Source organism: Arvicanthis niloticus, chromosome 10 (genome assembly GCF_011762505.2).
Source record: "Arvicanthis niloticus isolate mArvNil1 chromosome 10, mArvNil1.pat.X, whole genome shotgun sequence".
NCBI classification, from domain to species: domain Eukaryota; kingdom Metazoa; phylum Chordata; class Mammalia; order Rodentia; family Muridae; genus Arvicanthis; species Arvicanthis niloticus.
This window is the reverse complement of record NC_047667.1, coordinates 53820968-53965146: the sequence shown is the minus strand read 5'-3', so window position 1 is coordinate 53965146 and position 144179 is coordinate 53820968. Positions and strand designations below refer to the sequence as shown.

The window sequence follows — 144179 nt, the reverse complement described above, 5'->3', positions numbered from 1 at the left end:
AGCCCCTGTGGGTATATCTGCAACACTCTGAACCTAAGGCCCCACCCCGGGGATAGATATATCTGCAATACACAGAAGGCCCAGCCCCAGTGAGTATATCTGCAGCACTCTGCACATAAGGCCCCATCCCAGTGGGTATATCAGCAACACTCTTACACATAAGGCTTGGGAAACATTGCAGAAGAGGGTGTGGAGAAATTTTAAGAGCCAGAAGAACCAGGAAATCTGCTATGAGATTGTGTCTCCTAGAAATGACAGGGAAGCATCATCCATGGTCCCTCAAGAAGGTTGCCTAAACAGGGCCTGAACAAGTGTAAGAGCAACAGACACGCTAACATGGAAGGGGGAGATCTCACAGGCCCCACCCCTAGAGCAAGAACACAGGCAACAAAGAAATGCTGAGAGCAGGCAAAATAGTCTCCCCTAGGGACGAGCCCTGTAATTGGTTATCCTTATATAACAAAATCAAAGAAAAAAAAATAGGCCATGAACTTGAGAGAAAGAGAAAGAAATGAGGGGCAAGGGAGGGGTTGGGAAGAAAAGGAGAGGGGAAATGGTATGATTATATTTTAATTTTTAAAAAAAGAATTAAAAACTGAGGGAGAAACAAAGAACATTCCACAGAGAAATTAACTGGAAAAAAAAAAAAACAACAACAACAATTAAGCCACTGACTCAGCACTGATGTAGTGAAACATGGGAGTCAATAGACTTGGGTGTGGATGTGATGTGACTGTTATTCTGAGGATGAAGAAGCTGAAGTTTAGAAAGAGGAGGGGGACCTCAGTGTGGAGCAGGGATGAACCGCACACTGCTTAAGGGAAAGTAGCAACCCCACTCCACCCATTACAAATTGAGCCCTCTGGGCAATGGGAAGCTGGCCACCTGCCTCCAGAGCCCCAAGGGCTATCAGCCCACCTGGAGAGAAGTCATGGTATAGTAAGCAGGAAAGAGCTGCTGCTGCCGTGTCTGAAAACAGTATCATATAGATTTGAAAATATATACAGAAGACATTAAAACAGGGGGAGACTGTTGGTGGGAGTTGGGTAAAGAAGGGTAAGTCGCTCATGTTTTATTTCATATGTAGGAGAAAAGGGGGGATGGGGAGGGGGATGGGGAAGGAGAGAGAGAGAGGAAGATAACAGAAAGACGGAGTAAGGGGTCACTGAGAAGAGGAATAAGAGAGGGTACTGGGCTGGATATGAGCAAAGTAGATGACACACATAAGAAAATGCCCAAAATTAACTTTGTTGGAGATACTGCTGTTATATACTATACAAGCTGACTTCTGTGAAATTCTAAGTATTGCAAGTTGGTCTGTAATGACGGGAAACCAGTGCGTGGCCATGGGAGGGCAGAAGCAGAAAGAGGGATATAATGATGTCAAAGTCACTGAGCTGTGTGAGACTGTGCCTAAATCGTGCCCCTCATAAAACTGGTTTTAGCAGGGTGAGGTGATACATGCCTTTGATCCCAGCACTAGGGAGGAAGAGGCAGGCAGATCTCTGTCTGAGGCCAGCCTAGTCTACAAAGTGAGTCCAGTACAGTCAGGGGTCTGTTACACAGAGAAACCCTGCCTTGCAGAACAAAACAACAACAAAAATGATTTTAGGGGGAAATGCCAGAGACCAAGAATTAATCTTTTTGCCAGTAAGAACACGCCTTGACCATCCTCTCTCTACACAGAGACATGGTGATGGATAAGAAATAAAGGTCATACATGGGGGTCCTGAATAATAATGTCCCCAGCCTCACACTGAAATCATCTCAGTGCAGACATTCTGTTCTCACCTTTGGAACATGCTTGTGGATGGAATTTGGAAAATGAACATGAGCTTCCGAGCGACAGCTCCCGTCATAATAAAGAGAAGAATATCCAACTGTTGGAAATAATGATGCAAGACTTTGATCCCAGCACACACACACACACACACACACACACACACACACACACACACAGCTCAGAGAGAGACAAAGAGGTGACAACTGTCCTGGTGTGGACACAAGTACCCAGAAGCCTTCTAGCTGAAAGTCATTAAGTCATTGTTAATCCTGCAATACACCAGAAAAAAACTCTACCATTTTGGGCCAAATTTAAAGCAAACATTTATTAAATATTAATTACTGACCAAGAGATGGACTTTGGCCAAGACCATTACCCTAGAATTTCCCAGCTGGAATGGTCTTGAGTCACATGTTGCAGGAACTTACAAGGACAAACTTGTAGGCCACCATACTCTCCCATGAGGCTTTGTCATTTCCCAAGACTAAAATTCCCAGCATTCCAGGAAGTTACCTGGCTCCTGGGCATGTGAGAAGACCAAATTAACTTTGGGGATTGCATTAGCCCTGCTCTAAAATACGAAATCCCACAGTGGGTAGATCAAACTTGTACATGGTGACATGAGTTCTCCATTCTTTCTATCTACGTGATTTTAGGATGTTGTGGACAAGAATTCAAACTATGAACATTTTCTCTAACAAAACCCAAGATGTTGACCTATAAAAGATAGTCAGGTGTGGTATCACATGCCTCTTATCTCAGAACTTGGGAGGCAGAAACAGCTGGATCTCTGTGAGTTCAAGACCAGCCTGGTCTACATAGTGAGATCCAGAACAGCCAGAGCTAGCTACATGGTAAGACTTTGTCTCAAAAGAAGAAGGAAGATGGGGAGGAGGGAAGAAATTAATAATGGTAGTAATAGTATAAACCAACATGTTGGTCACTTGCTATGTGCCCAGTCATGTTCTAAGTGCTTCACATAAAACCATTTAATCCTCACAATAGCTTTTATAATCCTTTGAATTGCAGGGATGATAAGTGCAAACACAGAGACTATATGTGCAGTGAGTGTGTGTAAATACAAAACCTGGATTTAGATCCAGGCTGCCTAAGTCTGATATGTCCTGTATATAATAACTGGATTATTGATGAATGAATAATAATTCCCATTTATTGAGCCATTATATGTGCCAATCATTGTATAAGTATATTTTCTATAAAGTATGTCATTTAGCCTTCCCAGTTTGACTGTCTGGGTCTAGACAGGCTGGTACACTAATTGTTTGTTAAGCTTCTGCCTATTCAAGAGTTGTAATGTTAGAATGTTTGTGTTTTGTTTTATTTATTTATTTATTTATTTATTTATTTATTACAGGTAAAGTAAGCTGAGAAGTTTTGACCAAAGGAGTAGCAGTAAAAATGGAAGTGAGAGGCGGGATGTAAGAAAGATTTCCAAAGTAAAAAGTGCCTACCATTGCAATATATAGAACAGGGGGAATAAGAAAAAAGAATCATCAGGACGACTCCAGTCTTTTTTAAAATGTGTTTTGCCTGCATATATGTCTGTGTAAGGGTGTCAGATCTTGGAGGTACAGATGGTTGTGAACTGCCAGACTGATGCTGGGAATTGAACCCAGGTCCTCTGGAAGATCACAAGTACAAATAATTATCCAGAGAAGAGAAAATGACAACAGAGCCTACCAATGAGACATTTCAGGGGTTTCTTAGTTAAGGTTCCATTGCTCTGAAGAGACACCATGACCAAGGCAACTCTTATAAAGGACATTTAATTGGGGCTGGCTTACAGTTTCATAGGTTCAGTCCATTATCATCATGGTGGGAAGCATGTCAATGTGCAGGCAGACATGGGGCTAGAGGAGCTGAGAGTTCCACATCTGACCCGAAGGTGTCCAGGAGATTGTCTTCCACCCACAGCAGAGGGTCTCTTCTCTTCGGCACTGGGTGGAGCATGAGCACTAGGAGCCCTCAAAGCCCGCCCACACAGTGACGTACTTCCTCCAAGGCCACACCTCCTAATAGCACCACTTCTAATGGGCCAAGCATATTCAAACCACCAAAGGGGTGAGCAGAAAAGGAACAGTGAAGGAACAGTGCAGAGGAGAGAGAGGGCAACGATGCCAGGAAATAAGTGTCTACCTGGAAATTACTAGGTGAGCAGCTATCAAATAGAGCCTCTGCTACAGGGAGGACAACTAGGACACAGTACTGGAGACTTGCAAACATCAAGACCAGGTCCAATGGGTGACTGGCCGCACCAGGTCAGAGCATCCCAGATAGCAGTAAGTAGTCCCGTTTGAGCTGGGCCAGGAATAAAATCAACCCCAAACTGGAGGTCAGGCTAGGTCTGCCCCTTAGGGAGCTAAGGACCCCAGGTTTCAGGTGGCAGGCAAAGGAGGCACGATGTTTACATGTTTGTCTCCAAGCGCTCATCCTCTACGGATCAGCTTAAAGCTACAGAAGTAAAATGCAAACCAGAAGCAAAACCTCAAGAGCTCAAGAGCAAACTGAATGGACAAAAAAAAAAAAAAAAAAAAAAAAAAAATCCTCCCATCTGTAGCAAGAAAGAAAGCAAAAAAACCTTCTTGCTGTCCCAGTGAAATTTCCACGCAGCTTGACAGCTGGCTGATGGCAGGCTGGCCTCTGACCCAAGGCTGGAGAATGACTGTGTCTTATTAAATGTCCACACAAGATGAGTGGCAAGAAGGACAAGTGGTCCAAGGGTCACTGTTTCATTTCCAAGCCCAAATAGTTCACAGTTGACCTTGAAACTATGGGAGATATTTTTCCCGTCAGGATGATAGAGAAAAGACAAAGTTCGTGACAGGGTTCTGAATAAGAACCATCGTTTCCACGTGAGATAGCTCTGGTTTTAATATCCCCTCAGGAGAAAACACAGAAAATTACGAGCTGAAGCAGAGAGACATGTGTATGCAAATCCGACCTGCATTCAGTGCACAGCCACTTGGCTCAGGAAGAGAACACGAGATCTGAAGTCAGACGCTTGACCTTCTTACGTGAGCTGCCCATTATTTATCACCACACCCTTTAAGTGGCATTGCCTGGGTCATTTCTTACATACTCTGCATCCAAGCCTATGTGATCATCCAAGCATTGCAAGGGTCTCCTTGCTAGTTCACCACACTTCATTTTTCATACAGAGGGATCAAGCTGAGCATTCCTGTGGGTGGAGACCCCAGCCAGGCCTCCCCCAGACCGCCTCTTTCAGTGTGATAAGTTCCCCCTGTCATAAATTATGTCACAACTGGAGGCTTTAACCTGGTGCCATCAGCTTTTCTCTTGGCAATACACCAGCCATGTCCCCTGAGGTAAATGAATTATTTTCAGAGTCCTAGAGGATTCCAAGGGGCAGGCAAAGCAGTAAAGAAGCCCCTCCAGTCAGGGCCAAATCAGCCTGCATTGCTATTTCTAAACCACAAGCTGACATCTCATTCTGGCGGTTTCCCCACTGAGAGATGCGGTATTTTCCAGTCCTCCACTTCACCGTCTGCCCCTCCCCAGTTCTTCCCACCTGTTGTCAAAGCAACAGCAGGCTAATTTACTGGGAAGTTCAATGAGAAGAGATGAAGCAGTGCAGGGAGGGGGAATGGTATTAAAATAAGAAAAGCACTCGGTCTGCACAGAACCAAGGTCTAAAGGATGCTGCAAAGGATGCTGCCTCTCCATGGCACAGGGCTGTTGCATCTCTATCTCCACTGTGCTGTTGGAAGGAGACGTGGCTTCAGAATGCATTCTCTGGCCTCAAAAACCTTTAGAAGTGGGGATGTTGGCATATGTCTATAATCCTAGAACTATGAGACTGAAGGGAAGAAAGATTGGGAGTTCAAGGCTGGCCAGGACTACGAAGCAAATTCATAGCCAACACAGGCTAAAAGAAGTTCTCAAAAACAAAAACAACAACAACAAAAAACCAAACAAGACTTCTTTTCAGGCCTGCAACATCAGAAAAGAGATGTAAGGATTCTGAATTCGTCTAGGAAACTGGCTTCCACCTGAGAATAGGAAAAGAGGCTGCCTGGGCCCCTTGGCTAATGGGGTACGACATGGGACCTCTGAATGCCCGAACTTAATCCCAGCTCTTCCCAGTTCCAGCCACTCTTCACAAATAAATTATTCCTTTTTGGTTACATCAGCAACTCCTTGTGTATGATGGAATGGATCAACCATGCAGACGATCCAGGCTGGCTGTTGGGACTGCCAAAAGAAAAGGCTCAATTGATCTAGTGTCTTTCATCTTATTGACAACAGTTTAATTGAGTCAAGCTGCATGTGTCTTGGGAAAGTTTCAAACATTGAAAGCTGGGAAATCACAGTGTTAGCCATTCCACCAGACACTGGGGCCTGGAACTATGCTGATAAGTGGAGCTTATAGAAACTATAGGGTGCATAATATATTTGAATGTTACAATAGCAATTACTACACTTTAGGAAAGGAGGTATAATATCGACTACTTGGTTCTGTCTGGACTCTTCCCCTAAGCGCAGATTCAGAAAATCCAGGGAGGCTAGAGTCTCTGGGATAGGGAGACTGTTTAGTAGGTCAAGTGCTTGCTACACAAACATGAGGAACGGCATACATTCACATCCCTCCCTAGCACACACATAAATGTCACGTGTGCGTGTCACCCTACGTAATCTCAGCATACAAAATCCCTGGAGCAAGCTGGCTGCCAAACTAGCTGAACCCTGAATTCAGTCAGAGACCTCGAGTACAGTTACTTTCCTGTCACCTCCATAAAACACCATGACCAAGGCAACTTACAGAAGGAAGAGTTTATTTTGGTTTCTGGTTTCAGAAGGATGAGAGTCCGCCACAGTGGGGAGTCATGGCAGGAAGAAGCAGGCGTGGTAGCTAGAACAGGAAACTAACCTTACCTTCATTGTTTGTGATTAAAGGTGTGTTGTGTCTGTATTCCAGCCAGAAGGATTAAAGGTGTGTGCTAAGGGTGAGCCACGCCACACCTAGAAACAAGTTTTTCCAGTAAAGAACACAGTCTTGGGGGGGGGGGGTCACAGTGTTCTCAATATCCTGTAACAGGGAGACATCTGATGTCAACATCTAGCCTGCATATGCAGTAATCCCTAATCCCTGTAACTGTTAGGTCTCAAATCTGGGACAAATGGCTAACTGAGGTACCCATTATCATATTAAAGCAGACCTGGTCACCAGATTCTCCCAGCATCCCTCAGTCCCTACCTGTTACAGGGTATAGCTGGCATACCCTGCCCTCTACCCTAAACTCCTCCAGCCCAGGAACTGGGCTGCCTTCTCCCAGCTGCCCTTCCCCCAGGTGCCCTTCACTATATAATCCAACCATATTGGTTACCTGATCTCTTTGGTTTATGCTTTTCCTTCCTGGCCTCTTGGTCTGGCTCTCCCCAATGGCCTCTTCCTTTTTACATTGTCTGGCTCAAGGTTGTGTCCACTCTGGACTCTCCCAGATGTCCCTGCTTCTGGTTATCTACAATAAACTTTCTCCTCCATTATGCCACAGGATCAACCACATCATTTCCTTTGTATTTCTTTTTTTCCCATTCAATAGCAACTTTCTGAAGGTGGTCCAATAGCTGTCTCCATTTCATACAGAGAGAACCTGCAGCTATCAGCTTGCCTGTTGTCTGTCAGAACCTCCTATCGCAGAGGACCTGACGTGTTTGCATAAATGCCCATCTACTGAGCTGCACACTCAGAGATCTTGACTCGACAGCTCTGGGTGAGATGTGGCGATAGACATTTCTAGCAAGGTCCCTGACATTGCTGGACCACGTGTGGAGAACCAGTTTCTGCTGCTTCTTCCTGGAAGAAAACCCTTCCTTCCTCCTGCATGGTCCTCTAACAGGGAAACAGAACTGAACAAAATCATCCTTTATTCTTAGTAATCTAAGAATAGTCAGTCACACCCATTTCAGGAGGCTTCAAGATCTTCCCAGACAGCATCTTGCTAAGATTTCAGTCAGACTTCTAGGAGTGCCTTGCCCCAGAGTCCCTCGTGGCCAATGGCTGGAAGATAGGAGCCAGGCTGTTACCTTCTCCTTAATCTCCTCACTCATCATCTTGTTGCTATGACATTGCTTCTAAATAATTGAATGTTATTAAACAAATAAGTCTCTTTGCTAAAAGTCTCTCTACAGATGTTTATAAAGTTGTATCTCTCCATGTTAACTTTTTTGGTTTGTTTTCGTTTTTAAACATAGTGGTTACTTATATAGCTCTAACTGTCTTGTAACTCACACTGTAGACCAGGCTGACCTTGAACTCACAGAGATCTGCCTGCTTCTGCCTCCTGAGTGCTGGGATTAAAGGCATGTGCCATCCTCACTCCCCAAGTTGATTTTAAAATATATTCATTCATCTCTTCCCTCCAGTGTAACTTCCACAACAGTAGGGTACATTTATATGGATATGTAAATCATATGCAGAAAATCAGAGCAAAGGCTAAAATTTCACCTCAGCAATTCTGTAGGACAAAGCAGGGTAAGGTTAGCACTCGGGAATGCAAGCACAAGACAAACTTGAAGAAAGACATACATCAGACTCTGAAGTGTACAGTTTTTTAGAGGTTTGTTGATATTGGAGACCTCAAATTACTTCAGTCAAAGAGATGTGTGGTAGTGTACATCTACATACCCAGCACCCAGGGGACTAAGCCTTGAAGATCAAAGGTTTGAGTTACAGAGCTAGAACATGTCAAAAAATATAAAGGAAAGGGAAGGAGAGAGAGAGAGAGAGAGAGAGAGAGAGAGAGAGAGAGAGAGAGAGAGAGAGAGAGAGAAAAGAAAAATGTTTCTATTATTAAAAGGCACACTTCATGAAGTGGTCGACAATGTTCTCCACGATAACTCCAAGTCAAATGCAATTATGTTTTTACAGGTCACTTATTAGAGCAACCCTCATAACATATTCAGACTAAATAGTTTACAAAATATAGATATGTCAGAGGCCGATGTATCAAGGCCAATGTTGTGCCTAAGGTGTTTGCAGCCTTTGAAGAATAAAAAACCCTATGTACTTTAGTTCTTTACTGTCTATACTTGAAAGCATATATACAACAAACTACAGCGACATTCCTCCCCCCATTCCTGGTGATTCTGGTAGTTTTCCATTGTCCAGCTTAACTTGTCAGTTTGGATTTGTGTTCTATATGTAAAGGTAGTCATTAGATTAGACACTCATCCCTCATTCTCTTTTCCAAAAGTTCAGTTTTTCTCAAAAGATTATTTTTAACAGATTTCTCATTAAACACTCTAATCAAATAATCCATTAGTTTCTCTTGAACTGTGCCACCCTGTATTATAATATTATTATAATATTGGTCTGACGTTGCTGGTATTCTAATGCTAATACTTGTTCCTCAAGATCTGGTTACCCTAGAGACGAGAGAGTCTGCATATAGACCCAAGTGATGCTTTGTGACCTGGCCCCCAAGTTATTTCTGACTGGTGAATAAAGATGCTGACAGCCAATAGCTGGGCAGAAGAGACATAGGTGTGTTTTAGGGTTCCTAGTCCTAGGCGGTCAGAGGAACATGAGGGAGAGAAGAAGGTAAGGAGGAAGAGAAAGTTGCTATGAGTTAGAAGTCAACAAAGCATGGCCCCGAGGGCCGGCCAACTGGAGTTAAGAGCAGCCCAGATGAAGCATAGTAAGTAATAACTCAGGTTATTGATGGGAAAATAGAGTCTAACAGCATAGAGGGTAGATATTTGCCCAGCTTTAGTGCCAATTAAGGCTTATTGTAAATAACAAAAGTCATGTGTCTTTTATCTGGGAATTGAGTAATCAAGGCAGAGTAGAAACTCCAGACTGGGATTAAAATTTTCTAAAACATTTCCCAGTTCCATTTATAGAATAATGAAACCTACTTAGACCTAGTGTCAAAGACTAAAACTCTAATCCTATTTATATAATTTCATGATCTACAGTGCTTCCTTAAATGGAAATGGTCCCCATAGGGTCAGGTGTATATATGCTCAGCCCCCCAATTGGTGAACTGTTTGGGAAGGATCAGGAGGTGTGGCCTTGCTGAAGTAGGTGTGCCTTGTTGGAGGAGGTGTGTCACTAGGGGTGAGCTCTGAGGTTTCAAAAGCCTACACAAGACTCAGTCTCTCCCTCACTCTGCTGCCTGTGGATAAGGTTGTGAAAGTTCTCAGCTACTGCCCCAGTGCCATTCCTGTCTGCTTCCCATCATGATAGGAATGGACCCAGGCCCTGAAACAGTGAGCAAGCCTCCAAAGGCTTTCTTTATAAGAGTTGTCTTGGTCACAGTGTCTCCTCACAGCAATGGAACAGCAGCTAAGATACCTGCAGTTTACTTCCAGCCTGGCTTTTCCACTCATTGAATAAGAAAAAAGCAAAGTGACTGACTTTGTGTGTGTGTGTGTGTGTGTGTGAAAAAGATTTGCCACCTAAATAGTCTTGTTTATTAAGAAAAAGAATATTTGGGTGTGGTGGCACACGCCTTTAATCCAGTTTACTCCTGAGGCAGAGGCAGGTTCTATGAGTTTGGGGCCAGCCTGTTCCATATAGGAAGCTCCAGGCCAGCAAAGGCTAAATAGTGAGATGCTGTCGCAAATAAGAAAGAACAAAAAACCTGAAGGAACTAACATTAACTCTTACAATTCTTGACTGAAGTTACAGTAATGATCCTAACCTGTGATCAGTGGACTTGTCTTCCCCTGGTAGTAAGGATGCATTTGTACAGAATGAATAGTGTGTCCACCTGCAGCCACCGAGGCTACACAAGGAATGGGGACAGATTTCCACCGAGAAGGACAGTAGAAAGATAGGGCAGTGTCTCTTCACAGTCCAACCAGGTTTGCTCATTCAGATTCAGAAGGTGAATCCAGCAGAAATATCTCCAGATTCATTTGAGTGTGGGATTTGGGGAGTATAAAGAGCCAAGCTATGAAGGAAACTGGTGGAGAACATGGGATTTCAAAATAAAAGCAGGACAGGCTGAAAGAAAAATCTGGAGGCAGTAAGCCAATCGCTACCGCTGGGCTTGGAATACACCTCGCAGTCTGTTTGCCATGGGGAGTGAGACGGGTGTAAATGGCAGAATTACAGGATTTCTCTTGACCAGTTTACCTTATAATTAGTGTGGCGTGTGCTTCTAACCTGCCAAGAAGCAACAAGAACAAAATGTGCTGAGCCAAGTTTCAAATTCGGATATTCTAAATAGGGCCCTCAGGGCCAAGGGACTCGGTTACAGTGGCTGATGGCTACAGGCTGAAAATGCCTTATTTATACACACACTTTACCTGTTCATATCAGTTAATACTCGTTTGAGTTTGTCCCTATGTTGTTAACTGATATTCCTCCTCCAACCCCTTGTATTAGAAAAGAAAGAAGGCCCAGGGGGAAGGCAAGACGCTTACAAGTAGGAGGCTCTGAGCTTTATTCCCTACTGCCCATGTAAAAGCTGGGCACAGAGGTGTGCACCTGTAACCCCTGCACTACGGAGGCAGACAGAGGATATCCCTGGGGCTTGCTGGCAAGTCCATCTAGTCTAATTGGTGAGCTCTATGTTCAATGAAAAATCATTTCTCAAAGACAAAATAATATGGAAAGCAATCCAGGAGACACTAATTGTCAACGTCTGGTGTGTACACACACACACACACACACACACACACACACACACACACACACGAAAAAAGTTGGGGATGGAGGTGGACCTATAACTCTAGCATTCAAGAGGTGGAAATAGGAAGATTGGGAGTTCAAAACCATCCTGGGCTGCATAGGCCGAGTTTGAAGCCAGCTTGATCTACATAAGACCTGAAATAGACAGACAGATGGACGGATGGGTGGATGGACAGACAGACAGATGAAACATAAAGAACAGCTAGTGGCATGGGATGTACACATGACCTGAAGACCAGCTGTAAGTGTGACATGACATAGAAAACATCACCTATCATAATCGGAAATGTTTGAAAACCTGTGCTTGAGACAAGCTGAGTAGCCTTGTGCGAATGACACCAGAGACACCATTCTGTGGCTGTGGGAGGCCCATGATAGATGCTAGAGCATCTTGGGAAGACACCAAGACCCCAGGAGTCTCTGCTGTATTTGGCAAAGCAGAGACTCAAGCTACTCACTGTGTAGGATTCAACTGTGGATTCCCAGAATAAAGAGGTACTTAAGCCAACTCTCTCCTCTTTTGAATAACTGGATGAAATTTTTACAATAATAATTTTTATCAGCTGGTTTCCAAGACAGCTCCTAGTGATACCTACTTCTGGGTGGTCATGTCCCATGTGATCCTTGCCTACATTGTACTGGGCTTGGTCTGGAGGACCAATAAAACATGGCCTAAATGAATGTATGACATCCTATAATAGGTCATAAAAGCCATTGCTGATTCTGCTCATCCCCCAGGACCTCTGCCAGGTTCCGTGTAGTTTTGTTCTGGCCTCTGCCAGGTACAGTGTAGTTTTATGGTGAGTTCCAGTGAAACAGGAATTGCAGAATTTTTCTGGATATGCAAATGGGCCATTTGGGAAGCAGATCTTCCAGCCCCAACTAAGTCTTCAAATGATTATCATTCCAGTGAGCATCTTGACCCAGTCTCATGAAAGCCCCTGAGCCAGAATCACTTGGCTAATCCTCTTTCAAATTTATTTATAAGAATAAATCTTGGACTGGGGAGACAGCTCAGTCTCTAAACTGATTGCCTTGTAAGAACTTGGGTTCCATCTTCAGAAGCTTTGTGAACAAAGCCGGGTGTGATGGAACATGTGTGTAACACAGGGAGACACAGACAAGCAGATCGCTGAGGCACACTGACCAACCCAGTCTAATTTATGTGGCAAGATCCAGGCCAATTAAAGACCCTGCCTCAGAAAACAAGGAACTCAGTGTTCCCAGAAATGATACTCAAGATTGACTTCTGGCCTCTACACACATCTGTGTGTATAACCACACATACATACATACCCAAACAACATAGATGAACATGTATACACACCCAAAAATGATAATGAATCTTGCTACTGTTTTGAACCTTTAAGTTTTTGGGTAATTTGTTGGGAAGTGATAGAAAACACACATAGCACATGCTAATTATAAACTGCTTTTATTTTTCATTCAGGAAAAAAAGTTTTCTAAAACTTTTAAAGTATTTAATAAAAACTTGTTAATGCTTTGTCAAAAAAAAAAATTCAGCCTTTATCCTACTTGTATGAATCTGTTTCTCACCTAAACCAGCTGGTACATTATTTACTTAGGACTCAGGTCTGTTCTCCATCAGCAGCCAACCTAGAAACAAGACATCTAGAAGCTACCCTACCATGTGTTTGTATATATTTTAGTATGATGCCTAAGCTTGGGTTGTTTGGGTTATGAAGTAATAAGGTATTTAAGATAGTTTTAAAATCCATCTGGTCTTATCAAAAGAATGTATTTCATCAAAAGATTTTTTTTCTTTCTCCAGTGAATTTAACAAGAAGAATTTAGAGGACTGCTGTGTTAAACACTGTTAAGTGCATAAGTGAAATGATCTTTTTTGGTCACCTATGAAACACATCATAAGGTTTCAGAATTATTCTTCCAATATAAGAGAAGTTAGACAGAAAACTGAAAACCCAAGTCATTATCTCTCGCCACAGGGACGGTGTGAACTAGAGGTATTGTCAGGAGAAAATGGTTCTTCTCAGGCCATGATTCACCCCAGGAGACAGTAGACTTCGCCACACAGGTTTATCTGTGGGTTCTGAGAAAGTCTAACCTGACAGTGTCTGAACCGAGACAGGGAAAAAGCATTCTCCAAACATGAGTCTGTCCAGTCGTTGCCATCCTAGCTGCAGGCCCCTCTTCACTTACTGCACGTGATCAAAAGCTAGCAATATTTACCTAAGTCTTACCTATGATTTCTGTTTCAAAAAAAAAAAGAAAAAGAAAAAAACCTCATCAGTCACCGATTAGAAAATGAAAGAAATAATAATATTTTAATCAAAATTGTTATTTAAAGGCCAAAGAAAAGTGGCTCATTCAGAGGATGGCTTCTTAACCACTGGAGCACATTTCCCCTTAAAACTCTGGAGTCCCTTTCTGCTGGACGAGCATTTTCTGCACCAGGAGTCCCTTCCGGACACTTAGACTGTCTGCTGGGCACCTCCTCCTGCTCCCTCCCCATTTAATTAGCAATTTGAAATTTGAAAGCTCAGTTCCTCTGTACATAGCTTTAAGTCCTCAGTGACTTGTCACTTTGATTTTTTTCAAACCTATTTTTAATGATGGTTCTTAAATGCTTTAACCTCCCTTGTAGCCCACCACCCACCAGAGGTAATGGAAAAGAAGGGATACAGGGAAGTGGACCTGTTTAGAAAGGTTCTTTGGAGCAGCTCTCCTCTATGTTGTCTGGAAATTGGCAGTTCAGTTCACAGGTCAGCAGTGGCAGCTGGATCCACTCACAAACACCTCACAAATACACCAGCAGTCCAGTTCAGTAGAGTCGGATCAGCAAAAGCAGTGACATGACCTAGCAGAGACAGCCAGGCCTCAGCCTTGGCTCAAGTCAGCAGATGGGACCAGGGAGAAACACCAGGAGAAGTTCTCAGCTGTGTCTCTCTAAGGGAAGTGAAGATCAACAAAGACAAGAGACCCACAAGCATTGCACAGCTAGCTGTACCAGCAAGCCAAGCTCTGTCTCTGTGGAGTCCTCTGTATATCCTCCAAACATCATGTATCCTCAGCATGTGCATCCAATCAGCCCAAGTCTGAGGAGTCCCGACAAATGGAGCTCAACAATACAATGTAAGGTGGACCAATAGATGCATGTCATTAGCAAAGAATACTTCATCACGTGTCCTCTCACGTGCTTGCTTTAGCAGAACATCCTCTCTTCTGTATCTGCTCCAGCAAAGCATTCTGTCATGAGTCTGCCTTAAGTCTTTCACCTGTGTCCACTTCAGGAAAACACTCCTTCACATGTTTGCCCCAGCAAAACACCATCCAACACAACTGATTCCCCAAAGAACCCTTAAGTTTCCACTTTAGTGCCTGTCACAGAGCCTGGCACACAACAGGAGAAAAAATTGTGTTGTCCTGAAATATAATCCAGATTCATTATGTTTATATCCCAACACTTGCCCTTTTTCATCCTGTGTTCTTCAGCTATTCCTTGTGGTTTATTTTTCTCTGTCGACCCTACTTCACAGATCTCACACTCAAGACCTGGGTTTTCCTGTAGCAGTATATCCCACCCCCCTACGTTTTACAATAAACTCGGTAATTTGGGAGGAGCTAATGTGGGAGGAGTAAGGAGAGGAAGAGGAGGAGCTAGAGGGAGGAGGAGAGACATAGCAGCCATGGAGAGCTACGAATACATCGAGAGCAGTCCTGGGTAGCAACTAATATCTAAGATAATTATTGGGTTAACAAGTATAATTGTGTGGACATATTGTTCACATATGTTCACATATATTTCCCCCCCAATACATTTTCCTTAGCTTGAATCAGCATCAAAAGCAAGGACAAAACATCCATTGTTGCCTAGACTCAGGAAATTAAGATACCCCACCCCCCACAACACGGCAGCAGAGCATTGCAAGTGCGAGTCGTGATGTGGAGAGCCGGCAAAGAAACCCTGCGATGGAGCAGCCATGGTGGAACACTCTGGAAACTCCTCACAAGTAAAACAGGAATGTACCAGATGAACAATAATCCCACTCCAAGATTCTTGCCCAAGAGAACTGAAGGGGAAAAATGCCTGTATAAGCAAAAGTTTCCATGAATGTGGTCAGACCGTAGGATCTCTCCAAACGTGTATTACCCAATGATCGCTACAAAGGGCAAGTTATTTTGTTATGGAAAGCTATGGAATCGCCATATATACTGCAGCATGCACCAGCCTTGCAGATGGTGGTATGCTGACAGAAAACCAGTTACAAAGGACTGCTTACTACATGATTTCAGTTACAGGAGGCATCCAGGACACATAAATCCATACAGAGAGTCGATGGTTCAAGCCTGGGGAAGAACGAGCAGATGATAATTAAAGAATAAGGAGTTACCCTTTGTGGTTATGCAAGTAGACTGAAGTGGACTGTGTTGGTATGCAGCATCATGGGTCAGAATTGAATTGCACAGTGTGGGAACTGAATCTTAATAAAGGGTGGCCATTCACAGTCCACACTCCCACCACCTACAGAAGCCAAGACGGTATTTACTAAAGAAGAGATGAAGATGCTGGCTGAGAAAGAGTACTAATGGGATTATCCTCTCCTCATGGGTGAGGGAGGGTCACTGCCATGCAGTGGTACCACTGTGGAGGGCACTCTGTCAGGTTCCTCGAAAGTTCCTCTTACAGCATCGGGAGTTACCAGGTGACACTGAAACTCCAGGGTTGGGTATACCCAGGGGGACAGAATGCATCTTCTTCACAAAGGAGCATCGTCAATGCTCTCAGTAGTATCGAGTACAGCAGCCAAAACAGAGATCAAGTTTCCACTGGCTAACAAATGAAGAAAATGTTTCTATAATGGAATGCTATCACCTACAAACAGGGGTGCTGGGGCTTGAGGTATAGTTCAGTGGCAGAGCATATACTTAGTATGCATAAGGTCCTGGGTTGAATTCCCAACACTGCTTCCCTTCAAAAAAATGAAATGATGGCTGGGCATGCGCTGTGCTGTGGATGACCTTTGAAAACAACTCTGCTACACAAAAGAAGCTATTCACCAATGACTGCATGTTGCAAGATTCCATGAGACATGGATCAACGGGTAAAGTGCTTGCTATTCAAGCATGAGGATGATTTGACATCAGATCCTAGCACCAATGTAAAAAGCCAGGTGTGGCTGCACATGCCTACAACATGTGTTTCAGGGTGGCAGTGAAGAGCATCTGTCATTGTCCTCTAAACGCCATGTACATGCCTGTGTGTGCCTACACACACACACACACACACACACACACACACACACACAGATTCTATGTATGGGAAATATCTAAAATAGGTAGAAATCATAAAATGTATTAATCACTATATGACAATGGGGAGGATGGGAATGATCATGTCCCAGCTGGGAGAACAGGGCCTCACTGGGATGGTGGAGATGTTCTAGAATGAGATTGTTGTCACTGTTCAGTACTGTGAATATACTAAAACCCACTGAAATTGCAATTGCAAAAAGGACTTTAAAATTGTAAACTGCCAAATAAAACAATAGCAAACATTAGAAAAAGAAAACTGTCCTTTTAGAAAATTTTGTAACATAGGGCTGGAGAGATGGCTCAGCGGTTAAGAGCATGGACTGCTCCTTCAGAGGTCCTGAGTTCAATTCCCAGCACGCAACATGATGGCTCCCAACCACCTATAATGGGATTGATGCCCTCTTCTGGTGTGTCTGAAGACAGGGACAGTGTACTCACATACATAAAATAAATAAATCTAAAAAACTGTGTAGCATAGCATGGAATCCATTGGTGTATTATAATTGTCCCACGGCCTCTTTATGGTGGTGATGTTACAAGACTCTGTGCATGTGTTAAAGCCATATAACTCTACAACTGTATGTTTAAAAGTATATTTAAAAGAATCATGTGCTCCCTTAGTTGGAATTACAAGCTGGCATACATGGTCAGCTTCAGTTAAGCTGGTTTAGCTAATTAGAAATCCCTCTATACCTTCTTCTTGCAGGAGATGGGAATCAACAGAGAACCACAACTGAACAATGTACTGAGAGTCCTAAATGGAATCTCTTCATCCATCACCTCCCCGCAGGCTCAGGGACTCATGCAGAAAAAGAGCAGAGCATTGTAGGCCCCAGAGGTGATGGGTGACGCCTAGGAAACAGTATCTTTCAGCTACAATAAAACTGATGCACATATGGACTCAGAGAGCCTAGGCAGCGCACGTGCATAGGTTCAAGCTAGACATGTAGCCAGCATTGAGAGAAGGAAGCGGACCCAGGGTCCTGCCCCCAATCTTGACACCTGCTGGCAAAAGAAAAATCCGGTTTCTCCAGTGGAGTTTCACTGGTTGTGTTAACTACACTACCCCATGCCCAGAAGTAGTTGTGTTGTGCCAAGACAAATAAACTCCATGGTGTGTGTGTGTGTGTGTGTGTGTGTGTGTGTGTGTGTGTTTTGGAATTTGTTTTTGTGCTATTGGTCTTTCATTTGATTGATTTGATTTTGTGGGGTTTACTTACTTTGGGTTTTTTGCTTTTTTGTTGTTTAAAAAAAAAAAAAAAAAAAAAGAAAGAACATAACATTAGGTTGGTAGGGAGGTACCAAAGGATCTGGGAGAAGTTGGCCAAGGAGAAGGAACATGATCAAAATATACTGTACGGAAAAAAATTATTTTGGCCAAACATGGTGGCATACACCTTTAATCCCAGAACTCAGGAGGCAAAGGCAGGCAGATCTTGTAAGTGTGAGGCCAGCCTGTTCTATAGAATGAGTTCCAGGATGGCCAGGGCTCCATAAAGCAACCCTGTCTCAAAGGTAAATAAATAAAAACAATAGTAAATAAAAATAAATCTCTGTATATCTGCAGCAAGAACATCTATTCCCAAAGAACCAAACCAAAAAGCCTAGTGACTTAGCTGTCTGCTGCTGCTGCTGCTGAAATGTGACTACAAAGCCACTCCAAAGGGCGAGGCACCCATGTGATTGTCCCCACTTTATGCTTGAAGTCAAATTGCTGACTCAGTGGTCAGACGTTAACTCCAATTTCTACTTACCCTTCCAGACTGCCCTGAAATCCAGGCCACTGGGGGCTGAGGAGTGACCGAGTCCTGCCTTTTCAAGAAAAATCAGCAAAGCTGACAAAGCTGCAACCACCCAGAGTTAAGCCTTCAAGATTCCCTAAGACTCCCAAGCAGAAAGCACTATGGGAGCTAGATATTTCGGGGCAGGAAGTCTGTGTTTGGGTGAGAGGAGCGGAGAGTGTCAATAGAGACCAGACAGAAATGGAAACAGGGAAGATGTGGAGAAGGTCCTCCACTGCCCTGAGGCCTGCGGCAGCAGAAAATTCCAGTGACACTTGCTTTCAAAAGACTGAGAACTTCAAAAACTGGAGCCAGTCCTGGAGCAGAAGTAGGAAGAAGAAATCTCAGGCTCAGGAAATCCTGGTTGTGGGTGGCCTGGGGAGACAATCAGGAGCCCTAGAATTCCAAGGTTTTTGTTAACCACATATAACCAAACTAAATTCTTGCAGAAATTCTCTAGAATTAGAGTTTGCTGCAGTATGGGATTCCGAGGGGCAGGGAGCAGTAGGGGTTTCAGTGGGCAGTCAGGAGGCTACTTAGCAGGTTGAATGTTTCCAGCAACTCAGTGGGACTGAGTGCTAGGTCAAGACCAGTGTGACAGCTCAGAGGGTGCAAACAGTAGGTGGTGCAGAAGCCTGATAACCTGAGTTCAAGCACCAGAACCCAAGAAAAAAAAGCCAGAGATGGTGGCCCACTGTAACCCCAGTATTCTTACAAAGAAATGAGAGATGGGGACAGGAAGATCTCAAATCTTTTGGGCCAGCAAGCCTAGAGTGAACAGTCTAGCACATCAGAAACAAGGAGGGACCCATCTTCAACAAGAGGGGAGAAGAGAACTGTCTCCCAAAATAGTCCTGACTTCTGCACAGGTGTTGTGGCATACACACAAACTAATAAATTAAATACAAATTGCTTTTAGAAACACACACACACACACACACACACACACACACACACACACACACACACACTACTTTCCATGCTAATATCAACAGTAACTACTAAGGTCTAGAAACCACAAAAGTCACACTGGCCCACTGTCCTCAGTCTAGTCACTTGGCTCCGCCCACCTTGGGCTTGTCTTTAATCTGCCACTACTGTAGCCTTAAAGCCTCCAGAGGAATTTTCTGTCAAAGGGCCCTGGTTTGAAGCCATCCTTTCTCCACGAGTAATGCACAAACACAGTTCAATCTATCTCAAAAACTCATTCCACTTTAGAGTCTAATGTGAAAGATCTGATTCTCAGGAGTCTTGTCTTAATAAGAATCTTGTGAAGTTTTCATGTGACTCTGTCAATCAAAAGCTTCATATGTCTCTCTGTAATATCTTCTCCACAATGGGGACAAAAAATGAGCATGAAAGATGCAAGAGCCAGCCATGGCTAACACGTTTCAGCTGAACTGATTTTGAATTAGCTTAAAAACCACATCAGCAAATCAAACGCATTACGTGGTCTATCTGTAACACAAAAGTCCTAGTGTTAGTACTTGGTCCTTATTGAACAAGGTCATCCTATTCCACTGACTGAGAGTCCTATACTTGTGGCATATATGCTACCTTCCCATTGTGTCTACATGGTAATTCTCCTATAGTTGATTGTAGGCACTTAATTTAACATCTCTGGGCTTCAGTTTTCTCAACTCTGAAGTATAAAGAGGTGGGAAGAGTGGGAGGAGCTATACATTTTCATCATTAAATTTCTTTCAGTTCTGATATCCTTGACCCTTTCATGGTTGCTAGGGAAGCCTCCAGACCTAATCAGTTGCTAGGGAAGCCTCTATCTCTGTCTTTTCTGTCTCCAGTTTAACCTTCATCCTTTGTTGCTCTATTGAAGACAACTCTCTATCTTGTCATTTGTTTGTTGTGATGTTGGAAAACAAACCCAGAGGTTTGTGAGGCAAGTACTCTACCACTGATCTATGAGGCTCTACAGTAAGGATCTCTTGTGTATCACATGCCATTAAAGACACAACGGGATATATTGTATCACCTACAGCATATAATAGAAAGTTCAAAACAACCAAGGCTTAAAGACAGAAATGTATTCTTGTCCAGGAAGTTATTTGAAGGAAGGAGTCTCTGATAGACACGAAAGCAGTGGGAGGAAGAGTCAGTCCTTCTACTGCTCAGATCTTCCTTCCTTCATGCATGGCTTCCGTCCTTACACTGCAGGATGATTAGGGAAGCTAATGAATGATACTGTATCCAAGTTCCAGGCATAAGGAAAAGGAAAGAGAAGGGGGCTTTAAAAGTAGCATTCTTCCTCACTGTATCAACCTCTTCAGCAAGCCTCCTTAGAGCAGACCCACTTAGACATTGTATTTAGTTTTCAGAGATCAGAATAGACAAGAGTTCAGATGGGTGCAAGGAAGTAGGAAATGTGGTTTGTATATGAGTGCACTCCTGCCTTCAGTAATGCGGGTTCTGCGGGTTGGGGTTAACAGAGAACACTGCCAGGTAGACAACCTATAGTGCCAGCCATGCCACCCTTGTGTTTCCTGGGGAGCTTGGGCAACACTATAAGTTTGACATGGATGTCACCAGGTGATCTGACCCAGAAGGAGCCCCCTTTGCTTTCAGCTTGCATAAGCAGGCATCTGATAAGCTGGTCCCAGGTATAGGAAATAGGTAAATAAAAAAATGTTTTCTCCAGCCTCTGTGAATTTCAAGTTGGTCAGAAGCACTGATGTCTTCTCTTGGAAATTAGAGATATGTGTGAAAGGGGGGGGGGAGTTATTTCAATTTTCAAAACCACCCTGACTTCTCCATTTGATTAGAGATGAAAATGCACTGTTCTCAGATTCACTGCCCTGACTTGACACTCCTGCTCACAGATTCACACAGGCTGACAGAAAGAAGCTGCATCTGAAGGAGTCATGGTAGGTCGTGGCTACCTAGTGTGCACTAATTATGCCACCAACCCTTTATCTCCCAAGGAGAGACACCACATACACACTGGATCAGGAGAAGAGAGCCCAATGGACTGGTTCCAGTTCTCATATTTATAAACACCCCTTGTTTGTAGGAAAGGAAATGAGATGCAAACTAAGCTGAGTGATTTGCCTGGTTCTGGAAACAGAGGTAGACTAAAAGGTGGGTCTTGGCTTGAGGTCCAGTGTTCTAACCAACAAGATGGAATGTACACATTCTCCATCTACCACTGAACACCAAATGGTTGAGATACTGAAACAACTTGAGTCTTCGCTCAGCTGTCCAGATGAGAATCCAGTTTATTTCCTTTTTATTTGCCCCAATGCTTTGCCTAGGCATCTACAAAGCCATCAGTTTATTTTCATTGCTATTTATTAGAGCTTTTGCAGGCCTGAGTGGCTGTACAATGGCAGAGTGCTTGCCTGGCATTCAGGAAGCCCTGAGCTCAATCCCCACCACCTCCACTAAAAGCAGACCCAGAGATCAACGGTGATCTATGAGAGAAGCACAAGAACCAGCAGACACCGCCTTATAACGCTGCTGGGTTGTTAATCGGCAGAACCATGGATTCACAAGGTTGATTCCTAAGCAAACACAATGGCTTTGTGCCCATTTGATTGGCTTGTCACCTTATGAAGCACTTAACACAATTACGGCATCAGTGCTCATAAGTTATTAGGGTTCATATTTGAGGATTACTTTTAACAGGACAAAAAAACATACTGAATGTTCTTATTGGCTAGCTACTCAGGTTTTGTTTTGTCTTGTTAGGTTTTTGGGGTTTAGGGAGGTTGTTTTTAGTTGTTGTTGGGTTTTTTGTGTTGTTTTGGTTTGGTTTCTGTTTTTTTTGGTTTTAGGGGTTTGTTTTTGGTTTTGGGGTTTTTTGTTATTGTTGTTGTTTTATTTTAGAGTAGCATCAGCAAAGCTAAGAGTCGTGACACATGCCTTTAATCCTAGCAGTTGTTAGGCAGAGGCAAGTGGATCTCTTTGAGTTTGAGGCTAGACTGATCTACGGAGTAAGTTCTAGGCCAGCCAGGGCTGCATAGTGAGAAAGACCCTGTCACAAAAATCAATCAATCAAACAAAAAAGAGTAGTAACAGTAGGGCGTGGTGGCTCATGTCTTAATGCCAGCACTTGGGATGTGGTGGCAGCAGGATCAGGAAGTTAAGGGCATCCTTGGCTACATAGTCTGAGGACAGCCTGAGCTACATGAACCGACCCTCTCTCTTGAAAAAAAAAAAAAAAAAAAAAAAAGTTATTTTAGGGGGAACCCTCGAAGCAGACCTGGACTGTCAGGCAGGTTTCTGGCACCCATGTATCAGCGAGCACAGCTTTCTCTCAGTCATCTTTTTCCTCAATAGAACAACAAGCTTTGTTCTTAGACCAGTGGTGTTTTAGTTTCAGCGCTCACCAGAATCATACTTCCTAAAACTCACATTACTGGCATCTTAATTCCATTGCATCAGATGTGTGGGGCTCAAGAGCCGGTCTCTCCAACAAGCTCCCAAGTGAGATACTGGTACAGGAGACAAAGAAAGAGGTGCTATCTAAGACAGCTATTCGAAGGTTTCTATCTTCCATGCTTGTACTTAATATCACCTGTTACAGATCATCTTTGCTCAGGGAAAGTTTTCTACCCCAGGAGTTGCATCCAGGAGAACGGACTGCAACTTGGAGATACCAGTCGTGTGCTTCAAGTGGGGCACAAGTACAAAATAACGTGACTGACTTGGTTTTTTGTGAGAAAGGTTTGCCACCTAAATAGTCTTATATATTAAGAAAAAGAATATTTGGGTGTGGTGCCCTCACTGCAGAATACACTCATTTCCACCCAGAGCCACAAAGGATGGAACTGAAAGTCTGACTGAAGGGGCTTATGGGAACCATGAGGAACCCAAGACTGAGCTGGAGCCTGGTCCACACTCAGGAGAGATACCGAAGGTAGATAATGAATCCTAATTACCACCAAATCTACTCCCCGCCCCCAACACAAACACACACACCATCTTCTTACTTTAAAACTGGGGGAGCTGGGAGATGAGGATGCAACAGTTAAGCTCCCTGGCTGCTCTTACAAAGAGCCTGGGTCTGGTCCCCAGCACCCACATGATGATACACAAACATCCATAATTCCAGTCCAAGGGGATCTGATACAACTTTCTGGCCCCAAAACACTGCACATGTGGAACACTTACGTATATACAGGCAAAGAAACAAAATAAAACAACCTACTCAGACACATAAAATATAGATTAAATCTTTCTTTTTAATTAAAAATTCGGGGCCCCCGGATGCTCCAAGAAGTGTTCAAAACCACGCAATAAATTATAAGAGTGTACAGGGTCATGATGACTGGATCCAACCAGGACTGTATGTGATATGAGTTAGGTCTAATAACTCATGCTTGTTCCTCAAAGAACACATGGTGACACCACACTGCATGTTTCTTCCCCTTCTATATCATCATTACTAGGAGTGGAAGGTTCTTAAAAAGTCACTTTGGTGTCCATAAAAAGCCATAGTGACTTACCGACATAACCTTTATTCCGTCAAGCAGTGTGCTAGTAAAATGTTCGTGCATTAGTGGAATGTCTGAGAGTCTGAGTCCTTCCAGGTTTACTATCATTATTCTAGCTGTCATCTACTCAATAAAAAAAAAAAATATTTTTAAAACTCTAATTGTAACTGGCTGAGTGGCTGAGCAAGGATGAGGACGAGGGTATTTTGAAGAGACATTTGTTCCCTTCTTTTGGTTTTCTGGTTATTGATACAGTGGACTGCAAGGAACTGGAATCCCCCTACCCCACCTCCAGGAATCTCTTGCTGAGAAAAAAGAAAGTCTAAAGCAGTGGTTCTCAACCTGTTGGTAATGACCCCTGGGGGGGGTCAAACAGCCCTTTCACAGGGGTCACCTCAGACCATCAGAAAACACAGGTGTTTACACTGTGATTAATAACTAGCAAAATTACAGTTGCTACTTAGCAACAAAAATAAGTTTATGGTTGGGGGGGGGGGGGTCACCAGGACATAAGGAACTGCTTCAAAGGATCAAAGCATCAGGAAGGCTGAAATCCCCTGGTCTAAAGCCTGACACCAGCCAGAAAAGGAATGTCTCCCAGAAAGGGATTTTACAAGATGCTGAGAACTTGTTACACCACCTTGCTGGAGAACTGGAGTCCAAACAATGGTTGCTCCGTGGGATCAAAACTTGAATAGAGACTGCTTAATAAGTATAACTTGGGCCACTACTTAAACCTCAGTCTCACTTCAGCACCCAGAAGAGAGACTGAGGGAGGGTCACTGTCTCTGCCCCTCAGCTCCACGTAGCCACATGGAATTCATCTCCCTTTTCTAATTTTCAGTTTTAACTTAGCTGTTTTAGCTTATAGAGGACTAATGAGCAAACCTGGCTCTTGGGGTATAAGCTAGGATCCCAAGTGCTGTTTCACAGTGATTCTGCTGACAAATTAGGGAAAAGCGTGTGAATGGCCCAGAAAAATATAACTTTGATACGAAAATGATCCACACCCCTAGTCAATATACGTCAGTCTCAAAATACCACATAGCATGGTATGTCCTGCCGACCCGTGTGCCATGGATTTGGTTGACCTTGTTTAAATTTTCCTTTACAGAAAATGGCTTTAGGAAAAGTTAAAATTAATGGTGGTGTTGCCGCCTTTCAGAACAGCACACTGGATGCAATAATCAATTATTAAAACTATAACTGCGAAACAGAATGAAACAGTTTAAGTAGCTGCTACGGCTTTAATAATGCTCGTACGCCTCAAAAATGTTTATCCTGGAGCCTAAACCCTAAGATAGATAGATAAAGACAGACAGATAAAGGGCTGAGACGGAGAGGAAGTGATTTGACCTTGGAAAACATTGTCAACCTTAGGGAAAGGGTGGAAGACTGTAAATAAGCCTTTCTCTCTTTAGCCCATACACCATGTGAAGATACAACAGTCCTCTCCCCTCCAGGGCACACAAGGTGCCATATTGGAAGCACCACACAGCCCTCTCAGCTGATGCTAGCCTTGTCTGCACCTTGACCTTGGACTCTACAGAAATCAGTATCTGTTCTTTATAAATTACTCTGTTTTCAGTGGTTTATTTAAATAAATAAATAAAATAACAGCAATACTGGACAAAGATCATAAGATACTTTTTAAATCAATAAAAATAAGTTGAAAAGAGAAATGAGCTAATGCTAAGCTGCTGAAGAGCTTCACCTCCCAACCTTGTTAGATACCGTCGAATGTCTAGCTCTCGACCTAGGCACAGTCAGCAGCAGGTGTCAGGACCGAGCAATGCACCACAAAACGTCTGAAAGTGTTCAGGCACATAATCTTTTTAAAAAATTTTTTTTTCATTTTTTAAAAATTTAATCTTTTTTTTACTTATTCTCTTTGTATCCTGCTCACTGCTCCTCTCCTAGTCACCCCTCCCACTCTTTCCCCTTTCCACTTCCCCCTTCCCCCTCCCCCTCCGACTTCTCCTCTGAGCAGGTGGAGACACCTCCCCCCCATCCCCCCATCTCCCTTCACTAATATCCCGCCCCCACCCTGCACTTCCTCTCCCACTGAAGCCACCGGAGGCCGCCCAGCTAGAAGATCATATCCCACGTTCAGGCAACAGCTTTGGGGATAGCCCCTGTTCCAGTTGTTCCTGACCCTCATGAAGGCCAAGCTTCACATCTGCTACATATGTGCAGGAAGGCCTAGGTCCAGCCGGTGTATGTTCTTTGGCTGGTGGTTCAGACTCTGAGAGCCCCAACAGTCCAGGTTAGTTGACTCTGTTGGTCTTCCTGTGGAGTAAGGAACATATTCTTATTGTTAAATACACTTGGGGGTAGGTATGGCAGGAGAAAAACAAGCTATTTGTGCCCCTTTAGTAACATAGTCCTTATAGTTAACACACTTAAGATCTGCCTGCCTGCCTGCCCCATCTCCATTGATACATTTGTGTCTGCAAGGAGATGGGGGGAGGGTAAAATTCAGATCAGCTAGCAGGCTCTCTCTCTCTCCATTGTGGGTATAAAGGTTTACAGTGTTTACATATTATCAGAGAAGAAATGGTCAAAAGACAACAAAGTAACTGGTTTGATTGAGTCTCAACTCCTTCCTAACCTTTGAATGATGGGAATTAGCAGGAAGCAGCTGTCTGCACACACTGCAGCTGGCTGAGTCTGATGGTGGATTCTGCTGGAAGCCTCAGCCTGATGCCCCACGACACTATTTCCTTTGCCCTGCCTCACACCCTCTCTCCTTCCAAATCCATGCTCCTGAAGCAAGTCTTCACCCCCGGTAGAACACTATGAACACCTTCCCAATCCCCAGACCTCAGCTAGGGGCTCTTCTTCTCTAAACAACTCTTCTGACACCAACATCACATCTAGATATGACTCTTCACAGCCAGTTCTGTGCATTCGTGAATGTGAGCACTGTACTGTTTGAACTCATCAAAAGATGATCTTGTATTTCTTTGGTGGCCTTTGTCCTCATCACTCCATCCCCCACCATGCCCTTAGCCCAAGCAGGAAAAGCCCACCCGGCTGCTCTTCACTACCTGTGCATGTGAGCACTCAGTGGGTTTCATGCGCTGCTTTTTTTTTCAGGCTGAGAGAGCTTAAAATGACTGGTCTGGGAAAGGTCTGGAGAGAAGCCTTAAAGAAGCCAGGAGGGCAGGCAGGATCCAGGGTTGCTATGGTTACTAGACAGCTCGATGTTCTAGCCATCTCCTCCCTGCAAGGCAACTCTTCTCTGTGAAGCAAAAAGAAGACACCCGAATATTCATACCCAATCCACCACTTGAGCCAACAGAGCAAGAACTTAGTCACATCAACTGTATGTCCCAGCAACAGCACAGTCGGGGGGGGGGGGGGGCAGTCAGTATTCATGGGGACATTCATGGATAGCTACCTGGTGGATATCTGAGATCAGAATGTGGTAAAAGACTGAAGTTGGAGCTGGTACTTGCTCTGCTCTCTGAGTGTGGTTATGATGTACTTCGTTTCTGTCTTCTCCTGACTCAGAACTAACATCATGTCTGTCCCTGTGGCTCTTGAGGCCTTGCTGTAACAATGATGAAGACAGGCCTGGGCAGTAGGGAAACAATAGGCTGGGACCCAAGCGGGAGCGTCTCCTCTTTCCACCTGAGCCACAGACTATGTTTCCTAGGCTCCAGATGGTGATCATGATTGTTAAAAAGCAACCATTATCCCTGTTAATGAGATAATAAAACAGAGCGATTCACGAGCAACGGCAGCATATGGAGCCCCTACAAAACACAGATTCGCCCAGCATTGCCGGGAAATGAGGTTTTCCACACCAGTGAGTTTTCTGGAAAATTAGGGCTTACCTCTTTAGCTTCAATATTTTTTTTTCTGAACATATTAACCATTTGGGATGGAAATACATGTCAAATGTGTAATACATCTTCCCATGTTGCTGAATAGTGTAACAAACACTATACAACCCACCCCCCCCCTTTTTTTTTTCTAGATGCCTCATTGTAAACATGCACTCAAGCACTGGGAAGAGGAGAAGGCCCCATCTATTACTATTCCAGTCCTATTAGGACAGTGTCCCACTTTGCCTTAGCCACAATGCAGTGCAGTTATTTGCACCTGACTTAAGCAGGAAGTGGGGGCTTCCCTACCCTTGACTTTGTGTCCTCCAGCCTTTCCACTCAAATGATGGCCTCCAGAATAAGAACTCAGCACCACCTGGGACTTAATCAGAAGCAAAGGCTCTCTTGCCCCAGCCTAGCCCAGCTGAATGAATTAGATTCCGGGTTTTAACAAGATGCTTGGGTGATTCATATGCACATTAAATTGAGTAAGCACAACTTACCAGCTGTGCTTGCCAGCAGGTTCCTGACCAGTTACAACACTATCTCCTGAACATGCTTGGCAGAAACCCAAGAAGGGGCCAGTTCCGACCTAAGATCATAGTCTCTGGGGACTGAAACCCAGCTATCTATTTTCCCACACCCTATGGATAGTGTTGAGATGTACCAAAGTTAGCGGTGTCCAGCTCTCTGTCTGGCTCATAGGACTCAATGTTTGTTAAGAAAATAGGATTCCTATATTCCTTTCATCTAAAAAGAGGAGATTCACATTTCTGACACTCTAAAGATGGATACGATCACTGACTAGGGGCTAGAAGTGTAACTGAATGGTGGAGCACTTCCCAGCATGCTTTGGGATTTGCATCCAATTCCCTGCACCACAATAAAAACAATCAATTGATTAACCACTGGCTTCATTAAGTAGAAAGGGCTACATAAAAAGGCCATGCATTGTATTATCTCACAGAAAACGTCCTGAATGGATATAACCATAGAGGCAGAAAGTTAATGAAACAGGAATGGGTAGAGGAAGATTGTTTTAGGACAAAGAAACTATAATGTGGAATTACATAGAAATGATGGATGCACAATCTCATTAATACACTAAAATCCCTCGATGTTGTTTAAGAATATCAATTAAACTGCACACTGGCTTACACATTTTGAAAGACTGAATTTACAGTGTTTTAAAATTATATCCCAATTGTAGGAAGATCTTGAGTTTTAAAATGAACCTGTTCAAACAAGTTCAAATCCTGATCCTGATAAATAGCAGCCATTTAACTGCACAAGCTAACGAGCCTTCCACAGTTGCTAAGACTATATTAATATATTAATGTATTTCATAGGGCTTTTATGAAATTGTTTTTAGCTTAAAAAAATACCTGGCATTGGGGTCAAAATTGTATCACCCTAAAAAATGACAGTAGGAGACCAGAATGTGCCACCCCCAAATACACTTCTTTAGATATTGACTATTCTGAGCTGGTTATTTTGAGAAACTGCAGACACAGGAGCAGGTCTGCAAGGCTGCCCCTCCAGAGAGGAAAATTTTATCTACAAAGGAAATCTCCATAAATGAAGAAGTCTGTACCAGGAAGAGTTACTTTGAGCTTTTACCACCTGAGAAACTTTGATCTATTTATAAGGCAAATTTATTCACTATTTCCCCACCACCACCCTCCATAAGTAAGCTCTAATTCCTCAAGCCCTTACTGCTAACTCTGGATGCTCTGTGGGCCTTAGGTATCCGGCCAGTTCCTTGGGTCTAACCCCTCTATGAGATTCCTATGCATTTTATATGGGTGACATGGATTTTCTCTTATGAATGTTTTAGGCCATTTAATATGCAGATGAGCTAAAGAGCTAAGAGGAGAAAAAGAAAACATTTTTTTGTTGTGTTTTGTTTCCTGCTTAGTTTAGCCAAGTGTTGACAAATGTTCATTGCTGTTGGGGTGAAAGGGTATAACACCTGGCCAGTCACCCATCACAGGGGTCATAGGGGTCACAGGGGTCACAGGGGCTACTTCTAAAACAAAGAACATGTTAACAGTGGAAGAGAGGGGCAGATTTATTAAACACCATAGTTTCACATGACATGAGAATCCTCAAGGCTGGGCATACAGCTCAGTGGGAGAGCCCTCTGCTTAGCGTGTGAAGCCTAAGGTTTATCCCCAGAAACACACACACACACACATGAGACAAACCTGTACTTACAGCAGTAAAGAGTGGGCAGTAGAAAAGAGTTTGACTCATTTATTATTATTATACATAATAATTATTTATTATATTAATAATATTATAATATTCGGAAGGTGACCCAGCATGACCTGTCATTCAGGTCTCTTGGCCTCTCTGACGGTACATGGGGATCTCTGGGAGAACAGAGAGCCTAGAGTATGAACTTTTATAGTTTTATGGCTTGCTTTGGGGTGAGGTGTTCTAGTTCCTCCTCCACCTCAGAGGAGAAAAATTCAGATTTCTGTGATTGGCCTTTGCAGGAGTGGGGAATCTACAAGAATGGATGATGCAAGATGGGGGGCAAAGGCCTAAGCGACCTCGCTCAGATGCTTTGGAGTCTCCCAGAGAACTCAGTCTGCCACGGAGCTATTCTTTGGGATGTCATCTTCTGTGTCCTGACATTGCTACAGATCCAACAAATTTCAAACTTTGAAATGTACAAATTACTGTCAAATGGATCTTAAAAAGTGAGTGCTCTTTGGAGTTTTTCAGACTCTCAAGTCTGAAGTGTAACTCTAGAATCAGCAGTCTTAATAAGTCTGCCATTCTAATTGCAGAGGGTCTACACATGACACTATGACAAATACTTCTTGAAACTCTTTGTGGTGGTTAGTCTTAACTGTCAACCTGATAAGAGTTTAGACTCACCTGAGGAATGAGCCTTTCAGATGCCAGCGGTGGAGAGACCTGCCCAGTATGGGCCGTGCCATTCCCAGGCTAGAACTAAGTAACTGGAGTGAAAAAGCAGAGCAGCAGCCAGCCTCCCTCTTCCCAGCTTCCTGACTGTGGATGGAGTGGGATCAGTGGTACCAAGTGTGTACTGCCAGTACTTCTCCAACAACATGGACTGAGAGCCATCATAAACCCTTTCTCTCTTAAGTTGCATTGGTTAGGGTATTTCATCACAGTAACAAGAAAACCAAGGTGCTCTTATAAATCAGGGGAAAAAACATTTTTTAGAATTTACATTATTTTCCCACTTAGAATACAGAAAACTATAGAGACCATTGTTTCAGTTCTCTCTCTCTCTCTCTCTCTCTCTCTCTCTCTCTCTCTCACACACACACACACACACAGAGAGAGAGAGAGAGAGAGAGAGAGAGATTAGATAATACGTAATTTTTCTTTCTTTTTATGAATCCAGAGAACTAAGGCTGACAGGAAACCAGTGAACTCAAAATTTAAGAAAACACAAATACCTGCAAAAAACAAAAAATAATGAGCATTTGATTACAGAGAACAAATATCATTTGTCCCAGGTAAGAAAAATTAAGCTCAATCCTTTAACAAATTGTCAGGATTGGGTTTAGGTTAGCAAGAGATTGCCAGACCCATGTTAGAACTGACCTAAGAGAGGGCTTTTTCTACAGCCCCTCGCCAGTACACTGAGAAGAGATAGGAGAGGAATAATTCTTCACGAATATCCACATGGAGTAGCCAAGAGAAGAGCAGCAAGTAAGTGCCGGAAGCAGGGCTGGGTCTCCTGAGGAGGAAAAACCTAAAGAAGTGAGTTGGAAGGAAACAGACATTGTCAGACTTGGTACTAGTGAAAAACAAAAAGAAAACCAACATTGCAGCTTGCAGAAGGGGTGAGATGAGAGAGCAGACTTGTTAGCTTATATGAAGGAATAGAAATACAGATGGAGCTGGCCGCTGAGAGAGCCCTCAGTCCTCTGCCCTGCCTGTGGTTAGAACTCAGTGAAAACAAGAATATGTAATCCATCCTGACCACGCCCTGTCACCACAAGATGTTTGGCTTTTGTCAAAAAAGGTATAGGGAAGGAAGGAAGGAAGGAAGGAAGGAAGGAAGGAAGGAAGGAAGGAAAAGGAAGGAAGGAAGGAAGGAAAAGGAAGGAAAAGGAAGGAAGGAAGGAAGGAAGGAAGGAAGGAAGGAAGGAAGGGAGGGAGGGAGGAAGGGAGGAAGGGAGAAAGGAAGGAAGGAAGGAAGGAAGGAAGGAAGGAAGGAAGGAAGGAAGGAAGAAGGAAAACACTGTCGGGGTAGAGGAAACAGCAGAACTGGGATTTTTGTCTACACAGGTGTGAGGGGATCAAAATGGAGTCCTTAGCACACTGTGATTACTACATCAGAGTGCTTCATCGAAAAGACCCACAACCTATATGATGAGATCATAGTGTTTTCCAAAGATAAACAGAAACTACAGACAGAATCAGCTGAAAACACCAGAAACGAACAAGTCAAGCACAGGAAGGAACAGTGCTCTCAACAGGCAAAGTGATGGACTTGAAAGCGATAAAGAAAGAACAGGTGGTTTTGAAGATAGCCCAACAGATACTATCAAATGGACGTTCAAATAAAAAACGAGTAGGCAATACAGAAAGTAAATAAAACACAGCAGAGCAGTCAAGAGTTGTAGAGCGATAATAACATAACACACATGATAACACACATGTGCATGTTATAAATGCCTCTCAAGAGAAGAGATTAGAGGAAAGAGATTGAAGAAATAATGTATTTAGTTTTATCTTCTTTTACTCTGTTTTCGGTGCTCTTCATTTCTTTTGCAGATTAGAGATTCTGTCTGAACCATTTTTTTGTCTGCCTGAAGAACATCCTTTAATAATCTTTTCCTTAAAAGTCTGCTGGCAATAAATTCAGTTTTTGTTAGGCTAGTTGACAAGCAGACCCCTGGGATCCAGCCCCTAATGCTGGGGTTGCAGGCATGCACAGCCATACATAGCTTTTATCTGAGTATAAAGATTCACACTCAGGTCCTTATGTCTACACAGAAGTGCTCGTACCCACTGAGTCATCTCCTCAGCCCCTGTCCCATCTTTAGAAGATGTTTTCCCTGAGTACAAAGTTCCGAGCTGACAGGATGGTTTTGGATCATTCATACTACAATAAACACAGCATTGAGAAGATAGGGCTACAGGTTTCCTGGTATAATCTCACACTCTAGGCTCTTCTTCCTCTTCCTAATTCTACACCATGTACCACCTAGTACAGACCTCAGCTGTCTGCAAAACTTCCCGGTAGGTCCTGCTAAATGTCTAGTGGCATTCTTCACACAGCTACACTATCTTTTCCTGGCTCCTGTTCAGTGGGACCACATGCCTGGCTTTGGGCTAATATGAACAAGATGCTTTAATTGCTTTCTATCATAAATGTTAGGGCACTCAGTCAGAGTAGCTGTCTCACCTGTCAAATATATTAAATGCCCAGGTAAAAGTCACACTAGTGAACTCAGACTGATAAGAGCTTCTAGGACTGCAGGGAATTTATGCACAGAGTCAGAGCAAGTACATAAAGGCTTCTCTATTTCCTAGTTCACAGGACATTGAGTGAAAACTATTCTCAGAATCCCCGGGGAAGCTTCACAATGGAAAGTCCCTTGCATTTGTAACAGGAAGGTCAGCGGTCAGTCTTCTTTCTGACCTTCTGAAGGGCTGCCAACATATCATGGTGCCTTAGGAAGGCTTCCCATGCACTGGTGTCTGTTTTGGGATTCTACTATGAGGATTAAATGAGCAGTGAGTGTGGCAGATTCCTGTGGTTGTGCCAGTTATTTCTTCTTCCCCTCTTCTCCATCCCCAGCTGCAATTCCTTTAGCAAAGGGCATGGGGTGCATTTCCCCACACCTCAATGCTGACTTTGGTTGTGGGGCTTGTTTTTGCTAGAATGGGAGTCTTGTGTGTTTCTAGTTGATCTCTCTCTAGTTGCTCATCACCTTAAGATCCTGTCTGTCTTCACTTTTTGGAAGATAAAAAGGCATGTGGATGAGCTGTGTCACCCAGACCATCTCAGCCAATGCTACCCCGAGATTAACTGATGGCCAGTCCACCCCCAGATATGTGATCAGCCCTCACCAAGGTCAGCAAAGCTACCTAAGCAGATCTCTGGACATATGAGCAATAAACATGCACTACTGTGTGCCCCTGAGACCCTGTGGTTGCTGGGTAGCTCCAGTTTTACAGCAGATAACTGTAGACTTTGAGGCTGTGCTCTCACGAACTGAACAGTCCTGTGCTATGAACACTTGAGAAGGTCCAGCTACATAATTCTGATTATGTATTATCCCTTAGCCTGTGATACATTATACTCTGTGAAATGTTTCAGAGGGTTAGAGAATCAAAGTTTGATTCCAGGACCTTGGATACAATGTATCATTTTTTTCCCAGGCGGGGAGCTTTTCCAGCTCCCATTATCTTTTGTCTGTACTAACAGCTTGTTCATTCAAGCACCTCTTCACCCAAACAGTCACGTGCTGTGGTCCATAAATCCTGTCCCCTTCCCGGTGCAGACAGCACAGGAGGCTGGGTTGTTCCGGCTTCCATCCACCACTTCTCTGTGTTAGCATCTGTTAGCTAGCAATGCTCTGTGTTGTGATTTGCAATTTTTTCACAGATGCATCCAGCATGCAGCCACTTTGACAAGCTAAAAGCTGTTAATGCAGGATCATTTATTACGTTTTCCTGCACACTGCATTAATCTTAAAGACCTGGCTTAATGCACACAATGACATCGTCTCTGAATACAGAAGGGCTGGTCTACAAAGGCTTATGAAGTAAGCATCTTCTGAAATTTCCCAAGGACTGGAAAGGCAGAGGAATAAATTGGAAGAGAAACTAGGCAAGCTGTTTTCTATTTTCTAAAGGAAGGAAGGAATTATTTAGCCAGACACAGGGCTCCTTTGGGCACCTCACACACTGTTACTGCTGAACAAATGGTTATTATTATTCTTAGCAACGAAGTGACTCAGGGTGGACCTTTTCTTCCCTAAAAGGACTAGAAGTGTCTTCCAGGTACCATGTCTGCATTCTGAACGGTATGTTCACCTTAACAGCTGAAGGATCTTCCCCCTCCTCTAACCTAGAAGGAAGCAGGAGGCAGAATGCCTGTCTAGAAAAATGACAAATCAGACATGACACACATACAGACCCATTACCTCTGTCATATTCCTCCTCTTAACTTTTCTCAGCAATGAAGGTTTCCATGAGCCTCCCACTCCTTTGCTCATCCCGCTCATAAGGGAGTTGTAATTAAATCTCCTTGATTTCCCAATGCCTCTGCCACGTAAAATAACGTTTTCTAAGAAAAGTTTCCTTCTCTATTTCTCCCCACACTTTCCTGACTCCGGCTGGGTGGTCATCAGAATCTCCCGCCCCCCCTTCTGGTCTAAACTGTAATTCGGGACAAGCACCACCTCCTTCAGGAAGTCTTCTCTGAGTACTTAAGCCTACTCTCCTCCTGATGCCCTCTCCCTCCTCCTCCTTCCTGGCTCTAGCCTTTCCTCCCCTCTCATTTACGGTAAACCACTCCATCAAGGTCCCTACCATCTCCCACGCTTAGGCTCTGAGGAGGAGATAGAGCCATCTTCGGCTGACTCTGCACGGTACCAGTGGAGGGGTACAGCAGATGCTCCCCGCCCTCACTCACAGCATTATGTTCCCCTGAGAGTGCTGTCAAGAAGCCCTTAATGAACATCGCCTTTGTTCTTAGCTTGTTAGCATCACAATGAGAGTAAGATGCCTGATTTACCTGGAGACAGGACCTGGATTCTTCTAAAAAAAAAAAAAAAAAAAAAAAAAAAAAACCCTTTGAACAATCTTTGCAAGATTCCTGGGGCCCCTGATTTCGGTCCAGACTTGTCCTGAGAACCTCAGGGTCGGGTCATAAGGAAATACAAAACCAAGTCGCAGGCTATAAGAGAATATGTTATTTTGGTAGAGACTTAAATACAGCATATGTGTATAAGATATGACCTAACTCCTTATCACACCATGTAAATGCCAAACAAATTAGACAATGCTAGGTGGAGAGAGGGCTTGGGTTGGGAGAGGGGTGGAGAGGGAGAGCTGGCAGGTCTATGGGGGCAGTTCTACCTGAGAAGGTGGCCAGGTTGGAGTCTCAGGGAGGGAGACTGGTGGAAGCTGAGTCTTCCTCCTGAACAAAGAGCTGAGCATGCAGCCGTTGTCTATCTAGACTTACAGAATGGTAAGTAGGCTTGCCTGGCCGAGACAAAACCCTGTGATGAACAAAACGGAAATCAGGTACCAATGCCAAGACACGTAATCTTCATTTTTTTTCCTCAGTAAAAAGAACCGGCCTACGTTACCATTTTTTAAGAGGCCCCATTAAATTTGTGTCCTGAACAGGAAATGTATACTTATGAAATGTGCACTTGAAAATGTGCAGTGTCACAATAACTCGGCCACCAGTGATTATTCTTTAAGAGCCCTGTGTCAACTCCTAATGTGGTCTGTCCCTCCAGTCTGTGGGTTGCCCACTTCCCTATCAGATGGAGTGTGCACCCACTGTGTCATCTCTGTGCTCATCTCCCTGCTTCCCTCAAAGGTGAAGTAGAAGTAGTTTCCAACTTCAAAGAAAGTATCCTTAGCTTAGTTCATCTCTCATCTACAACTGCCTATTCTGCTTCCATTTCTCAGAGGCTGTACTTCCTGCCTGAGGCTTCCAGCAAGCTCTAGACCTCTGAAAGCTTTATTAAATATGTTTCCTGTGCGGGAGAGAGGGGGTGGTGCACACATGTGTGCAGTACATGTGTATACACATGTATGTGCATGGACATGTTTAGGCCAGAGAAGGACATCAGGTATCTCCCCTCCCTCCTACCCCATCTCTCTGTCACTCTATTATTCCCTTGAGGCAAGATCTCTCTCTGAACATGGAGCTTATAGTTTTTATGCTAACCTGGTGACCAGCAAGCCCAAGCAACCCTGTCCCTTTTATGTTCCAGTGCTGGGGTTACTGCAGGACAATGAAGATCTGAACTCGGGTCCTCATGCTTGCACTGTAAGTGCTCTTTACCCACAAAGCTATGCTCCTGCTTGCTTGTTCCAGTGAGATAAACAAGGGGAAGTGCCAAGCTAATAACTAATTTGCCTTTGGAGGCTCAATGGCCAAGGCTTATTCCAAGGTTAGCTGTTCTCCCTCAGTGACTAAGAGTTGGCTCTAGCTGCCACAAAGTTCTTTTGCACCTCCCTCCAGCATGTCACTTATTGTCTGAGAGAAGAATTAAAATGACAGCCTCAGCAAGATAGAGCAGTCCAACTCACCCCTCCAAGCCTCTCTTGGTCCAGCTCCTGAACAGTCTCCAAAGAGCCCAGCATGCCTGGAAAGCCCTCCCACTCCCCGTGCCAAGCCATGTGTCTCCTATCATTTAAATAATCCTCAAATCCCACCCTCTCTGTGATCCCTCAAGACTTCAGAGACAAACAAACCCTTCTTCTCATCAGATCCTGTCTCCTCTTGAAAGGTGTCTGGACCCTTTCTCTGATACCACCCAAACCCCATCTCAGGCTCTGCATTCTCTCCTCACCCCTAAATATGTGTGTCCTTGAACTGTACTGACTATAAATAGGCTACATTCTAACTAATCTGTGGTGTTGTAAACCCTTCTTGTCAGCCCAAACAATCTTGGGCTTATTAGGATCAAGGAAGTAGCCTTGGTTGAGGCTGTTTTCTTCAGTGAATTGAGACAAGACTACCAGAACCAACCATTTGTTTATAGAATACTCCCCAGCACACTCCAAACACCCGCAACTGCTCAAGCCCTTTGTATGATCTAGCATGGCTTTGCATACAGGCTGTGCACACCGCTGAACTACTTAGACCCAAACAATAGAAATCCTATGCAAATAGCTGTGCTATAGTGGCTGGAGAGTTATGGTAAGAAAAACCCTGCATGCGTTAGGTGTAGATGCAGGATTTTTCTTGGTAGAGAAAACACATTTATCTAGTTCACGTGGTTTGCACTGCAGTCTGTTTGATCTGTGGAGTAGACCCATAAGAAGCCTACTGTGTTTCCTGGCTTAGGTGGCGTGAATGGTGATGTGGAAACACTACCTGTAAGAACCAGCATCTCCACAGCATCCATGCAGTGCTTTTGTGTTCATGGCCTTATGTTTTTTTTTTTCCTTAACATGAACTTGTGACATCATATTTATTAACATCTCTTGAGAAGGAAATGCAAGTTGAACAGCATCGAATAATTTGCTTTTGGTCAAGCAATAAATGGTGTCTGAGATTAGTTTGAAAAAAAACTCCATTTAGATTTCTTATCTGATAAAATAAAACAAAATAAATATAAATTTCAGATGAATTAAAAGGCTAAACATAAAATATTAAAAAGAAGGAAGGAGAGAGAGAGAGAGAGAGAGAGAGAGGAATGTATAGCTGAGGCTTGGCTCAGCTTCATCTCTGGATGTGGAAAGACATTTTAGCCACAAAAGTACTGAGGAACATTGCAAAAAATCCCAGAAGAAAAAATTTAGATCCATCAACATAGAGATGTAAAATGTTCTATATATCACCGAGCACAGGGAAGCCGTCAGCAGCTGTAGAGGAAACTGCCTGAGAAATGATTGCCTTCCTTGCTACAGACTTCACGAAAGGCCATTTTTCAAACTCTACAGAATGAGTAGACATGAAGAAAATGAAACGAATAGAGAACTTGCAGTAGAGTAAATATATTTATCTGGTTAACGAGTTTATGTAAAAGTCATACATATGCAGAATAAAACAAGGGGCTGCTTGTGGCTGTCAACTCAACTGTGATGGTAATTCACAGTGCAGGTGACGGGACAGCGGACACCCAGCACAGTGACAAATGGGAGAGCTGTGAGAACCTTCTAGATTAACTGACAACTACCTACCAAAAAACTTAAAAAATACCCAAACCAGTGGAGTAATCTCACTCTGGATCCATCCTGTGGCGTGACACTGGTGTTCTTCTGTAGCATTTAAATAGTAATAGTTTGCATAGTTTGACATTCTAGGACATCCATACCAAATAAAAATGCTTAGAAACGTTCCTTGTTTTGGGGTTTGGGGTGGTGTGTGTGTGTGTGTGTGTGTGTGTGTGTATGCAGATGTGCATGTACATGTAAATACATGTATGTGGAAGCCTTGACGTTGATCAGGTGTGTTCTTCAGTTGTTCTCCACCACATACACTGAGGTGGAAATTCTCTCTGAACTGGGAACTTGTCCTTTTGGCTTGTCTGGCTTGTTATAAGAATCCTCTGTCTGTGCCTCCCATATGCTAGGATCACACACAGGCCACCATGTCTACCCAGCTGTTTATGTAGGCTCTGGAGACATGAACTCTGGTCCTCATATGCAGCTTCCCTTGGTTCACTGTGAGGCCATTGCTTCTTTGGCCTTGACAAGGAAGTTCCTAGCTTCTCTCCCATTCTGAGAGGACACAGGAAGGTAGGGGACTGGGTGGGGTAGAGAGGGAGTTAACATGCTTTGTTCATGCTGGGCAAAAGGAGGGGCTATGCAGGATCAACTCATCTGTGATTTTTTATTTTTTTTTATATCAATCAGCAGTCTATGAAACACAAAGCTGAGAATCAAATACACTGCCACACATCTAGTGAGAATAGGCAGAATCCACACATCTGCTTTCTGCCTTCAGTCAAAATATAGCCAAATTCTGCATCCGAATGCCTCTTTATAGAACGTAGAGTATGCCAAAAGTGTGCTGTGGTACAACAGTGACAGTCAAGTATATTTATTATTATTAATTACCCATAAAACCAATAGTTGGGACTAGTGGTTTTAAAGAGGCTTCTTTGTCCTTTCAGAATCCATTTACATATGTGCAAACCCTTCTCCTTCATTCTCTCTCTGCAAGACTATTGTCACATGGTATCTAAATAACTCACTAATTCATGTACTCGTTCTGATTCCATGTAAAACAGAGGTCTTTGAAGAATCCTCACACACACACACACACACACACACACACACACACACACACACACACAAACCCAATCCACTTTCTCAGAACTACTGGTGAGGAGAGAGGCATTCACCCGCAGCATTGATCAGCAGCACAGGACTGGTGACAACCCAAACACTGACGTACAGAGGCTTAATAAAATCAGTGTGGCAGTATGGAACAGCAAACAAGCACAAAGAGAATTCTGAGCCTTGTTCCACATACTGTGGTGGGCTCCCAGAATCAACTCCTCCTCCCTCGTGGGTTATTTTATCTCAGTTCCCTCTGATGGTTCTTCCTCCATGCCCAACCTCTAAATGTTGAAAGGAACCAGGAATCAGTCCCTGGATAGAGCCTCTTTACATTCCTGTACTTCGTCCATACCCTGGTGGTCCTCCAGGCCCACAGTTAAGCCACTATCTGCTGACACCCAAGCCTCTACCTCCAGTCCAGACTCAAGCCATGTGCTCCAACCTAGACACTGTTGTGCTTCTGAAAATAAGCACTGAGGTCTGACACAGGTGACCAGATCAGAAAGAGCACTCACTGTCATATTGCCTGCTCCTTGCTGATTAGTGCCCTGTTTTATAACAAGCAAATAATCTGCCCAGTCTCATGGGCTAAAATTCATGGCATCATCTAAACTGTCTTACAACTCCTACTTTTTGTGGGTTGTACTCCCAAAACTGAAGCCTATATTACCATCCTGGGTGAAGCCTGTAACCTGCTTGATTCTAACAATTCCACTCTTGATCCTTCTTCACCTGTTCCCCACACAGTGGCCAGGAGGAGCTTTTAAAAACAAGCATTAGCTATTATCTCTTCTCCCAAACTTTCAGTGGCTTCGTATCTCACTAATACAAACCAAACTCCTTACCATGGCTACTAGGCCTCATGAGTTCCCTATCTGCCTGTATAAACCCTGTCCTCTGTTTCACTCTGCTTCAGCTATACTCTCTGCTTTCCTGCCCCATGAACATCCAACCCCCAGAAGCCCATCCTAGGGAACTTTAAGTGGCAACCTAACAAAGCCTATAGTCACCAGAGACAGAGATCTCAGTTATGAACAGCCTAGATTAGGTTAGCATGTGGACCTGTTTCTGGGAGACTGTCTTGATGGTTAGTTGATGCAGGTGGTCTTCAGCTGCATGAGAAAGCTATCTGATCATGAACCCTGTGAGCAAGCTAGCAAGGAGCATTACTCTTGTGATTTCTGTTTCAAGTTCCAGCTCTGACTTCCATCTACTGTAACAAGGTAGTATAAGCCAAATAAGCCCTTTTATCCCCTAGGTTGCTTTTGGCGAGTGTTTCATCATAGCAACAGAAAGAAAACCAAAACAGAGCCCTTGTCCATGGCTTCCACCTGCAAAGTTTATCCACCCTGCCTTCTCTTTTAGGTCACCTCCTCGGCAGTCTTCCCTTGCCGCCTTGTCTACACTCATCCTCCCTGCCACGCCACCTCTGCCCTGGAGCTGCTGCTTGCCTTGAGCAGCTCTTATCGCTGCCAGTCATTATATTACGTAAGGATCATTTACTTGTTTGTTTTCTGCTTCTGTAGCTAGAATGTTCTTATTCCTGGTGCCTGGGACACTCAGTGCTGGGCTCTCAAGAGGCACTCAGATATTTTCAAAAATGATTAATGGATATGCATGTTGTTTTAGAACAATTTCTAAGATGGAATGCCACATCTTGAGAAGTCAGGGTCCAGAGAAGGGCTAGAACGCTCCTGGACGCATACCTGGGAACTGTCAAAGGTGGTGTCTTCTGGGCATGGGGACCAGTGGGCACATGGAAAACTTAATTTTCCATGATAATTTTTATAGTGTTTGAATTATTTCCACGAGCACGGGTTGCCTTTTCAATTTAATTAAAAAAAAAAAAAAAGAAAGAAAAAGAAAAAAAGAAAAGCAAAGAAAAACCCTTCTGTCTGGTCCCTGTGTTCTAATTGGTCCAGCTGGTTAGCCTCCTTGGTGTTGGTAATACAACTCTTCCGTCTTCCCACTGCCTCCCCAGCCTCCTTAAGCTATCCCAGTTCTCTGAATGGGGACCACCACATGTTGACAGACTTGGGGGTTGTTTTGTTTGATTCTTCTCTCTTGCTCCCAAGGCTATGGCACTACACTATTCTAATGGTCTCTGATGACAGTGGCTCTAATGAAGGGCACCTTTCTGCTCCCTTCCCAGTGAAGCTGAAAGCATGACAGGCCCTGGCTAGTGTTCCCTGATTTCTTAGTGACCTCCTGAAGGCCAGTTCCAGATTGTGCCAGCCTCATCCGCATGGGTCATTAGCTCGAACAAAGCCCCTTGAAAAGGACAGCTGGAACGCACCTTTCAACAGGAGGTGGAGGCGCTGTGCCCTGCCCCACTGCTTGCCCTGCCTGGCTCCACGGAGCTGAGACCTATAGATGTCTTGTTCCACAGACAGGAAGCAGAAAGCAAAGCACTTTCCTAAGACTGCTCAGCGAGGTTCCGATTAAACTCAGTTCTCAGTTTCCAGTCTCCGTGTTCTTTCTCTCTATATCTCCCATGCACACTTCCAGTCCAGCCCAGTTATCTTTCACCTTGTGCTGTCTGGTTAGCTTTTTGTCAGTGAGACACAAGCTAGGGTCATCTGGGAAGAAGACATCTTGACTGAAAAAAAAAAAATGCTTCCACCTTCCACCAAACTGCTCTGTAGGCAAATCTGTGGGGTGTTTTCCTGATTAATGACTAATGTAAGAGGGCCCAGCCCACTGCGGGTAGTATTGGATTGTATAAGAAAAAAACAAAAAAGCAAGCAAGCAAGCAAGCCATGTGGGAGCAAGCAGCATTCTTCAATGGTCTCTGAACTGGTTCCTGTCTTGAGCTCCTGACCTGGCTTCTCTCAATGACTCACCGTGGACACGGAAATGTAAGCTGGAGTAAACCCTTGCCTTTCCTACATTGCTTTTGGTCATGGTGTTTATCACAGCAAGAAAAAGCAAACTAAGACACCCCTTAGCTTCAGATTTCTGAGGGAGGTAGAAGAAAGCCAGGGAAGAGGCAGCAAGTGTGACCAGAGTACCCCATCTGCTTCTCTGGTCTCTAAATGTGAACATGGGAGGGCAAAACATACACACACACACATACACACACATATATATGCATATACACATATATATGTATATTTATATGTGTGTATATATATATATGTATATATATAATTACACATATAAACCACATACATATTCATACATATATGCACATAAGTCCTTTTGATATAATGTACATTGTTATATGTTAATATAATTTCCTACAACAGGAGTGATATAAGAACTGTATGTGTTAGCATTTTGTCTAGGCTCCGCCCCACAGTTACCTAGCAACAGCCTAATGTGCCTGACTTGCCCCCTCCACTCTCTCTTGCCTTTTTGCTCTTGTTCTATCCTCTTGTCCCCTTCCCCTTCTTCCCCATTCCCCTCCCCTCTCTCTCCATGTGCTCATGCCCAGCCTCTCTCTCTCTCTCTCTCTCTCTCTCTCTCTCTCTCTCTCTCCCTTTTTCTATTTCTGCTACCCTCTCAACTCCTCTCCCCATGCCCTGAATAAACTCTATTCTATACTATACCATAGTGTGGCTGGTCCCTCAGGGGGAAGGGATGCCTCAGCATGGGCCCACAGAGGCACTCTCTTCCCCAACACCTTATAGCACATCCACCAAACATATTCTTTCTCTCTTTATTTTTATAAAACACAACAGTATGAGTGCAGAGAGATGGTTTTATGGCTAAGAGCATGGACTCCTCTTCCAGAGGACCAAGGTTTGATCCCCAGCACCCAATGGTGACTAACAGCTGTCTGTAACTCCAGTTCCAGGGGATTCAGTGTCCCTGTCAGACACACATGTACATAGACATAAATATAGGCAAAACACTCATATACTTAAAATAGATAAATCTCAAAAGAATTTAAAGAGAGTAATATTAGCTCAGCATAGTGCATGAATATTTAATTTTTAAAAGGTACCTGAACCTCAAGGAGGTCAGGCTTTAATGGGAGAGATTTGTGACAACACACTGTAGTGAGAATGTTTTTGAAAATAAAAGGTTTGAGAGAGCTTAAGGTAAGTCTGTGTAGAAGATTCCAAGAAGACCCAGCATCTGAGCTAGATACGGAGTTTCTTTTAATTAGAAACGTGGAGCCAACAGCGTGTACAGAAAGAGAACTGTGAAAGATAATTAACAAGGTCAGAGGAGCAATCCGTCACCTTTGTAGCTAACCAACGAGACTGAGAAGGAAGGCCCAAATTCAAAAGGGCCTGAAGTAGTGCAGCGGCTGTAGGTGGGCTAACATCAGCAACTGTGATCCTCTGATGCCTGAGCAGAGGTGTGGCGCATCCTGAAGGCTGCTGGAGGAAGCCTTTCCTCTCCTTGCAGCCAACAGATGAATAGGTATCTGGGTCTAGGTAGATCTGGTGGCCCTGAATATTTAATTAAATGAATTTCCTAAACACAGAGAGTATGAGACATTTTAACGTGTTGCTCTCCCTTTCTATGGCAACTAAACCTTTATTATTTCAGAATGCTGAGCTCAAGCAGATAGTTTACCTGCTTATCTTCAGAGAGAACAAAGATTGTCTGAGTGTTAAACATACATTTTATAGGTAAAGCTTAGTAAAACAGCATTGAAATCCATATGCAGGGCATTCAAAGTGTAAGTACATGTGATGACAGGCAAGAAAAAAAAGCACTTAGAAAGTTGTTATGTCAGAGTGCTGTTTTTTAAAAGAACAGAAAAGGCAGCTAAAGACTCTCTTCCATTCCCTGGGTTCTTGACTATCAGTTGATGTCTTAGCGTGCTCTCCACTCACAAAGAAGACATAATACAGGCTGCTTCCTGACCCCTCATGGCTTCACCTTTCACCCCCATGTTCCTACCACCTACCACCAACATCCTAAACCCAGATCTACTCCCAAGACATGCATAACTGCCAAAGCATTTTTAAAAGCTATCCCTAAGAGGGACACAGTAACACACACTGATAGTCCCAGCAGGAGGACCTGAGGCAGGAGGACCACACCTTTGAGATTAGTCTAGACTGTATAGAAAGGCCCATTCTTGAAAGAAAGAAAGAAAGAAAGAAAGAAAGAAAGAAAGAAAGAAAGAGAAAAATTGAAAAAAATTTTAAAAGTTTCCTTAAAGTGTGTGTGTGTGCGCACATGCATGCACGCACGCACACACACACACACATACACACACACACACTGCCAAGAAAACTCTAGAATCAAGAGAAGGCTGCCAAACTTACAACAGCATGTACAGTCATCAACTCAGCCAACATCACAGTGTAGCCAACTTAAGCTGTGCCCTAGACCAACACTTGCAGGTGCTGAGAGAAGTGGCAAATGGCCTTACCCTCAGTGAACTCCATTTCTTGCTGCCTACAGTTCTGTAACTGCATAAATTGTTCAGAGAAAAGAATAACTGAGATTCGCAGAAGTTTATTCATTTCAAGACTAAAAAGTCTCATCCAGGGGAAATCTGAGGTAAGGCAAGAAAACAAAGGGAAGGGGGAGCCAAGGCGGAGGGGACATGTGTCAGAAAAGTCTCTTTGTCTGATGGTTTATTGACAAAAGAAGGAGGGAACGTGTAGGGGAGGGGAGGGGAGAAAGAGGGGAGGGGAGGGAAGGAAGAGGGGAGGAGAGGGGAGGAGTGGGAAGGAGGAGTTAGAGATGCATATGGTCCAGTTGTATTATTTGCATGTATGAAATTACCAAAGGATAAATAAAAGATACTTGTTTAAGATACCAAAGAGGTCCCCACCTTCGCAGAGCAGGCAGCAGAAGCTACTGCAATGAACAAATATGTGATGGAGAGACGGGCGGGAAAGATTTAAAAACTGAGTTGTATGTGCCGTGGAGAGAGGCTGAACTGGAGACACAACAGATCACAAAGGAGGTGAGGTCCTGCCTGATGTAAGTGGCCTGTACTGCCATCTAAGGCCATGGTAATGTCCAAGGTCCTGGCTACCCCGGAGGCCTGGGTCCTTGTCTGGGTCTGTGGGGCAACTGAGGCCTGGAGCCATGTTCACGGTCTGTGCTGTTGCCAGAAACCATGTGGAAGCCCATGGTCCTTGCCCCTAATAACTGTAAAGAACAAACAAACAAAAAAACAAGGAAGTTACTTTTGCAGTGAAAGCAATAATTGCAGACACAAAATTGACAAAGAAGGGACATGGAAGGCTTCTGTGACAACCTCTACTCCCCCATTCCTCAAGCACTGTCTCCCCCCCCCCCCCCCCATTAAAAGTAGCAGCTTTAACAGGAAGCCACTGAAGAGAACTCTTAGAGAGTATGGTAAAAATGCAGAAGTTAGCTCTCCACAATTGATGGCTTCTTAGGGGGGTAGGGAGGGTAGAGGAGAAAGACTCAGTTCTTGAGTGGCAAGCCACTGAGAATTTGACCATGTTCCAGTGGATACACAGATAAAGAAAATTGGACTTTTGGGGTTGTTCATTGTTATTATTAGGTTTGGTTTGGGACTTTTTTAATTTGTATTTTTTATTGGTTTTTGGGGGGGAGGAGAGATCATGAAGGTGGGAAGCGAACACGTGGAAGGACTAGGAAGTGGGGTGACTGGGGTGCATGATGCGAAATTCCCAAAGAGTCAATAAAATATGATGTTGAAAGAAGACTATATACCAAGGAGGCCACGTGCACAGCAGGAAAGTGTGCTACCACTCAGGACTCCCAGCTCTGAAACTTGGTAACTGTAGGCAAGTTACTCAACCTTAAGAGGAGTTAATAACCTTACCTGCAAAAGCTAGTGAGGAGTTATGTAAGGGTGACATATGTAAAGTACTTCATGTTGTACATGGCACTCAGTAAGTCAGTGACAGTGAGTTATGACGTGTCAAATGCAGCAAGCCCCCAAACAGAGCCACTGTCTGCTCTTGATTTGTGTGAAGTTCTTGAGCAGATACTCACAACTGTTCGGATTTCCTGAGTGCTTCATTCCATCCATCTTCTGTAGGTATCTCATTTACTGACTCAAAAGTCACTTATTCTCAGCAACTATAAGCCTTTGCATTAACTGCTGCACAAAGCAAGAAGGAATTCCTCTGGCCAAGGTTGCGCATGGAACAAACATATAGTGGAAGCGTAAATATTTAGAAGGCAGTTTGACACATGACCAAAGGTAGACTTTGACCAGACTTATAGTATTACACATGAGTTCCTTACTGTGCGCCAGGCCTCAAAGCAGTTAGTTACCTATAACAGTAGTATGACTATTGCACCAATGGACACATCTTGCCTGGCAGAGCAGTATCGTAGCATTCAGCATCCAGCAAGGGTGGGGCTATTGATGTCTTTTCTTCTGTCAGAGTACTGAGTAGCACCTCTGGCACTACGAAAGCTCCACGGGAGAGTCTGAGACAGTTTGAGACAAACTTCTCTATGTCTTTCAACCAAAGTACGTGGTGTATTCAGCAATAGGGTCTTATCATCCAGTCGTGATACGTGACCAGGGGCAGCGGCAACTGCCTGTGTTGTGTTGGAGGCCTTTGGCTCCTCCTTGACGAATAACGTGTAGGGAGGTATCTCATCCAGAACTGAGGCTTTTGTTTAATACCTGTGTCTTCTGGGAGCAGCACTGTCAACTCATGCTGGGCACCCCATCAACCCTTTTTAAAAATAACTTTCTTTTTTATTTGGTTTACACCACAATGGTTTTCCATAAGGCTTTCCCCCACATCCTTAGCTAACTCTCCCCCACCCCCTGCCTTCACTCTCCTTAAAACTTTTAGCCCCTATTTCATATTCCCCTTTATTTCATATCACATTATACTATCCCCTCCCTGCAGTAAGTCCATTTCCTCTTCCTCCTTTTATGGGCTCTTTTTGGCTTCCTGATTTTTATAGACACTCCAAGTTAAACACAAAAATCTAAAAATTCATAGCTACAAACGCCATAGGAGAGAACACATGGCCTTTGTCTTTGTCTCGGTTACCTCACTTAGTATTTTCCAGCTCCACCTATTTTCCTGTGAACTCTATAATTTCATTTTCTTTACAACTGAATACAATTCTATTGTGTGTGTGTGCCATATTTTTATTATCCACTCATCAGTTGACAGATATCCAGACTCTTTCTATGTTCAGCTCCTGCAAATAGAACAGCAGCAAACATGGATGTGCATGTGTGTCTGCAGTAGGATACGGAGCTCTTAGTTAGGGCTTTACTCCTGTGAACAGACACCAAGACCAAAACGATTTAATTTATAAAAGACAACATGGTTCTGAGTTTCAGTCCATTATCACCATGGCAGCGTCCAGGTAGGCATGGTGCTGGAGAGCTGAGAGTTCCGAAGACAAACAGAAGACTGTTTCCCACATGGCTAGGAGGAGGGTCTCAAAGCCCACCCCCACAGTGACACACTTACAGCAACAAGGCCATACCTCCCGACAGTGCCACTCCCTATGAGCCAAGCATATTCAAACCAACACCGGAACCTTGTGAGTGCATGCCCAGCAGTGACAGAGTTGAGTCATACGGCAGCTTTAAATCTAGCTATGTGAAAAACCTCCACACTAATTTCCACAGAGTCTACACCCACTTACACTCCTACTAGTAACTAATAAGGGTTCACATTTCTCCACATCTTCACATATGCTGTAGTCTGGGCTCAAACTCAGAGATCTGCCTGCCTCTGCCCCCAAGTGCTGTTGTTAAAGGTGTGAAGTGTCACTCTTAACCAGTCATTGATTCCCAGTTTATTAATATCTGTCCTGGTTTTAAACTTTTCTCTAACTACTAGTCTTCATGGATGAGTTTGTTTTTCTCTTCAGACTGCAGGATTCCTTCAAGTATCTTCTGTAAAACTGGCTTAGAACTCATACATTTCTTTCAGTCTATTTTTACCATGGAAAGTTTCCTTCCATTAAGACATACAATTTTACTGAGTATAGTATTCTAGAATGGCAGTTATTATCTTTCAGAACTTGAAATACATCATTCCAAGTCCTTATAGCATTTGATGCTCCAGTTAAATAACCCAGTGTTATACTGATGATACCACTTTTACATATGGCCTCATGTTTCCCCATTGTCAGCTTCAATATACTTCATTCTGTATATTTAGTGTCTAGATAGAATATGATATAAAATTCTTTTATGATTTTTCTGTATAGTATCCTAAATGTCTTATATAGGGATTGGCAACTCTTTTCCTAACTCTTGAGAAATCTTTGGTATGATACCTTAAAAATGTTCACTACACCTCTCTACTACATCTTTTCAGGGTGTGTTGAATTTATCTCAAGGTTCCTACTGACTTAATTATTTGATCTGTGTCCTTACGAGGTCCAGTTCCTTCTCTTCATCTTCAAGCCCAGATGTGCTGTCCTCTCCTTAACTCTGTAGAGGAGATTTGCACAGTTTTTTATCTGGTGTACTGTGCTTTTTATTTCCAGCATTTCAGGGTGGTTTTTCTCCAGTGTTTCTCTTTTTGTTGAAGTCTTCTTTCCTATAACCCATCAACTTCTTTATCTTATTCAGCTGTCTGTGTCTTTGCACATACTTAAAATCTCTATTGTGAGTTTTCTGAGATTTCATCTAGCTGACTGTCAGTAGATGCCACTCTTTTAAGGTTAATAATTTTTGGAATAGTTGTACTGTCTTGTTTTTTTCATGTTTTTTATGTTACTGTGTTGGTATTTATGCATCTGGTGTTATTTTGTTGGTTGGTTTATTTTTTTTTAATCAGCTATATTCCTTCAGCTGAAGTATTTGCAATGTCCACATGGGACTTGGATGAGCACAAAACTGGGAAATAATTCCTCAGTCTCGGAGCTCAGTGTGCCTGGAATAGGCTCTGTATTATTCTACAAGTGGCCTATTACCTGAGAGAGCAACCACAGCTGCTTGCTCTCCCCTCTCTGCAAATGTTAGAGTAGTTGGTAGATACTGCCTACGTTAACTTCAGTAACCGCTGGAAGACAGACAACCAAATGTGGATCTCAGTGAACAAGGTTAGAGAGGAGGGAAGAGGGGTGGGTTAGGATAAGGGTTAAGTATTAAACGGGGTCTAAAAAGAAATATGGTGGGTAAAACAGCCGGGAGGGGAGAGTTGAGATTCTGTTAGGGTCCACAGCTTTTTAGAGTATGTTATATTTATGGAAGATTACAATCAAAAGAAAAGGAGAGATGGTAAGGATGAAAGAAGAAAAGACATAAGAATAAGAGAGAGGGTATATAAGATGTGGCTGAGGAGGAGAGTGAAGACTGAGCCACAGGGAACTAGATGGAGAAAGAAAAATCCTGAAACCTAGGTGAGCAATAGACAGACAAAACAAATGAAAAAGCAAATCCATCATGAAGCATGTGTGCAAGCATGAAAATCAAACCATTAGGAAATACAAACCAACAAAAGGTGCTTGTGGAGCGGGTTGCTGGCCCAGCTATACTGAGTAGAAAGGTGACATTCTCAGATCCCCCTGACTACAAGGTTCCGTATACTGCTGTGTGAGAAGGAGAGAGGAAAAACCACTGGTCTTCGTAGCTTGTGTTCCTGGGGTTCTGGGTATATAGGGGATTGGAGGGTCTACGTCCCTCCTGATGGGACCCCTGAACCTCCCTGCTTCCACTTGACTTTTTGAGGCAGGATCTCTCACTAAATCTGGAACTCACTGTCTCACCTACACTGGATAGCCAGAAAGACTTCAGGATCTGCCTGTTCTGGTCCAATCCACTTTCTCTCAAGCTGAGGTCACACATGTGTGCCACTGCACCCAGCTTTTCCCATGGGTCCTAAGGATCTGAACTCAGATCCTCGTGCTTGTGTACCAGGCACTTTACTGTGAGCCATCTCTACAACCCTAAGCCAATACTAGAGGATGAGCTTCTTTAGCTGAGGGAGAACACCTCAGGTGATGTCACTAACATGAGCTCACTTTTGTACTTGAGGAAAGTGAATTTTAAGGTAAGAAACTTTAGGGCTATCCAGCTATAGGGATGCTGAGCAGTTTATAAGTGGATAAAACTTATATGCTTCAACTTTATACTGTATTACCTCATTAGGCCCGAGGATTCTCCCTTACAGTTTTGATTGACCTATGCCCTAACTATCCCCTTCAGCAATGACTTGCTCTGCTCACAACACTGCTGCACAATGGGTTACAGTTTAGTCAATTTTGAGGCGCTTTGGAAGCCAGATTGGTGGGGAAGAATTCCTAAGCCTAAGAAAGCTCCCTCAAAGAGGGTGGGCACTTAGGCCAGGGATAGGACAGGACAGCAGGCTAAGTGTGAGGGACAGACGGACTGAAGTGAGGGAGTGGGAGTGAGAAGGGAAGAAAGGCTGGATGCGACAGACATTACCTCACCAGGAACACATACTCCAGGGCTGGAACTCGCCTTAATAATCCTGTTACTAGGGCAACAGGAAAAGAACCTATCTCAGAGAGAACCCAGCATAGCCTGTTTGTGCATGGAAGTAAAGAGGCTTCGAGTTCGGAAAATAGGTGGAAGCAAGTGACTAAATAATGCAGGAGGAGAGGCTGGGCCTTCGGAGGGCATCTCCTTGGCCTTTGCCCTCTATAACAGATAGTAAAAACACATGGAGCTGGCTTGGTGGGAAGGCAGCCAGTAAGATCCCTGGCACAAAAACTGTTAACCTCACGACAGATCACCAATTATATCCCTACTACCTAGGCCAATCAAAGGACACCCACAAGTGGAGGTACCATCTGCCATCATGAGAACTCTATAGAAAAATTCCTTTATTAAGGTAATGTCTGGCAGCAGAATCAAAAGGCTTCAAAGCTGACTCATCACTCAGTTTGCCTCCAATGTGGTATCACTGGATAATGTGATAAAGGTCTTAATGTCTCAAAGGTCATTTCAGCCTCTCCAAAGAGGGAAATACAGGAAAAGCTATCCACGCAAGGGAAGTCTAGGCCACTTAGAATGAAGGTCATGCTTTGCTCTGTGTAAGGCCCCTGGTGGAGTAAGCCTTCTTTTTATGGCCAGGCTTTTTACCACGGTGTTCTCTTGCCTTGCCTTGTCTTGTCAAGGCTATCAGGATGAGACAGTCTTGTTATATGATTGATCTCTTTCATAGCCAGCCCAGTGGGGGGAAACTAGCCCTTCACTTTGAGACATTATGACTCTCAGCAGACTTGGGCAAAACTGATGTCCTTTCAGTCTCCCGAGACACACACCTTGTGTCTGCACATAGGACCAGGTAGAGGAAGCCCCGTCTAACATCTGCCAGCCACGCCTACTCCAATTTCTCTTCCTTTCAAACATCTTTCTTGAGGGCCAATGGAAATATGCAGGACCGGATTTTTTTTTTCAGTCCTCTCTTGAGCTATACCTTCACAAGCATACATGGGTTCTAGATCTTAGTCAAGGACCACACAGAGGTTTCTATTACCTTAGGGTTCCAGTTGCAAGTACTACTCTGAAGAAGGGTTGGTGGGGGCAGCACCCCTGGTTACAGAGAGATTCCTACCAGGGCAGTCATGCACTGTGCAGAAACCAATTTTTCCAATGGACACAGCATGTTCTAGACGAGCCTGGAAGGGATTCTGCCCTATGGGGAGGGTGAGTGCCATATGAGAAAACTGAGTCACCCCAGACAGCCACTGACAAGCTTATTACCATCTCTGCTCACTCTCTGTCTCTTTCTCCCTCCCTCTCTCCTCCTGCCCTCCTTCTTTCTTTCTTTCTTTCTTTCTTTCTTTCTTTCTTTCTTTCTTTCCTTCTCCCTCCCTCCCTCTCTCCCTCCCTCCCTTCCATCCTTCCTTCCTTCCATCCTTCCATATATTTTGGAGAGCTGAAAGGTTAAGATAGTCTCTCACACTGCAGCCAGGCTGTCTTTAAACTAGCCATGATCCTCCTACCCCAGCCTCCTGAGTGATGGGCTGCACACATGAGTTACCACGTCTAGCTTACCACTCTTCCTCTGAGTAAACAAACTGGTTTTTCCTTTTAGATTCTTTCCTGCACATGAAAGATCATTTACTGAATAGTCTCCAAGCTTACTACAAGAATTTAACTGGAACTGGGTGGGGCTGAGGACATGGCACAGTTGGTAGGGTGCTCACCTAATATTCATGAAGCCCTAGGTTCTATCCCCAGCACCACATTAAACCCAACACTTAGGAAATGGAGGATCAGAAGTTCAAGGTTATCCTCTGCTAGTTCAGGCCAGCCTGACCTACAGGGACCTTGTTTCCTAAAATAAACAGAAAATAATAACAATAACAACAACAACAGAAGGCTAGGAATATAACTCAGTGGGAGAGTGTTTGCCAGGCACAAGGCTCTAGGGTCAAACCCCAGCACCACAAAAAACATCAAATGAATGGCAACAAAAATACCAAGGCTGCTCTTTTCTTCTGGTGCGCCACCAACGATCCTATTGTCATCATGGGCCGCCGACCCGCCCAGTGTTACCGGTATTGTAAGAACAAGCCATACCCAAAGTCTCGTTTCTGCCGTGGTGTCCCTGATGCTAAGATCCGCATCTTTGACTTGGGACGGAAGAAGGCGAAAGTTGATGAATTCCCACTTTGTGGCCACATGGTGTCAGATGAATATGAACAACTCTCATCTGAAGCACTGGAGGCTGCCCGTATTTGTGCCAACAAATACATGGTAAAGAGTTGTGGCAAGGATGGCTTTCATATCCGAGTGAGGCTCCACCCTTTCCATGTCATCCGCATCAACAAGATGTTGTCCTGTGCTGGGGCTGACAGGCTCCAGACAGGTATGCGTGGTGCCTTTGGGAAGCCCCAGGGCACAGTGGCCAGGGTTCACATTGGCCAGGTCATCATGTCTATCCGCACCAAGCTGCAGAATAAGGAACATGTGATTGAGGCTCTGCGCAGAGCCAAGTTCAAGTTCCCTGGCCGCCAGAAGATCCACATCTCAAAGAAGTGGGGCTTTACCAAGTTTAATGCAGATGAATTTGAAGACATGGTTGCTGAGAAGCGGCTCATTCCTGATGGCTGTGGTGTCAAATATATTCCCAATCGTGGTCCTCTAGACAAGTGGAGAGCCCTGCATTCTTGAAGGCTTCCACAGTGCTCTCCTATACCCTACCAAATCATGTTCAATAATAAATCTTGAATCAAGTCTGACAAAAAAAAAAAAAAAAAATACCAAGGCTAAACAATACCATAGGCTTTCTGAAAGACAAAGAACCTCAGTGTATAAATTAGTTACAATTACAACCAGTGGCCAGAGCTGCTAAGTCAATTTATTCTACAGAATTAATGAAAACCAAAGTGAGTGTTCAAGGCACTTGTGGGTGATGTGATTGGTAGTTAAAGCTTGTGCCTGGGCCTCTCTGGCTCTTGTAACTTGTCTGTCATGTAACTCTGGGCACTGGCACTCCTTAGAGTCCATCCCTTCGTTTGTAAGGTGGGATCTCACTACAGGATTCATTGGTTGGCTAGGAGGTCACATACCTGACACTGGTAGATGGTGAAAAGCCATTACTGTCCTTTTAACAACTCTAGAAAGGTGATGTCCATCACTTTCACCAAAGGGGAACCTTATGCCCACAGAAGGAAGCAATGCTGCATATCCAAGCACTAAATAAAATCTACTGTCTGTCTATCTCGTTTATTTTTTTCAAGACAGGGTTTTTCTGTGTAGCCCTGGATGATCTGAAATTTGTTCTGTGGACCAGGCTGGCCACAGTTAGGGATGTGCCTGCCTCTGGCTCCCAGGTTCTGGGGTTAAAGATGTGCCTCCATCACCATCCAGATCAATAAAATCTTACCCCCAAATTACACTGCACAGGCATCTCCCACACTGAAATCTACAAGGCATCTGGAAAACCAAGCCATCATCTCTCCTTGACAGCTGCAGGTCACAGTCTTACTTTTAGTCCTAAGAGCATGGAATAATCCCAGCTGTGGTACATAGACCCATCTGTTCTGAGCTAGAAGCGGGGTCCAATTCCTCTGCCAGACCTTGTATACAGTTCGGAGGCTTCCCCTTGGACACTCCTGGATAATGAATGCTGCAGAAATACACAATACAGAGGAGTCCTAAAAACAAAGGCATTCCTGGGAGCATAAGGAATTGGAGTGAGTTCCTCCAGCCTTTGTTCTTACAGGTCAGGCATCTTTGAGGGAAAAGACAATGGTCGAATATACCAGCTGATACTAAAGATAGACCCAAGGTATATATAGACAACTGTATACATTCATATTTGGCCTGTGGGCCCCAATCCTCCCAGCATGCTTCAGAACTTCTTTATCTTTTCCACACTAACCTTATTTGTTTTCTCCTGCTTCCCTTAGCCCTTGGCCCACAACCACACTCACGGAGAGGACTCTGTTTAAGAAGAGCTGGACTAGATCAAAATCTGGGGCAAACTGGATACCCTACATGGCTCTTATACCAAAGACATCAAAATGTTACCTTCTTTAATTATGAACCCATGTTTAACTACTAGGAAAGAAAAAAAAAAGTATTGGCCTGTGTACCACTGATTGCTAACTCCACTTAAGCCCTCGGTTGACCCCATTCACACTTCTAAAACACTGGCATGTGGATTTCTCATTGCTTTCTTCCTAGGCAAATAAAAGTTGCCCAAATCAACTTCCCTTAGCACCTGAAGCAAGACAGCTATGCAGCATTCTCAGCAGCAAGCACATAGGAGCTGCTAACCCTGCATAAGTGCTTGACTCGACCTTAAGGGTCAAGCATCTGTCCTCCACTTTGACAACTGCTTCTCATTGCAGTTTTCAGGCTTCGAGGGCCCTCCACAGCCTGGTCTCTTTATCTATAGGACAGAGGGTGGGGCACAGGGAAGTCACATTCAATCACTCTGGGAGAACTTCGGTGTCTCAGACACAGCACTTTGCCATATATTACTTTCCCTGTCATCGTGTTAGAAGCTGTCTTGTAGTCCACCAGAGAGCCATCTGGGAGATATTCTGGAGCCAAGAAGGGACTGTTAAGGTGGGAATGTTCCATCAGATATAGATAAAAGGAGGACGCTGGCTATGACCACTCAGCTGCTAAGACTGTACTGACTGATAGGAGGGCCTAGGGAGCTCACCTGACCCCTCACTGGCCTCCTGGAAGAATGGTCCATGGCTACCTAATGGGCAGAGGTAGGCTGGTAAAAGAGCTTCATAACCTGAGAGGGCAGCCCAACTGTGACTGGAGGGGTGTGTGTGTGTGTGTGTGTGTGTGTGTGTGTGCGCGTGCGTGTGTGTGTAAGGTAAGCCTTGGGTGTCTTTCCTTAGATGCAACCTACCCTGTTCTTTGATACATAGTCTCTTAGTGGCCTGAGACTTTCTGAATAAGTATGCCAGGCTGGCCAGCCAGCAAGCCCAAGATCCACTTCTGTTCCCTTCCCAGTGCTCCGACTACAGGCTCTTTAACATGGGTTCTGAAGACTCAACTCAGGTCTATATGGCAAGCACTTTACTGACTGAGCCATCATCTCCCCAGCCTTCTAACAACATTTATTCAGCTATCAAAATGAATACAATTTTAGAAAGCAGGTCTAACCTCTCCAAGTGCAATGCACCCATGAGCCTTGAGGCTTCAGGATTAGAAATTGTATAGCTCCCTCAAACAAAAGAAATGACTGGGGTAGACCATTCAAGAGAGTTAGATGTGGCTGGTTAGTGCCACTCTGTAACCTTGAGCATGATTTTTGTATCTGAGGCTTTTAAAAGGGAGAGTGCTCACTGGGTAGTGGTGGCCCGCCTTTAATCCCAGCACTTGGGAGGCAGAGGCAGGCAGACTTCTGAGTTTGAGGCCAGCCTGGTCTACAGAGTGAGTTCCAGGACAACCAGGGCTACACAAAGAAACTGTCTGGGAAAAAAAAAAAAAAAGGAGTGTGCTCATCATAGTATGGTCAAACAGGTAAGGCCAGGTCTGATGCTACTGTCCTGGGGTCAAGAATGCTGGAAAGTGAAACAAGACAACCTGGAGTCATGGTCTTCAGAGGAAAAGACTCTAGGAGAGAGAATGGTGTAAAAGGAATGTGGGAGAGCTGGTGGTGTGAAGCCACTTACTGGTAAAGCCGCTTGTTACCAAGCCTAATGACCTGAGTTCAGTTCCTGGGACCCACACGGTGGAAGAGAACTCCTGCAAGTTACCCTCTGACTTCCATGTGTACTTATGCCCATGCACACACTCCCCATAAATTCACACATAGACCACAAAGACACACAAATAACACACACACACACACACACAAACACTGTGAGTAAAACATTCATCAAACAGAGAAAGAGTAGAGAGTCACAAGCAGGAGCATTCTGAGAGCTTTGGAGGTCAGTCAGTGACCATCACTCCTGGGAACATCTCATGAAGTGTCCCTAGGATGCCTGACCTGAGCAGCACACTCTGCAGCATTCCCAGGGAATATGGCCACTGTGAAGATTAATCTCATTCTATTATGTGTTCTAAATTTATCTCACATGTAATGCTCTAAGATTGAAGGAGGGGCTTGTTTATGTTATGTTTTTTTTAAACCAATTTCTTTTAATTATAAAGAAAGGTTGGCTTCCCTATCAATTAAATCTTGCTTCAATTAGGACAACTATCATTTAAGTCATTACATTAAGTGTTTGAAATTTCTGCTTGAAGAAGGTCACTTTCAATTTAGTAAACATCCCTAAGTCATCATGTTAATTCCCAGCCAGTCACCCTAGAACTGCTGAGTCAGGAAACATAACCAAGCATTAGCTAACTAGCCATGAATCCACTTGACTTTATTAATTTCTCTCTTGGCAGAGAAGCAAGAAAAGGAAGCAAACCCATCAGAGACATTCACGCATCATTCATTCAATAAATATTTATTAAATGCCTAGTGCCAGGCACTATGCTAAGCTAAATGTAGATTTCATTGAGTTATTAATATTCCCACCTATATTATATGTGAAATTTTCTAAAGAATAAGATACTACTTTCCATAAATAAACCATTTTAACTCCCAAGATGCTTTATCTTCATTTCTGATCTCATGCCTTTCCCCATAGAGTTACACACCCCAGAGCTTCCAGACCCTATTCCTCTAGAGACTCATCGGTCAAGCACTTATTGAGCAGAAACTCACATAGAAACACTAGACCTCTATTCACTGTGTTTAAAGTCCTAGGGAAATACAAGTAATAAGAAATTATTCATATAATCACACTCATGGGTTTTTTGTTGTGCATTTGGGCTTTGTTTTAAGGGGAGTAGCTTATAATTGTTCAAAAAAAGTCTTTTTAAAATACTAATGTGTACAGGCATGTGTCCACGCACGTGTGCAAGCGTGTGCACGCTCATGCGTGCACGCACACACACGCACTCCAAATGTAGACCAAGAGTATACAACCTAGAAACAAAATCTTAAGAGTCTCACCTTGTCAGAGGATTTATTACAAAAGAGGCAAACCCCTTTCCTATCCTCTAAAACCAACTGGCACCCCTCAAAATTTAGAACCAAAGAAAAGATCTGCTCTGAGAGCAGATCATCAGAAAGGGTGATAGGACTGGAGACATCCCAGGTTCCCACTATGAATGAATTCAGGGCTCAGATCTAGCCAAATCTTCTCTGTCACCTCCATGTAGAGATGATATGAACACTCCAAGCATGCACTGACATATACATGTGCACAGTGCCCTCATGTGTGTCCCTCTACACCCACATGCCCCATCTCCAGAGAGTAAGCTTACCTATATACACAAACCACCCCTGACCACCCACACAAAAGGAGAGGTGAGAAGCCTCTCTCTCCCTCTGTCCCAGAGTCTCCCGAGGCTGCTGACATCACAAAAGTGTCAACTGGCAACCTCATTGTCATGCGGTTCTCCCCTGGCTCCCCTTCACTTACAAAGGCAGGGAAAGGGTGAGACCTTTCAGAGCTGCCAAGTGGGCAAGCTTCCAACAGCACTCCGGACTGAGCAAGCAGCAGAGCCACCAAGCCGGCAGCAGGGCACTGGGCCTCGTGTTTCAACTTCTGTTCAGTTCTCCTGTAATGGAAAATTGCTTTGCACAAAGCTAGAGTGTTAGCTTTTTCCAGCACCCATCCCCTGCCCTGCCCCACCCCTCGGCAGCCTTCAGATCAGAAGGACAGCTTGTACCCGCCCTCAGGAAGGTAGAAGGAGGGGAACCGTGGCTTCTTACTATGTCCCTTGCTTCAGGCCCTAGCTCCAAGTTGTTACTCTTTTCTCTTGGAATGGGGCTGGTATCAGGGTCCAAGTGTCCAAACAATTGTGTGTGTCAAGACCAAGAAGTAGCCTGCTCAGATATGGGACTAACGGAATACCCAACTGACGTTCCTCTGAACACCCGGAGGCTATACCTGAACAATAACAAAATCACTAGTTTACCAGCTTTGCAGCTAGGATTCCTCAGTGACCTCGTTTACTTGGACTGTCAGAACAACCGGATTCGAGAGGTGATGGATTATACCTTCATCGGAGTCTTCAAACTCATCTACCTTGACCTCAGCTCCAACAACCTAACTTCCATCTCCCCATTCAGCTTCTCAGTGCTCACCAACCTGGTGCGGCTGAACATTTCACACAACCCTCACCTGTTGTATCTTGACAAATATGTCTTTGCCAACACCACCTCTTTGAGATACTTGGACCTCAGAAACACCGGATTGCAGATCATCGACCATAATGGCTTCCACCACCTGGTGGTGCTCCAGACCCTGTACCTAAGTGGGAACCCCTGGGCATGCAATTGCTCCTTCCTGGACTTCACCATCCACTTATTAGTGTCCCATATGGACCACCCAGGTAAGGGGTTGATTGGCTGTGGGTGTGATGCCATGAGAGGGATTGGTTTCTGAGAGGGGTATTCAAAAGATGGTGGGGATGGGAGGGAAAGCTGGGTGAGATGATTAAAAAGTACTGTTACTGTTTGGCCCGGCCCCTCCTTGGGTTGACTGGAGAGGCAATGATGCTTAGTAGCAAAGGTTCTAGAATGAGAATTCAGAGTTCAAACATGTAACCTACCACTCATGTGCCTTTAGGAAAATTCCATTTCTCTGCACCTATTTCCCATTCCGTAAAACTGGTACATATTACATAAATTTGCAGAATTGTAGCCAACAAAATGTGTATGTAAATGATACAAAATGTGTACTGGAATTGTAAAGTAACAAAGTAATTCAAAGGCGCTGGGCTCCGTGGGTAAACTGTGTTAATCTGAATAATGCTGTGACTGAATTTTTCCAGAATCTAAATTCAGCCCTCCATAGGTGAGGGAGAAACCAACAGGACTCAGGGAAAGTTCCACCGGGGGAGAGAAGCATAGGAGCTCCAGGGACAGCAAAAGACAGAGGAGAGAAGGAAAGCCTTTGATAGATTAGTTTCAAAACAGGGACCAGTGTCAAGCTGGGAGAGTCCAGGGTTATAGCCTTACCCGGGAGAGTTCCAAGCTAGGTGCTGCCACTGAGCCAACCCTCTCTGCCATGGCTCTTTTAGTAACCCAGTGTCTCACATCCTTATCCCAGGGACTCTGCTGTATCCTTCAACCCCAGGTAAGTCAGAGCTTAAGAGAAATGAGGCCCCTTTCAGAAAGCCTGGGGCCACTGGTATTGTCCCTCTGACATGGCAATTCCTAGCCAAGAATGGCACTGCAGAACTGGTGGAGAGAGAGTCATCAGCCCTCCAGAGCTCCAGGTGGCCATGTTATAAAAAGACCTTCCAGGCAGGAAGTACACTAGAGTGAAGCAAGCCAGGATTTCCAGACCAGATTTAAGGAGGCACTGAGAATAAGCACCCGGAGTAAGTGCCTCCTTAACTTTTGTGCCCTGAGCATCTGCCAAAAATCTCATCCTAAGTTATTAGAATAACAAAAAAGGCACTGTAACTTTGTCAGAAACCTCAGTAGCACTAAGACTGGAGACAGGACCAGTGGTCTAAGTAGATTCCTTACCATCTTCTCTAAGAGCCAGAGAATGTGGTTTCTGCCAAGTTCTTTACCAGAGGGTCAACTGCCCTGCATTAAATGTAGTTCCTAAATGTGAGTATTCCTATCAGCTCACATTGTATCTGGTGCAAAGACATCACCTTTTCCTACCCATCCCCACATACATACGTACACATTTTTAGTGCTCAGATGTATTTTAATTAGCATTTGTCATTTACCTATGTTATATTCACTCCCCCATTATGTCTCTTATCACACTCCCACTCTTTCCCACTAGTTTCTCTTCTTTCATGTAGTGTGTGTGTGTGTGTGTGTGTGTGTGTGTGTGTGTGTGTGTGAGAGAGAGAGAGAGAGAGAGAGAGAGAGAGAGAGAGAGAGAGGAGGGGGGAGGGGGAGAGGGAGAGGGAAAGGGAGAGAGAGAGGGAGGGAGGGAAGGAGGGAGGGAGGGGGAGAGAGAGAGAGATCTTAATGAGTTTAATTGAACATAGGCAAGGTGTTATTTATAGAAACATGGGCAACTTAGCATTGGCTCTATCATTGAAGAAAATGTCTTCTCTTCCTCAGTAACCACTAACTGCCAAAAGCTTCTTAGGAAGAGGTAAGACCTTATGAGTCCCTCCTCCATTTCCACGACAGAATGTGGACAGGCCCAACTTTGTGCTGGTCTTGTGTGCTCCAGCTATACACAAACACACACACACACACACACACACACACACACACACACACACACACACACACACACACATCTTCCTTGAGCAGTGGCCACCAGGTTGCCAAGGCAACCTCCTAGCCTACCTAACTACACCATGGCGATTTACCTTCAGTTCTGGCTCCTAAGCCTACCATGCAATTCACCAAGCTTTCATGCAATTTTCCTTAATCAAATTTCTGCTTTTACAGTTGTATCTTCTCAGAATTTTCAGGCTGACTCCTTTGGACTCCTTGACTCTTTCAGTTCAACCCGTAATTGAACAAGATTATAAAGCAGGTCTTTTTCACTGCATGTTTTCAAAGACAGCAGAAGGCATAACTATCTCGTCAAGTTCAGAAACTCCTCATAGATAAAAGGAGACATAGTTTATCTCCACTGTGGGACCCACAACTGCTTCCCCGAGGCCCAGAGGAGCCTTTATAGGCCACTTCTGGGGGAAATATGATCCCACTGCTCCTGTTCATGGCTGGTATCTCAGAAAACATGAATAGGCCATAGCCAGACAAATCTCTACAAGTTTATTCTTGTATGTCTTGACCAAAATCACACCAACTAATAAATGTAAAAAAAAAAAAAAAAATCAATTTCAAATCCAGGTCTGAGCTACTCAGTTTAGGGCCAGTTGGCAAAATACCTGAGAAAATCCAGTCATTTGGGCTCGGAGTTTTGAAGGTTCCATGATCTGCTTTTAGACCTGAAGCAAAGCAATGAAAACCTATGGCAGAGGACTCTGCTGAAGGGACTGTGGTCCCAACATCCCCTTCAAGGGCATGTAGCCAGATGCACAAGTTCCTAGTCCCTTCCTCTTTAAGCTTCATCCACCTACTAATAGCTGCATGGAATTGGGACCAGACTTTTAACGTTTTCCACAGACCTTTGGAAACATTTTAGACCCAAATTATAGCAAGGTCTTTATGAGACTGTATTATCTTTTAAATCTGAAAATCATATAACCATCATCTTGTATCAGGTTAGTTAAATATAACTAAAGTAGTTTTATTTCTTATCTGCCTACTTCTTAGAACTCACAAAAGATCATTTACTTCAGTTAACAGGCACTTTGAAAATGTAATTGCAATACTCTGTTACCTGCCTGTCCAGATTTCTCATAATCTACCTAAACCCCCAAAGGAGAAATATATTCTAGTGCCAGGTCCTCTTCGGGTTTCATTCAATCTCATATTCATCCCTCTCCTTACCTTCCTTTTCTTCCTCTCCCTCCTCTTCCTCCTTCATTTCTCTCTCTCTCTCTCTCTCTCTCTCTCTCTCTCTCTCACACACACACACACACACACACACACACACACACACACACCCAAGAGCATGCATGCATGCAAACACATAAACATATGAACAAACACAAAGGTAGCTATAGCCATATACATATACACATACCCGCCTATAAACTACATCTACATAACATACATACATGTAGAAATGCACATGTATCTATTCATGCACACAAACATACACCAAATTGAACACACAGTGAAATTCATTATATGCCTCTTACCCTTTAGCTAGACTTGAATGCAAAGGAAGCACTATTTCAATTGACTCTCCTGTAATTATTCTACAGGGTAGACATACCTTGGCTTACACACAAACGTTCTTGCTGAACTTTCAATTACAAACTCTCCTACTTATATCACATTTGCTGTCAAAATGGTGAACTTGACATACTCTAGAGTGGAACTCACAATTCTTTCCCCAGATAGCCACAGTTTGGGATATAGGAAGAGATCAATGACATAAGCAGAGTAGTCTTATTTTAAAGGGGAATTCAGTTTGCACGTAGGTCCCTTTGAGGTAAGGAGGTACTACCCTTCAGCATTAATGTGGTCCCTGTGGTGCAGTATTAAGGGAAGAATAGTGGTGCAATGTCCATCTCTATGTTCCTTATGAAATGAGAAGTGAGGGGCTGGAAAGATGGCTCGGTAGGTAACAGCATCAGTTCTTGTGGAGGACCTGGGTTCAGTTTTCTAGTTCCCTGCACTCACATAGAAGCTAACCACTGTCTCTAACTCCAATTCCACAGGATGTGACGCTAGGAGCTCAGCACCATCCTTAGGTGCCCCCAAAATCTGGGCACTGCCGAGTCAAATAAAACTGGAGCCAATACCTGCCTAGACACCAAACTTGGCTCTAAGTGATGGGACAGCCACCATGCAGACAGCAGAGCCCAGAGCTGAAAGCTCAGGTTCTCAAGAGAAATAGACATGTTATGATTCTAGCCTGCTGCTTACTATCTATAGGATATCAGATAAGTCATTTAACCTCTCTGAACTTTGATTTTTTTTTTCATCTTTAAGACATGGATAATAATAGATCCAACCTACCTAGGGTTGTCATAATGATGAAAGAAGAGCATTTATGAAGTGCTATTAGAATTAAACTTGACACTTCATGAGCATTCTGTAAACAAACGGTTGGTAGATGTAAGAGAAATGTACAGAATTGTAGAGACGATGTCAGCCAAGCAGGTCCCTGAAGAAGAGGTGGGCTTCAGGAAGGCTCACACACAGAGACTGTCTAGGAAACAAGAGAATTACAGAAGGGTGTGCATAGAATTTGGAAAGGTGATCATTACAACTTTCTACTTTAATCCATGAGGAAAGAGATGAAGGAAGGAGGATCCAATTCGTGGGAGGAGTTGGATATTAGGTAAACTGAGAGCACAGAGTTCCAGACCCTAAAAAGTAAAACTGAGGGCTAAAATCAAGACCTGGTTACTTATCAGTGAGTTAAGAGACTCAGAGCTGGATCAGCAACATCAAGGTAGCTGTGCCTGCAACACTGAGTCTGGGTCTTAAAATTAGACCCAAAGAAAAGTCCACTTCCAGGTGCAGGTGTGGATATATAGTTTTCTAGGCGAGGAGGGAAGAAAGTCAGCCCAACAGAGGGGTGGTGGCATAGCCTTGTGATTTACAAGTGCTGAGCAAAGCTTTTACTCTATTTCTCCCCAGCTACAGCCTACTACTGAGCTGAAATTAGACATAGGAAACTCATGCCCCCAATGCTGTGACCTTGGAAAGGTCCCTGCCAGAATACTAACTTCCTGAGGAGAATAAGTATCCCTGAGCCATTATTGACTCTCGTATCAGAGGAAGGGGTGAGTTATTGGGCTCTCTAATTAGCTAAGATGAATTCTGCAATAGAGGAAAACCTTGAAGGAAGACAAGGTCCTGAAAGGAAATGTAGGAAACTCAAGAAAAGGCATGAGAGTATATTCTTCTCCTACATCTCATCCTGAGCTCAAGGGATACCCCCACTGAAAGGGAGGCTTACAGGAAACTGAAATGTTTTGTTCACTTCAATTTATCATAACGTTATATGAAACAGGAATATTGAAACTCTCCCAAATGAACAGGACCCTTGGCACTATTATCAAAAATACTAAGCAAAATCCTACAATGACACTCTCACTAGATGTATGAAAGTATTCAGTCGTATGCAGTTCCCTTTCCAAATGCAGAGGATAGCAGAAATGGAAGTATGTTATGATATGCCAGGTGCCAGGTGCCCTGCTGATCCCTGATGAGTACAGGGTTAAAACAGATGCTTGCACTCCGTTTCCCTTTTAGCCCAGGTCAGCAAGTAGGTGAACTAATTCCTGGCTGAAGCTGTAATTTTCCACTCGTTAGTGATATCTGGAGGTGAGAGTGGCTACTGAATTCTTCCCAGGACATTTATTTTCCTTAGTGGGACAGTGTTAAATATTTTCTAGGATGGTTTCTGAAAAGTCACTGCGCCCCAAGCTCCCGGTAGCTATACTGGCTCCCTCTTTATCCCCAACGTCTGGCCCCAGGCAGCCAGCAGGTGTTTCTGCAACACTGTGAGCACCTTAGATGTGTGAGCACCTTAGACGTGATATCCAACATGGAAGCCATTAGTCGTACGTGGCTACTGAACTCTTGAAATTTGGAGTACCACTGAACTGCATTCCTGACTGTTACTCATTTTCAGCCCATTTAAATAGCCACACGGGACAGTGGCTCTCATGACACTGGGCAAGCCATTTAACTGAATGCTGAATCCACTATTGTGTTAGTTTGTGTTAGAAGGGGTTATTGGGTTGTTTGGTTGGTTAGTTGGTTGGCTGGTATTTGTGTTTGGTTTGGGGGGTTTCATTTTGTTTTGTTTTGTTTTGTCTTGTTTTTGCTTTGATAAGATACCTGAGACAATAACATAAAGGAGAAAAACGTTGCTCGGGCTCATGTTTCAAAGATTTAAGTCCACAGTTGGCTGTCTCCATGGTTTCTAGGCTTAGAGCACAGAGATAAAGGAGGAAGTGACCTACTTCCTATGAAGATACCCCACTTTTCAGTTTCAACTTCCTCCCAAGAATGGTCTAAAATTATGAATTCATCAGTGTATTAACCCATTGATTAGGTCAGAATGCCCACAATTCAATCAGCTCCCAAAGGACCTACATTAGAACATTACATTAGTGATCAAGCCTTCAAAATGAGTTTTGGGGGAACATTTCATACCCAAACTATAGCAGGTGTCCTCACGGGTGACTACTGGGACCAGCCCAGCATGGATATATCCTACAGTCCAAGGTTCCTCTCCATTTTTATACTATTTTCTTGTTATTGGGCCCATCAACCTATTTGGCTCTAAAACACTTATATTCTTCTATGTGCAAAATATGTGAAGACAGTTGTAACACAGAAGTTCTAATTCCTATCTAATAAGGCCAGCCCGGGATAGAAGAGACATAAAATAGACTGGAAAGCCAGAGAGCCCTGCCCTGGTTGTAGCAACCCCACTGAGTGACTTTGAAAGAGCTTCTTCCTCACTTTGAATCTCACTTTTCTTGTTTTTTTTTTTTTTAAGATATATTTATTATGCATACAGTGTTCTGTCTGCATGTATGCCTGTAGGCCAGAAAAGGGCACCAGATCTCATTAGAGATGGTTTTGAGCCATCATGAGGTTGCTAGGAATTGAACTCAGGATGTCTGGAAGAACAGTGCTCTTAACCTCTGAGCCATCGCTCCAGCCCCAATTTTCTTGTTTTTAAAGTAGGGGAACAGAACTTGAAATTCTCAAAGACCCTTTTATCTAAATAGAAAGATAAGACACCTGTGGTGATTTGTATATGCTCCACCAAGAGAGTGGTACTATTAGAAAGTGTGGCCCTGTTGGAGTAGGTGTGTTACTATGGGTGTGGGCTTTGAGACCCTCATCCTAGCTGCCTGGAAGTCAGTATTCTGATAGCAGCCTTCAGATGAAGATGTAGAACTCTCAGCTTCTCTTGCACCATGCCTGCCTGGATGTTGCCATGTTCCAGCCTTGATGTTAATAGATTGAACCTCTGAACCTGTAAGCCAGCCCCAATTAAATGTTGTCCTTGTAAGAGTTGTCTTGGTCATGGTGCCTGTTCACAGCAGTAAAGCCCTAACTAAGACAACGCCCATGGTAGAAGAGGAGATCGATGCTCAACAGATAGGACCTCAAGTAAACAAGTGCATGGTGGGTAAAAGGGAGATGGAGGTATTCCTGGTATAGATGGCTGCAACCATAGGAGGAAGGGAATGGAAGAAGCAGAAAACCTCTGATTCTGGTGCCCTTCTATTCCCTGTGTTAAGCTGCATCAACTTTTCTGCCACAAGGTAGTCAGTGCCCCAGTCTTTCCTCCCAGGCCTGACACCCCAAGCAGAGGCCCTTAAACTCTAATGGACACTAAAATCCTACTCCCTGAGATTCTGAGTCATTGACAGGCCACTTCTCAGACAGCCTATGGCAGCATCCTGTACTCCAGAGCTTCTGTGGCTGTTCTAGCTGGAAAACAAGTTAATTCACACTGAGATGCTAATGGGTAATAGTGTTTTGAAATATCTTCTTCATGGGGTATTTGCAGTTATGACAGAAAACAATCATAAATCAAGACTTCAGAAAGTGACTGGCTACCAGAGAGAGGAATGGGGCAGTTTTAGGTCCCCTTGTGTCAACTCTTAAATTGTAGTCTTAGGCAGTTCTAATTGAGCTCAGTGGGTAGGACCCAAAAGTCAAGGAGGAATCAGGACAAGAGTGACACAGAGGTGGGTATGTGAGGCAACTGAGGGCATCTGCAGGAAACAGATGGTTTGGGTCATATGCTGCTTCAGGTCCAAGTCATTGTGAGGGCATTTTGAACAGAGAACATCTTAGTTTCATTCCGTGGTTATTTCACCCTGTATCCAGGCAGCTGTAATAGGATAGTGGCCCCATTTCAACCCACCAAGTACAAAGTCATCCTCAGCTATGCCAAAAGTTAGATTTCCAGAATGAATTCAGGCCTTGCACCATTTCACTATAAATGTTAACCCAGCTCCAAGCTCCTCCATCAGAGAAATTGAAATAAAGACGAGAGGCAGGCAGTGGTGGGGAGAGGAGCTGAGAGAAAATGAGAATTTCTGTACAACAGATGGTTCAAACATTGTCAACTGTTCTGCCAGCCTGGCTGTCACATCTTATAAAAACATTCTCTGGCCTTGATGCTAGAAGATCATCTTTTCTCAGGACAATGAGGGGGCATAGAAGGAAATTACTAAAGTATCCCCTCCCCCAAAAAAGGTGACCAGCCACGTGACCCTGATAGGTTCCCTTACTCAACCCAAATGGGATCCCAGAGAGATGTTGTCCGTAGTTCTCCATGTGACTTCTCAAACCACCTAACAAACTCAGGCATCTGGAAGGTGGCAGTAAAAGGCTGGCCAGAACAGCCAACCTAGGTTTCCCCATCTTGACAGATAAGGAACATCTCATGTTGGCAGAATCCAGGATGATGGATACAACTAGAAATCGAGACAAGGGTCCATCTCTAAAGAATCCTGAATAACTCTCTGAGGACCATGCTGTGGGTGGTGGTTTGAACATGCTTGCCCAAGGGAGTGGCACTATTAGAAGGTATGGCCTTATTGGAGGAAGTGTGTCACTGTGGAGGTGGGCTTTGAGACCCTCCTCCTAGCCACATGGGAGACAGTCTTCTGTTTGCCTTCGGAACAAGATGTAGAACTCTCAGCTCCTCCAGCACCATGCCTGCCTGGATACTGCCATGGTTCCTGCCATTATAACAGACTGAACCTCAGAACCTGTAAGCCAGCCCCCAATTAAATGTTGTCCTGTATAAGAGTTGCCTTTGTCATGGTGTCTGCTCACAGCAATGGAAATCCTAACTAAGACACTGTATCATATGAAGCCCTGGAAAGCAGGCAAGTCTTGAGACAGAGTTGGGAATTAAACTCCTGCAGAGAACTAGGAGGCAGAGAACAGAGGCAGAGAATATCAGCAGTAGGGATAGAGGGGTGGAGAAGTAGGCCAGGAGAATCTGGAAGATAGAAGCAGGGCCTAGGACTGAACTGGTCTGCACATGGCTCCTTACACTTCCTGTCTGGAAAACTGTAGGTGATAAATTTATATTCATTTAACCCCTTTCTTTATATTCTGGGAGCTCTGTGGTAGTATTCTGCATCTTCAGAAAGTAGCACAAAGTCTGACAGAGAGAGAGAGAGAGTCACATTAATGAATGAATGAAATTGGAAAAATAAAAAGGAAGGGAGAAGTGAAGAGTAACTTCTAATGTTTAGCTTGAACAACGGTGAGAAATTCATTGAGCTAAACACTTGCCGGGTCATCTTCCCATCACTAGAACAAAATACCTGACATTTCTGACTTATCAGGAGAGCCTGGCTGTGGCTCACAGTTAGGAAGATTCAGTCCAGAATCAATTGGCCTCGTTGTTTTAGTCCTGTGATGAGATAGAACATCATGGTGGTGATGAAGTTATTTTCAGGGCAATGGGAATTTTTGGTCCAGAGAGGTGTAACTCAGGAATTGAAGGTGCTAGCCACTCGATGGTCACTACAAGCCAACCTGAGACAATGCCTCTCAGTAGTTCATGGTTTCACACTCCCGTGGTTAAATATGAACTCACAAGGAAATAAGCAAAGCAAAAGTGAACTGTATTAAGAAGACATGAGGAATTAAGGAGGAGAAAAGGGAACTCCCAGAGCTAAGATGTATTACAGGAAGAAAATAGTCAGGAAGCCTCTACAGTCAATGGGGGCACCTGAGTGGCCACTGAGCTGCAAGTCAGGGGGTGGGGATTATAGGATGACATTAACAGGACAAAGACCAAGGTGATTTCTGTTGAGATCAATTCCTTATCTGAGCATATCAGAGGCCAAGCTAGGGTGACACACTGTGTGTTCTTACGGTCTAACCCGAGAGATGGACATGTACACCCACCCAGTTATAGGTAACTGAAGCTTCCCTCTGTACATCTCTGACTTCATCTCTTAGCTGCTAATCTTGACTGTGTGCAAGCCATTTACTGCCTGCTAGAATGTCTGACCGTGTAGGTGTTGCTAGTCTTAGACCTTGTTGGAGTCTAGTGGTTGTTAATTAGACTATATTCTCAGGTTTGTTTATATAGACAGTCAGTATTTTCACCATAACAGCCTGGGTTGAATGAGATTTTTTTTCCCCTCAGCCCAGTCAAGAAGATTTTTTTTTTAACTGAAAAATGCAGTATTTCAAAATCAGGCAGTACTATCCAGGCACTTACCATCCCAGCACTCAGGAGACAGGTAAGGGACAAGAACAATTCTATGAGTTCAAGGCTAGTCTGGTCTACATTGCAAGTTCCAGATCAGTCAGGGCTACACAATGTGACCCTGTCTCAAGAACAAAAACAAACAGCAGGTATTTCAGGGTGGAGTTTACTACTTGGTGGTAAGGTATTTGCTGAGTAGATATGAGATCCTGAGTTTGATCCCCAATACCATATAAGGGCAGCTGCCAAAGTCCCCCTTAGTTTTGCCTGATTAACCTTCTCACAGCTTCTGGGATGTAGTTGTGGTCTTCCTAGGTTACCTCACACCCAGGTCTTTGAATATGGCACAGGTAGAGGCTGTCATATGTACAGGCTGTTTAGAAGCCATTTCTACCTACCATTTACTGTATTATGCTTAGCTACTGTAGACGGGAGACTAGGAGAGAGGTCAGCAATGCCTTGTATGTGTTTTTCAGGGAAGAGGCTTGGTGGGAGTGAGTCAGAGCTCACTGGAGCCTGCTGACTCTGACTTCATCTTCCCAGAGCCCTTAATGTCCACCCTCTTTTCTGGTCAGCTTAGGTATCTCCCACCTGGAGGCAAGCCCTGTTATTTCCCATTCCTGGTGTTCCCAATGCTCTTGAAGAAGGGTGCCAAGAAGGCTAGATCCTTAGTCTCTGAGCAGTAGATCCTCTGAGACAATGAGAGTTAGTAAGCTCAGAATAGAGAGCAGGCCATCAAATACACATGTGGAGAATCACTGCCTCTGGTGATCACTGAACTCAAATAAAGGGAGACCAACAAAGGGAAGGTTTAGAATGAAGTATTCTAAGGGCCAAAGGCAAAAGCTCTTGGGAATGCCATGTTATTGAAAGGCGAACACAACTCAAGAAGCATGCTGAACATGAACATGGGGCAGGGGGCAGGGCAGAAAGAACATTCGAGGAGGACAAAGTCTCCAAACAGCAGCACCCTAGAAGACTCAAAACTGGCTGTCATATTTAACTACCAGGTCCCTGGGATGAGACTGAACTCAAATCAGGGGCAGGCTATGGAAGGTGCAGAGAGAAGAGAGCATAATATGTCTCCCTTCTAGGAGTCTCCCTTCTAGTGGGTGGTGGGATGGAGGGTGCAGGGTGATAGTCTGAGCAGAAACAAGAGTGTCTTTCTAAGGAAAAAACAGATCCAATTATTCGTTAATCTGTTCATTCAGAGGGAAGCCCCCATGAGGAGGGAGCAAATGGTCCCTTCTTTGTTTCCTGGGGCTGTGGAGAAGGAAAGGAAGGAAAGCCTAAATGTGGAAGTGCAACCGAAGCACTGACCCACCTTGAGAACCTACACCTCACTTTCTATGAGATGAAGGTCAAAGACTGACTTTCTCTTTTTTTTTTTTTGTTTTGTTTTTTTTGTTTGTTTGTTTTGGTTTTTCGAGACAGGGTTTCTCTGTGTAGTCCTGGCTGTTCTGGAACTCACTCTGTAGACCAGGCTGGCCTGGAACTCAGAAATCTGCCTGCCTCTGTCTCCCAAGTGCTGGGATTAAAGGCGTGCGCCACCACTGCCCGGCTTCTTTTTTTTAATATTTTATTAATCAATTCTCAAATGCTGCCCCTGTCCTGGTCCCCTAGTTTCACATGATGTTTCCAATGGCACTGCCAAGCCATCCATGAGAACAAACCTTCTGTTTGTGAAGCTGTGAAACTGAGATGCACTCTAGCGGCTGCTGTTATTACATGGTGTCGGCGACCAAACTCAGGGCCTCATGCAGAGGAGGCAAATGTCCTGCCACCAAGCTACATACTCAACCCTGAACTGCCTGATTTTAAATACTTAAAAACCACCTGACTGGAATTTAAAAAAAAAAAAAATCTTCATGCAGCCCAGTCTTCTTGTCTGGAAAATGATGTAGTCCCCAAGTTGTTGTAGAAGCTAAATAGAATGAACGACATGAAGAGGTTGACACCACAGTCTTGAATGCTGAACAATGCTCCTTACCATACCACTGTCACTTCAGTCAGGTGCTGACCCAGGTTTCCTGGGGGTGACTCTGAGTGCTGGTAGCATACAGAGCAGAGGATGGCTGTAGGTATTCACAGACAGAAGCAGGCTAAGCAGGCATTGCTCTACACAGTCTTCATGCACAAGGGGTTTGAGGTGCCAGTGTTCTTGAGGAAGGAATGTAAATTCTCAGACTGATCACACTAAGTAAAAGACACTGAATGCACTGTCTGGACCTAAGGCCAGGATCTCTCTTTTTATCCTGTCCTGAAAAATCTGGTCTTTCTTTCAACATAAAGTAATAGCTACTATATACCTGATACATCTCATTAAAATACAGCTAAGATTGAAATTAGCTGGATGTGGTGATTTATACTTATAATCCTAGCCCTCGGAAATCTGAGGCAGGAGGATTGCAGAAAGTCTAAGGCTAGTCTGAACAACACAGTGCATTCCAGGCTATTCTAGGTTACAAAATGATTCAAATCTGTCCCCAACCAACCAACCAAGACTGGAACGAAAGTCAGGTTAGGCAAATCCTTGCCTGTCTCAATTAATCTTCTTGTACTAGCCAAGAGTCTCTGGTTCCAGCCTTTGGCCAAGGTAAGATATGGCATTATTACCTCAAGTGACAATTACTGAAGTGTGAGAAGGCGAGCCTGGACTCTTGAGTGCCTGGGCAGGCATTGGGCAGACCATTATGGAAGAGACATACTGTGTGAAGCCTACATTGTCACGTGAGAGGAAGGATGTAAGCAACAACTGCTCTCAAGAGGAAGAGTGTGCCCGGACAGACACTTCAGACCAGGTGTTCTCTAGCTGGTGGCTTCTATGCAGAGAACTGAATAAAAAAAAGTGAAGGCCAAGCCACGGGAATGTGAAGTGAGGTGAGGGAGGGGCTTTCTAGACAGGAGAATGAAAATGGTAAGGACACCAGGATACACTGTGCTTGACAAGCCAGAAGGTGAGAATGGCCACAGCAAGGGGAAAGGAAGGAAAGGAAACAGAACACCCTGGTTGGAAGCCAGACCACACAGCAAATAAGCCACACAAGGGTTTGCTTTTATTCCACCATGACAAGGAGTCCTGCAAGCGGTTTTTGGCAGAAAAGTAAGATGCTTTGTGACTGACAGTTGGCTCCCACTGCTGTATGTAGGAAAGATTGTCAGGAAAGGGGTTTGGGAGGGAGGGGATGATGGATCAGACTAGGATAGCACTGCACATAGTAAGACCACTAGAAATCAGGACATATAATAGTGAAGGGGGACCCACAGTGTTCGCCTGTGCCTTGAAAATGGGTAGGATTTGAGCAAGGAGACTCCCTTGTTTCTTCCTGCTCCACGGGTGAGTATTGGTACCCTTCACTCCTGAAATTTTATATATTGCTTGCTATCCATGAGGGTGTACCACAGGTTTTCCCACAGACCCCTCTAGTGAGGTCATTTTCTCAAATGATGTTCTGTCTTCCAAAATGACTCTAGCTTGTGTCATGCTGATATAAAACTAGCCAGCACAGAGTGATTTTATGCCAAACAAACAAACAAAAAAAAAAAATCAAAAAAACAAGCAGGTTGTAGTTCGGTGGACCCTGACTTAGGACATCACAGAAAGATAGCTAGGTGATGAAGAAATGGAGTCCCCGTAGGCAAAGGTAGAGCCCGTGTCAGGAGTAGAAAGGTTCCTGAGAACATGGTGAAGGGCTTGCTCTCTAGCCACCTTTGGTGTTGTACTGCTATGCTGGCCCATGCAGATTCCTTCCCAGGGAGTCATCTCTGGAGTTCCATCCACTGTACAGAAGGATATCACAGTGATTTGTTTTCTTCAAATTCTACCTAGAAAAACTGTTCTAAACTATAGGCCAAAGACATGGCAGCTAAGCGGGCTAAGAAGTACTTCGCAAAACATATAAGCCAACAAAAATTGGAGTTTGAGCTAGACCTGGTAGGGCTCGCCTATAATCCCAGCTACTGGGGAAGCTGTGGTGGGAGGATCCCAAATCCAAAGCTTCCTGGAACACAGACAGAGCGAGCTCATAGCCTGGGAAACCTAACAAGACTCTGTTTCAAACAACAGTTTTATGGGGGTTAGGGATCTTGCTCAGTGATAAATGTTACCTGGTATTCACTATGTCCTAAACTGAATCCTAAATACTGCAGAGAGGAAAGATACTAAGAGGAAAGAAAGAGGAAGAATTGCTGGAGAATTGGAGCGTCTTCAAATTCCATCTCTCCTTGTACTCTGCCCCTCTTTGAGGCTCCCCAGCCACCAAAGCCCAGCTAGTTCATTCCCTGGGCACACAGAGGGGATGGGTGCTCATAGAAGCCTGCATACAGCTTGCTTCCTTCTCTAACAAATGCCAGGGCATCTGAGTATGGTCCCTGCCCAGGACCATGATCTTTTCCACAGACCAAGGAAAGGTTCCTCTTAGAAGGAGCCCTGAGTTCAAAGGGAGGCCTCAAAGCTTATTACAACTAATATGAGGTTCTGAAGCACAGACTGAACAGACTCCCTGGCTCCTGCATACACCTGGTTCTGGAAGACATGTTTACTGCCTATGAGTAAGATGCTGTGTGCGGAAATAAACAAGGTGATAGTTTACATTTCCTTAGGAACTATTTGCAAGTAGTTAAACATTAGTAACATCTGTAATTGTGCCTAGGAGTTTTAACTGGGGCAGATGTTCTGGGCCTACTGGAGTAGTGTTGAAAGAAAGGATAGCCAGGAGTCTAGACACACTGTCTATATAATGTGAATGACAGCCCTTGGAGTTCGTCAGAGCGTAGCACGTGGTTGCCCTATGTAAGAGAGAAGAATAGATATACAGTTTATTCATTCCCTAGCCTGGCAATATTTAAAACTACCATTCAAGCTGGTTCGTAATGGGTTTTACAGCTAAATTTTATTAATACCTCATGTTATACCTAGCACACATTAAATATTCCACCATCAGTGTACAGGTATATAATCTCTGAAGACACCAAATCAAACTAAAAAAAAAAATAATATATCACTAACAAGCTAAGAAAATGGGTTTAAATAATAAACAAGAAGGCAAAAGTGTGAAGAAATAGGACATAAAATATATGAAATAAATATAAAGCCAAGTAACAAGTTACTAGGTATAAATGTCAATGAACTGACAACAGAAAGTTTTACTAGCTTGGGTGGGGGGAAAATCCCAACTCTAAGTTGCTCACAAAAATATACATTATATATAGAAAAATGGTAACATTGAAGAAATGGGAAAAGACAGGCAATGCAAACACTAGCCAACAGGAATTCAGTCCAGCCACATTAGGAGAAGGCAGTCTTTACGAGCGTTACCGGTAGGCAGTAAGACCTATTAGTCAATAACTGAAAGGCAGGGGTAGTAACTTTCTATGCATCTTTTTAACATAGGTTAAAATATGACAGAACTATATGGAATGGTGACTTTGATATGACAGTTTTGGGTTAACCTGTGTCTAGAAAAGGTAAAATTCCTTCCCTCAGGAGCTAATAAGCAACCAACAGACTAACAAGAACTGAGAGGCCATCTCTATTCATAGATTAGGAAGTCAGCAAGGGAGACTGGGAAGATGACTCGGTAGGCAAAGTGACTACTACTCAGGCATGAGGACCTGAGATTGGTCCCAGCAGCCATGTTAAAAGCCAGATGCAGGCCATACATAGGACAAGTGGATCCCTGGGGTTTGTTGGCAGCCCAGGCTAGCCAAAACAGTGAGTTCCAGGGTCAGTGAAAGACCTTGCCTCAAAATATACAAGGTAGAGATTAAGAGAAGACATCAACCTCTGGCTTCATACACAACACACATACATACATACACACACACACACACACACTCACTAACACTCATACATACATACACACACAGTAACATTCACATGCACACACAGTCTATCATATATAGACACTAACACACATACACACACACTGATACTCAAATATACACACATACACACACTAACACTCACACACACACACACACAAAGATAAAGCTAAATTTAAAAGTCAGCAAGGGCATAGATTTCTATCATACCACAATCTAAAGGACTTTAAGCAGAGCAATATACTAAACAAAAATAAAACAAATATTTTTCAGAATGAAAATTTACTAAAACTTGCCTGATGCTAGGCCATAATACAAATTATTAAAAATTTTCTAAAGATTTTCAAAGTGACAGAACATGTTTCAAACCACAGTAGAATTGAACTAGAATCTAGCTGTCTTTTAAAAAAAAATCTCCAAATACTTGTACATAGCAGTGACTAACAGCTCTTATTAATAGAGCAATGACCAGATATACTTTACACATTCGAGGGCTAAACCTCCCTCTGGTAGCCATGTAAATACATGTCACACACCAGGGTGGACTGTGGCAGGTGGGATAGAAGGGTGAATAGGAATGAAGGGGAGAAGAGGCGTGACCTCTGACCTATGAGGACCAACAGTTGGGGGAGCGCCAAGGAGTAAAGAGGCACTTTAAGGTTAGTTCTGGATCCAGCAAAGACTGGAGAAAGAGGCCATGGATACCTAGACCATGAGTTGTGTGACATGGCCAGCTACAGGTGAGGGCCAGAGCAAGAGGCGGATCAAGGTGTGCTAGTGCAGAAGTGAGCGCCAGGAGCACAGCAGGGAAGCAAAACTGAAGGCGGGATGCTGAGAGCCCGGAGAGACGCTGTGTGTGTTATTCTGAGGTCCACAGTAGCAATCACAGGAACCTGTTTGATAATATACATGTAGGAAAAGTTAAACCTTTTGGGGGCGGTCTGGGGTTTGTGTATGAATCCGACCCTAGCTGGTGAACCTCCAAGTGTAGAGCTGGGAGGCTGGGAGGGAAGCTCATCTTGACAGTGATGTGATGGGGGAAGGGGAGAGAAGGAAGCTGTAGAGAAGCCCAGGCCTCCCTCCTGACAGCCACCCACATCCCTCACCCGCACAGCAGCCTAACAATGCATTAAAATCGCTGCCTAATTGCTCCTTTCAAAGTTAATGCTCTCAACCGGGGAAGTGTGTGTTCAATGTTTAGTCTCAGCTCTGCCGCCCAAGCCCCAATTTAAAAGCCAAATCTTTTTAAAAATAGAATGAGATAAACCCCTAGACACGGCTCCGACCCTCAGAATCCCACGTTTTCCTTTTTCAAATCTGTCTTGCTTTGGATATGTCGCTGGCAGTTTGAGCAGGTGACCTGGGAAACCTGTCTGGATCAAATCCTGGAGAATCTTTCAGCAGCTTCTTCCTGGCTCCATTCTTGAACTCTCAGGCAGAGCATAGGAAGCCTTCAGTTAGGCCAAAGCACGGCTGGATTTCTGTCCCTTCGTGTCCACAGCCCCTCTCCTCTACAGGAACCCTGTCCATTGGAGCAGGGTGGCCCACAGGGATACCTGGCCACATTCAGTCTACAGGGAAAAGGTTTTCTCTCTTGTTCTCAATGATCACTGTAAACAATGCACACGATCTTTGCACTGGCTTCTCCTCCTCCATTTACAGGCTCCAGCAACAGCCCATCAGCAGTAGTTACGGATGACATCAGAGGTGTAACCTTCTGCCTGGAACAATGAAGTAAGGGGCAGGAACCATAACCCTTCCACTGTCCTTTACAGGCACCCAAATCTACCTACTTGCTACACTTCTCTATCTCTCTCCTGCCGCTAGCTTATGTTAGCATTCCTTAGCCAACCCTCCTTCTCTAACATCCTTGTCACCGAAGACATTGATGCCACCACACAGTTGCACAGTTCCTATCCTGGAGTCAAAAGGAGCTTCTCTGTTATGTCCTTTGGTTGTAGCTCTCATGTCTTCACTCCCTAGAACTCAGTCCTGGTCTTCTGTCTTCAGTCTCCTGGCTAAATCCTTTGAGGTACCTAGAACCTTCAAATCAAGAAACTTCCTAAGTCTCCATTTCCTTGTTTATAAAATAAAGATGAAAATATTATAAAGATCAAGATGGTTGTAAGCATTACATGAGATCAAATGTGTACACTAAAAGCTTAGAAAACAATAGTTATAACTATGGTTACGATCACTGCGAAGCCTGGCCTTGACTCTGAGCTGCAGCTTATGTATTCATCGTGCGCCGGGTGTGTTCACCTGGGTACCTCTGCATACACAGCAACACGGTGCAGCACACAGAGCTAGTGAAACACAGCTGTGGGCAGCACTCTAAGTGCCCTGCATACCTGGCATGTGGCTGCCTTCTCACCTTGGTAACTACCCTATGTGAGAACACATATGGTTTGCGCCTGTGACTGGGAAAATAGGACTTAGAGAGGAGATGAGGTGTCCTGCCAAAGTCTGCATGACTAGCAACTGACGATTTGGACTGGATAGCTCAAGAACCCTTTTCCTTCTGCTATATACTGAAGTACATTGTGCTAGAGCTGGGGCAGCACTCAGAGAAGCAGCCAGAGAGCTGCATCAGCTGATAACAGGGACTGACCATTCAAATCATTCATGGGACCCACTGGTGAGTGCCAATGCCATTGTTAAGAAGCAGAACTGCTTCACCTGCTGGCAAAGTCTTAATGCTGAGCTTTGCAGACATCCATACAAAGACTTTTCTGGGAATCTTGTCTCTTCCTGAAGGTGAATGGTTTATGATTCTCTTGGGTGATATTAGTGGTCTCTGTTAATTGGCTTTTCATCAATGTGACAAAATATAGGAGAGATACAAGTTTAAAGGAACAAAGGTTTACTCTGACTCTTGACTTCAGAGGCTTCTGCCTGCAATTGCTCCATCTCTTTGCTGTGGGTTTGTAGTGAAACAGAACATCAGGGCAGAGAGCAGAGCATGGAACAAAGCTGTTCACCCTTGGTAGCCAGGAAGCAGAGCATGAGCAGGATCCAGGGGAAAGAGAGAACCTTCTCAGTCACACCTCAGTGACCTCCCTCCTCAAGCTAGACACCACCTCCTAAAGCCCCTGGCTGGAAAGTCACTGGTGACCCATGAGTCCTTTCAGAAGGTTGTCCCCTTGTAATCCAGTCACTCTCAATAGCACCACTAGCTAGGAACCAAGGTATCAAACTATGCACCTTTTAGGAGGACAATTAGCATTCAACCCACAGGGTAGTCCGAGTCAGCTCAGGCACTAGTACAGAGAAGGACCAAGATTGGGCAAAGACAGATTTAAGAAAGAGAGAAATGGGAAGCTGATAAACCACAGTGTAGAGGTTCCAACATTCCATGCTTTTGTTTCCAACCTTCTGCCCACTGTTGGGGTGTCTCCTTCCCTTAGAGAGAGGGTCTTAAGCAAAGGCCATTATCATGGTCTGAATGCAGCCAAGCCTGTGTGTAAGATGTAGTTCCAGGCACAGCATTTTTCAAACTGTAGTATGCCACCAGATGCCCTGGGACTCTTGTTACAAAGCAGATGACTTCGGCAGCCTGGGTGTGGGCCTGAGATGCTGCATTTCTTTCTCTCTTTTTTTTTTGTTTTTTTGGGGTTTTTGTTTGTTTGTTTGTTTTTTCAAGACAGGGTTTCTCTGTGTAGTCCTGGCTGTCCTGGAACTCACTCTGTAAACCAGGCTGGCCTCCAACTCAGAAATCCGTCTGCCCCTGCCTCCCAAGTGCTAGGATTAAAGGCGTGCGCCACCACCACCCGCGAGATGCTGCATTTCTAACAAGGTCTACTAGTACTGTTGGCCCATAGGCCACACTTTGAGCAGTGAGCTCCAGATACTCCTTCCTTTTGGCTCAGGGCACTAGAAATCCTGATGTTTCAGCACCCTGCCTGCTATGTTTCTCTTCGCAGATGCCCAGAACGCCACGTGTACCGAGCCCACTGAGCTGAAAGGGTGGCCCATCACACAGGTGGGGAATCCACTCCAGTACATGTGCATCACACACCTGGACCACCAGGACTACATCTTCTTACTGCTCATCGGCTTCTGCATCTTCGCTGCAGGCACTGTGGCCGCCTGGCTCACAGGCGTGTGTGCTGTGCTGTACCAGAATGCCCTTCGAACGTCAGGTGGGGATGATGCCGAAGATGAAACTGGAAACAGGATCGCCAACCAGATTTTTCGAAGCAGCACGCACTTCAGCCCAGTTCGTCGGTTCCCTGAGCTGATTTAGCTGTCAGAGAGGACCACCGATTGTGCCTTCCTTCCCTGGCCAGGCTCCCTGCTCTCTCTCTCTTGCTCTCTCATCTTACCATCATTGTCTTGGAGACTGAAGCCTTCTAGTAAAATAAAATATTTGGTGGTTATTTCAGAGGCTGGTCCCTTCCTGTTCCAGCAGCCCATGTGTGCTGCTTTGAACTCAGTAGGATGGAATAAAAAGTCCAAAAAACTTGATGGATTCATCAGGATAGCGAAGAAGCCCATCCTAAAAGCAAGTGGACTTGTATTTAATTACTATGTCTCAAAAGCAAATGCTGGAGGAGAGAGATGAAAAAATCCAAGGGTTATGAGTGTTCGCATAACATGTAATTTGATCATATTCACCCTATCACCAAACTTTTAATCAATACTAAATCTGAAAGTTAAGCTACTATGACAGTCTTGACAGAAGAAATGGAACTCAGTTTTTCACAATGGCTTCTCTGTGAAGATGATGGCAGAGAGTGGACATAGCATCCTACCTAATGGGTCCTGAGAAGGCCACTGTGCATTGGGGTTCCAAGTACTTCTTGGTGGAAATAAAAAGTCAACAAAGTGCTAAGTGAGAGATAGGCACACAGTTATAAGGAACACACACAGAGAGAGAGAGTATGTAGTAGAGAGAGTGAAAAGCTCTCCAGAAAGGAGAGCCATCTAAACTGTGGCTTACAGGTCAAGATAGGATTATCCAAAGCAGCAAAGCAGAGAGGCAGGTGACAAGAAGGCTTCCTAAACAACAAGAACTGAGCACACAAAGCTGTGAGTGCCTAGCACATCGCTGTGGTTAGGATATACAGTCTAAAGGAAAGAAGACAGACAATGCTAGAGAAAGAAGCAACAACCCCCAAGGCCTTACAGGGACCTTAGACTAGTCAGGAACACATCCATCAGGGTCTATCCTGCAGTAACAGGTAGCCCCAAAGTAAGCCTGGCTTAGCTCTTACTTGTGTAAAATCATGTGGGCAGGGCAGCCTCTCCTGAGTCTTCTAGCTACAGAACCAGGAACATGAGCTTCAGAAAAAGAAAACAAATGTAATAGGTACATTTCAGGCTAAGCAGTTATGGCACATATAACTTCCACTCACTTTTTTACATAGCCACCATAACCCTACTGTAAAGAAAAGTATGTGTGGGGGGAGACAAAATGCTAAAAAAATATCTCTGCATTACCAAGATAAGGAATTTCAATTTCCTCCTGAAACACACTCCATAATTTTAATCACAAAATGATACCTGATTTTCCCTTTAGAGTGCTCATTCTGGGGCTGGTATACTTGCCCTGGGCTTAATCTTCCTCACCTAAAAAGACAAGGAAGAGGAAGAAGAGGAAGAGGAGGAGGAAAACTCACTCAAGCTTACCCTGGCTAGAAGGCATAAAAGAGATGTGTGAGGCAGGTGAAGGTGTGAGACCAGCAGTATTGTGTCTTCCACAGGAAAGAGAGGGGAAACTGACCAAAAGCAGTAGCCATGGAGACAGAGAGGATTGGATGCATTTTAAAAGTAAGGTGAGAAATAGTTACATAATTTGATGAGTGGCTAAACATGATGTTGGGGAAGAATTACTGGAGGAAAGATTAGGGGAAAGATGGGTACCCAAAGTTCAGATTTGGACTGCCAGGTAGCGGGTAGCACAAGTCACTAAGTCAGTATCACAGTGCTCTGGGGGCAAATATAAAAACACCTGGGAAATCCATCAAATGTGGAGAAGAGGAAGGGACGTGTGGAAGACTCGGGAGCAAGGCAGAGCTAACTGCTTCCTCTCTGTGGAGTCAACCGTATCTGACACTGAAGAGTGTCTGTCTCTCAGGCAGGAGAAGCATGTAACAGGGATGGGAGGCTGCTGTCTTTAGAACCACTGGTGTACAGATCCTATTTTCTAAATAAAGATGTGCGTGTACATTTGATGCAAGTGGATGTTTAAAAATAAAAAAGAACAGATGACCTGGTCTAGAAAGTTACTGTCTTCTTCCGAGAGGAATCTTTACCCACCTTCCTCAGGGGTAGCTATCAGGGTTCCAATAGTGTGCCTGGGCTCACACCACCCACTTGTACTTCACATTTGGCCCCAGAACTTGAGTACCAGAAAAAAATCAATGGGGTATTTTGTACAGGAGGCCATGTCCAACATAGACCTTGAGACTATCAGAGGATTTTGCACAGGAGGAGGCATTTCCGTGGATATTAAGGGTTAAATCATGGAGGTGTGATAAAGGGAGATGTGTGGGGAAACACCTGTAGTTCTGTCTGGCAGCTGGAAGATGAATGGAAATCACTAAGAGGATGGTGGCAGAAGACTGATCAGGCAGCTTATGAAACAGTTTTTCATCAGTGTTTCTCCAAGTAAAGCCCGCAGCCCACTGCATGCACTAGGGTTCTTCAGGTCTTGGTCCCTAAGTCCTCAGGAGGGGTAGACATCAGTGCATACTGCATGATGTTCTTCAGTTTTTAAGAATGACTTGTGTGTGGGGATAATGAGACTTCAGACCTCGGAGACTGTAAGAGCTTCTTTGGTTCAGAGTAGACCTCAACCAACTGGTCAAGCCAAATGTCCCTTCTGCCTGGAAAGAAGAATGAGGGGAGGGGTAAAGCTCGACCAGTACTGCTTACTGCAATTCCTGTCTTGCTAAAGGCCTCCACTTCACACAATGAGGTGGAAGTGCTCCGAGTTCAAGCTTCTCTTCTGTACATAAGCTTCAGCGTTTGGGCTCAATCTCCTCAAATGAGGTAACTGGGAGATTAAGTATCTCCAAGGCCATCTCTGATTCTAACTTATGGATAATATCGAGAATGTTCAAGAGACAGCTGAAAACAGGAAAATAGAGAACTCTTAACAGAAACAAGGATGGAAACAGATAATTTGCAGCAAGCACACAAAGATATATTTACTCTCACAAGAAACCAAATAAAATGCACATTAAAACAAGAGGTACTGGGCTTGAGGAGACGGCTCAGTGGGTAAGACCACCTGTTACACAAGCAGGAGCGCATGAGTTTGGATGCCTATCACCCACATCAAAAAGATGGGTGTGGTTGCTCATGCCTGTCACCTCCGCACGGAAAAATGGGACTGCAAGTAACCAGACTAGCAAAAAATCGGTGAGCTTCAGGTTCCCTAACAGATTCTATCTTTAGAGAAAAAGGAAGAGAGTGACAAAGGAAAACACAGTATCGCTGTCGCTGTTATCTGGTCTCCACACATATGGGCATGAATGTACACTTGCACACACACACATGCACACACACCCATGACACATGCACAAACACAAACAGGTGACAAGTTAGTCTGATTAGGCTAAAGCTTTGCTATATGGATTGATAGGGGTGTTGGCTACGTGAAATCTAACACCTGTGAATTATGGCATCTTGGAGTGAAGCAGAGCAGAGTGTTAACTTAGTGACTTATAGCTGGAAAGACATTAGTGTCTTTCCAACCCACTCTATGGCTAAGACAGGTGAGACAGATTCACCAACATCCTATTTCAACTGATGAGTACATCCGGACTTCCTGATTTCTCTACCAGCACATGTAACATATATATTCATATTCATTCTCTCTCTCTCTCTCTCTCTCTCTCTCTCTCTCTCTCTCTCTCTCTCTGATTTCCTTGTCAGACCTATTTTCCGAATTTGATTTTGTAAGATCCTATCTCACTCCCTTTTAACTAGAATGTTAGCTGCTGTCCACGCTAACACGCTGACAGATTTGTTACCCAGCACCTAAACAATTGTTATTAATAATGGCCTTAAAGGCTTACAGGTTCTTTTCAGGGAGGCAGATGGTGAAGACTGTGCCCTGGTCATCAGCACTGGCAGTAATAGCTCAGACAGCACTGAAGAACCACTGAGGATATGGGGAAATTGTAGGGCAGAGCTAAGCGTTCAGCAAGAGTCCCATGATGAAAGGATGTAGGCAGGCTGGCTTCTTAAGCAGACCAATTATTTAGGTCAAAGGGTTAACTTACAGGAACAACACATGCAGGTACACAACCTGGTGGCTAATTGCACATCACTCCCTGAACTCACTAAGTGACTCTGGGCTCATTCCCAATTAGCATCCACTAAACCTGGCCTGTTGTCCCTTTGATCTGGCCTCTCTCAGCAACTGCTGATGGCTTGTAATTCTTCTTTATTTACCTCTTCTGAAGTTGGTAAAGGCCAGGGCACATGCCAGCAGCTCCCTACCGCTCTCCCTAGATTGTGGCACACAAAGCCAGAGCCTCCCACTAAGAAGCTTCTCTGGGATTACTAGTTCCCAATGAAAATCTCCTTAGGCTAATCTAGTCTTAACCCCTTATCCCCACCCAACGCAAGCAGGAAGAAGTTTACCACAGCGAGCAGTGGTGCTATGACATGGGCATTTCTTCTGGAGCTCTGTGAGCCTGAGCACATTACTAATCTCTGTCATGTTCATTTTCCCTCAAGTGGAAATACGAGTTGAACTCAAACTGTAATGTTAGAGCTGAGAGATTCTTTGTGTGAAAGACGAATCTAGTCCATGCCAAAAAGTAGGTCCTCAAAAAAAGTGGTGACTTTGAGGAGATAATGAGCTTTCTCAGCTCCCCAGACCCAAGTTCCCTCTTGCATATGCACCATGGAAGCATCAGGCTTGCTCAACCCCAATGCCAGATCATCTGGCAAGAGCATCAGTTCACTCCTTCAAATAAAGATTTGGTGAAAAACTCTCTGACATCACTTCTGCCTCCTGTCTTCCATGGCTCTGAATATAAAATTCAGGCTAAAAGAACTTTTCCAGTTAAGAACTTTGGTTTCTCTAAGTCTTAACTGGGTTTTCATACCATTTAAAACTAAAGAATTTCTTTAAAATACAAATAAAAAATTGGGGGTCTGAAGAGATTGTTCGGTGGGTAAAGTGCTTGTCACATAAGATCCCCGGCATCCTTGTAAACACCGGCACACACTTACTTGTGCATGGGTGCCCAGCATTAACAGGGTGACGACAGGCCGTTCAGGGAGCTCGCTGGCCATCCACTCTAGCTGAAATGGTGAGCCCCAGTTCAGATGCAACGAGTGGTTCTGTCTCTGCATAATTAGGGCAGAAAGCAATAGAGGAAGATACAAGGGTCAGTCTCTGGCTGCCACAGGCGAGCACATAAGCACACTCAAACACACACATATACACACAAACACATGCACAGCCAAACACACACATACATACACCAAACACACACCCAAATACAAACGCACACATACAAACACACACACACTCAACATTTTTGTTGGGAACTTGAAATGAGTACACTAGTTATCCTAATTTGATCAATATGCATTTTATGTGTTTATTGAAATATCATACTATACCCCATAATTTATACAATTATTTCATGCTAACTTAAAACTTTTTAACAATGCTCTTTAAAAAAAAAAAAATGGAGAATGAGGCAGATCCTCCCCTATGACCTTGCAACCCAGGTGAAAAGTCACATAAGAAAATGCTAGCATATTATGCATTAGATACATATGTGTGTATATATATTAGTAGTATAATTATATGTGTCTGTATGTGTGTTATACACATAAGCTTTTTAGACCACAAAAAAAAAAAAAAAAAAAAAAAAAAAAAATTATTAGGGAGAAGGGAGAGAGGACTTCACCAGGCAAGACACATCTGAGCTAACGCTTTAAGGGTGGAGGTCAGGGTAAGAACTTTCCGAACAGGGAATCATGTGCAAAGCCCCAAAGTATAGCAGCAAAGAGGAGCATGACACACTTAAGGGTTTGAAGGACGAGAACACTGTAGCTGTACCACAGTCAGTCAGACAATGGTACAAATGAGAGACAGAAAAACACAGGATCATGTCATGGAAAAGATTCTGTCTCTATCCTAAAAACTGTGGAAAGTCATTAAAGGGCACAACTGAGTGGTGTGGTCCTAAAAGGAACTTAGGGTGGCCAGAATTGCTGCTTTATTATACTTGGACATCACAGTGCAGCCATCCTGAGCAGAGCCATCCTGAGCAGAGCCATCGGGCAGACAACTGGCAGCACATGTGGGACTCTGAGCCGAAAATGCTGAAATCAGAATCACGAATGGCTAAGAGCAGCCACAATCCTGTGTGGGATCACTTGAAGAAAAGAGCAGAGAGGAGAGAGAGAAGGGCCCAGGGAAGCCTGGCGAGTGCCAACATTCAAGCAAGTAGAGGACAGATTACAAGTGATGAGAAGAGGTGAGAAGAAAATTCTCACACGTTAACAAGTTATCTTTCATCGGCTCTGTTTTAAATGAGAAGAGCTGAAATCAGCGCAGCTTCAGCAGACAAAGAAAAGGATAAAAGATTAAAATAACTCATGTCTATGATTAACCCTTGGTCACCAAGAAATAAAATTCTTTCTTGTTAAAATAGATTATCGTATCCATTTACAAAGTTCCCACTGCATCACATTCCCCTTTAGGCAGAGGATATTTGCTTGACAATTGCTTACAGGTTGGCCGTGTGACCAAACAAGAAGTTCATATAAACTCACATGCATGACTCCGCCTTCCTCCCACAGACTTCACCACATAAAAAAGCTAGCGGCCTCAGAACCTCAAATCCAGTGCTCAGTCAAGTTCTGGCAAAACCCAGAAACAAAGGCTGCACTTTGTCTCTTTCTAGCCATGTGCCCAGGTGACTTCCTGCCGTCTGCTCAGAAGTCATAGCTCACCATCATCCTCTCGTGGGTTTCTACCTAAGCCCTGAACATTTCATAGAAAGGTACATGCTTTAGAATTAGGCAAGTCTGGGTTTGAAATCTGCTCTGCCTCTCCCAGAATCTGTGACACTGGGACTTTTCTCACTCTAAACACCAGCTTTCTCGGTATGAAATGTGGATGATGGCTACACCAGTGAGTTGTCTGGCAATCAGAGTGATAGAGACTATTCATTTTTCCACTGTGGGTTGGAAGCCATTTGCGTTGAGCTGCAGAGGGAGTCCAGGGCCAGGATGAAGACCCTGAAGCCAGCATCTCCTCACTGCCACCTCTCCTTGCAGTGTCTCTCCTAATGATGGACAGTCACCACAGTCACCAAGCTGTGAACACTCGACTTCTGTTCTTTCCATATATTGCTTGTAATGGCATAACCTGAAAGCTACCCAAAGCGTGGCCATGTGAGAGCCACAGCACAGCCTTGGACACACATCCCCCCATGTGTGACCATATGAGAGGCACAGCACAGCCGTGGACACCCTTACTCAGGTGCTCTCCATCTTGAGTTTTTCATTTGTTCTTAAGACAGGATCTCTCGCTGGCTTGGAGCTCACCAAGTAAGCCTGGCTGGCTGTCCAGTATTCCAGGAACCTACCTGTCTGGCTCCCCAATACTAGGATGGCACACGTGCAGCTACAATTGACCTTTTTTAAAAAACATGGGTTCTCAAAATTGAACTCAGCTTGCCGTATTTTCAAGGCAAGCACTCTGCCAACTGAGCTAGCTCCCTAACCAGACTTATACCTTGTAATTGCAAAATTTCCCACAAAGTCGCCCAATGAAGAGAATGTCATTCTCACCTGACTGTGAAGAGAACACATATGCTCACACAACAAGAGCAAAACTCAACAACAACAACAACAAAAAACAAAAACCAAGCCCTTATATTTAAGGTCAATGTGTTTTTAACAAAAGCAACCAGTAGTCTGAGAAAGAAAAACAGTGCTTTGAAGAGAAAAGTACTGAAGCAATCAGATATACATATGCATATAATTAATGGAGAACCATATTTACATCAAACAGAAAAAATAACTTGAAATTAATGATACCCAAAATATGAAACTTTTCAAAGACAATCTAGGAGAAAAGTCTCTGTGCTCCTGCAGAAGTAAGATCCTAATCATGATTCAAAATGGAAGAAAAAAAATGGTAGAGGACACTTCAGCAAAAGCAAACACTCGGTGCTAAAAAGCATCACTAATAAAGTGAGAGAGCAATGTACAGAGAAAATACTATATGCAAACCACATGTCTAATAAGGGACCTAAAACCTAGGATATATAAAGCACTACTGTGCAGAGCTGAGGAAGCCCTGAGGGAGGGAAGTCTGACTGTGTGCTGCTGACATAGGTGCAGCCATGTCAAGAACTGTAACCTCAGACCCAAGGGAGAATGGCAAAGCCTTCTCCAAGCCAGACTCAGGGAAAATATCAAAGCCCTCCTTCTTGTCCGAGTGTGAATCTTGACATTGTGTATAGAAAATGTCCAGCATAGCTAACCCCCATCAGGATATTTATGTTCTGACATCTGCTCCCCTATAGAGACTGCTTTGACTGAGATGAGCCAAACTGGCCTCCCTGAACCAACCCTATACCATAAACCCAGCCTCCATGTTTATCTAAGTGCAATAACCCCGCCTCCCTGTTTTGCTGAATATGGTTAACATGCTGAGCCTTTGAGATGCTTCTGTTTCTCCATCTAAGAACCTAGTCCATCTGTATATCTGTTTCTGTGTGTCTTTGTGCTTGCCTTTTCTTCAGGCCATGTCCCTAGCAGCTGAGAAAAATACAACTCATCAGACAGGCCAACTTGTAAAATTACTTTAAAAGACTTACAGAGGGGCTGGAGAGATGGCTCAGTGGTTACGAGCACTTTCTGCTCTTGCAGAGGACTGGAGTCCAGTTCGCAGCACCCACATAGTGGCTCACAATTACCTATACATACAGTTGTCTGGGATCCAACAACCTCTTCTGGCCTCTGCTGCACCTGAGCCCATGTGGCACACATGCATACATTCAGCACCACACACAAACTCATAAAACAACATTTAAAGTTATGAAAGAGATTTAATATGACAATAGGCAAAGAACATATATAAATGACAAATGGGTGTATGCAAAGGTCTCAACATGATTGATCATAAAGAACTACAGATATAAGCATGGTGAGATGCCATCTCATATGCCAGCATAAGAATGCCAGGCAAGAAGACAGGTGTTGGTGAGACTGTGGAGAAACAGAGAGAGGGAGAGGCAGCCACTCTGTGACTTCTTTAAAAGTTAAACAAGAATTTACCAGACATGAAAGGAGAAGGAAGGCTGGTATAGGAAGAGGAGGAGGAAGAGGAGGAAGAGGAGGAGGAAGAGGAGGACTGGTTAGGAAAGAGAACTAGTTTGGAAAGGAAAGGGAGGAGGGGGATGGTACAGGGGAGGAAACAAGATCCCAATATAGAATATACCTGTAAAAATATGTCATGAGACCCATTATACATCTAGTAGATATATATTAATAAAACCTTTTAAAGGCTATATGGAATGCTCACAGTAGCATAACTCATAAAGGGTACAGAGTGAAAACAGAGCAAACACCCATCGACTGATGGGTGGGTAAGTTATAAGAAGCCTAGTGCCTGCTACTCAGCTGAAAGAAAAAAAGACGAGGAGAAGCAGAGAGGAGGAAGGATGGGAGATAAAAGAACAAATTACTGATATATGCTTCAAGGATGACAGAAACACTGTAAGTGAAAGACACCAGACACAAAGGATTATATATTGTATGATTCCATTTTTTATGAAGTATCTTTAAAAAAAAAAAAGGAATCATACCAATTCCAGTTTCTCTGGACTTGGGGCTCAAGCAGACATCGACTGCACAGGGGCTTTTAGGGGGTGACAGGAATCTTCTAAACATATCTGTGGTGATGGCTAAGCATCGCACAGCTCTGCAGATTTGCTGAAACTTGCTGAGTTATGACAGATGATGTTGATGGTTTGTGAACTGTATCTCTGTAATCTGTTTTAAAGTAGCATTAATGAGTAAGACAATATCACAAACAATAAGAAGGAGGCCTCCCTCATAAGTCTCCTCCCCATGGCTGTTGTTTTCGATGCTCTGGGAAGAGAATCATGATTCTCTTTCTCTCAGCCTGAAAATGTGGTTCCCCAGCAGCCTGCAGCAGCTAGCTCAGGCTGACTCTTACAGCAACCAGCTCTGGCGTCTAGCGGCAAAGCTCGCCTTGCAGAAACACTGTAAGTGTTATAAATACTTTAGGGCCCTGGCGAGCTCTGCAGTGGTACCAGTGACCTAAAGCATGCAACTGCCAGGGGGCAGACTGGCTCAAGTGGGCAGCAGGCATTCTGGCAAATAACGGTCTCTTTCGTAGCATGCTTTGAACCGTAAAACATTCTGTGTTCTTCAAAAGTTAATTCCTACCAACATTGTAGCCGGCCTTCCCAGAAAAACGGTCTGAGTGGGAAATTCAAACTAAAGCCACTTTCCTAAGTGGACAGGGCTGACTTCGGGGAGTGGAAAGTTCTCAACCTCAATGTTCAATAACACTACCTGCTCTTGGCGCCACCCACGAAGATCTGGCTTTAACTTCCCCAGAATGTGATCCAGTAGCATTGTTTGTTTTTAACCTCTCCAGGTGATTCCATTAAATACACAGGGTTGATAATCACCAGGAAGACAAAGTTAAAGTGAGCTCCTCCTCACTCTGGTGGTTTCTTCAAAACTATGCTAATCATTGTTATTTACAGTGAAGGTGCTGCCTGTTTGTGTCAGTGCACCCTGAAACAGAACACCCAAGAGAAGACCTAACACCCACACCATCTGTGTTCTAGGGCCTTTCTGTAGACTGAGGACTACAAATAAAACCAACTGACACCTAGAACAGCAACATGATGCTAAACATTAAAGGAAATAATAAAGCATGAATCTTGGAGGGGGTTGGGGGTGCCAGTTTAAGGTGGAGCTCCCTTCTGGCTGCAGTAGACTAGCTGAACCTCACAAGATGGTTGCACATTGAGCCTGGAAAGTAGAGAGATAAAAAACAATCACCCAGAAGAAGTAACTGTATTAGCTCTTATTTCAGGCAATCTTTTGTCCGTATTTCAGAAATACATCATGATCTTCATTTTACAGAAGAGAAAATGAGAGCTTAAAAGGGTTAAAGATATTGTCTAATTTCACAGTAAAGAAGTAGGATCTGAACCCAGAGTTCTGATCCCAAAATCCAGGTAGCCGGGCCAAGTAAAAGAGCCAGGAGGGAATCCATTACTGGTGTGTCCTTATGTGGGGGAGCGTGTAAATGCCATGGCATACACATGAGAGTTAGAGCAGTCAGTTCTCTACTTTGTGGTCCTGGGAATGGAACTCTGGTAGGCTGCCTCTGTACAAAAACTCCAGCACACTGGGGTTAGTCCCTCCTACTGGGAGCAAGAAAAAAACTGGCCAACTGGGACACCTGGACTATCCCCAGAGTTCTGAAATATCATGAAGAGAAAGGCAGTTACCCCAGCTATTAAGATGACAGAAACAAGGAGAGCTGAACTAAAAGCAGGCTAAAGGAAGAGTCTTTTTTTTTTTTTTTTTTTTTTTTTTTAGAAAAGGAAGGTGGAGAGAGAATCCAATTGGTCAGTGTGAGGTGGGAAGCAGAGACCTGGGAATGCCCAGCAGGAACTTCACCAGAGGCCTCAAGGAAGGCTAGGACCAGCCTGACGGTGAGGCCTCAGTGTGTGTCTTTGCTCTACCTGTCAGGACCGACCACATTCTGTGAAGGGCAGGTGAGCTAGAAAGCAGAGAGCCTGGAGGAAGTTCACAGAATTCACTGAGGCAACACAGAAAGCAAAGCCACAGTCAGGAGATAGCTCAGTCAGTAGGATGATTGCTGTACAGGCACAAGAGCCTGTGTTCAAAGGAACCCCAGCACCCATGTTTAACAAAACAAAACAAAAAAAAAAAAAAAAAAAACTGGAAAATTTCTTATCTGAGCTGATAATACTTTCTCCAAGAACCAAAGACTACCTAAGAAAACAAATAAAACAAAACACCAGCCATGAGAAGCCTTCTTTTGACCTGTTGGTCAGGGTACTCCAAGAAACTCCAAAAACAGCTAACTGTTGATATTCCTCTTGGTTACTCCAAAAAGGTTGAAGGAGAGTCCCTATTGCTTAATACACCATGAACTTCAGACACAGGGTCCAGTGGCCCCTTATCTGAAACTGACATGAATACCTCCTCCCTGAGGGATAGCTTTCATGGTACCAGAAGGCATCATGCAAGCTTCTAAAGAAGGGAAGCAACCACTCGTCTCCTTTAGCTATGATGCCCATGAACCATGACAACCACCAACATGGCATGATAACCATACAGGTGTATAAGCAGCATGTGTGGTGTTAACCAACAGCTTTTTAACTGGTCTTAAGGCCCAGTCAACAGAGGGAGATCTTGTCTGGCTCCGGAAACCTAGCCAACTGCCCAGAGCTAGTAAAGTCATGGATCTTGGAGAAGAACCTACAACCACCACTTTGTTAAACCAACATAACCCTAACTATACTCTAAATATTTGTTCTTATACACACAGATAAGTGTAATCCTCATCCCTCATCAAGAAACTTCTCTTTGTGGGATGGAGTGATCAATCAGCAGGTAAGAGCACTTGCTCCTCTTGCAGAGAACCTGAGTTCAGCTCCCAGCACCCACATTGGATGGCCCACAACCACCTGTAACTCCAGTTCCAGAAAAACCAATGTCCTCCTCTGGGCTCTGTAGGCACTACACTCACTCACAGAGACAAATCCACACACAGACACATGATTGAAACATAATAAAAGAGGTAATTTTTTTTTTTTTACTAAGAAAAGAAACTTCTCTTTGCAATTGACAGAGACCACTACTGAAAACAGTAACCATCAAAATGCAGAGTTGTGGAACTCAGACCCAACTCCCTAACACAAGGCTCAGAGAACATTGTGGAAGAGACGGCAGAAAGATTTTAAGAGCCAGAGGATCAGGGACTTTACTGTGTCTCCCAGCAATGTCAGAAGCTACAGCCATAAAGTCTCACCAATACAGCTACCTAAACATGAGTTGAGCAGGAATGACAACAGACAAGCCAAAGTGGACAAGGAAAGACCACAAAGCCTCAACCCTGCACAAAGAACTACAATGTATGAATTCTGGCAGTGGGAGAAATAATCTTCCCCACTGGTTTTGTGTGTCAACTTGACACAAGCTGGAGTTATCACAGAGGAAGAAGATTCAGTTGAGGAAATGCCTCCATGAGATCCAGGTTTAAGACATTTTCTCAATTAGTGATCAAAGAGGGGAGGGCCCATTGTGGGTGGTACCATCCCTGGGCTGGTAGTCTTGGGTTCTACAAGAAAGCAAGCTGAGCAAGCCAGGAGAAGCAAGCCAGTAAGTAACATCCCTCCATGGCCTCTGCATCAGCTCTTGCTTCCTGACCTGCTTGAGTTCCAGTCCTGACTTCCTTTGGTGAGGAACAGCAATGTGGAAATGTAAGCTAAATAAACCCTTTTCTCCCCAACTTGCTTCTTGGTCATGATGTTTGTGTAGGAATAAATTCCCTGACTAAGACACCCACATAAGGGCACACAGATTGGTTATCCAACAGTAAATGGCCACCCTGGTACACTCTGGACAGGTTATATTTAGGAATAAATATGTATACACATATTCATATGTCCATATAACAACAATTGATGAACAAAGAAGCCATGAAGAAAGCAAGGAGGGGTATATCAGAGGGCTTAGATGAAGAAATGAGGAAGGGAGAAATGATGTAATTGTACTATAATCTTAAAAATAAAAGTATAAATGAAAAAATAAATTTGGGCATGCAGCTCACGCCTATAATCCCAGTGCTGAGGAGACAGGGACAGGAGCATCACTGGGGCTTGCTAATCAACCAGTCTAGCCAAATCAGCAAGCAGCCTGTTAGTGCAGCACCCAGCATCAAGCTCTGGTTCTCATATGCAACACACACACACACACACACACACACACACACACACACACACACACACACAGAGTAAACAAGTAGTTGTACTTGCCGGCCTTGGCTGGATCATGGGTTTCAAAAAGCCTGATTGCAACCAGAAGGTACAGGGTACCCAGTGTGGGTTGTAATCTCAGGAACTTGAGCATAGACAGGTCTGTGAAAGGCTCAGAGGGACATGATCCCTGCCAGGTGGAGAAGTGGGGAATCATGGGAAGAATGACCAGTAAATGTGATTCTCTCAAACTTTGCAGTCCAATTGAACAAAACATCAATTTTCTAATCTTCTCCCTGTAACACTGCAATAAATCACCACCATACAGATTAAGAAGAAACTAGGGAAAGAAAGTCAGAGATGGAGGCAAAGGAACCAAGCTAGAAGAGCAGACAGGAAGGAGAGAAAAGCCATATCCACATAAGAATTCCATACAGGGTAATTTGATCCAAATATAAACACAACACGTTTACATCAGAGGTATCCTGTGTGCTGCCTAACAAGGCAGATTCTCTGCCTTGGAACAGAGGCTCAGAACTGTCAGGAGCCCCTAAGGAGAATCATGAGCCCGGCATTGCCTGTGGCCTGTGTTCTCAGAGCCCTGCACCTGTGCCTACAGGATGATCTCATATCCAGAATGGTGATCATCTAGTGAGCTGAGTCTTAAGTCAGCAGAGAAAGAAGAAATGGCGGTGATTCCAATGTATTGTGGGTTTGAGGGTGAGGCAGATGCCAATTCAAATTCTGATTTAGCTTCTTCCCTATAGAGCTTGGGGAGACTGTTTAAGCTTCTGAGGAGTCAAGTTCTTCAACTGTAAAGTCCTCGAGGATTGTTGGAAAGGGAACCTTGCAGGGACCATCCCTTTTCCCTCTTCTGATTTTTAAAACAGAGCATCTTAGACGCGGTTAACTCTAGTGACCATAAGGAATTGGACACCTCTTGGAGCAGTCCCAGTGAGCTCTTAGCTGTTGCCCTGCAGCGTTCTTTGTCGTTCACTAGGAAATACTGTGCTGACATCGTGGCCCCCAGTACTTTGCATGGGCATTTCTTTCTCAGCACACACCCACCCACCTATACTTTTCATATTCTTGCAAATTCATACTCTTCCTTCAATTTCCCATACAAATAATATCACCACTTTACAATTTCCCCAGACTCCAAAGCTAGAGCCCACACCCACTGCCCACGATGGCCTACAGTGTCATACTCAGATCTTGCTGCATTGTGATGACTAAACTTGGGTTCCCACAGAGCAGTGATTATTCATCTTTATAACCCCAGCACTTAACAGCATGCCTAGGGCCTGGAAAGTATTATGTAATTGGTTGAGTTAATACATTCCATACATAAAATATGAAAAGTACAAAGTTGATTTTTAAAGTCTTGTTACTGTTCTTCTCAAAAGCCAGTTTAAATCAGAGAAGAAAAAAAAAATCATACCAGTTTAGTTTTCTTGTTTAATATGAATCAGAATTACTCATCTTAATCTCCCAACCTTACCTATTAACTTAGCTCTGAGTTACAGAATTCATCTCATGGAAGAAATATTTGCTAAGGGCACCAATAAGACTGTCTCTGACATCAGAGGCCATGTGAGTCAGCGTGACAAATACTAATATAAATAATGCATTTCTACAAGAATACTTTCAGAACATGGCATCTCTGAACCAGCTGGCTCTCTCCACAAAATATATAACTCCTACTTGGTTTGACAGTATGTAAAATGTGTTTCATGTTTAAAATAGTATCCCTTGATTTGGTTTTGGTTTTTTTTTTTTTTTTTACTTTTTATTGATCTTTGTCAATTTTACATCATACACCCCAATCCCACTCATCTCCTCATCCCTCCATATCTTCCCTCCACTCTTGCAACCTCTCCCACCAAAGGAAATGTGCCCCACAGTACACCCTTTTACACAAACAGTTTTACTTACAAATGTCCATTAAAATGAGTCTGGTCTGGTTCGAGGCCTCTGGCTTCTGCTACTCTATCAATCCTGGATCTTATCGGGACTCCTCTTAGAGCTGCCCTATATCACGGAGAGCCTGCACCTTTGGCTCTGCAGGATTGGCCCCTTCATCCACTTCAGTATTTCACAGAAGGGGGGGATGTTGGGGTGGGCCAACTCAAAGCCTTGGAGGCCTAGGTGGTAGCTGAGTTGGTCAGCCCACCAGCTCTCCTACACAAACACCACCAGGGTGAGCTCTCCAGTACAGTCCCAGCTAGCTCACTGAAGTGCTGCAGTCAGCAAGGGGCAGGGCCTGCCAAGTGGGGTGTTGAGAAGGGGAGACAGGGGCAGCCAGCTCTTTTACACTTGCTCTGTGGAATATTTTCAGTTACAGTTCTGATACAGTGGAAGAGGCACATGCTACATCAATGTGCTACCTATAAACACGCTACCTGAATTTTCCCCTTTATGGGTCCTTGCCCATTCCCTTTTCTTGGCATTTGCCTTGTCTGAATTTACCTTTCATTCAAACCTGAAATTACAGGTATGCACCACCATGCCTGGTAGAGTCCTATTAAACTAATGTATATCATTTATTGAGTGGTTCTTTATGTCAGACAAGCTATCAGAGGTTTTATGAACACCAGAACATCTTCTGTTTCATACATTCTATGACTAAGTATTAAAACATTCTCATACACATGCAACACAAGAAGTGAAAGAACCAGGTCTGATTTCACCAGTTTTTAACCTAGGGAAAATATGCCTTTTTATTAGCTCATTGCATAATCATATAATAACTCCATTAATTGATTGAGGAGATGGTTCAGGCAGTAAAACACTTGCTGTGCAAATGTGGGGACCTGAGTTTGGATCCCTAAGGACCCACACAGAAAGCCTAGTATAGCAACACTTGCCTGTAATCACAACAGGAAGCTGGATGATTACTGTGGCTCCCTGACCAACCAAGTTAGTCTGATTGGTGGGCTAACCACCAACTCAGTGACAGACCTTGCCCTCTAACTAAGGTAGAAATTGACTGAGGAAGACAACCAATATCAACCTCTGGCCTTCATGCATACATGCACAAATGAGTATGCATATATGTAAACAAATATGTATATATGCACACATACACAAATTCACTCTATGGATTATACACGTTGACTCAGAAGATGTCTCAAATTGATTCCAGATTATTTAAACCCTTACAGTAACTCATGGCTTTGTAGTTAGTTCTGGGCTGACAGCCAGAGAACCAATATGGACAAAACTGTAGCCAACCTGAAGGACAGCAAAGCTGGGAGTTAGGAAAAGACGGACCTTCAAGGCAGCCGAGCCTTGCTAACAGAGTACCAACTTGCTAACAGAGTATCATCTTTTCAGGCACATGAACACTAAATTAATTTTATTATGATTTAACCTGAATATTTGTATTACCTACACTGAAATCTTAACCATCCCCCAAAGTGGTGGTATTAGAATAAGTGGAGCATGTAGGGGTCTATGAGGTCATGAGAAGGAGCCTTTGTGAACAGGACTGTTATTCTTACAAAAGAGATCTAAGAGACACCCCTATCCTTTCATTATGTGAGGATAGAATGAAGGTGGGTGGTCTGTGAACCATAGAATGAACGGGTCCTTGGGTCCTTGCCAGATTACTAACATGCTAGTCTTGGTCTTGGATTTCCAAGTCTCCAGATCTCAGAGAAATGAATTCTTGTTGTTGGTAAGGCACTTTGTTTAGGGAACTTTGCTGTAGTAGTGCAAATAAACCACTTGGTTTTTCAAAGTCTTGCTTTCAACACAGAGCCTTGTCTCATACAAACCGAATACTCAAAATATCATAGCCTAAGTAAAGTAGATGTCTTTTTTAAAAACACATTTGAAACAGGGGCCTCACTATGTAGCTCAGGCTAGCCTCAAACCCAATTCTGCCTCCCAAGTATTGGGATTACAGGTGTGCACCACCAAACCTGTTAGATGACTTTCTGAAGAAATACAATACCAAAACTAATTTATTCAAATGAAGGTTGTTGTTTTAGGGTGAATGGAGCTGCAAAAAAATCAAAGGAGGGATCTATGAAGAGATGCCTCCAAAATTATAGGGCTGCTCGAGCATTAGCTTGTGTTTTAGTTCGTATACATATTTAAAAGAATAATTTCGCATTTTCATAGACAGTAACTCAAAGGATATAAATGGGGCTGGTGAGGTGGTGACATACTCAAGAGCACTCACTGCTCTCACAGATGACCTAGGTTCAGTTCTCAGCACCCACATGACAGCTCACAACTATCTACCATCTCTAACTTCAGCCCCAGGGGATCTGATGCTTCTTCTGACTTCTAAGGCTCCTGCATGCACGTGGTACACAGACAGACATACATTCAGTCACACACACACATAAATAAAATAAAATAGATAACATTTTTAAAAGAAAAAGAAATATTTGCTCCTGGGGCTGGGAAGAGGGACTAGTAAGTAAAGTATTTACAGCATTACTGTGAGGTCCTGAATTTGAATCCTTAAAACTTACATAAAGCTAGATGGTAGTGGAATTCTGTAACCCAAGCACTCCTGCAGCAAGACTGAAGGCAGAGACAGAAGAGTTCCCAGAAGCTTGCAAACCAGCTAGCCTGGTGGACACAGTGACACACAACAGAGATGCTACGTCACACAAAGTGCAAAGTAAGGACCAGCTCATGGTTCTCCTATGACCACACGCACATGCTGTGGCACACATATGCCCTCACATCCAGACATGCACATACATACACATACACATATGCCCTCACATCCAGACATGCACATACATACACATACACATATGCCCTCACATCCAGACATGCACATATATACACATACACATATGCCCTCACATCCAGACATGCACATATACATAATGCACATACTCAAACTTTTTGAAAAAAGGAAAACCATTTGCTTCTGCTCTTATTCAAACTTCAGCATCTTGCTCCTCCTCCTGAACTGACAGACTGCTCAGTCCTCTGGATATCAGTCCTGGAGTCATCAAGTGTTCAGACAAGTTCCATGGCAGGCTCTACCTTTGTCCTCAGTCTCTGTTCCCAGCCCTGACTCTGTACAGACTTTGTAGTTGTCTCCTGGGACAATGGCAGTAGTTCAGCTAAGGCAGCACTTTCATCATGACCCAAGGCTGGCATAGCTGCCCAGACTATTACACCAGTGGAATCAGGTCACAAGACCTAGCTTACAGCAAGCTTGTAGTAAAAATAAAAAATCTCCCTTTGAAGCTGTGCCGCTTCTGACACTGTGAGTGAAAAAACACTCTCGGCCTTGGGGCAGTTGTGGAAGGGCAAAATGATTAGCACCGGGAACGTCCTAAATTAGGACTTCCAGAGCGAAGGTTCTCAGAATGCCTCTGAGACTGGCCTCCAGCAACTCAGCCAAGCAGACAAGGCACAGGCTGTTGTTTGCCCATTCCTGAGTCCTCTTCGACATTACTGAGCCCGGACTCCACCCAAGGCTGACCTCCCCGTCCTGACATGACTGCACGTGAGAGAGTGAAAAGGGATGAAAATCTCATGGGATACGTTCTGGTAACACACAGCTGGACCAACTGCAGAGGAACTGAATCCAAAGAACAAGTTGGCCCTCAGTGGAACCAGGAAAGCAACGGGAGGCTGTGCAGCAATGTCTTTTAAAGGCCGGGGGGGGGGGGGGACATTCCACTCATAATAAAGTAAAACTTCTTGAGAGCCTCTCTTCCCATCCTCTTCCTACTGTCACAGAGCACAGACATGCTATCAATTCCATGCCTGACTCTCCCCCCAAACACCCCCAAGACTGTCTCTCCAGTCTTGGCCTGCCTTGCTGTCATTCTTCCTTGCTTCTTCTGAAATGTTCTCCTTCCCTCCACTCCTGCTCAGTCCTTACCAACAACATGGTCATTCAGTTATCCCTAAATGCTGCCATGCATAGAAGAACCTGACTCTTTTTACGAAGCTGATAAGAAAGCCGTTTTGAGTGTGTGTCCATTTCTTTCCTTTACCACATCGGCTCACTGAAATGAAGACTTCGATGGGAATCTGAGATCTGAAGTCAGCTAACCTGGATTGTCTGTCACTGCGAGGCACCAGCACATCCCAATGAAGAAGATGTTACTGTTAATGTGTTTTATGGTAAAGAAACCGAGGGAAGAGAATTTAGGGTGATTGCCTCAAAGTCATTAATTATCTACTTAGAGGTCATTTGTTTTCCAAAGAAGTCACTCTTCTCCATCTTGTCTAGATTCTTCAAAGTTGGATTTTCTTCCTTGTATATTGAGCCGTCTGATCTACCAGCCTGTTGTGGGGGTATTTCATGAATTGGAATTGAGAATCTGTACACCTTCAATACTAACTCTGAACTCTAATTCTCAGACCATGCATCATATAAAATTTCTAAGCTTCAGTTGAACAAAGTACAACAGTATTTCGGATCTAATAGTCTCTTTCTTTAATGCACTTCTCACTTAACCTAACTAACTTCACGATGATAAGTAAGTACTGTACCGATGAGCTACACCTCTGGCCCATAAGTTACCTTTGAAAACACTCTCTGTTCAAGAAAGCAGAAGCCTAACAACATGAGTTTGATCCCCTAGACCAATATGGTAGAAAGAGATAATAAACATCTGCACATTGTCATTTTTAGACTTGTACACATGCACACACAAGCACACACATACACACACACATGCATTCATTCATTTCACACAATAAATCAATAAAAACGGAAAGAGGACAGAAATAAAGAGGTCTATATTATAGAGAGTATAAGATTACTGGAACAAAGAATCAAGGTGAGCCACTGGAGTACTCAACAAAAAATACCAAAATCTTTCCTTCTAGCTAAGCCATAATAGTGTACATCTTTAATCCCAGTGCCAGCCTGGTCTACAGAGTGAGCTCCAGAACAGTCAGGGATGTTACATAGAGAAAGCCTGTCTTGGAAAACAAAAATAAAAACAAGCAAACAAACAAACAAACATATCTTTCCTTCTAAAATAGCCAGAGAGGGGCTGAAGAAATGGCTGGGTGGTTAAGAATGCTTGCTTCTTTTACAGAGAATACAGGTTCAGTTTCCAGCACCCACATAGCAGTTCACAACCATTTGGAAATCCAGTTCTATAGAATCCAATGCCTTTTTCTGATCTTCCAGGAACTAGGCACACACATGTTGCATGCATACACAGATAAGCAAACACTCATATACATAAAATAAAAATAAATAAAACTTTTTAGTTAGCAGGTTGAATGGCTGGGTATGTGACTCAGTGGGGAAGAATGTTTGCTGTGCAAACTTGACCCATAGTTAAAAAAAAACAAAAAAAAAAAAACCAAGCTTAACATGGTCAAAGTATTTGTAACTCTAGTGCTTTGAAGATATAGGGACGGGAGAATTGCTGCAACTTGCTAGTCACTAACCCAGCTCCAGATTCAATGAAAGACCCTGTTTCAATGGAATGACATGGAGAGTAATAGACTAGGACCCTACCCTGACCTCAACATGTACATATGGGCGCATGTAGCACATAAACCACACACAAACACACACACACACACACACACACACACACACACACACACACAAAGTAAATAAATAAAATTAATTTAATTTAAAAATAGGAAAGCAGGTGAGAAATTTTTTTAGCATACAGGGATCCACTTATTTGAAGCAAAAACCCTTCCAAATTAACCCCTTTCATTTTGATGTAGAAAGATATCAGTGGACTACACTGAAGACGACATATAGAGTTAAGGGGATGTAAAAAGAAGGTGATGGGAACAAAATGGGGGCTCTGTGGGTAAAGTATTTCCTATACAGGTGTGGGGACTGGGAGTGCCTTGCATGTAATAAAGTGGTCCATGGCTGCCCAGTGCCTAGCCCACCATTCAGAAGAAGGAGGAACATGGCTAAGAAGGATGAGGAGAAACTGATGGGAGAGTATGCTGCCTTCACTATAGAAAACCCAGGGAAATTACATGTGTTGCTGACTTTGTCTGGTATAGGATCTGACAAAGAAAGCAACTGAATTGTCTTTTTTTTTTTTTTACTCCAAAAGAGTTTAACTCTACTATAGCTGGTAAGAAACTAAGAGCTCCCACTGCCTGTGTGCTCAAATTAGAAGGTTTAAATGTGACACTGAAGTATACACAAATAAAATCCCATAAAACATTTTCCACTGATCTTTCCCTGGAGTTCTACTGCATCTTGTTTAACAAACAACTCATCCACATTTGCCCAGAGAGGAAAATACCCTCAAAGGGAACGAGAAGCCATGGAAACTCCACACTCAAGATTGGATTTCACAAGCGGACAGCCAGGCACCACCAAAGTGGGTTCAGCAACCTGGCTATGGCTTCTAGTTCCCTAATCTGGTTCTATCTATGGGTCAAAGGAAAACCTAGAAATGCTATACAGTCACCAAACATAAAGAGATTCCCAAGGGATCCAGATTCCAGCCCCCAGACAGCACCTTTCCTTTCATCTGTGTGTTTCCCTGCTTTGGAAGTATGTGAGAACATCCATGAAGAGGATGAATGCACTGAACATCTCAAGAACAACTAGGCCAGATGTTGAGATGTTCTAGGCCGGATGTTGAGATGCTCTAGAGAACTGAGGATATGACCTCAACAAGAATATACTTCTCTAGAGTGTATCTGAGGAACCGAATGCCTAGTTCCACCTTTCTGTGGAAGACACTGACACTTCGCATAACTAACTTCTCTTACATCTTAGGTATGGGTTTTCAGCACCTAGCTGAAAGACCGAAATCCTAGGGAGGCTTAGTCTGAAGGGAAAATTAAGAAGGGATGACACAGATCCTGACAGTGATATTAGTTGTTCATTTGCTCCTTTGATAAATATTCTTAGGGCTGGAGCAATTGCTTAGCACTTAAGAGAGCATAGTGCTCTTACTGAAGACCTGAATCTGGTTCCCAACACCCACAGAAGGTGGCTCACAATCACCTGATACTTGATGCTTCCTTCTGGCCTCTGCAGTCATGTATGCTCATATACCCACATGCAGACACAGACATATACATATAGTTTAAAAATAAAAATATTCAGGATAACATTCACATGGAATATTATGTGCTAAGAAAATGAGAAAAATAAAAATAATTAATACTCCTTGCCCCTAGATGAAGAGCTACAGGAAATCAATGGTTGCTGAGAGAGAACCAGTCTTCTCCAGGGTATAGCCTCTTGAGAAGTTATCCAATCCCAGATGGTCAGCCCTAATAAAATACATAGAAGAACAACAGTAAATGGCCTCAGCAGGTTGTACTTTCATATGCATACGTGTGTACGGACATATATCTGTAACAGTAATGATGAAGAGGTCACAAAGTTGAGAGGAAGTAGGGTACACAAGAAGAGCTGCAAGGGGGAAGAGTGTGGACTGAAAATGATATGAATACAGAACTAATGTGGGAAATTCTCAAAAAATAAAAAAGACATTTGATACATCCTGGACCCAGGGATACAGTGCAGTGATTAAATACATGCCTAGCATGAGTAAGACCTGAAATTTAATCTCCAGCAACACCAAAAAGCACGGGGTGGTGGGACACTAAATTTTATTTATCTAATCTCTCTCTCTCTCTCTCTCTCTCTCTCTCTCTCTCTCTCTCTCTCTCAGCAAACTCTCATATATCTCAGGCTAACCTTAAACTCACTATGTGCCCAAGGATAGCCTTGACCTTCGGACTCTCCTCCTGCACTTCCTGAATGCTGAGATTATGAAAGCACACCACCATGTCTGTTTTTATGCTGTGCTGAGCACTCAGTCCAGGAGCTCATACCTGGCAGTCAAGCGTGTTACCAACTGAGCTATGCCTCCAGTCCTTGCCTTTTACAGCTAAAACAACATGTATGTATCTCATAATAACAAGATAGAAAGCATTAATTTCTTGGTGACTGGTACACATAAAGTACCACACTCAGGACAGTTTGGAGACATTTGGAATTATTTGTGGTAGAAGGAATCAAGAAAAGCTTCAGAGGGGGAAAGGCATTTAAGATGACCTTTGAAAGATGGGTAGGGTTTGGATCTGAAAGACTGAATACTGGAGTGGAAGGACGATGTATGCAGTGAGTCTGACAAGACTCACAGGTGCAAGGCATTTGCCTCAGTCTAGAGGAAGACTAGCTTCAGCTTCCAGTAAGAACTAGGATCTATGTGCTAAACAACCCAAACTATTAAATGTTTGTGAGCTGGTGTGTGGTGTGGCGAGGCCTCAGGACTAAGTGGGCAAGGCAGGTTCGAGCAGGTATAGCTGGAGGCAAGATACAAATCAGGATAGAAACACGGCTGGATAGACAAAAAGAATGAGAGAGAGAAAGAGAGAGAGAGAGAGAGAGAGAGAGAGAGAGAGGGAGGGAGAGAGAGAGAGAGAACACTAAGGGTATCAGGGAAGGCATGAAGACAACAGGTAGATGAGAGATGCTGGCAAGTCCACGGGATTGGTCATTGGTGAGCCAGTGGAACAGTGACATCAGAAATTATCCTGAAGTGGGTCTTCTAGTTGTCTATAAGGCTAGTAATACTGTTATCCTAGACTTGTTAATAAAAAATTTAGAAACAGATTCAAAAGAAACCTCAACAACAATTTTATTAGCATTTAGGAAAACAGTAGATTGTACAGGTTATGTGACAATCCTGGCAGCCACCAAGAGGGGAGATGGCCTTTTAAGTTAGACATGGTATAGAAACAGATAGCTTGTTTAGAAAGGAAAACCCACATCTAATAGTGTGATGTCCCACCCCATCTCAACCCTTTATATTTCTTGGGCCTTGTCCAGAGCTTGTTTTGTTGTCAGATGACATCAGGGTAAGGAAAGGCTTCCAGTCTCCCTCTGCGACTGGCTTCTTTCATGTGCTAATCTTTGTGGCTCTTTTTGTCCATATTCTCCTATCACAATACTATCAACAAAAAGGGACCTTAAAGGTGAAGCTGCCTGTGTATGTATGCATGTATGTGTGATATCGGTTACCAGGATCCAGATCTGGAACGAACACGCACACACATGCACACACATGCACACACACACACACACACACACACACACACACAAGTTTTCTTGAACTTCTGAAGTGTATCCTCTCCCTCTTTCCCTTCTCTCCTAGTCTCCTTCTTTTCTTTCTCTCCTTGTCTCCACATGGCCCTTTTCTCCTGTCCCCACAAATGGCAATGCTCCTAGAGCTTCAGCCTCAGTCCTTAAGTCCTCCTGTTGTCACCTGTCCATGCAAGTCTCATCTTCATCCCTGCTGCATCAGGTACCACTTGCATGGAGGTCACTCCTGCAGTGATTAGCACTGCAGACAGTGGGATCTGCAGGGACACACAGTCACATGTTCTGCCCCTTGCTGGTCATAGAATTTAAAAATATCTCATATGCTTCGATCTTTGTCATCTATAAACTGTGACTACAACATTGTTAAGAAAATTAGACATAGGAATTAAAGCATAAGTGAATACATCCTTAGTAAGTGGTGATTAGTATTAAACAAACTGGAGGTGAAAAATCTGTCTCTTTCTTGATGGCCACTTCCATGGCAGCTAGCTGTCATGTGGACAGAATCATGGCCTTCCTTACTCTCCATACTGCTGATATTCCCAGCATTCATCCTATCATCCGAAGTAGAAGCCTGGGAATCATCACACACACACACACACACACACACACACACACACACAGAGCACTCCTTAATTCTACATCCATGTGCCAAAAGCTTGATTTATAGATTGAAAGGTTTTAAGGTTTAGCCTCTGGAACAATAGAAAAATAGTTTTCTACACTGAGATAGATAGATAGATAGATAGATAGATAGATAGATAGATAGATAGACAGACAGACAGACAGATAGTGAATAGATGGATAGAGGGATAGAGATGTATGAGTAGAATTTTTTATTTTCTCATGGGTAATTTTCCTAATTTTCCAAATATTCTCTGTCAATCACTTGATTATACTAAATTAGTCAGTTGGGCCCACCTGATGAAAACTAGCAAATTTAAAGAAAAATATGCTTAAATCCTGACCTTTGAGGATCTCCTGTCATGGCCTTCCAGGGTCCTGTCAGTCTTCCCCTTTACAGTGACAGCTCTCTTTTCAGGGTTTCCCCAAGTCCCGTCCCTCAAATGTTGGCAGTTGAGCTTGTCCTTGGGAGTTTAGAGAGTTGTTGAGGTTTCTTCCTGATTGAGCTTGTTGCCCCAGGAAGTAGAGGGGAAATAGGGGAGCAGCTCGTGACTTAGACAATGCTGCCACCCATAGGTCTTAACTGAAATTGCCTCTGGTCGGCTCCCCTAATTAAGAGTGACTTAATGGAACATTTCCCAAGGACTTGGAGTTGTTACCGGAACTGTAACTGAATTGTTACTGCCATTATTGCTAGTGCTTCGACAATAAGCTTTTGATATCTGTGACACAGTTATAAAGTAGGCCCATGTGCTTGGGCTGCTGCAGAAATGAGGTTCTGGGAATGCAAAATAAGAAATCACTTCCAGCCCAAAAAGAGAATGCAGGGAGAGACAAGTGGGCAAACTGCCCTGAGGGAGAACAAGGGGGAAAAGAAGACACCTCTCATACAGCATGTACAAACGCTGCAGGTACCATGTGAGACAGAAAGCTTACTCCCAGAGAGCAGCACAGCCGTTTGACCTCAGCTCTCTCTGCCCTTTCCCCTATCTATTCTCAGTCTCAGATCAAAACCACCTGTGCTGTTATCACTTCTGAGAACTCTGAGTATCTGAACTTGTTCTGATCACAGTTTCCTGCTGGAGTCTTAGGTAAAGCTTTAAAATTATGCTTTAGGTTTCATTTTATTTTATAGATATGAGTACACTGTAGCAGTCTTCAGACACACCAGAAGAGGGCATCAGATCCCATTACAGATGGTTATGAGCCACCCTGTGGTTGCTGGTAATTGAACTCCGGACCTCTAGAAGAACAGTCAGTGCTCTTAATCACTGAGCCATCTCTCCAGCCCTAGGTTTACATTCTAGACACTATTCCACATTGCAGGACAGCTATCCTGGAAATTTTGGTGCCCCAGACTCTCTTAATTTTGGTAAGTCTTTGACCTGTTTCCCCTCCCCCTCTAAAACCTTCTGCCTGGCTGTGGATCTGGGAACAGTGGAAGGCTGCATCACCCAGTCTGACAGCTATTACTTATCAGTGATTATTGATACCAGAAATGTGGCCAGCCCAAATTGATACACACCTTGCCTATAAAACCACATTGACTTCTAAGAAGTCTTTGTGCAGAATCCAAAATATAAACTGTCTCCGTAATGATTTCTATATTGGCAGTACACTAACTTCACACTAAGTTTGGATGTTAGGTTAAGTATGTCACTAAAATTAACCTCAGTGACACCTTTTTACTTTGTGATGAGTACGTTTTCCATTGCATGGATGGGTACCACTACATTTCTATTGAGCATCTGTGGTTCAAAGATATACACATGTAAATAAAGGCATTTCTTACATTAATTAGTACAGGTCCCAGGCATGAAACAGAAATCTATTTCCTACTTAGTGGATGGGCAAAAAGCTGCCACCTGAGGCCCAATTAAGATAACTAGAATTATTAGCCAAGATGTTCATGACATTGTGGGAACTAATGAAGCTTGACTTTCTCTGGTTGAGTCTCTTGTGGGTGAGTGACTGGCTTGCTAATTATCCTAAAGTTCCCATCCTAGAAATTCCATTAACAATACTGTGATTTATATGCTAGATCAAGCTAATAAATAACAGAGTGTTTCCATTAAAGAAAATAGAGGGGCTGGAGGAATGGCTCAGTAGTTAGAGATTTCAGTGGAAGAATAAAGACCAGAGTTCAGATCCCAGAACCCACGCAAACACCAAGGGGACCTAGTGGCCCATCTGTATAATTCCAGCAAGGACAGCCATATCTGCAAGCTCTGTGTTTGATTGGGAGACCCTACATTAATGAATAAAGTGAAAGATCAAAGGAGAATGATTCCCAACATCAACACCGTGCTACACACAAGGTGGAGGGGCTTACACACGCACATGTGTGCAGGAAACATGCATAAGGCATATGTGCACCACACACAAAAGGAAATGGCAGTTTTCTTAATGAAGCTATTATTATTCTACTAAAAGTGTCTCCAAAGAAAGGCTACAGAATCTTCTTACCATTGCCTAGTCAGATGCCTTTAGGTGAGATGAAATGACGTGTGAATTAAAAGGCGGTCACATCCTGGGATTAAAGCAATTCAGTTCCAACGGCTCTTTCACAGACTAACTAGAGTTTCTTCACTTATCATAACAGCCTTGGAAAATTGTTGGATTCCTAAACAGAACACAAATTCAAAGCTCCTAACTGGGAGTTAAAAGAGTCACGTTTTTGAGGGGCTCTTGGAACAACGGTAACCTGACTTTCCAGTGCCAACAAGAATGGGCCCTCCCTGCCTGAGAAGTCCACTGTTGTTCCTGTCGCCCCTTAAGATCTTCTAAAATAATAGTAAACGTGCCACACTTACATATTTTATATTTCAAATTACTCCAAATGAAATGAAACTATTAAGCCCTGTCCCTAAATCCTATCCATCATGACACTGACTTTGGAATAGGAAAGCTGATTTCCCAAGTTCATCTTCAAAACTGAACTCTGGTTCCTTGCTCTGTGCAAGAAGGAGCACTCCCAACTCGTTAAACCAGAAAGAACAAGTAACCGTGGTCTGAGGTCCCCTGGGAGCTCATTTGAACACTGCACAGTGCAAACTCAACAGATATCGGCTGCCAGCTCTTTTCCATTTTCTTTGCTATGTGTGATATTTTCCATGGATGAGACCAGAGATGTTTGGTTGCAAATGACTGTCAGATGTTTAAACAATTTTGTTGCTGAAACATGATAATTTCCAGAAGCCCTCTTTCTGTCTGTGGTGTCTTTTGGTAAGACCCACCACAAAGAAAATGGGTTGTACAAGAAAAATGGCAGAAGATCTTGGAATTAACCAGAAAAACTAGACTATAACATGCTTCCAACAACAACAAAAAAAAATCATTAATAGGAAACAGGCCAGTTTCTAAGGGTCATGGAAAGAATACATGCTGGATTCTCAGCATCTGGCCGCGTTTCAGAATCAGTAACCTCCAAGTTGTCAGGGAGGATTGTGGTGAAGGCTGTGAAAGATGTGTGCGGAAAGGTTTCTAGTTGCCCTTGAATTCCTGAGTTCCAAGTCAGGACAGCATACCACACATGTGCAAAAAAAAAAGAAACTCTGGTAAAGTCTAAATGGGCCCTGCTATAAGTAAACCTACTATATAAAATCTCAACTCACAAAATCAATACACTAGAAAGCAATCATTAATATTAAAAAGGGAATTGATTTTAAAATATTTTAGTGAAATTTTCCCTATTCACATATTTGGTTAAATTATGTGAAAATAGCAGTATTTGATTATTTTAACTGTCCCTCAAAAGTAAAGCTCCCACATTCTGGTCATTCCATATGATTTAACCTATATATTGCATTATATATAAGTGCTGAAGATTTTTCACATGTATGCATGTTTTGCTCTCATATCTGTATATGCACCAAATGCCTGGTGCCCATGGAGTCAGAGGAGTGTGCCTAATTCCTGGAACTAGAGTTACAGGCACCTATGAACTACCATGTGCACTCTGGAGATTGGGTTCTGATCATCTAGAAAAGCAGCCAATGCTCTGAACTGCTAGGCCATCTCTCCAGCCTCCAGAAATTAATTAATTAATTAATTTTAAAACCTACTCTCATGGGGCTAGAGAGAGGGCTCAGTCAAGGACGCATTTACTGCACAAGCATGAGGATCTGAATTACAGCCTCGGGCCACAGAAGAGGCTGGGAAAGGTGCAATTGCGGTCACAGCACTAGGGAAGGGGACAGGAGATTCAATGGCATTCAGACTTGCCTGATCAGTGGAGTGACAGTGACAGGTCAGTGAGAGACTGTCTCATAAAAATTAGGTGAATGGCACCAAAGGAATGACAACTAAGGTTGTCTGCGTGTGTGTCCAAATTAAAAAATAAGCAGAATGTTTTATTCAATGTTTCCCACCTGTATGTAACTTCAGTAGCACAGTCGCTTTAATCTGAGTGCCAGCGCACACAGAAATAGTGATGTTTTCAAAAGCTAGGACTTCGAGTGTTATCTGTTGAAAAACAATAATTTACAAAAAGAGAAATCTCACTAGCCAAGATGTAATGAGTGCTGACTAGGAATTTTGGAAGCGAATTTGTAATGCCTAAAATAATAGTCACACTAGCTACAAATTGCCTATTTGTGTATTTCAAAGCAGCCTTGAATGAAATATAACTTTTAAGCCACATCCCCAAATCACTTTTAAACTATGAGGATACAAGAGTCAAGAGGAGAGGTGGAGTGATCTCAGTGATCAGGATTTACCGATCCATCCCATCACTCATAAGGGGGAAAGGAAAGATGCCAAGCTTGAGGCCAGCCTGGGCTACAGAGAGAGATCTGTCTCAGAGAGCACTCTCCACCCAACTTATACATCCAAATAAGGACTGCTGTTCAAGAAGTCCTTGCGGGAGGCTGCATATCTAGTTCCAATTGACACTGGTGCATTAATCAGAAACCCTGTGGAATGTATCCTTGGAACCATCTTCAAAGATACATAAGAAAAACAGAGTATTTCTCAGTAATCATTTTTATTTTGTTTTTATGTTCCAAAATGGTACTGGCCAGCTTCTTGACATCCTTAATTCCCAAAGTCCATTCCAGATGCTTTTGTATTATTGGGTGAAATACATACATATAATTTTAAAACTTAGGAAAAAGAGCTGTGGCTACCCTGAGGGTATCCACATGTACCCTTAAGTCTTCCCTTGCCCTGTCTGTCTGCTTCTCAGCTACATCTCCTCCTTCGGCATCCTCCACCTGGTCTGAGATCTCTAAACCAAGTGACATCAGTGAGTTGTCCATCAGGGTGGATAACCACCCCAACCCCACTTCAGTTATACCTTTGCATCATTAAACCTATTCAAACGTACAATGTAGGAGAGCTGCACCTACTTTCCAGAACGTGGCAGGCATTTAGGATGGAATCCCATCCTGGTGGGGGAAATGCACTGTGGCACACAAATAACCAACTGTGAATGTCTAATGGGTATTTAGAAAGCAGGAATGGCGTTTCTGTGGAAAGGGCCAAGGGGAGAGAATTAGGAAAAACATTTTCAGGTTTCTTATTTTAAACAAATACTGACTTATTTTAAGTAAATATTACTCATGCCCATGTCCAAAGCAAGTTTAATTTTACTTTAATGATGAACAATAAAGAGACTAAGGGGTAAGGAGTAAAAGTGAGGGTACCCTCACTGACAACGATTAAGCCATCGGGATTACCCCGTCTCTGTAGAGTTGAAGAAGCTGGGATTTGTATCCCTGGCTGAGCTCAGAAAGCTACCAGCCAGCCAACCACCAGAGCTTCTGTGGTTACCATGACAACCCTTGTAGTACAAGAATTGGTTTTCCAACTGGAGCCAAGCCAAGGGACTGGAGCAAGTGTCTACCCAGGGAGCCAAGTCTTCTCCACAACTTCTCTCAGTGGTGCACAATCGGTGCTACCCACATGAAACCTGAACGGAGGTGGTTGGGTTTCCTCACCTGTGTGCACTGACTCTGGGCAGATATCCCAGAGAAGCTAAGACTGAGAGCCAAGGCTTCCCATGGGAACTTTCTGAGGAACCCAGGGAAGCGAGAGTCTACTGAGTGGCTGCTAGGATGTGACAAAGCAGGGCTGCTGAGTCAAGCCTGCCAACCTACTCTGTCTCAGACATGACAGTTACAGAGTTTGCTCAGCTGGATAGAAGATTAAAAGCCAAAACAGATGAGAGCCAGTAATTGTGCAAGCTCAAAGAATTATTCTGAGAGGAAAAAGAAAGTATGACTTTGGGCTGGTGAGATGGCTCAGAGGTTAAGAGCACTGACTGCTCTTGTGGAGGTCATGAGTTCAAATCTCAGCAACCATATGGTGGCTCACAACCATCCATAATGAGATCTGATGCCCTCTTGGCATGTCTGAAGACAGCTACAGTATAATAATAATAATAATAATAATAATAATAATAATAATAATAATAATAATAGAAAAAACCTTGGGGCTGGAGCAAGCGGGGCCGGAGTGAGAGGGGGAAGGGAAGGGGGAGGAAAAAAAGTATGACTTCAGAGGAAAGGATTACTGTCAAGGGGAGGGGAAACGTAGAGGAATGATTAATATTCCTCTGACCTCACTCTGGTAGACAGTGACATGGAAATCAGAGTTTTGCCAAGACAGAGATGGGGTGAGAGATAAGGAAATAGTGAAAAGAGATTTGCAATGCTTGAAAGAAAAAAACTGAGCTTGGAAAAACACTGAAGAAAATGAAAACTGTCTTAAGAGTAGAGTGTGTTGTGGGCAGAATAGGGTGTTTTCTGACCCACTATCAGGATAGTGAGAAAAGAGGCGACTACACTTGTGGGAAAAGTCACAACAGAGTTAAGACGTCATGATGGTTTGGCTCTAAAAGACAAGGTTATTGTGCTGTCAAGCTTGTGCCCTTGACAGCTCATAGGCCCAGAAGCCTGCCCAAGCCCCAGCAGAGGGATGAATAGATAAGGCTCATGGAGCCCCTCAGGGCCCAAGGTGCTTTCCTCAGGAAGCTTCAAAAAAGGGAAAGGCTGATCTGATCTTTTATTAGGATTACTTTGTATTTGTTTCAGGGTTGGTTGGTTTTTCATTACATGGACATAAAATATGAAATTGTACTTTTAAGTTTGTTCTTATTCTGAAAGGAATTATTTGTGAGTTCTTTGCTTTTTCTAACAGCCCTACACGTATGACATGTTTGCTCCTTTCAAATCACTGTACCCCATCTATTTCTCTTCTAATCTGTGCCTGGATATAGCCTGTTTTCACAACAGCTATGCTCTAGTCACACAAAATAACTTCCCACAATTCAAATCTGTCTTAGGTCATGCTGGGATCAAACACCATGACCAAAGCAAGTTGGGGAGGAAAGGGTTTATTTGCATTACGCTTCCACATACCCATAGGAACTCAAACAGGGCAGGATCGTGGAGGCAGAAGCTGACACAGAGGCCATGGAAGGATGCTACTTACTGGCCTACTCACATGGTTTACTTAGCCTGCTTTCTTATAAAACCCAGGACCACGAGCCCAGGGGTGGTAGTACCCACAATGGGCTGGGCCTTCTCCCATCAATCACTAATTAAGAAAATGCCCTACAGGCTTTCCTAGAGCCAGACCATCTGAAGGTATTTTTTCAATTGAGGTTTCTTCCTCTCTGACAGCTATAGCTTGTGCCAAGTTAACATAAAACTAGCCAGTACATCATCCATGTATCCAGTGCACTTCATTTCTAAGCTTACTACCTCAAAAGATTCTAGAATTCTAGCCGTGTTATGCACAGAGCCCCCTCTAAGAGCTTTATTACACTAGATCTCAGCCAAAAGGCCAACAGGTTATTCCTAGAGAACTTCATTAATAAAAGTAAAGTCCTCCTTTCTCACTGTGGCAATACACTGATGGCACCTACCTTATGCCTTGACAGTCTTCTGGGTGCTCTTGTGAAACAGTTTGATTATAATCAATTCTCTGAGCGCCTCTGTCCAGTCAGTTCTCCATTTGTCCCTTGGCAGATTCTCTTCTTTGGGTCTTGGATTTCAACAGCTGGGATCTGTCTTCATTACAAGTCTTTGGCTTTCTAACAAGCGAATGCACAGCTGTTTGGCTTTGCTGTTTCCTTGCTCTTCCTGTCAACTTTTCTCTTGACTGATCCGTGGTGATGGCATTGAAGACATTGTATCTGTAATAGTGTGGGTGGCGCACGCCTGTAATTCAGGAGATATGAAGGAGACAGGACAGAAAGTTCAAAGCTGCCCTGGGCTATATAACAAGTCCCTATCTCAAACAGCAGCAGCAAACAAAACAAAATGATGTGAAGGTGTTGGTGCTGGCACTCTCTGCTTACTGTTGGCCAATCCAAATGTTCACTAGGTAAGTACTGTGTCCTTAGAGGAGTGACATCACCAGTGCATAACAGTTTGCTTTCTAAAGCATGAGGGATACAAATTCTAAAACAGTCTCTGGAAGTTGATATCAGTGAAAGAATACTGAGAATGCAGATGGCATCATAATTTATGAAAAACATGTTATTTTCAACAGACTCACAGACAGGCTATTGGGGGAAAGTCAGGTGCGAATGACCCTGGAATAGAAAGGGCATTTCCAGGGGAAATTCCAAGCCAGTAAATTATATGGCAGAAGTGTGACAAATGTAACCACATTGAATATTGTGATGGTTTGTATATGCTTGGCCCAGGAAGTGGCACTATTGGGAGGTGTGGCCTTGTTGGAGTAGGTGTGTTACTGTGGGTGTGGGCTTTAAGACCTTACTTCTAGCTGCCTGGAAGCCAGTCTTGGCAGCCTTCAGATGAAGATGTAGAACTCTCAGCTCCTCCTATACCATGCCTGCCTGGATGCTGCCATGTTCCCACCTTAATGATAATGGACTGAACCTCTGTACCTGTAAGCCAGCCCCAATTAAATGTCCTTTATAAGATGTGCCTTGGTCGTGGTGTCTGTTCATACCAGTAAAATTCTAACTAAAACAAATATATAACTTTCTCCTTGTCCAAAAATAAGTAAATAGCTGGGCAGTGATGGTGCACAGCTTTAATCCCAGCACTTGGGAAGCAGAGACAGGCAGATCTTGGTGAGTCTGAAGCCAGCCTGGTCTACAGAGAGAGATCCAGACAGCCACGACTACACTGGGAAACCCTATTTTGAAAAACAAAATAAAACTAAACCAAAAATAAAAAAGGAAATAAAGCCTAAAATTCTTCGACAACCTGAGGAAAGATATTTGCAATACAAAAAAGCAAATATCTACGATCCTCAATTTACAGTTTTATACAGGAATAAGTCCTAATAGAAAAAAAAATCAATGAATATGCAGCAGTTAAAAAACCAGAAATGTGAATGGGCAATAATATTCCACATGGCACTAAGAGGTGAGCATCAAGATGAAGGAGTACGTTTTCTTCTGTGAGAGCGGCAGGCAGGCAGGGCAGAGCAGGGAGCCACCAGCCTGTGCAGACACACAGCTTCTCTGGAGCTATCCAGCTCAGCAGCCCCAAATCTGTGAGGCCCAGCAGGGAACAGCTATTCTTGTATGCCACCACAAACTACCACAAAGGTGCTAATTATGGACTTTTTCTTTTGAGAAAAAAAAAATGGCAAATGCTTCCAATACAGAACCCCAGCTGGTAGAAATCTGCCCTGAGTATAAACTAGCAAAATGTTCCAAGATATGTCTCTGAGTTCAAGGAGGCTCACCACGGCCTTTTTCATAATAAGAGGAGGAAATGGAACCAGCTTAATTGTCCACTACAAACTGTTTAAACAGTGGATAAGTATCTCTATACCCTGAATTGAAACACACCCTCAAAGAATGAGATGGCCCTGAATGCTGACAAGGAAGGATGCCCCAGAGATGCTGATGTATAGAGTGTAAAGACCTATAGTTATACTACAATTATGTGTACAGGTACCTTGCCAGTGGGGGGGGGGGGAGTATACTGCATGCATATAGTGCCCACAGGGACCAGAAGAGAGAGTCAGATCCTCTGGGACTAGAGTTATATATAGTTGTGAGCCACCATGTGCTTGCTGGGAATTGAACTCAGGACCTCTGAATGAGCTGCCAGTGCTCTTAACCATTGAGCCAACTCTCCTGCCCCCAGAAGTTTTTGGATATACAAAAGTTTATTTGGGTTTGAACAGACATGTATCTATAATCATATAATCATTTATTCACTTATTCACTTATTCATTTATTCATCATCCATCCAATGTGCATGTGTGTGTGCCTGTGTTTACAGTATGTGCACCTGGAGTTGCAGGTTATAAGCCATGATGTGGGTGCTGGAAACAGAACCCAGGTCTTCTGAAAGAGTAACAAATGCTCTTAATCACTGAAGCATCTCTCCAGCTCCCCAAATATGAATCAATAAACAGATTTTTCAAACTTAGAAACATTACTTTAAAGACATTTTAAATGACAAGCAGAACAGGAAGGCCAACTTTCTTCTTATGTTTTTGCCTTGGAGCTGGTTTCTGTCTTAATAAGAATTTTTGATGGAGGGTCTTTAAAAAATGAAAGTCTTATCTCTTTCACTTTAAAAAGAAGTAGTTGGGCAGGGCAACAACAGAAACATAATGAAATATATAAAAAGCATCGTATCATTGAATTTATAAGCAATAGAGTCCGAAGAAACAGAATAAGGATAGAAGTTTTCAATATTTTATTTTGAAATAATTTTAAATATATAGGAAAGTGATACAACTATTATAAAGAACTATATATCATATGTACATACATAATACATACATATATACATATGTGTGTGTGCATCATTATCAGTATGGGCTCACAGTCTGCCTTTTCATTCAGAACTCCATCAGGCCCATGAAGGACTGAGCTAATGCTCTAACACACGCTAAGCACAGTGTGAGCTATAACCTCAGCCTTGCTATTTCTACTGAGCATTAAGTTCACACATCTTCATTTTTGCCTTTTTTTTTTTTTTTTTTTTTTTTTTTTTGAGAATCACACAATGAAGTTCAGGATGGCCTTGAACTCATGATTCTTCTACTTCAGCCACTCAAACTACAGGCATGTACCACCATACGATTTTTTGAAGATAGATTTCACGTGATCCAGGCTGACCCTAAACTCAAGCCAAAAATGACCTTAAACTTCTGATCTTCCTTCTTCCACATCCCAAGTGTGTACATGTGCCACCACTCCTGGTATTATGTTGTGCTGGGGATCAAACCCAGGACTTCATGAATGCTAGACTCTGCCAACTGAAATATGTCCCCACCGTATCTTACTTTTAATAGATTTTTCATGGTTACCCTGGTGAATATTAGCAGCTTCCCAAAGAGCTGTGATTCTTTTAACTGGAAACGGTATATGAAAAATAGAGACCCAGGTTCTCCTAGGTGTATTTCCTGGCAATTCCAATTCTTATCTAACCACAAAGGTATGGTTCTCCCCAGCCATAGAAATATTAAAATATTTGGTACTAATATGTAGTCTGTAGAAGCACCTCCATCTACACAAAGAGATCAAAGTGGCTCTGGAAACTTCGGTGGTGGTTTATGGAGATGGTTTGGTGACAATGACAATTTTAGTCTTGGAGGAAGTGTCTGGTGGCAGCTGTGTTAGTAGAGCATATGGCAGCAGCAGTCATTATTAAGAGTAAAAACTATCTGGTTCCTCCGCTGCTGCTATCACAGTGAACAAGCCCTCCAAATGTCTTTACATTGTTCTTTGTGTTGGGTTTTTTTTTTTTTTCTGTTGTTATGATGAAAATCATGACCAAAGCTTATGCTTTTCTGTCATAGTCCATCATTAAAGAAATCGGGGCAGAAACCATTGAGAAACTCCCTGGCTCATGTTTCTCTACCTTTCTTATCCAGACTAGGCGCTCCTGCCTAAGGATGGCGCTGCCCACAGTGGGCTGGGCCCTCCCATAGCAATCATCAATGAAGACTGTCTCTCAAAGATTTGGCTCAGACCAAGTTGAATGGGGCAATTCTTCAGTTGACGTTCCCTCTTTCCAGCTAACTGAAGGTTGTGTCGAGCTGATAATAAAAACTAACCAGGTCACTTGATTTTCTTAAGGATCAGAATCCTAGGAGCAAGCACCTGACTTTCAGAGCCAAAGACACATGTTCACACTCCCATGAAGCTCAGGGAGGGGAGAACTGGCTCTGTAACTTCAATACTAATAAGTTCTACCTCCACTGAAGAAAATGTGGACTCTACAACCAAAACTGTCAACGGAGCAAATGAGTCATCAAGGGAGAGTCAACGAGACAGACAGACAGACAGACAGACAGACAGACAGACAGACAGACTGACTGATTGACTCTGGAGAATCCAGAACACATTTTAAGAAACAGAGAGTTGAAGACAACTCAGGAAAAAGCTATGCTTGAGATGTGTGGGGAGTTTACAAGGCGAATGGTGGCCCTTTAGAGAGCCGCCTGAAAGGAGGTTTGGAATCAGAAGCCAGATCCTAAGTGGAGAAGGAATGAATGGTGAGTGAAGCAGGACACAGTAGCTTCTGGGCCAAGTGCTGCCCGTCACATTCCTGTTGTTTTACTGGAGCCTACAAATACATGAACCTGAGGAAAAGCACACAAGGTTCTTGTGCATAGCTCCATTTGGTCTTCACAACAGCCTCAAGGTAACAGTCTCACTCCAACTCAGAAATAGAGGCAAATATATCCAATACCCAGTACAAGAGAAAATGCTCACTCTTTTCCAGAAATGCCCACTGTTTACAGGTATCAGGAGATTTAAATAAGTATGTATTCTCTGACCTAGAAAATTCCCTTTAAAGAAGTTTAGTCAAATAAATACACATACAGATTTACTGACAAAGTTGTACATTATAATAGAAATACTCAAAACAAGCTACCTCCAACGAAAGATTTGCATAAAATGGTACACAATCATCACCAAATAATGTTAAAGAATGAACTGCAGGTGATGAAGGCAAAATGGATTGCAATTTACAAAATGAACAGAAGATAGTGTCCACACTACTATCCTTCCTGGAGTGTGCACATGCACATGTATAATTGGGGGGGGGGTGTCTAACTGTATTTCCCAAGGCTTCTACAAAAGACAAATATTGCTTTTGTAAGGTTTTGGTTGACTTGGTTGGTTGTTTTATTGATGTCTGGTTGGGTTTTTTGGTTTCTGATTGGTTGGTTGGGTTTGGTGTGTGTGTGTGTGTGTGTGTGTGTGTGTGTGTGTGTGTGTGTGTGTGACTGTTTGAGACAGTTACTCACTAGGAAGTTCTGGCTGTTCTAATATCCCTATACAGACCAGGCTGGCTTCAAACTCACAAAGATCCATCTGCCTCTGTCTCCCAAGAACTAGGATAAAAAGCATTCGACTCTTCCCTTGGCCTTGTACAATTTTGAAAATAAGGTCCTACATGATCAATTCTCATCTAGGGTCAGACAGAAATGTCTGTGAACGCAGCCACCATAATTATCCTGACTTTCTGATCATCCATTCTACCACCTAGGCTGCCTTTTCTTATACTGACCAGAAGCAAGAGGAGAACGAGGCCCCTCAATAATACAGAGATAGGTTTTCCTATTGGCTTCCTAGATGTTCAGCAAGTCCTTTAAACCCAACTCACCAGGAAACCTGAAGTAGAAACCCTTCTTGTACTTAAGGAGTAAGCATAAGAACAACTAGAAACTGATGAGGTAGCCAGAGTAAAGATCTCATGAGCCTTCAATGTACTTCTGGATGTGTAGGCATGACAAGCCAGGAAAATGAAAGCCAAGCCTGAGCCCCCTTTTTTATTCTAGTCTTTTCTGGCTTGGGATTGTTACACTCCCAAGCACCCTTTCTTAGGAGTGCAAATTCTCCCAAAGAAGAGATTCTAGAGGCTGGGCTCACTAGTGCACACCTATAATGCCAACTGTTGGGAGGAGAAGGAAGGAGAATCAGGAGTTCAAGACCAGTCTGGGCTACATGGCAATATGAGTTTGAGGCAATCCTGAGCTACAGGGGAGAAAGACAGGTGGAAGAAAGAAAGGATATGTAAGCTGTGGTAAAGATCTGAAAAATCTTTAAAACTGTACTCATTAAAATTTCAGTGACTGTGGGGGAGTGGTGGAAACTTTCAGCAAAGCAAGCTGGCTTTAATATCCTTACTAGTTATTGATGTATTTGAACAGATATCTTGTACCTATCACTCAAATCATTTCAGACAGTGCACATCTGCCACTAGTCTCCACGAACTCAAGACAAAGAACGTCATCAGATAGTAGCAGAGGCCTTACTCCAGGCTTTGCTATAATCTGCACACACACACCCAGGCTTTGCTATAATGATGACCCCCCCCCCCCCGACATACATGAAAGGGAACTTGATTTATGACTTTCCTTCGTTCTGTTACTAGAAGTTCATAAAATACCAGTTGGAACATGGTATTTGGGCAACCTGGATTTGTGTCCTCCACCATGGTCACTCATATTTGGCTACAGAATAAACATATTCCCTTGTGTTTGTGAGGAAGGAGGGAGGGGAGGGTCTTTAAAAGGTATGCACTGTCTGACCTAGATTCTCAGAGACGCGGAGGGAAAAAAAGTAACTTCGGTGCTTTCTGCGACGGTTTTAAAGCAGAACTTACAGAAATTAGCAGTCAAGGTCTACCTCTGCTCAGTAGGTCCTATCCAAGGCTCTCCTGGAGGCCGCCGCGAGGTGGCACAAGAGGGTTCGCCTGTGCTCTTTGTTAGGGCTGCGGGGTCCGGGGAGAAACACCTGAGCGAGTCAAACCACAGGAGCCCGCCTGTGGGGCTTGGGGAAGCGAGAATGGGTGCGGTGCACAGTGTGGGCAGAGCTGCGGTACGTGCCAACCGTGTTGGCTAAGGGAGCTCCCATAGTCTCAAATGCCCCCTCCCCAGGTGAGAACAAAGGTGAGACACGCGCCTTGCTCCCCCGCCCACCTTACGCTCTCCAAAAAACTACTATTTTCTGCGCACGCGCAGCGAGATGAGTTACGGTGGCCTGATGGGGCGAATTACTAACCCGTTACTGTTCCTTCAGCTCCAACCAAGCAGAACAAATCTCTAGGACCAATTTAGGACTGCAGTCACGAAAAAGATACTTGTGGAGGAGAGCAAATATATAGACTGGGGAGCCGGAAAAGTAAATATGCGGACTATCCGGAACAGGGAGAAAATGCAATCACGCTTAAGAGACAGCGAGAACCGCCAAAGCCAGAGGCGGTCCCGGGGGCGGTCCCGGGGGCGTGGCCGCGCGCTGCCCAGGGCGAAGTAGGGCGGGTCCTACGGGACAACTAGAGCCGCACCCAGGCAGTGCTGCGCTGCTCAGGTCTGCGTTAGTCGCTGCAAGGTGAGCCGGGTAAGTGTTGGCACCTGCGAACTGCAGGAGCTTTAGCTTCGCTGAGGTACCTGAATGCCTTCACACGTACAACCGGTATCTCAACCACTTGGAACGGAATTAGGGTCTCTCTCCAACCTCCCTTCCTTATCGGTCGATTTGAGCTCTGCATTTCTACCCACTTGGCCCTCTGCCCGCCCTGCATGCTCCCTCTGATGGTATAGCTTAGGAGCTTCTTGGGGAGGCCCCTACCAGGCTATCTCTAACTCAGGGAGATTCTCAAGGTCAGCTCATCCTCAGTTCTTTATTGCCCCCCCCCCCCCCGCGCTTCCTTAACGCCAGTTGTGTAAAGACCCGGGGCTCCTTCTTTCGGCCTTCCGGAGACCACCTGACCTTACTCACTGCAGCTGTAGTACAGAGAAAGGAGCCCCGAGCTCTGAAGTGGGAACTGGTCATTCGGACCTGACCTAACACAGGTTTCATAAGTGGCGTGCATGGCGTGCAAGCTTCGCTCCTGCTATGGGTGTCTTGTTGCTAGGATCCTTCGGGAGGGTCTCAGAGGGAATTGCGTTTGTTTTCTTCTCGCTTAGTAGAAATATTTGCATTGATACCTGAACATGGGCCACTTTCTTACTTCTGTCCTAATAGCAAGAGACTTCTTGGAAAGGGTGGGTGGGATCTTCATTCATCTCTTCCTTGCCTGTGTGCAAGTGTCCCTTCTTATCTTGTGTCCCTACAGGGAGACCCAGAACCACAGGGGTGGGGCACCTGCAGGGTGGTGGAGGGGAGTACAGACTGAGTCACTCCCGAGGTTGTGGTTTCTGCTAATTCTTTGCTTGGGAGGCACCAGTTTACAAGTAGCCTAGAGTACAAGTGAGTGCGGAAAAGGAAGTAGAGGAAAAGCAGAGACAGATGGTCAGATGGGTAGGAAAGGAACACTGCGGGTTGGGACTTGAATCCCTTAACTAGGGAAAGGAGATACCCCAGAGAGCAACGTGCACTCTGCTCTGCTGCCTGTGCTGGTGGCTTAGGTGTGGCCTTGCAGTGTCTGCTGCAGATTTTAAGGTTGTAGCAGAAGCCAGGGCTTGGGGGGCGGGGTGGGGGGCGGAGGGAAGGGGGTTGACATCTGTAGGGCACCTGCAGACTGCACTTTCCAGGAAGCAGCCAAGGTTATTGGTCAGGGTTACAGGCATGTTTTATTTCAGTGTATCAATAATGAGAGTATATTGTCTGAGTCAGGGGATCCAGAATGTTTATTCTCACAGGAGCTAAATTTATCTAAGGAGTTAAATAAAACTAACATCTGAAATCCAAACATGTGCTTTCACCCTGGGAAGTACATTCTGCTCAGCTTCTTCCTGACACAATGTTACAGAAATAGAAAACTCTTGTCAAGTGATTCTTTTTTTCTTTAACCAGTGTTACTATATATAAAATGACAGTGATAGTGTGGCCAGCCATAGAAACTGCACTCCTGGGGCTTCCTCAGACTAAGGAACAAAATCTTGCTTGGATGCAGAGGCCTGCAACGGGGGTCCTAGCACCAGAGCACCTGGGACAGGAGCATGGTAATTCAAAGCCAGCCTGGGCCATTTATTGAGACCTTGTTAAAGGCAGAGGTCCCCTCACTTAGATTCCTTCCTGCTTTCATAGAGTTCTGGAGGAAACAATCTGAAAATGAACTCCTTCATAGGGAGACACAGAAAACACACACATGCACAGAGTGTGTTTATCCAAAGAGACGCTGAAAAGCCCCTGGACCAGTCAGGAGTGAGTGGATGTCAGATGAACCTGTCAAAAGTAATTTAACACCGACTGAACGTTTAGCTGATTTTAAACCTATGATTTAAACTTAAAGGTTTTTTTTTAATTTTAAAAATCTAAACCTATGATTTAGTCATTCTCTATGTTTAAATATATCTCTTTAGAATATGCTGCTGTTATTTTTGCAGCTAAAGTGTGTGTGTGTGTGTGTGTTATATATGATGTACACATGCACATGAATGCCTGTAAGTACATGTGCATGTCCATACATACGAAGATGTCTTCCTTAGTCATTCTCCGCCTCAGTTTTGAGACTCTCACTGAATCTTACTAATTCAGCTAGCCTGGCTAGCCTGAAATTGCCCAGGATCCTCCTCTCTCTACTTGCTGAGCACTGGGGTTGCCCCACTGGGCTTTTTTTTTTTTTTTTTTTTTTTTTCATGGATGCAGAGAGCTGAAAGCAGCTACCCATGCCTTTTTTGGCAAGCAGTTTTGCTGACCGAGCCATCTCCTCAGCCCTCGCAGCTGAGGTTACTGATCCTGCTTTCGAGTCTACTGTCCTCTGGAATAAGAAAAAAAACTTGGTGTTATTGTCAGGTTTCCCTGTGGAAGATTAGCTCTCTCACAGAGTCCACACGCCTGTCTGTGGCAAGAAATGCAGCAACTGGAGCAAGAACATCACATTGTTTTCCAGATGAATTGAGAGTCACGGGGCCCTTGTCGCACTTTGAGTTCTTTCTAGACTGATCAGCCCGACATCCGGAATGTGAATTCTAAAACTTTGGTGCGATGGCCCACTTTTTTGTTATTCTTTTGAAACAGCGTCTTCACAAGCCTCGGATTCTCAATCCACCTGCCTCCGTGTCCCACATACTGAGACTCTAAGCATGTGCCATGCACAGCACCTGGATTTTTCTCTTTTTAAGTAAACAATACTTTTTATTTCTCCAGCTTAAGAAATACAAATGGAGACGTGGGCTGTGTCTCAGCAGTTAAGAGCACTTGCTGCTTTTCCAGAGGACCAGAGTTCCATCTCAGTAACCACGTCACCAGCTTACAACTGCCTGTAACTCTAGCTCCAGGAGATCTGACACCTTCTTCTGGCCTTTACAGACACACACACACACACACACACACAACACACACACACACACACACAGCATACATTCATACATTTCTGGCCTTTTCAGACACAAACATATACACATAAGTAATAAATAAAGAATGGCAGGTTTGAGAGAGAGAGAGAGAGAGAGAGAGAGAGAGAGAGAGAGAGAGAGAAATGCAAATGATTATGCCAAAGCATGCTTCTAAGTCCCAAGTCCCTAGAAGCATGGGAGGGTCAAGCCAGATGGAAGCTAGCAGCCTAGGTGGCTCCCTCAGTTAACAACTAGTATCTTCCCAGGGATCTAGCATCTGCTAAGAATTATAACTCTAAGCTGTCTTTATTTCTTATGATGGAAAATCCAAGTAGTATTAGTGTGACTCATTCAAGACTTTTTTCCTCTTCTGGAAGTCATAGCTTCCCTGCCCTGTAACGTTACGCTCCTGTGCAATGTCAGCTAGTGTGTAGGTTTGTGGGAATCACGACGCAGTAATGAAGAGCCAGCTTCAGGACCGCCCAGCCAAGCTGTGTGCCGGGAGACTGGAGGATGTGTTCTTCATTCACCTCCTCTCCTCATACTGCCATACAGGAACATGAAAATGTTCTTTTCTGGATCTTTTCCAAGATTTTTTTCCCCCTCTTTCCAATTAGAAACATCACAGTCTGTAATCAGGCCCAGGCTTGGAGCTAATTATTAGTTCTAGTTTCTTATTAATATTTTATGCTCAGAAGAGGGTCAGATGTTGGCAAACTTGCTCTTCGGCTTGGTTCAGAGATGGGCGATCAAGGCCTAAAGTGTGGAGTCCAGAAGTACACTGCCAGGGAGTGTGGGAATCTAGGCTTTACTCTGGGGGTAGCTGTGTGCTTTGAAGGACATTACTTAATCCCTCTAATACTTAATTCCCTCACCTGCAGAGGTAGTAGTTCATGGTAGAGGTGCTGTGAGGATTTAAATGAGTTAATATTGAATTGCTAAGAACAGGGTTTAATCCATACTAGATAAAGATTACAAATAGTAGACTTTTTCCTGCTCTTCCTCTGGGCTCTGTAACTACCCTTCAGTCACACTGGCCTCCTTTCTCTGCCATGTGAGCACTGACCTGCCTGCCTGCAGGCTTCTAACTTGCTGTTTTCTTACCTGTGTTCTCTGTCACACATTACCATGATACCCTTCGTGGCTTCCAGCCCAGTCTTTCCCCCTCCTCCATGTGTGTACTGTACCCTCACACCCTGAGAGTGCATTCTGCAGGTTCGGAACTCTGTTCTCCATCTTGATAACCATTGCAGCCCGGAACATGGGGTGTTATGTGGTATTTGTAATAAGCCTGAAAGGGGAAAGAGTCACTCTTGAGAGAGTGGGAGGCATAGAAGCATTCCTCTGGGTAAAATGTTTTGTCCTGAACTGAATTTATCAAATTGGCTTCATCTGATAAATGTTTTGGTGTCTCTTTCCTCTGTCTGTATTCCATGATATCTCTCCTTTTTCATCTAAGGCAGTTGCATTGGAAGCAAGATGTGAGATGTGTCTAGAGTCCTGTGACCTGGAAGGCTCAGCTCTAGACTATCTAGTGTGACCCAAGGATTCAAAGTCAGGTGTCAGGGTATCCCAGCCCATGGAATTTTAAGCATAGAGAGTCTCTTTAAGAAACCTAACATCATACCTACAGGAAAACCTGGAAGTTAGTCTAACAAATCCAATGTCCTTGAATTCCTGTGGTGCAGGATTGCCATTTCTTCCCAAAGAAGAGTATTGGCATTCAAGCATGTGTGCTTAGGGTCTTGCCACATAGAAGCTGAACTCTGAAGAATGAAAGAGAAGTCGTTTTCTGTCCTGGCCTTGACCGGCACAACAGTGCAAGCTTGTCCCACAGCACCATTCATTTGGCTTCCAGCTTCCTTGGTCCGTCCCTTCCCAGCCTCCACCAACCCAGTAACATATTTAACAATTGTTTTCAGTAGGGACAATTCCCCACAGTGTTGGAATTAAAACACCCATCTGAGGCCTGAATGTGGCTGAGCTATGCCTACTTAACTCGAGAGCTGAATGTGTTTAAAGGTGAGAGGCTTCCATCTTCCCAACATGACTCATTTCCAGACCTGCTGCCAGTACATGGGTGAGGCTGAAGACTGAGGTCCTGAGAAGGACCCACTATGTCCTGCCAGCTATAGCTGGCCTCGCTGAAATTAACAAGCTAGCAGTCCATACATCAGGCCCCTTCTGTTCAGCCAGCTTCCTAGCTGCAGGTCTTGGAGAAATAACTACTGAACCTGCATCACCAGTGGGTTACATGGATTCAGCATCTATTCCTTTTCTTAAGTGTCTTTACGTTAGTGGTGACTGACTGTGGTACCCTACACCCCTAGTCACAGCAGGCAGGAGGCAGAGGCAGGAGGATTTGAGCAGTGCTTATTTGAAGATTTTAACAAACAAGCTTTGATGTGTTTGTTGTAGAAGTAAACTAGAACTGCCATTATGGAACTCTGGGATGAACACAGAGAAATGCCATGGCTCTCTGGCTCTTCATCCTGGAGATAGAGTTACCTGGGTGTTGCTTCCCCTAACTTCCTACTTTCCCCACCAGGCTTCTCCTGGGCTTGGGAGAATCAGTTAGAAGTGGTCTCCTCTAGGAATTCTGCTGGCATACTCTCCAGGGAACATCACTGTTCTGGTACTCCAGTTTCCATCAACCCTGTCTCTGATTCCTCCTTTCAGCCTTACCGCACTGGGGCAGAATTCCATCAGTTATCACTGAAAGTCCTGCTCCTTTGTGGAAACATCCAAAGGCCTGAATCGGAGCTGGATAGATGTTAGGGGAAGCTTTAAGTGAGTAAACTGAGCCTCCAGAGTTTGCTGAGCCATCTGGTATGTGGGACTTGAAGAGACCTCCATTCTATATGATCAAGCCAACCCTTTAAATGACCATCCCTGTGTCACCATCATTAAATCATTGGGGTCTTGCCAATAATTGGACTGATAGCACAGCCAACCAAGTAAGGGTTGCTATGAGACTTGGAGGGAATGGTGGCTTTGCTGAGCTAAGGATAAGATACTTAGTCATGGTCACTTTCCTGTTTGTATTAACATAAATCACCAGCTAAAACTTTGCAAAAGAGCGACATCACGAACTGAAGTAGAAGTTGCTGTTTGTCCAGCCTGAGTTTTGTTTACTTAAAGTCAAAGAGAGATCTGTCAATTAGGAAAATCAAAGGAAGGTTTTGTGTAACTTGGTGACTCAGGAGTGATAAATTCTTTGGGACAAATGCCTATATCCATAACTCCTGGCTTTTGCTCTACTTATGCAATGCTGATTGTTCTCTCGGGCATTTCACTGGACGGCCAAGAGGACTTGAGTACACAGTGAAAGGGAATGGTGCACCAGATGCGTTCACTTGACTGTAGGCTTGCCCAGAACCCTTCTCAGAACTGAAAGAACTATGCCCCAGTGAGATATTAGGCCAGCAGTGATGGAAGCAGGAAACAGAGACAGGGTTGATCAAAACTGTAGTACTAGAATTGTGATATTCCCAGGAGAATCTGTCAGCAGAATTCCTAAAAGAGAGCACCTGAGCCAGAGAGCCTAAGGCCCCATGCTGCTGCCTCCTATCCTAGAACAGAGTGAATCCTGGAGGTGAAACCAACAATACCACATTTTAAGCCTAGATTTTATGGCTCTTAGCCTGAGGGTATGGATAGTGTCTGTGCCATACCTACAGTCCGCTGGTGTCTGCTAACTAGCTACACTGTACAGCCATTGCTTTGAGGGTTGTTATAACCCCATCCCTATAGACTGCAAGGGTTGGTTACCAGAGTACCCTCATTCTCCTAGAAACCCACCATGACCTGGGCCTTTTTTTTTTTTTTTTTTTTTTTTTTTTTTGGAGGGGACTACAAGATACTTTATTAAGGGCTAGAGAGATGGCTCAATGGTTAAGAGCACTGAATGCTCTTCCAGAGGTCCTCAGTTCAACCCCCAGCAACCACATGGTGGCTCATAACCAACCACCTGTAATGGGATCTGATGCCCTCTTCTGGTGTGTCTGAAGACATCTACAGTGTACTCATATACATTAAATAAATAATTTTTTTAAAAAAAGATACTTTATTAAACATTAAAAACTAGCTATACATGTACATATATATATATATATATATATATATATATATATATATATATATATAGTTGCTATGGTTTGAACATATCAAAATAATTAGATTTATAACATAGCTGCAACAGGGGCATCTATAAAACCTCCTATAGCATCATATGTAATGGTAAAGAATGGAATGCTTCCACTATGCATCGGGAACAAGACAATCATGTCCACTTTTACCTATTCTATTCAACATTGTATTGGTTCTAGCTAGGGTCATTCACCAAGATGAAAATAACAGCAGTGATTAAAAACAAAACAAAACAAAGAATCCCTATTGGTAAGGAAGCAACAATTCATTCTCAATAGCAGATCCTGGGTGTAAAATAGTCTAAAGACCCAGGAGGCTGGTATTTTGTATACGCTTAGCTTCAAACATGTAGGGTTGGATCCCGGTGCCATGAAAATGTAAGGTGGAACCAAAGAGCCTCCGTCTAACTGCAGCCTCCCCTGGGCTGCTATCTTTTCCCTTTGCTCCTGAAACAGAAGCAAGGTGCGGCTGTACTGCTCAGGGCATAAGCTCTGCCAAGGATTGTTCCTTATTGCTGCCCAGTTGTTTAGTTCATGTTAAGCCACACCTGAAAAGATGGAATTGGTCCTGTGGTGTGTGCCAGCTCTGGTGTAACTGAAAGGTTTAGCCTCAGCTCAGCCTACAGCCACCACCATGATCTAGAGATGCCCACAGGCAGTGAAGGGTTCCAGGACCATCCAATAGAAAGCATTGTATAGATCACCAAGACAGGGGTTTGCTTCTACAATCATCACCACCACCTACAAATTTCCTTTTTCCCCCTAAAACAAGTGTTTTAAAATTTCATTCGCCTGCATGTGTGCCGGTACACCATATGGGTGCTTGGTGCCTGTGGAAGCCAGAAGAAGGCATTGAATTCCCTGACTCTGGAGTTATATAGACAGCTGTGAGCTGCCATGTGGGTGCTGGGAATTGAACCCACGTCCTCTAAAAAAGCAGCCAGTTGTCTTAATCATTGACCCATCTCTCCAGCCCCTAAACAAGTTTTTTTCAATTACTTTTTTTTTTTTAACTGTCCAGTTGTTGCCCCCTAACCAAGTTTTTAAAACGTGATCTCTGGACAGTAATCTAGACACATCTGGTAACTTTTGAAAGTTGCATTCACAGGCCCCACTGGAGCCCTTCTGAATCAGAAACTCTGGGAGTGGGCGTGTCTTAACACACCCTCTAGGAGAAGACTGAGAAGCAACACTCATTTGAGTTTCTGTATTTGTGCACCTGACTATTAAGAAGCACAAATGGGAGGCTTGTATCTTGTGCTCTCTGGGTTCCTGTTACGGTAGCCAGTTGGTCTGTGGGAAACACAGTTACAAGCATTCATTGCAGAGCTGCTGTGTCCAGACCATGAAGACCGAGTCCAGGAAAAAGCTCGCAAACTCAACAACCTTATCTCAGTGGGTCCATAAAAGAGCTGCAGGTATGTGATCAAAAGATGTGTCCAGCCCACATGAGTGCTCATAACATAGGGGACTTGTATATCAGTTATCAGCTCCTCAGGCCTGGCCCTGTAAGCTATCTGCTGCCTTTGGATTCCTAACAACCCAGGGTGTGGCTGAGGCTGCCTGGGTGTGGATTCTGAACTGAGCTACCTTCCCTTTCTCCATGCACCCTGACCTAGAGGCCACCTTCTAAGGACTGAGAATATCCATCTCTTTTTCCTAGAGTCTCAGAAAATAAGAACTTAGCCAATGATAAAGTATTTTTGAACCTTGACTGAATTAAGCCGATCCGATCCTTAAAGGCTAAGGATCGTTTTTTACTCCTTGGATCTAAGTTGTTAGCAACTGTAATGCAGACCTCTGTGTTCTAGATTCTTCTTTCCTATGTAATTTGTCATCCCATTTCTTCCATGGTTTCAGCAGATGCTTTGGAGGGAAGAAAAGCAGAATTAAATAGCGTAGGTGAGCATTACCGGTTACTATATAAGGTGATGAGTCTCTTTGCATGTGTGTGTGTGTGTGTGTGTGTGTGTGTGTGTGTGTGTGTGTGTGTGTGTGGTGGGGCAGATGGTGGGCAGTTGTGAAAGCCACCAGAGCTGCTGTTACGTACTCTGTAAGCACCTGCAAATACCATGAGTAGTCCTAGCCACGAGGAATGCCAAACCACAGAGAGTCAGAGGCTGCTCTCATTGTCTCCTCTGAGTGCAGATTAGGCATACAGAATAGGACTCCTCATTGGAAGGGGTATGTGGACTTGTCAGAAGGGCTCTTTCACCTTTCTGAAAGGCAGCATTCCAGGCTTTGTCCCTATATCTGTTCACAAGTGTTCAAGGCTCCTAAAAGAGCCCCTACAGGGAGAAGAGGACTCTCCGTAATAGAGGATCACACGGTCTCTACAAACCGCCCATGCTAACATCCGATAACCCTTCCCTCTACAAACCGCCCATGCTAATATCCGATAACCCTTCCCCACCTTTAGTTAATTCTCTGCCTTTTCTGCTGAACCATTTCACCAGGCTCCCCCCTCAATGGAAATGGAATCACATCATCTTCCCAACCCCCACTTTCCTCCCTCTGGCCCCTCCTAGCTACTCTCCCTCCCTCAAGCTGATAGCCTCTTTGGCTTTATTACTGTTACATGCATATGCGTGAATGTATGTGTATGCACAAATGCATATAAATACAATCTTCTGACTGCATTTTTATTGTGCGAATATGGTTTCAGCGCTGACCACTTTGCATTCAGCAACCAGTAAAGGGGCTCATCCCTGGGAGAGGCTACTTCCAGCTGTCATTAGTGGCCTGAAGTTCTCTGCCTAGAGGTGGCACCCTGTGAAATTTCCTCCTTCCATTAAAACATGTCCACTGATGTTGCCCCTGCAGCCATTTCTAGAAGAGACTGTTTCACTGCAGACTTGCTGGTATACATGCTCTTAACAATCTTTCCATCATGTCCCCAGAGCCGTAGGTTCAGGAGCTGAGATATAAATCTATCAGTTTCAGCTGTATCCCCACAATCTCTGCATTGTGTCCAGCTGTGGTTTTCTGTAAGGAGAAGCTCCTTTACTGAGAGGTGGTGGCTACACTTACCTGTGGGCAGGAGGATATGAGTTAGTACGTATAAAGAATTATGTTGGTTTTCAAGGCAATCTTACTAGCTCTGGATTATTGACTAGGTTTCCAGTGCCAGGCATGATACCTTCCTGTCAAATTGGCCTTAAATCCAATTAGATAACTGTTGATTGCCACCAAGCCATGAGTCACGCTGACTGCTCCTCTATGCATATCTGCCAGGCTGATTATTGTCATGGTTCATAGGGATTGCAACTGGGTGGGGCCGTTTAATTGCTCCCTGCCCTTTGCAGCTTGAATAGAATTTTTCTGGAACCAGGAAAGCTGGAGTGCAGGAAAAGGACTTTCAGGTCAGATCCAGCCTTGAACCAGCCAAGTCCAGTTGTCCTACAGGTCACCAGCACCTCTTGATGCTGAGTCTCGCTTACCCCGACCCAGGTTCATCCTAGTCACATCGGCTTCACGAACTGAGGAGAGGGACTCTCACCAGGTGTGAACACCCAGCAGACTGCAGTTCTTCTCTGAAGGAGGAGCCTGGCAGACACGTTCCTTTCTAGTTGTAGATTGCAGAACAGTGGCTTTGGAAATGGCTCTCACATGCAGTAGATATCCACCCAAAGATCGCTTCTCCTGGCTGCCGCCTGGCTGCTCTTAAATATCAGAAAAACAGGGGTCAGCAGCTAAGGCCCATTCTGGTGTTTTGCCGAACTAGAGTGTTTTTATGAATTCTAAAACCTGACCTGGTCCTAGCTCTGCCCTCATCCGCTTGAGCCTCCAGACACACAAACTGACCTACGTGTAGCTCTGACAGCCTTGGAGGCAGCTTCACTTTCAATGGCCTGTTTGGCTCCAGTGGTTTTAACTTCAAGGATAGCAAGTAGGTTTGATCACTTTCTATTTTCACAGAGGTGTTCAGAATTCACACTGTATTTTTGCTACATAATTAATACCACAGCCTCTCCCATGTATTGACTTTATAACTTGGGAAGAGAAGGAAGGAGAAGAAACTTGGAGAATATCCAGGCTTTCTTCTCTGAAGCTGGGCAGGTGTAGCTTCTCACCTAGAGACACCTTGTGCTGAGTCATAGAGACAGTCTGGCCTGTAGTATGTTTGGTCCCTCTGAAGGACAAGTGAGCAGGGCAGGGTGATTAAAAAAAGATCATAAAAGGGGGAAAATGGTGAGAATTGATCACTGTGTGCCCTGGTGGGATGGTGACAGACCTGAGGGGCTTAGAATCCTAATGATATTTTTCTAAGCCAGGAGAAGTGTATTTTTTAATGTATTTATTTTTATGTACATGGGTATTTTGCCTGCATGTATGTCTGTGAGCTACATGAGTGTAGTGCCCTTGGAAGCTAGATAGAAGTAGTTACTGAATTCCCCTGGGAGTGGAGTTGTGAGCCACCATGTGGGTGCTGGCAATCAAACTTGGGGTAGCAGCCAGTGCTCTCAACCGCTGAGCCATCTCTCTACTCCTGAGAAACATATTTTTTTAAAAACCCAAGCAACTTGCTCACCCTCCAAATTTCCTATCAAGAGAGAAACTGTGGCTCCACTGTAGACAGGACTGAAAGAGGCCATGGGAGCCAGACAAATCGGAGTTAAATCCTACCCATGATACTTCCGGCCTTAGACACTGGGTGCGGCACATGAGCTCTGGGTGTTCCTCTGCTGGTAGGGGTACTGGAATCATGTCCTTTTGTTTTTAAGGATCACTAGAAGTATTCTGCAGCAGGACAACACCCTGAGCTGGCTGTTGGGGACATGAAAGCTAGACACCCATCAGAGACAGACTATTTCTTTTAGTGGGTATGTGGATGTGTGGGGTGGGTGTATTTGCATACACATTCATGTGGAAACCGTAAGACAACCTGGGTTGTTGTTGCTCCTCAGGAGGAACCCATCTGTCTTTTGAGACAGCGTCTCTCACTGATACCCAGAGCTCACCATTCAGGCTATGCTGGCTGTCCTGCAAGCTTCTGCAATCTCCCTGTCTTCAAAGCAGTAGGAATACAAGACCGTGGGTGCCATCTTACCTGACTCTTTTGCGTGGGTGCTAGGGATTGAACTCAGGTCCTCATAGTTGCTCAGCAAGCATTTTACCAATGAAGCTATCTCTCCAGCCCTTAAAGGCAAAGTACATGTCAGCCTTGAACTTCTGATCTTCCAACCTCATCCTCTTAAGCATTTGCCTATCAGTATGTGCTTTTACAACCAGCATGAGGTCACACAGGAGCTCCTGGCGTGGGACAGTCTTGCATATGGTAGTCAGTCACTTCAGTAGCTGCCCTTTCTGTCAGCCTGCTCTGAACCCTTAGCTCACAGAGGTTAGTGGACAGCTCAGTGAGCTCTGAGATGCTTAAAGCCTCTTCCACCTGCTAAGTTTTGTTCTCTCTGGTGCCCAGCCTAAGTCTTTGCCTTGAGACAGGAGCTTGAATGCTGAACACTGCAAGATGAGCCAGGATTAGCTTTTTCTCAAAGCTGTTTCTCCTGTGTGGTCAGAAAAAAATGAAAAGAATTGTATCTTGAAACCACATAGCTACCACCCCAATCTGCAGTTAACGTTTGTTCAGCTTGTATTCCCAACTCTTTATGCATTCCAAAATAAGTTGCAGACGTCAGAACTCTTTGCGGGGCTTGTGATGATTTGATGGGCAGCCTGGGTTCTCGGAAGCCTGCCAGACTGTGTGTCTTGTCCACACCATTGGCTCAGGGGCCGTGCTTTGATGTCAGAGCTTCTCCACAGTAGCTTCTAGAACTGTCCCAGCATGTGGCCAGGATCAAGGTGGAAGGGTGGTGACAAGGTCCTGACCTCGCAGTCATCCTCTCCAGAAGCCACTGTTGCAGATGCTACTTTGTTAAAGTGTATCATGTTAAATTCTTCCCAATGCAAATTTTAGTGGCCATTACAAAGTACAATGACCACTGCAATGATGCAGGTGAAGTGTTGTAAATGGATGTTGAACCAAAGAGAATATACAGCTAGTTATAGTAGCACACACTTGTAATCTCAATACTTGGGAGGCTGAGGCAGAATGGTTGCTGTGATCTTAAGGCTCCTCTGGATTCTATATTGAGTATACATACATACATACATACATACACACACACACACACACACACACACACACATTATGCCAACTTAGACTACCCAGAGAAGCTCTGTCTCAAAACCTTCAATTAAGTAGCCATAAGATGACTCAGTGGGTAAAGGTGCCAGCTGCCAAGGTTCATGACTGGAGTCCAGCTCCCGGGGTCCACATGGTGGTAGGAGAGAAGAGACTCCTACAGATTGTTCTGTCACCTTCATGTGCATGCGGCTATATGTGCATGGGTGTGGGTGTGTGCACACACAAGATAAATAAGAAATAAGGAAGTAAAAGCTGTTCTCAAAACTGAAAGGAAAGGATGGAGGAAGGAAACAAGGTGAAGGAAGGAAGAGGGAAGGAAGAAAGGACATGTATGATTTGATACTTCCCTGAGACCATACTGCAGACTGGAGTAATTTTTAACTCTGTTGTCTAATACACAGTAGTATTTCCAATGACCTCTTAGAAACATCTTTCTCCTTTTTAAATTTGGCAGAGTGTATGTGTGTCATAGACATGTATATATGGTATGTGCACGTGTGATATATGTGTATGTGTGATACATGCATGTGTGTGCACTTGTGTGTGTGCAGGTGCTCTTAACCTGCACATGCTCATACGGAGGCCAGAGGTTAACTCTGAGGGTTTTTTTTTTACCTCTCTCAATCTCTACCTTCTTTTTTGAGGCATGTTCTGTCGATAAGTCCAAAGCTCACCATTTTATTAAAGCTGGCCAGCTAGTGAGCTCCAAGAATCCACTTGTCTTTATCCCCAACACACCCCAGCACAGTAGGGGCTAAGGATCCAGAGTCAGGTCCTCCTGTTTGTGCAGCAAACAGTTTACCTGTTTACCTGTTTACAGTTTACTGAGCTGTCTTCCCAGCCCTGAAATGTCTTTGTGATTGATCTGTGTGCATCTGCTGGTCATGAGGCACTGTGTACCTTAGGCTGCACGATACCCACAGCATGAGGTTAGTTTCCCACTGTGTTCTACCTTCTTCCACAGAGCCAAGATGGCTGTCCTCTCTAAGGAATATGGTTTTGTGCTTCTCACTGGTGCTGCCAGCTTTGTGATGGTGCTCCACCTAGCCATCAACGTGGGTAAAGCCCGCAAGAAGTACAAGGTAGAGGTAAGTAGGCTCACGAACAGGTGCCTCTGTGGGCTTCCCGAGGCCACCAGCTTATACAAGGCTTGTTTTCAGTCCTGGAGAGAGAGCTGAGTTGTTGGTGGTGGCAGGTGGTGGCAGATTTTGGACAATGCCCATTAGGATTTTGTTCCTAAGAGGCTGGAATGTAGTTTGCACTTTGTTAGACTTTGGCTCCTCTGTGGAAAGACCAGACCTACTGGGATTAAAAGTCCATTTTTGTCTAGAGCCATTTGCCAGGGACACTGCTGTTTTCTAAAAAGGGTGAAACAGCAGTATTGCTTCCTAGTTTGCCAGTTTTAAAAGGATGTCTTAAGTTGATTTTCCTGATTCCTAAATAGAGGCGATGCTGAGCTTAACCTGAGTTTAGCCAGTAGCTGCAGAAAGGAAGTCTGTTAAATACTTCCTTTAGTTCTGGCTGAACTAGAAGGAGAACTTCTAAAGTTCTCCCTGGTGAGCAATTAGATGTCTGCTTGCGTTTAGCATCTTGTAATTAGACTCCCTCGGTGGAAGTTCTTTTCAAGTGTTCATATCTGGCTGCCTCTCTTTTTATTCTAATGGACACTTGCAATAAAAGTCTCACTCACTCAATTATCTGTTCCCTGTTAAAAGAGATCTTAAAGGGATGTGGTGTGTGGTGACTCTTGGGAATCATCCATTTCTCTATGGTGTCTCTGTGATCATCTACAGTCCACCATTGATTTATGACATCAATGAGAAACACTGGCTGGGCAGAAGCCACTCCTGTCTCTTTTGTAACCACAACATAGTCACAGGTTCTCACTACCTTATACGGTTAGCAACGCCAAACCTGCTGCTGAGAACTGAAAACGTCATCACTATAGAGACTTCAGAGTGGCAGCCAGGCGCTCTTCCATCAGGGGGATGGTAGAAGGTGCTTTGGGATGTCTCTGTTTCCATGTTAGTTAATTCTCAACACTTATGCTCTGCTTGGCTTTTGCTTCCACAGTACCCTGTCATGTACAGCACAGATCCTGAGAATGGGCATATGTTCAACTGCATTCAGCGAGCCCACCAGAACACGTGAGTGTCATGCTGACAGACGGCAAAGATGTCCATCACTTCAGCCCCCAGTCTCTGAATTTTCCCAGTGATAGCATGACAATCATGGGTACCTTGTTTTTAAAAGTATCATTAAAACATTGAGGGGTGTGGGGGCAAGATGGCTCAGAAAATTAAGGGTTTTTTTTTGCCAAACCTGATCATCAAAATTTGATCCCTGGGGCCCACATGGCAAGAAGAAAGAACCAAGTGTAACTTACACATGTGAGCCAGGGCGTTGGTACACACACATATGTTCGCTCATATACACAAATAAAAATAAACTTAAGTTACCATGTGAACAGATTTGAATTTTGAATAAAACTAAGTATTTTTAGTATTTTTAGGAAAAAGTTCATAGCCAAGCTGTGGTGGTACACACCTTAAATCCTAGCATTCAGGAGGCAGAGGCAGGCATATATCTCTGTGAGTTTGAGGCCAGCCTGGTCTACAGAGTGAGTTCCAGGACAGCCAGGGCTATACAAAAAAAAAAAAAAAAAAAAAAAACCCTGTCTTGAAAACCAAAACAACTTCTAACTAATCTTTTCAGAAATGTCTTTTCCTGTGACTGTGATAAAATGACCTAAGAGAGAAAGGCTTCTTCTGGCTCACAGTTCAAGGGCCAGTGTATCATAGTGGGGAACTCAGGGTAGAAAACTCGAGGTGACAGGAGCCTGAAGCAGGCGACAAGTGGTTCCATGGCATCCAGTCAAGAAGCAGAGAGTGGTAAAGGCCTGCTGCTGCTTGGCTCCTTTGCCTTACACAGTTCACGTCCCAGCCAGGGATTGGTGCCATCCATGGTGGGCAGTTCTTTCTACTTCAGTTAACAAACACAATCCGAATAATCTTCCTTGGGCATGCCCGTCCTCCAGGTGAGTCCAGATGCTGGTTGACAATTAGCAGCCATCACAATGTCTTTAACCCGCTGCAGTGTTTGCAGGTCCCATCTAACTAATTGCATTCATTCACACACACACACACACACACACACACACACACACACGCACACACACACGCACCTGACAGAAAACTAAGTAGAGGAAAGATTTATCTTGACTCATGATTAAAAGAAAGTAGTCCATGATGTCAGGTATAATGACCAGACTCGTATTGGTGAGGACAGACTTGCAGCTGGTCACAAAGGCAGACAGGAAACAGAGTCCTCTGCTGAGCTGTGTCCCTCAAAGCCCACCCTTAGGGGCCTATACCTGCCAGTCAGGCCCCAATCTAAACAGATCCCACAACCTCCACAAACAATGCCACTAAGTGGAGACAGGCATCTGAATGCATGGGCCTGTGGGACATTCAGACTGTGCTTCCATTAGGAGACCTTTTCCAATCTCAGACCTTCCTCATGAGTTTATTGGATGTGAAGTTCTTTTACTCTCAACTAGAGCAAAAGTAGGTGGGTCCTGGAAAGCAGACATCTCCGTTCAGTGTTTGTACTTGAGCTTCTAACCTTCCAGCAAGAAGGTAGAGTTCCTTATAGTCCTTAAAGTTCTGAACAGACAGACATCCAGGAGGAAACTCTTTTTGTTGGGTTTTTGGGGGGAGGAAGAGAGGGGGCGCTGTTGTTGTTGTTGTTGTTGTTGTTGTTGTTGTTGTTGTTGTTTTTCAAGACAGGGTTTCTCTACATAGCTTTGCCTGTCCTGGAACTCACTCTGTAGACCAGGCTGACCTCAAACCCACAGAGATCCACCTGCCTCTACCTCCCTAGGTATAGGGATTAAACGCTTAAGCCACCACCACCAGGCTTGAGAACAGTTTTTCAAAGTTACTTTCTGTCCATTCCAGGTTGGAGGTGTACCCTCCCTTCCTGTTTTTCCTAACCGTGGGAGGTGTTTACCACCCGGTAAGTTTCTTCTGGGGCTGTTCATCCATTTAGACGTGGTTTCCTGAGCTATCCTGGGCACAGGGAGAAGGAAAGGAACACTGAATGAGGAGCCTTGGTGTCAACCAGCACATATTTAAAAGGATTTTATTTACTGACTTATTATGAGGTTTGCATTAAAGGAGACAGTATTTCATCTAGTTTTTTCAGACTGAGGAAAAGCCTGTTAGACACTGTTTAACTTTCACTAAGCCACAGAGCATGGAACTTTGAACCCTAGTCTATTTCTGAAAGGTTTGTATCCACAGGGGCTGGATTTTACTTTCCTCACTTGTCTTGTATGAACAAAACAGGCAGACGCCTGGATTATTCAGCCTTTCCTTTAATTGGGGTCATAAGTAAATTATTTGGTATGTTAGATAGTGGTGAGTACCCAGTAGCAAACTGTTGGGAGGCGGGACAGGCACATGGGGCTCAGAGATTATGAGTAGTGTGGCCAGGGCTCAGGGCTTTTACTGAGGTGACAGTTAAGCAAACTCATAAGAGGTGAGGAAGAAGGAACTGTAGGTCTGTAGCACCTGCCATCGAGAAGGCATGGAGTCATTAGTCACCTGAGGTTATGGCAGTGAACGGGACAGGTGGTCACCAGTACACTAAAGACAGCCCCAAAACATTGTCCCAGAATTGCTAGTAATTACACAGCACTATAGAAGAACGGCCTGGCGGAGACTAAGCTTAAACAGAGAGTAACTGGGGCTTTGTCGATCGCTGAACTTCATCCTCCCATGGATACTTCTCATCCAGAGTCAATTCAAGCAGAATTCTCTCTTAGCAGCCAGCACCACCCATAGCACTGCCAGATTGGAAAGGACTTGGGAAGGTCACGTGATCACCCTACCCCCAACCTTTGTTCCCTCTTACTCTGTCCGGCCAGTGGGGTTACTCAGGATGAAACAAAGGGACGGGTGTGTCACCCTTTTCCCTCTGAGTACACAAATCCAGAGGTTTGCTACACATTTTTCTCACCTTTTCTCATCGAGCTCCACCCCTACTGTGTGCAGGCTGCAGCACTGGCTGTATCCAGGCATTGTCACTGCAGACAGTGCAGCCCAGCAGCTGTTCAGTCAGTGTGGGACCCAGGGTCCCATTTCAGATATCAGTTTCCTCTTCTGACTCACCCTGGAACCCTGAGGCCTGCCTGCCCTTGACCTGAGCTCAGAATCAGTTCTCCCAATTGCCCTGAGCAGGAAGTTCCTTCCAGCTAAGGAAAGCTAGGACTCACCTCGAAGTTTGAGCATGCCACTGTAGACAACTACAGGTCTTCAACTTTCCTGACTGAAACCCCAGTGTTTCCTAACTCTGTGAGAAATACCTTACCAAATACATGAAATTACCATTGGCCAACACAAGTGTAGTCAGCTGCAGGCTTTAATTCTGTTTCTTCGATGCAAACACTGAACTGTCCTTTTATCTTAGCGCATAGCTTCTGGCCTGGGCCTGGCCTGGATTATTGGGCGAGTTCTTTATGCATATGGCTACTACACAGGAGGTAAGTACATGTTGACATCCGCCAAGGAAGTAACATTTTAGATTTATTTTCTTTAACATGTATTGTGTACTTGTGTGCATGGGCCCACAGAGGGCAGACAGAAGGTGTTACTCCCCTGGAGCTGCATTTACAGATGGTTGCAAGCTACCTAACATGGGTGCTGATGACTAAATTCTGGTCCTCTGCAAGAACAGCAAGTGTGCCTAACCGCTGAGCCATCTTTTCTGCCCCTAAAACAAATTTTATTTCTTTTTTATTTTTTATTTTATTTTATTTTATTTGAGACATGGTTTTTCTCTGTAGCCCTGGCTGCCCTGGAACTCACTCCATAGACCAGGCTGTCCTCGAACTCATAGAGATATGCCAGCCTCTACCTCAGGAATCACCGCCCATTCTGATTTCGAGGGCAGCCTGGTCTACAGAGTGAGTTCCAGGACAGCCAGGACTACACACACACAAAAAAAAAAAACCTGTCTCGAAAAAAACAAAACAAAAAAGAATCACCACCCAGCCAAATTTTAAATAGTATTTCTGTATTTTAACTCTTGGTTGGGATTTAAAAGTGGAAGAAGAGATAGAGCCAGAGAGATGGCTTGACTGTTCAGATGATTGACAGCTCTTCTGGAGGATCCAGGTTTGGTTCCCAGGACCCACATAGCAACAGTTCACAACAGTATATAACTTCAGCTCTAGGGGATCCATACAGGTGTTGTACAGGCTCATATGCAGACAAAATACCCATATTCATAAAATATAAAACTTAAAGTGAGGTAGTGGCTTAATAATTAATATGGAAGGTCTGTTCTTTTTCTTCTTACTACCCTTAGAAGGTAACAGACCTTTGAGCATTTTCCAAGTGCCAGTTGCTTGTCTGGGAACTTTACGTACGCTATGCAAGCTCACAGCAATTCCACATACAGCTAACAGCCTGTTTTACAGATGAGGAGAGACAGCCTTAGAAATATTAAGGGGCTAACCAGAGCTACCAGGAATCAAACCAAGGTGCTACACTGGCAGAACCTGACCACCGCTGGGGTAAATGGCCAGCAGAGAGGAAAAGGCTATGCGTCACTCCGGAGGCAAACGCTCCCAGTAGGCCGAAGACAGAGTTGAGTTACTTACAGAGCTCTCCATGGACTAGGCAATGCCATTGTAGAATTACTTTGCACATGGCTTCTAGCATACCAGTGACCCTAGGCTAGAGTTGGTCAACCTCCCAAGAACAGACAGTTGAATATACCACCTCAGATGCTAGAGCAGAATGGCTTGTGCATGTTCTGGTAACTTCTGCTGTCTTGTTTTTCAGACCCTAGCAAGCGGTACCGAGGAGCTGTGAGCTCTCTTGCCCTCTTTGCCTTGATGGGCACAACTGTGTGCTCTGCTTTCCAGCATCTCGGCTGGATTAGACCTGGCTTAGGCCATGGGTCCAAATCCTGCCACTGAGGAATAGGAGGCCTTTCAACTCTCACTCACCTTGAACGACTTACCCTTATCTCCAGTTCCACCATTTTTTAAATATAATAAAAACTTATCTGGCGTCAGCCTCGTACCTAAACCTCCTGACTACATCTCTTCCTGAGACTCTTGCTGAAATAAGGATGTCATCTGCCCATTAAGAGCAAAGCTGGGAGTGTCCCTCCTCATGTAGTCTGTGAAACTGAGGTAAAGTCTGATTATGGTGATGAGGGTGGGTTAAGAGCCTTAGCTCTGGTTCAAATGTAGCACTGCTTGATGCTAATAATTAACAGTATGGGTTTTAAAAAATCTATTGACAGCCGGGCAGTGGTGGCGCACGCCTTTAATCCCGGCGCTTGGGAGGCAGAGGCAGGCAGATTTCTGAGTTTGAGGCCAGCCTGGTCTACAGAGTGAGTTCCAGGACAGCCAGAGCTACACAGAGAAACCCTGTCTCGAAAAACAAAAACAAACAAACAAATTCTATTGAAGATTGTTTACATTGCTTAGAAAGTTAAGTAACGGGTTCAGTCAGACGAGCAGGTAAAGACATAAAGTCTGATGACCTGAGTTTATCTGACTCCAAGTTATCCTCTGACCTCTACATGTGCACTGTATGTTGCACACGTATGTAACACCCATACAAATAAACATAACTGTTTAAAGCTTTTTTTTTTTAAAGTTAAGCAATCGACACAGGTGCTGAAACTAGGGATGATTGTGATGTTAGAACTACTAACAGCCCATTTTATAGATGAGGAAACAGGCTTAGAAATGTCTGTGCCAGGGCTGCGAGATGGGTTAAGAGCACTAACTGCTCTTCCAGAGGACCCAGGTTCAATTCCCACCTTCCATATGGCAGCATGGCCGCTCACAACTGTCTGTAACTCCAGTTCCAGGGGATCTGACACCCTCACACAGACATACATGCATTCAAAAATCATCAACATACATAAAATAAAATTTTTAAAATGTCTATGCCAGTGTCTGATTAGGAACAAACAGGAAAGGCATTCAGAGAATGGTCTAAGCTGGCAAAATAAGATCATTGCTCCAGAAACTAAAGTTGGCTGTGAAGTATGAACAAGAACACAGTCTCTAGACCTTTGTCATCCAACAGGGCGGCCCCTAGCCATGAGTGGCTTTTAGATGGATAACATTTAAAACAAACCCACAAGTTCTTCATTTGTGCCAGCCACATTTCACATGCTCTATAGCTTCTGAGGATCAGAGCTAGGAGCTGGACAGAGGCCTAACTCTAAAACCCATGCATTTTCCATTGTACTGAACCGCTCAAGTGCTGAAGGGTGGCTTAGCCTCGCCGGATGACTGTGACACCCTTGGGAATTGGATCAGAATACATTCCTGGGTTGGGTCATGAGAATATGTCACCAGTGCATGGAAAAAAATAAAAATAAAGGAAATGGGCTTCCCCTCCCCACCCCACCCCCCAGCTAACATAAAGCTTTAAGTTTGCCTTCATTTTACCAGCAGTAGGTGTTCCCTTATGGAATGGGGGTGGAGAGGTAGGAAGTTTGGGGTTGGGACTAGAAAAGGCGACATCGGTAAACCTCTGCAGTAACTGGGTTTTATTCATGTTGTATAAAAAGTGCACCCTGGAGAACTACTTCCTCTCACTGCAGACTCAGAGAGGCAGGAGGAGTCAGTGCTGGTCTCTGGAGCATTGGCTTTCCTGTGACAGCAGTGAGCAGTGGTAGTAACCAGGTGGGAACAGCAGCTTGGAGTGACTTCCAGTGTTACAGTCCTTATGCAGTTCCCAGGCAGGCATGCCTCTAGGCCAGGGGTTCTCAACCTTCCTAATGCTGAAACCCTTTAATGTAGTTCCTTATGTATGGTGACCACCACCCCCAACTATAAGTTTTTCATTGCTACTTCATAACTGTAGTTTTGTTACTGTTACAAATCATGATGTAAATATCAGATATGGGCCGGACAGTGGTGGCGCACGCCTTTAATCCCAGCACTTGGGAGTCAGAGGCAGGCAGATTTCTAAGTTCGAGGCCAGCCTGGTCTACAGAGTAAACTCCAGGACAACCAGGACTACACAGAGAAACCCTGTCGCAAGAAAACAAAAACAAACAATAGATAGATAGATAGATAGATAGATAGATAGATAGATAGATAGATAGTCAGATATGCAGGATATCTGATGTACGACCCCGGTGGAAGGGTCGTTCAAACCCCGGGGGGGTCGCGACCCACATGTGGAGAACTCACAGCCATAACAGCCAGATAAAAAGTTCTTGGTCTTAAAGTTAAGATCTTGGTCTTAACGAGGATAGCTCTCTGGCAACCAGAAGCTGCTGTTTCTTGTCTCTGGGTCCTAACATTTTCCTTCTGTCTCAGTTCTGCCCTCTGCCTCTTGCTGTTTCTGCTTCACCACCTTCCTGCCCTGGCCTCCCTCAGACTGTAGCTGCTGCTTCCTCCATGTGACTAGCTGTACTCACATTACCAAAAGCGGGCCAGACCAGTGGGGAGACAGCTTTTATTAAGATAATGTGAATCAGGAGAGGCAACCAGAGTATCTCCCCACCTAACTAAAGTATGTCCAAAAGATTCTACAGCCTCCTAAAACATCACCAGTTGGGCACCAAGTTTCAAGCACATGAGCCATTAAAAGCCTAATAGTAAGGATATCGGAAACACTTATACACAATTACTGAGGATCCATGATCACGTGCGCACAGTAGGAGGCGCTCAAGACCAGAAGTTGGGCTCAAGGATCCCACAAGGTGTGGTAGGAAGCTTGGGCGCCACCTACTGGTGTAACCTAGGAAACGTCAGCGACCAGGTTATCGACTACCTTGTGCAGCTTCCTGAGTTTGGATAACTTCCCCTTTACATTCTTAAGATGCTGTCCAACCTAATCACAAAGACCAGTCTTAGGCCAGAGAGCTCAGCCTGTAGAAGCATTTACCACCAAGCCTGACTGCCGGAGTTCGATTCCCTTAACTCAAATAATAGAAGGCGAAAACCCACTTCTTTGAGTGGACCCCTGACCTCCACACTCCAGCCCACACACCAAGTAAATACATAAATGGACAGTCTTATCTGTTCCGTCCCTCTTAAACATCCCAGTAGAATTTTCTGACGTGACAGAAACATACTCTGTACTCTCCAATAAAGTAACCAGCTGCTGTGTTCAGATACTGAGGATCTGAGATGTAGCTACGGCAACTCAGACGCTTAGTGTTTATTTAACTGTAATTACGTACAAGTACTCAGCGCAGTTCTCAGCCCAGCTGCCTCCTGGATTCACCTGAGAACCTTTTCCAGACCACTTACATTAGCAT

At 44.0% G+C, this 144179-nt stretch overlaps 3 protein-coding genes and 1 long non-coding RNA gene across 7 annotated transcripts; 3 read left to right on the top strand and 1 right to left on the bottom strand.

Annotated features, from left to right (window-relative positions):
* Positions 1–53122: 53122 nt before the first annotated feature.
* Positions 53123–53865, top strand: LOC117716612 (large ribosomal subunit protein uL16-like). The gene has a single exon (XM_034513694.2). It carries the CDS (start codon positions 53158–53160, stop codon positions 53800–53802), a length of 645 nt encoding a protein of 214 aa, XP_034369585.1. The 5' UTR covers positions 53123–53157; the 3' UTR covers positions 53803–53865.
* Positions 53866–58869: 5004 nt separating this feature from the next.
* Lrrc52 (leucine rich repeat containing 52) lies at positions 58870–80105 on the top strand. The gene is made up of 2 exons (XM_034513603.2): positions 58870–59502; positions 79646–80105. The coding sequence occupies exons 1-2, from the start codon at positions 58881–58883 to the stop codon at positions 79966–79968; spliced, it is 945 nt and encodes a 314-aa protein (XP_034369494.1). The 5' UTR covers positions 58870–58880; the 3' UTR covers positions 79969–80105.
* A 4799-nt stretch (positions 80106–84904) lies between these two features.
* On the bottom strand, positions 84905–120486 carry LOC143443722 (uncharacterized). Its single transcript, XR_013112939.1, has 3 exons — positions 119960–120486; positions 113263–113557; positions 84905–85034 (listed from the first exon to the last, which is right to left on the bottom strand). It is a non-coding gene; the product is annotated as an uncharacterized LOC143443722 (long non-coding RNA).
* A 68-nt stretch (positions 120487–120554) lies between these two features.
* Mgst3 (microsomal glutathione S-transferase 3) lies at positions 120555–140968 on the top strand. Of its 4 annotated transcripts, XM_076941548.1 has the most exons (7): positions 120629–120693; positions 129584–129625; positions 134833–134956; positions 135942–136015; positions 137828–137885; positions 139341–139413; positions 140720–140968. In XM_076941548.1, the coding sequence occupies exons 3-7, from the start codon at positions 134840–134842 to the stop codon at positions 140854–140856; spliced, it is 459 nt and encodes a 152-aa protein (XP_076797663.1). In that variant the 5' UTR covers positions 120629–120693; positions 129584–129625; positions 134833–134839; the 3' UTR covers positions 140857–140968. The 4 variants fall into 4 exon arrangements, with proteins under 4 accessions (XP_034368971.1, XP_034368972.1, XP_076797663.1 ...); XM_034513080.2 differs by lacking the exon at positions 129584–129625 and having other exon boundaries at positions 120555–120693; XM_034513081.2 differs by lacking the exon at positions 129584–129625 and having other exon boundaries at positions 120611–120684.
* The last annotated feature ends 3211 nt before the right edge of the window (positions 140969–144179 follow it).

Bases quoted from the DNA above. Each gene is read 5' to 3' on its own strand.
- LOC117716612 (XM_034513694.2), top strand. From the start codon at position 53,158: ATGGGCCGCCGACCCGCCCAGTGTTACCGGTATTGTAAGAACAAGCCA.
- Lrrc52 (XM_034513603.2), top strand. From the start codon at position 58,881: ATGTCCCTTGCTTCAGGCCCTAGCTCCAAGTTGTTACTCTTTTCTCTT. The intron at 59,503-79,645 runs GTAAGGGGTTGA...TTCTCTTCGCAG, and splicing joins GTCCCATATGGACCACCCAG to ATGCCCAGAACGCCACGTGT.
- Mgst3 (XM_034513080.2), top strand. From the start codon at position 134,840: ATGGCTGTCCTCTCTAAGGAATATGGTTTTGTGCTTCTCACTGGTGCT. The intron at 134,957-135,941 runs GTAAGTAGGCTC...TTGCTTCCACAG, and splicing joins GCAAGAAGTACAAGGTAGAG to TACCCTGTCATGTACAGCAC. The intron at 139,414-140,719 runs GTAAGTACATGT...CTTGTTTTTCAG, and splicing joins ATATGGCTACTACACAGGAG to ACCCTAGCAAGCGGTACCGA.